The sequence below is a fragment of the Sander vitreus genome, chromosome 2, assembly GCF_031162955.1.
Source record: "Sander vitreus isolate 19-12246 chromosome 2, sanVit1, whole genome shotgun sequence".
NCBI classification, from domain to species: Eukaryota; Metazoa; Chordata; class Actinopteri; order Perciformes; family Percidae; genus Sander; species Sander vitreus.
The window spans coordinates 35774162-35918340 of record NC_135856.1 but is presented as its reverse complement, the minus strand read 5'-3'; the positions used below and the strand labels follow the sequence as shown (position 1 = coordinate 35918340).

At 40.4% G+C, this 144179-nt stretch overlaps 5 protein-coding genes across 10 annotated transcripts in view; 2 read left to right on the top strand and 3 right to left on the bottom strand.

Moving 5' to 3' along the window:
- The window catches only part of tenm3 (teneurin transmembrane protein 3), a 233324-nt gene extending 199298 nt beyond the window's left edge, over window positions 1-34026 (top strand). For both annotated transcript variants that reach the window (XM_078267356.1, XM_078267346.1), the window contains 19 exons: window positions 888-1026; window positions 1675-1780; window positions 2047-2189; window positions 2794-2972; window positions 7504-7608; window positions 9211-9341; window positions 12694-12863; window positions 14225-14351; window positions 22169-22366; window positions 22772-22831; window positions 23492-23836; window positions 26078-26322; window positions 26407-26588; window positions 27698-27900; window positions 28529-28639; window positions 28748-28890; window positions 29000-29124; window positions 30337-30467; window positions 31967-34026. In XM_078267356.1, coding sequence (XP_078123482.1) covers window positions 888-1026; window positions 1675-1780; window positions 2047-2189; window positions 2794-2972; window positions 7504-7608; window positions 9211-9341; window positions 12694-12863; window positions 14225-14351; window positions 22169-22366; window positions 22772-22831; window positions 23492-23836; window positions 26078-26322; window positions 26407-26588; window positions 27698-27900; window positions 28529-28639; window positions 28748-28890; window positions 29000-29124; window positions 30337-30467; window positions 31967-32722 — 3599 coding nt within the window. In that variant the 3' untranslated portion in view covers window positions 32723-34026. The remainder of the gene's footprint in view (window positions 1-887; window positions 1027-1674; window positions 1781-2046; window positions 2190-2793; window positions 2973-7503; window positions 7609-9210; window positions 9342-12693; window positions 12864-14224; window positions 14352-22168; window positions 22367-22771; window positions 22832-23491; window positions 23837-26077; window positions 26323-26406; window positions 26589-27697; window positions 27901-28528; window positions 28640-28747; window positions 28891-28999; window positions 29125-30336; window positions 30468-31966) is intronic.
- A 12427-nt stretch (window positions 34027-46453) lies between these two features.
- LOC144528621 (uncharacterized) lies at window positions 46454-52023 on the bottom strand. 2 transcript variants are annotated; one of them, XM_078267332.1, is made up of 5 exons: window positions 50596-52023; window positions 49224-49347; window positions 48300-48365; window positions 48048-48170; window positions 46454-47861 (listed from the first exon to the last, which is right to left on the bottom strand). In XM_078267332.1, the coding sequence occupies exons 2-5, from the start codon at window positions 49345-49347 to the stop codon at window positions 47758-47760; spliced, it is 417 nt and encodes a 138-aa protein (XP_078123458.1). In that variant the 5' UTR covers window positions 50596-52023; the 3' UTR covers window positions 46454-47757. The 2 variants fall into 2 exon arrangements, with proteins under 2 accessions (XP_078123458.1, XP_078123449.1); XM_078267323.1 differs by having other exon boundaries at window positions 49224-52023.
- Window positions 52024-57572: 5549 nt separating this feature from the next.
- dctd (dCMP deaminase) lies at window positions 57573-74607 on the bottom strand. 2 transcript variants are annotated; one of them, XM_078267311.1, is made up of 6 exons: window positions 74456-74607; window positions 72707-72803; window positions 71458-71593; window positions 70229-70345; window positions 68607-68703; window positions 57573-58303 (listed from the first exon to the last, which is right to left on the bottom strand). In XM_078267311.1, exons 1-6 carry the CDS (start codon window positions 74494-74496, stop codon window positions 58219-58221), a joined length of 573 nt encoding a protein of 190 aa, XP_078123437.1. In that variant the 5' UTR covers window positions 74497-74607; the 3' UTR covers window positions 57573-58218. The 2 variants fall into 2 exon arrangements, with proteins under 2 accessions (XP_078123437.1, XP_078123428.1); XM_078267302.1 differs by having other exon boundaries at window positions 72707-72806; window positions 74456-74606.
- Window positions 74608-91381: 16774 nt separating this feature from the next.
- Window positions 91382-104908, bottom strand: cep44 (centrosomal protein 44). Of its 2 annotated transcripts, XM_078267261.1 has the most exons (10): window positions 104707-104908; window positions 103491-103638; window positions 103139-103276; window positions 101871-101945; window positions 99229-99432; window positions 97038-97166; window positions 96795-96893; window positions 93151-93222; window positions 92479-92516; window positions 91382-91928 (listed from the first exon to the last, which is right to left on the bottom strand). In XM_078267261.1, exons 1-10 carry the CDS (start codon window positions 104796-104798, stop codon window positions 91868-91870), a joined length of 1056 nt encoding a protein of 351 aa, XP_078123387.1. In that variant the 5' UTR covers window positions 104799-104908; the 3' UTR covers window positions 91382-91867. The 2 variants fall into 2 exon arrangements, with proteins under 2 accessions (XP_078123387.1, XP_078123395.1); XM_078267269.1 differs by lacking the exon at window positions 93151-93222.
- Window positions 104909-105301: 393 nt separating this feature from the next.
- Window positions 105302-129402, top strand: fbxo8 (F-box protein 8). Of its 2 annotated transcripts, none has more exons than XM_078267291.1 (8): window positions 105302-105530; window positions 109821-109941; window positions 113262-113345; window positions 118250-118394; window positions 118706-118832; window positions 119085-119203; window positions 119496-119692; window positions 125791-129402. In XM_078267291.1, exons 2-8 carry the CDS (start codon window positions 109821-109823, stop codon window positions 125970-125972), a joined length of 975 nt encoding a protein of 324 aa, XP_078123417.1. In that variant the 5' UTR covers window positions 105302-105530; the 3' UTR covers window positions 125973-129402. The 2 variants fall into 2 exon arrangements, with proteins under 2 accessions (XP_078123417.1, XP_078123408.1); XM_078267282.1 differs by having other exon boundaries at window positions 105303-105530; window positions 125852-129402.
- Window positions 129403-144179: the final 14777 nt, after the last annotated feature.

Sequence of the window (144179 nt, the reverse complement as noted above, 5' to 3'; positions counted from 1 at the left end):
GCAACATAGTCAAAGCCCTGGAACCATATAGAAGACTTTCTTGTCTCGATCACCTAATTAATACTGTCCTTCACCACGGTCTGCATGCCGACGCACTGGCTGACAACGCGATGGATATAGGAGAGACCATATCTGCTGCTAAAGGACTCGTGAGATATCTGAAACAATCTGGCCTGGTTGCGCAATTATCGAAGACAGTGCTACAGATGGGATTTACCTCACACTCAAGTCAGGTCAGGATATATACCCAGAGCTACGGGAGAAGCTGGAGAGGCAGAGCTTTCTCCCCACCCAATTAGGCTAATAAAGTAATGATAAAAAAAACACAACTGCTTGATGGAGGACAGTGGCGGGCCGAGTTCAGGCAGAGAATCTAAACTCTAGGCTAGACAGCATGCACTGGCAAGGCGGACACATTAAAGAGGGTGAGGGGTTGACGATGTTAACGGGTACTACAGCAGTTTACTCCAGACCCTACTGAACTGTGCATGGTCTCACAGGCTAAATGACGAAATAAGCTTTAGGCTCTGACTGCTGCAGTGTACACAAATTGTCCCAAATATTTCACATTATAGACAGCAGTGGTGGAAGAAGTATTCCGATCCTTAAAAGTACTAATACCACTCTGTAAAAATACTCTCTACAAGTAAAAGTCCTGCATTGAACATGTTGCAAGTATCATCAGAGAAAATGTACTTAAAGTATTAAAAGTAAAAGTTCTCAATGCAGACAAATCCTCACAGTTTAGAAACTTGTAGTGTTTAATGGTCTAATAATTTTTAGCTGGACTTGTAGGTCTATATATTTGTGGGTATTTTAATTCATAATAAAACATATAATAATACAGAAATCACAGTGTATCCATCTGCTTGTCTGTGTGTCTCCAGGCTCCCTGGCTTCAGGTCCCAGCTCTTATGAAGTGGCCTCTCCAGCCTCTCAGGAGCTCTATGTGTTTGATGGGAACGGGACTCATCAGTTCACCATGTCTCTGGTCACTGGAGACTATAAATACAACTTCAGCTACAGGTTGGTTTGTGTGGAAATGAACACATATTTGGTTGGGGGGGGGAATAGAATTTAATTTTGCAATGAAGATGAGTGCAACACATCCCCTGCAAAGGTTGTGGTGGCCTAAAGGTTGGAGAAGGTTCAGTACGACAGGATTTTTTGTTTATTTAACCAGGTAGGCCGTTGAGAACAGGTTCTCATTTGCAACGGCGACCTGGCCAAGAAAAGCGTAGGCATGCAAGACAACAAATAGTTTCACATTCAATACAGTACAAGAACACAGAATACATAAAGTGCAGAATAAGTGGATAAGGTTAGGGTGGGGAAAGTGAAAGAACAGCGCTTGTCCCTCCCTCATAATTACCACTGGCCCTTAACACCTAAACGGCTCCAGTGGAGCTGCTCAGTGGCCAGAAAGATCAATGTCAATGTGTGTTACTGTGTGAAATGTGGTCAGGGCGTTCGTACAAAAGAGAGGCTTCCTCTCAGTGAACCTTCCCTGAATAAATAAAAGGTTTAGTTTATATCAGTAAGGGAACTCGTGTTTCTTGTCCGTATTTGTAACATCTTAAGAAATACTTACTCTCTTTGTTTCTTCTCCTTCTTTTGAAACTTAACCTATATTTTCACTTTGTCATTTTCCAACCTCCATTCCTTCACTCTCAGCAATGAGGAAGATGTAACCGCGGTGACAGACAGCAGCGGAAACACCCTCCGCATCCGTAGAGATACCAACAGGTTGCCCGTACGTGTGGTCGCCCCAGACAATCAGGTGAGATGAGCAAGTCTTTTGCCATGCTGCCAAACTTGAACTTATTATCAAAATACCCGTTGATTCAAAAAACTGCATTCAGCCAACCACTAATTGTTTTTTTTATCATTATTTTGAATACAGTGTTGCTTCTCACAATTTCTTTTTTTTGATAACAACACAATATTTATCGAAATAAACAGACTGATGTTAACGGTCTGAGGCGACGGCTCCCATGAAGTAGGAATCTGAACATGTGGCTGTTTGTGTTTTTTGTTTGTGTATAGGTCATCTGGCTGACCATCGGGACTAATGGAGGTCTGAAGAGTCTCACGGCTCAGGGTCAGGAACTGGTCTTGTTCAGTTACCACGGCAACAGTGGTTTGCTGGCTACCAAGAGCATCCAAATAGGCTGGACTACCTTCTATGAGTGAGCAGCACTACTGTGTTTATATTTGAGTGCATGCCTGCACTGCTGTGTGCTGATGGATGGAGGGACAGTTGGATTTATTTATTTTTTTATTTTCAAAAGCCATCTACAAGTATATTTCCCACGTTAATGAGATTTATATTAGCTCCTGATGGTTTTACAGCTTTGAAAAAAGCCTTCTGACAGAACAACATCAATCTCAAACCAGCTCAACATCTGACATACACTCCTCTCCTCCACTGTTTCTACACGTTTATGTCTAGAGACAGAAAATAATTGAAAAGCCTAGTTTCATAACATAGTAGAAATTCGCTGAATTTAAAATTGACTTCCTCTAATTAGATTAATAATATTTCCAGATCTACCAGTTTTAATTCCACCTTCTCTAAAATTGCTGTTTCCCTGAGCTGCTGTAGCACATTCAGCTGTAAGAAACTGTGGTGTGTGTGTGTGTGTGTGTGTGTGTGTGTGTGTGTGTGTGTGTGCGCGTGTGTGCGTGTAATGTAGATTCATATTTTTTTACAGGGTTCCATAAAGCACATTACATTAATGGAAACTAATGTCCCTTTATTCCTCCCTCCCTGCGTCCACACTGTCCTTGTAGCTATGACAGCGAGGGTCGTCTGACTAATGTGACCTTCCCCACCGGCGTGGTGACCAATCTCCACGGCGACATGTCGTCAGGGGCTGTTGCTGTGGACATTGAGACGTCAGGGAGAGATGAGGATGTTTCCATCACAACCAACCTTTCATCAATAGACTCATTCTACACTCTGGTGCAAGGTAAGGCGCTTACACAAGTGTGTGTGTGTGTGTGTGAATAGAATGCCTTTGTAATGTAAATCACACTGTATGATATCGTTCGCGTAGAAACTGTGTGTTCTCTATTCAACATTTTTCAACCTGTTTATTTTTTTTTTCAATGGAAAACCATTTCAATCACTGACGGCTGGCTGTGATTCAGATGAAAATGAATCACTGTGGAAGAAGCCCAGCTAGTGTTTAAGGATCAATCATTATCTCAACCACATTAAAGAAGATGCAAGGTGTCACACAATGTAGAGTCTACAAAGAAGACAATAGTGTTTCATGAAACATTTAGACAAACCTGCAACATCATTGCTGTGTGTTTAACGTGCTATAAGGATCAGGAGACAATGGCTTTAAAGTCAGCAGCCCCATGTAGCGATGGGAAAGTCATGGGGGTGTCAAACTCGACTTCACTAAGGGCCACACTGGAAAATGAGAATCGCATCCAGGGCCAGATGTAAAGTTCAAAGACATGCGTTTTATTTAAAACAACACTAGAGAACTTTTCCCGCTTCGGTCCCCCTATAGGTTGGAAGCGTCCATTACCGCTGTCGTATGTCTCATTGGAACAACAGATCCACTACCTGATCTGCCAAACTTGCATAGTGCGGTTATAGCCGATAGAGGGCCGTAAAGCGAATGCAGAAGTGCCGTTCACCCTTTTATGAGTTGATGAACCACCGAAACGATTTTGGAAACATTATTTTAAGTTACAAAAACTTCTCTAGTGTTGCTTTGAGAGAAAAGTCAAATGTCTTTGAACTTATTATTGTATGTCTTATAAAGTCTTCTCACTTACAGTTTGGTCGACATAAAGTCCTAAAAAAGTCAGAAAAAAGGTCCTTATTGATCATAGAAAAACAGAAAACGGTAGCAAAAGTGACAAAAACATTGGGGAAAAAACGCCAGAAAAAGCCCCCAAAAAAGTCAGAAAAGCACCGAAAAACCCTCCGAAAAAGTGTCAAAAACGTAGAAAAAAGCTAAAAACTTTAAAGGTGTTCTAAGCGATGTCTCTCGTTTTTTTAGGCTACAACATTTTTTGTCACATACAGCAAACATCTCCTCACTATCTGCTAGCTGCCTGTCCCCTGAACACACTGTAAAAAACAGCCCAGGCTCCACAAACAGCAACAAAAACAAACTGGCCAACCTGCACCACCAAACATAACAAACAGTGTTCCAGCCAATAACTGACAAGAAGGAGTTGGGGGTGGGGGTTGGGGGGTTAGTGCGCGGAAGGGAGGGGGAGGGGACGGGATGAGGAGGAGGGGCGAGCTAGCCTCATTTTGTTTGAAAATACTTTGAACGTCAACAAGAAGTGCCCAACATCACGTGGAGCACCTTTAAAAAAAGCGACAAAAACTCGGTCGGCCAAAATTTATTGTGGACCTACAGTAAATTGATATGCGGGCCGGATCAAAATATGCAAGGGGCCGAATTTGGCTCTCAAGCCTTGAGTTTGACACATGTGCGTTAACAGCATTATACATATTACTTCACCCAGGTAATTCTGACATTTCTCAGCACTTTCCCAGAGTAACACTCCAAATCATCAAATCTATATTTCTCTGTCCAATTGCCAAATTGTGAAATGTTTTATTCAGATTGTCACAATATGACCCTGTGGCTCAGGGGAAGTTTTCACCATCCTTATGATCCTTCACACCAGATATCCCGCATAAAAGGCAGCATTTGTTTGGTTCATGTGCCCCAAGTGTGAGGGAAAACAGAGTAGATACTCCCTCAAAGCAGACCAGTTATCGATCAGAATGTAATAAGTTATTCAAAGCCATTGACAAGTGTAGCATTCCTCTACATCAATACATGTACATTATTTATTTGTTTCGCCTCCTCGCTTTCATCTAAACTGCCCAGTTTGCATATCACATTGTGAAATCACATTGGGTGCAGCCCAGAAATGGCAAACAAGGTAATGTAACTGCTGTATTTTGTCATTTTTATGTTGTTGTTGATTGTTTTGTGAAAGCAGGAGAACATGTTGGTAATGCAGGGCTTGCCAATGATGCTGAACAAGGAAAAACAGAGCAAATGTTCATCCCAATGCACTATCGTGTTCTGTCTCTCCCCATTCATAACATATTGTACAAAGCCTATCTTTTGTGCTGGAAAATTGATGTGGGTGGGTGGGAGTGAAGGATCAAATCCACCCAGTGGATCCACCCCATAATATTAAACCACAACATGCAATCCCCGTCAAACGATGACACAGTGGTTGCTGTTTGCAGGAATCACATTTTGGACAGCTTTAAAAGGCTAACCCTCCTGTAATCCTTGGGGTCAGTTTGACCACTATCAATGTTGAAATCCTTTAAAAAAGGGCATGTCATCATTTGTTTTGCTTCATATTGAATGACTTTTCCTCATTTAAAGGGTAACTACCGTTTTTTTTTTTTTCAACCAGACCCTATTTTCCTATGTTTTTGTGTCTAAGTGACTGATTGTAACAACAATCTTTGACATTGGTCCAGTATTTAACAAGATCGCTGCAGTCGGCAGCGGCGAAACAAACTACAATGTAAGTTAATAGGGCATTTGTCGAGCTTGTATTTACCTTCACAGAAGTGCTCGTTTTGCCGCTGACAGGCTCAGATTAATATTGTAAGTGTCTGACAACATTATGGAAAGGATCCCTACAGAGATAGACCTTTAAAACCTCTTTGAGACCTTTCTGTTTAACCAGAAACAGCTCTGAAGTTGCTAGCGCTAAACCCACCAGACTCCATTTAAAAAAGCAATACTTGCTAAAGCGTGTATAGAGCCAGCATATTTTCACATGTAAACCGGTAAACTATGTGTTTATTTCAACCAAAACTACAGTTGTGATGGTTGGAACAGTGGAAAGATGACCCAAAACAGCTTTTGATAGTTTTATGTTTTCTATCGACTTTGAATGAAGTGTATTTTAAGATGCTAAAATTACTGTTTATTTACGTGGAGTCTGGTGGGTTTAGCGTACGCAATTTAGCAGGTTTTTATGTTTAAAAAAAGGATCTTACTCTTTAACAGAAAGGTCGACCTCTTTAAAAATCCTGTCCATAATGTTGTCAGACACAATATTAATCTGAGCCTGTCAGCAGCAAAACAAGCACTTTTGTGAAGGTAAAAACAAGCTGGACAATTGCCCTATTAACTTACATTGTAGCTTGTTTCGCCGCTGCCGACTGCAGCGATCTTGCTTAATACTGGACCAGTATTAGACACAAAAACATAGGACAATAGGGTCCAGGTTGGAAAAAAAAACAGTAGTTACCCTTTTAATGAGGACAACTAGGTTAACATAAAAGTAACATGATGAAATATTTTTAATGTCCTGTACACATTTTGTACGCATCAGTGTTCCTTGGGATCAATTTAACCCCAGGCTGTTTTAGCTGTATAAAACATATAGCAAATATGAACATTTTACACACTTTTGTTAGGTTTGTTTTGGCTGATGTTGAGGTCACTATCACATGTAATTTTGTACTCTTTAGGGCCCTAACCTGCCATAACCATACCTGTAGTAGTGCAAAAACCCCTGATATGTCCCACAGTGTGAGGGAGGGGACATATTGTTCCTGCCAGGACATTGATACTTCACACAAAACAGGGGAGGGACAAACATATAAAAGGTTGCACAGCAGCTTTCTTAACCGTTTCTCTTGGTGCTCTGTGTGCTCTCTCTTCATACTCTCTCCATTGAAAATAACCTCTAAGGGTTATGTTTTATCTACAGGGGTATTTAGGTAGTCAACAAAAAAAGTAAAATGTCTATAGCCTAGAGAGCCTCTATCTCTCTCTTACTCTCACACACATACACACACACACACACACACACACACACACGCACAAAGCGCCATTAGTCCTGCGAGAGGTCAAGGGGAACCTAATTAAAAGAGGCTGTGGAATGTGAATACCTGCTCTGAGCTCCATTAGCAGGTTCAGGGCCCACCGTAATTAATTCTACTGTTTTCTCTCTTTACATGCCTGTATCGCCCTCCCTCTGTCACTTGCACTGTCTTGCTCTCCTCTCTTTATCTTTTTTTTCTCTCCTTCCCCTCATTTCATTTTAAGTGACTTCTTTAACTGCAGACATTTTGGCCTGTCATGCACAGGTGTACTTGATGTCATTTGTTGCAAATGACTGCATTCCTGGGGCGGCCTCCAGCTCACCCAGTAAGAGCGTTCGCAGCGCGTGTTCGAATCCGACCTGCTGCCCTTTGCTGCGTGTCGTCCCCCATCTCTCTCCCCCTTTCATGTCTATCCACTGATCCCTCCTCGATGTTCGCTCCTCGGTCCTCAGGACAGAAAAAAAAAGCTTTGAGAGACGGCCTTCGCCGAGGAGAGACAGAACAACATCCGGTTCAGCCGATGACCGATGAGTCGAGGAGCTATCAAATAAGGGCCATGAGAAGCACCTAAAATGTCTGCTGTGAGAAGTCTATTGATACTATGTTTTTGAATAACTTCATGATAATTGTCTTTCTGTCTTTCTGTCATATAGACCAGCTTCGTAACAGCTACCAGGTGGGTAATGACCATTCACTGAGGGTTATCTATGCCAATGGGATGGACACACACTACCAGACAGAGCCCCATATACTGGCAGGTATGCAGTTTTGAGCACATTACCCGGAATATATAATGTGGACTAATCAGAAGTGTCATGTCAAAAGGATTATGTTACAGATTGGTTGACATTGGTTAAATTACTTTAGCTTGCTTTACACTATGCAGTATGTGTATAGGCTATCTTCATGAACAGCTTATGAGTTATAAATTGCTCAGTACGCTATGTATCAGATTTCCATGTAAATGTGTTAAGCTAAGAGTTTTTGTGTCGCATGCTCTATCAGAAGCCTTTTGCCAACAAAGCTCTCCGCAGGTAATCACCATGTGAAGGGCCTGTTTGTGAAAAGGATCATAGTAGGATATCAGTGTCAGTGTCATCTTCTCTGTTCTACTCCGACACTTGGTGCAGGCCACTGCATTTCCAGCTGTAGCGATACTTTGCTCAGCTCACAGTTTGATTTGACGCAACAGGATTTGATTTTACAGTACAGTGTAAAAAAACATGTTGCATGTACTGTAGGTCATCTGTCATAATAAATATGTCATTTTATCATTGCATGGTGATGAAGTGCAGACTTTTAGGATTTACAAGCCTGCATTAGCAGCTGACCTACCAAACTGCAGCAATATAACATTCACAACAATAAATACAGAAGTGATGCTTACAGTGATTAATGAGCAACTCAAGTGTCAAATCTCTGCAGGCTCATTTTCATATAATGGCTCAAAGCTAAAACACTACAGCATGCTTTTGAACATGGTTAGTAGCAGTTCAAATTGATTGATATGATATGTGATTTGCATTAAATGGACTACATTAAAATATATAAACCATATACAAAGCCCATCTGATCCTCAGAGTCTGAAGTGGACATTAAAGACATTAAACCTTCCAGAGAGGTTAATGGCTTCCGTAAATGATCAATATCCATGCTACATGCATGAGTACATGCCTGCATGAGTACATGCCTGCATGTAGGGCTGGGTATCGCTTAAAGAATTAGGATACCAATACCCTTAAAGTGATACCGATACCAATAGAGTACTTCATGTGATACCATTTTTTTTTATTCATTTGATACCCATCATGTGAATGGAAGCACACATGTGCATAACATGCTTCCATTACTAGCTGCTGCAGTATTGGGCCAATCATACGTCGCATTAAACGCTTGCGGTGATTGGCTGCGAGCAAAACCACACAAGTAATCATTTTTTGGTTTGACTAAAGAAGTACTTCTTGGTACTGGGTTATTTTGCCCAAAGTATTGAGTACTGATACCCAGCCCTAACTATGTTGCACTTGATAAAGAAAAGAGCTCAGTAATATATTATATTACTAGCATGATTAGGATGATCTGCCATGCACTGTAAAAAGGTGCAGCTTCACAGGTAGTGCACAATACCCAGGATATTGCAATGAAGTTAGAAACAATCTAAAAAAGAGCAATAGTTTGATTTCCTTTGCAGGGAGTGATTCATAATTATCAAACTGTAAAATAAACTAAGCATTCAGCAGGCTCCACTCTAACATTTACACACACAGCAGATGTCATGCGTTTAAACAAACGCAAAATCTTTCTGTTTTTTTTCAGTATGGTATTGTTGGTATTCATGTCTTTTTCATTTCCATTTCTAGGTGCTGCTAACCCAACTGTGGCCCGACGCAACATGACACTGCCGGGAGAGAATGGCCAAAACCTGGTGGAGTGGAGGTTCAGGAAGGAACAGACACGTGGAAAAGTCATTGTCTTTGGTAGAAAGCTCAGGGTGAGTGCTCTCCGTGAAAAGTGAACAATAGAAAGCCTTTTCATCGCTGACTGCTGATCTACAAACGCTGGCATTATTTCTTAAATGATAGAGAAAATAGGGTTAGACTGACATGCATGTTCTTTCATTGAAAATGGGATTTGGCTCAGTCCATGTTGTCCAATGGATAGGGACCAGTTTAATTAATCATGTATTTATTGTACAATAATATCACAGGGATAGCACATACTGTATAGACTAGCACATTCACACCTACAGACAATTTAAATACACCTGCATGTGTTTTGACTGTTTGAAACCCAAACACAGATGGTGAGAGAACATACTGTGCACTGAACATTGTGGCCCCAGCTGGACATTAGATGTAAATCCAACACATTATTGCTTTAAGGCAACACTGCTCACAAATCACTGAGTCCTATGACTCCTATCATTTTGTCCCCCTCTGTGAGCTACATTGGGGTTTCTTGTTGTTCTGTGACTGTTGTTCTCACAAGCTATTTGAAGAGAAGGCAGGGACAGTGATTTGTCTGCAGCGCTTGAATATTACATGAAGTGCTCTCTAACTAGCCCAGTCTAATAGGAGGAAACTCTACAGTCATGTGGCCTCTGGAGAGTTTGATCCACACAGCGGTGCCATTCTCAGCATGGTCCAATAAACCCTAATGAATGTATCAGCATGGGTGGTCAACTAGTGGTAATGGGGAGTGTTGTATTGTGAGCTACCAATAATGAGTTGCAGGCAGATGTGGTTTTGAAAATAGGTGTGCAAAGGTGAGCATAAATACAGTTTACTGTACGTGTCAGCTACATGTTTGTGTGTCGTGTGTATGATAATTTGTCTTCACTAACACAATGACAGTCCAGCTGTGCTGCAGCAGCAACAAGATGCCAATTCGAGGCATTAATGATGATGGGGTGATTGTGGGGCTGGATGTTCATCCAGCCCCACAATAACCCAGTGAACTTTAGTCCAGCCATTCTGCTAAATGCTAATATTCATACTGTACTATTGAGGAACGTGCATTGAGCACAAGATGTGAGTGAATGGGAAACTGCATGGTAGAGCAGCTTGTTGGATGAAATAATGAAAACGCCTACTGTCAGACACAGAGTGTCAACGGTGGCAAGTTTTATGAGATGAATTGAATGAATGTAGAACAGTGGTGATGGATTTTTAATCCTGAGATGTATTATAGTCTTTTTATTGTCAATAATGTAGGGGTGAAAGACATACAGTGGATTCAAACTATGATGCAAAATCAGTAGGGCTGTCTCGAATATTATTTTTTGTGCTTCGAAGCTTGGGTACTACTCAATCGCTAATATTCAGAGCTTCTGATCAGGACTCAGCCAGCGTGCAGTGGAATTATGCACGGCCGTACTATTTCTACCCTCATTACAGCCGGCTGCTGCAGTATATCCACACGGATGTCTACACATCAGACTGCTCTGTTATAACTCAACATTTCATCGTTCTCGGCTGAGATGGACAGAACTTGCCAGCGGCTAGCAGACATTTAGCTGCTCATTTCAGCCTGCATGCGCATTTTTTGAAAGTCCGTTTTATTTAACTGTTTCCATTTTTTGAGGATTCTGATGTTACAGTTTTGAAAGAAAAAGAAAACAAACAAACAAAAAAACAATATTCAAATCCCCAAATTGAAAATCGAATACCTACCCAACGAACCAATATGCGAATAGTCCAATACTGAGGGCCAGCCTTAAAAATCAGTCGATAGTTCATGGGCTTGGCGCTCTTGCTTACATACGAGGACCCAGAAAGGGACTACAGTGAGAAAAACCCAGGATGTGCTGAACTTGGCTTGAGATTGGGTTAATGACCAAACCTGTAGTTGTACAGTAAATACACCCCAGACATTCTTCCAGTAGTGCCTTTCCATTCCAGGTAGTTAGGTAAAGTGATCTATGCAAAGGGAAGTAGGACTATCAGTGAGTCCTATGTGGTACGTTGAAATAGAAGTCACGGTTTGCTCCGCTCCATTATGAACATGACAGGCCATGCCAATCTGCAAAATGATTTGTTTCCTCTGATATGGTGTGGCTCACACTCTGCATGGCTTTTGGCTGTTATCCAGTCTTGTTTCTCCTCCAGCTGGCAACAAGCCACCGTCCCAATAGTCTTCTTCTCTGGCCCCTTTATTCACGTCACTGCATTCAACTGGTGCTAATTTGCGAATGAATGAGAAGATAAATAAAAAGATGAGGAAAGTGACTCTTGAACATTTTCCAGCAAGACTCTCTCTTTAATGAAACAGGTCTGGAAAACAATCGATTGGCTAATTCTTAGTATGTCCCCTTGCTTCAAGGAGTCATAAGGTGAGTTTAGCTCTGAACCTAGGTTATCTGTCTTCGTAAATCGGCGTTTGAACAAACAGCACGTCATTTAGAAAGCGCTAAAGAGTGGCCAGCTGGCTCTGTGATGCTACAGTGTTTTATTGGTCTTGGATCAGAAGTTAGTTTTAATTCACTGCCTGAGGTGCATATGTTGAATTGAACAGCCAGTTATTAACAAGAATTTAATAATTTAACAGCTGGGCTTATTTACTGTTTGTCTGTTTAGCCAGCTGGCTAATCCTTTATCCTGAAGCATTCTCATTGTTACCCATAATTTAAAAGAAGAGAATAACACACTTCGTTGAGTCATTGTCAGTCCCCTGTCACTCTGTTGATTGGTCGGTCCGTCTGTGCAGATTGTCAGGAAATTAGCTGGTTGATTCCCTCAGGTTTTGGGAACCTTTTGCTCCATCACTGGAGCAAAGTTTCATGATCTGAGCATGGTCGTGCTACCCAAAAGATCAACTCTTTCCATTTTAGACACACCAAACATCTCATAACATGCACACTATATCCATGTTCCCACGAAGGTGAACGCTAGTTTATTTTTCATTTCTTTAAGTCACAATCGTCGTGGGTGGCGCTAAGCCCCGGATGCAGCAACGGTGCCCTTGTAAAATAGATTGTGGAGATAGTGGAAGGAAAAGGAGAATGCCTCTGACATCTGGCGCGTCTTAGGCTTTATCCCAGCACTGTACATCCGGTAGGCCAGACTAGGGCAAATTTTACTATTATAATCAATCTACTGATATGGCTCTCAGAATAAACCAGTGTTGTTTGATGGATCTAGCGCTTTTCTATTGTGGGATGAAATCAACATTGCAGCATGTAGGAGCCTTTAACGGCCGTTAAATTTTAGTCATGTTCACACTTTGAAGGGAGCAGGTAATATAATCAGTGTCAGATAGCATTCCATGTTTCAGCTGATCAAAGATGTATATGATCACAAGAGTTTCTTTATTCATTGGTTGTTTGTTTGTCTCAACCCCCTCAGGTGAATGGTAGGAACTTGCTGTCTGTAGATTACGATCGGTCGCTGCGAACAGAGAAGATTTATGACGACCACAGAAAGTTTCTGCTGAAGATCATCTATGACATGCAAGGCCATCCGACACTCTGGGTTCCCAGCAGCAAGCTACTGTCAGTGAACTTGACATACTCCAGGTAAGTGCTGCTATAATGGGGCAATTTGTGATTTTAGGGTGTCCTCCACCTACTTCACTCAATTACAGAAAGCTGTAACGTATAGGTTAAAAGACTAGATAGACTAGTGCCATTGGGCTCTGAAGGAAAGTCCAACAGGGTCTCAGTTAATAAAAGGGTCTCAGTATTTCTACTGTATGCATGGCTTTGGAAATCTAACGCACTTGTTGGTACACATTACATTACACTTGTTGACCACACCCTGACTTAGATGGATGGATGGATGGATAGATAGATAGATAGATAGATAGATAGATAGATAGATAGATAGATAGATAGATAGATAGATAGATAGATAGTTAGTTAGTTAGTTAGTTAGTTAGTTAGTTCAGGGTTTCCCGCAGAAAATGTGTTAGTTAAGGTGGTAGGGTTGCCATCTGACTGGGGGGGGGGGGTGGTCTGTCAGACTCTGTACTACACACTACACTAAATATTACATTTAAATATATAATTAATACATCTCTGTAGTGCAGACTCTGTACTACAAACTACACCAAATATTAAATTTAAATAATAATATATAATTAATAAATAACCAGCTCTTCAAAATAACAGTTGCAATGTGCTTTTAGCCTCTTAACATGTTGGAGATGTCATTACAAGTGCCTACCCATGTGAAGTGATTCCTTCCGAGTGAACACAGTGAATCTGACCTGAGTAGATGTGAAAGAAATGCATAAAAGTTGTGCTAATTCTTAGGGACCATCTACAAACTACAACACCGAAAAGAGCTACAACAAGATTAAATAAGGTAGTGTCTCCAAACTTACCTCAATTATAACTTGTCTCCTGCTAGTTGTACTACAGCACTTACTTTTAAAAAATAAGCAAATGCCTATTTTTGTATCTCTTTTGTAGTTTGTAGACGGTCCCGAAGCACTCGTCTTGCCGTCTCAACACCGGAACTAAACAGAGCTGAATTAGCACAACTTTCATGCATTTCTTTCACATCTACTGCAGTCAGATTCACTGTGTTCACTCGGAAGGATTCACATGGGTAGGCACTTGAATTCTCCTTTAATGGCAATGGCAGGAGTTACCTAGCATGCATGTCTGCACCCAGAGGAAACCAACGCAAACACGGAGCGAACAATTAAAGCCCACCCAGAGGATGGAACCTAGTACTCAGCAGTGCATACTTGCCTCTGTGCCACCAACTAGCTGTGGCACTAATACAATGACATAGGGTTGTTAATTTATCAATTGACAGTGACATGGCTTGAATGGCCACATATAAACCTTGTGTTTGTGTGTGTGTGTGTGTGTGTGTGTGTGTGTGTGTGTGTGTGTGTGTGTGTGTGTGTGTGTGTGTGTGTGTGTAGTACTGGTCAGGTGACAGGCCTCCAGAGGGGTCCAACCACAGAGAAGTGGGAGTACGACAGTCAGGGAAGAATCATCTCTCGAGTCTTTGCTGACGGAAAGACGTGGAGCTACACTTACTTGGATAAGGTACCGGAGGACACACTGAAAGCCATGTACACACATCACTAACTACAGTATACACAATACACAACGGAAACCATTTCGTTTGACAGACTTTCACTTCAAAGGCTTTAATTAGGAACAGATGTGTGCATGTATCATCGTTGTATCATCACTGTGTGAGTATCAATCTTTATGTATATTCTGTGTAGTTCATGATGAACGAGACAGAAAAAGTCTCCCTTTTTTTTAATGATGTAGTGCTGCAAATGCGTTACCTGTGTTATTAACAGCATACTCAGGAGAATCAAATACCACACACGCATGCTAACACTCACACACACACACACACACACACACACACACACACACACACACACACACACACTCACACTCTCTCGCTCAAGGAGGTACTGTGATAGAGATGCTGCTCAACTCTGCAGAGACATGATGAAAAGAAAAGATAAATGACATGCCAAAGTACAGACACACACGCACACACACACACACAGTTTGTTCTGTTTTTTTTTTTTCCACACACAAAGCAAGGTTACTGCGTTTGCTATAAATTCTGGTCAAAGTAAGCAACACTAATTGAGGCTTTTCCCTCGAGTAAAATGTACTGTCACAAAGTTAGTGAGGATAACAACCAGCCACAAAGACTGTACTTACAAACAGACAGCTCACTTCCTCTAGAGAGAGGAGTTTCATAGTTTATATAGCTTGGATTTTATAGCTAATTTAGCACTGGCTCTTTTCACTTTATTTCAATGTGAATGGAACTTACTGGTTGAGGATGCCAATTAAGTCAATAAGCTGTGTGTGCATTGAAATGGGCAGGCTTACAGTGACATTGGATGGTAATTCAATATTGTGTAATGACAAAGTAGCATCTGTTAATTTACACTTGGAAATTCCGAGTTTTTCCCAATGACCACAGTGCTCCCATGGGGTACAGAGAGACATTTCACTAGTGAAAATAGATGGCTTTAAAATTGATGACTTTCTTATGGAGAAAAGAGGAGTAAAGGTGTACAGGGCAATAAAAACTCTCTAAGCAATAGGTCAAAACCTAGTATATGGCTGGACCACGTAAATTGTTACAGTGGTGGTGTTTACAATGCATCTGTAGTAGTGCTGACTACATATGCGATATGAACATGCGCAATGAACACATCGCAAAAGACGCGATGAATAAGAAAAATGATTTTATTTAGGAATGGGTACCGAAACCTGGTATTAAACTGGCCCGGGGCTAAACTAGTATTTGTCATCATGCTGCAGCCTCTCCCTGCTCTGTGTCGGGGCATGTATGAAGTCTAAGGGCCCTATCTTGCACCCGGCGCAGCACGGCGCAAAGCCTGACGCAAGTGTCTTTGCTATTTTAAGACCGTCCAGGGCACACGTCGTTTAAATAGCAAATGCACCTGCGCCCATCTGTGTGCCCATGGGCGTGCTGGTCTTACAGGGAGGTGTGTTCAGGTGCATTCTTGGCGTATTGCTATCTTGAGGCAGCAGAAAGTGATCGTGCCATTGACCAACAAAAACCTGGTCTAAAGTCAATAAGCGCAACATTTCATTTTTATTTTAACAGCGCATTAGTAAAACGCACCTAGGCCCGTGCACAGCGCGCGCCCACTATGCTTGTTACACACACACAGGGACACTCAGCAGCATTCAAACATGCAAATGATTAAAAACAAAAATATTACAATGTGAAATAGTATTATGATATGATCTGCTCGCGCGCTTTCACTTCACGGACGAGCAGATCAGTTTCTTCTCCTGAAAATCTCTCCTTCCTGCTCAGCAAATCTGCCACCATAATAGCAATGCACCAAGGTACAAACGCGTCTGGCTTTAAAGATCCAATATGTGCGCCTGACCAGAGACGTAACAAACCCTGGGTAAATATTGGAGATGTATTTGAAAGATGGCGACAGCTTAGAGCCCAAAAGGACGCCGAGTTGGCTAATATCCTCCGGAAGAGGTAAGCATTAGCTTCAGGCTAATTTATCACGGCTACAATTTCAACATTCGTGCTCTCACATTGAATTATATAGCTAGAGTACCCGAGAAAAAAAATATATCATCTATTTGGTTTTCTAAACGGTATTCTATCATTATGACAATACAGGAATAGGTATTCAGGAAAAGTCAAGGCAGGAGTGAAACATAGCGATATATTTAATGGCGTGGGCTATGGTGATTCTAGTGTTAAGCTTTAATATCTCTTTAATGGAACAATGACCTAAACAACAACTCAAGGGTCCGTCAGCTTGTCTGGAGCTCTCAACCGCATCTGAAGATGATGCTACCTCTGCCTTTGTGTCTTTATCTGCATAACCAAAAAAGTTTTTGTGTCAGGAAAATGTAACTATAGGTCAATTTAAGTGTTGGAAAAATAACTAAGGCTGTTGTTCTTGTTTTTGGTTGAGGACAGTCTCACATTGTATACAGTGTACGTTCTTCTTGGAGCCAACATCATAAAGAAACTGTATCTTAGCATCTAAAGAATCGACTGCACCAAGTGTGGTGGTTCTACCAATAACTCATATTTCTTAGGCAACTGCAGACAGATATGGCTCATATAATAATTAAAGTAAATTACCAAATGCCCCTTTGTCTGTGAGTGATTTGATCAAAGTTCAATTAATATGTAGGAAAAGTAGATTAATATAACAAAGCATGTGATTAGTTATAATAGACATTTTGATGATCTAAATAAGTATATTTAAAAATGGACCTGGAGGCAAAAAAAAGAAGGGAAAACAGACCCAGAAAACGAAGCAATTCAAGAAAAAGAAAAATTGTCTTTTCTTCTTGGTCATTTTTGAGTGGCAGTTTAAAAACATGTTAGCAAGACACTAGTCAATACTGAATAAAACAGGAGAAACTGACAAGGGGAGAAAGACTGAAATAAAGACGAGTGAAAGAGAAAGAAGTAGACAAAAGATGAAAAACGGGAGTAAGGGAAGCCACAAAACAAGGGATCTGATGAGAAGAAAAGAGATCATTCCCCCCTGGTGAATAAATGAGCCATATTCTATTACTCCATGTGTCACTTTGTGCACAGTCTCGCCTTCTCCTGCATTAGTTTTTCATTCACTTCCTTCCTCCATCTGTCACTTTCTTTCCTTGCTGAAAATTCTTCCTGGAAGCCTCTTTGGGAAACAGAGTGTCAAAAAGCAGTATTCATCACTGAATATATATATATGTCACTGTGCATGAGCACAGTGACACACAAACAACATCATAACTGCATCTATATGGATACAACATACTGTAATTTATGGTGAACACCATGAGCGCAGTTGAGTGGGCGGTATACTCATGTATTTCCCTGATACTACAGCAAGCAGTGTAATCATTTCCAGCTGAATCCCAAGAAAGAACAGTCAAATAAATACAAAGGTCGAAACCAACAAAGACGACATATTTGGGCGATATAAGTTTCAGAAAAATCTAAATGAGTCAAAACTGCAAGAATTAGTCATCTTCCTGGCAACACAAACCCAATGGCATGGTGTATAAAAGACATAAAACACTAATGCACAATCATACATTAAGTTCATTCAGTGAAAGAGTTTAAAGCAAATGTGCACCAAAAAAAAATGCACACAAAAAAAAACACACTATCACTTCCTCATGAGCCAGTTTAACAGACTCACTCTCAGACCGGTTCAGTTGGAGGTCAAGGTGATCTTTTCAGCCTGCCGGAGGCAAGGAGCACACCCAGGAGAGCTTATGGCTTTTTTTTCACATTAAAACATCTCCCAGACAAAGAGAGTTGCTGCTGTCCCTTCTGATAGATTAGATCTGCATTCTCCTCACATTTCAGATTATCATCCACTACTACAGTGCAGGAGGGTCCCAGAGGATTTGTGAAAGTGATGGCTTTGTCTTTTGTTTTGGACAACTGGAGGAAATAGGTGTCCCATTATTCAACAAAGGAAATCCAGTTTCCCTTATCCTGTAGAAGAGCTATGCGTGCTAAACCTAAGGCCTCAACGCCGGGCATCCTAGTTGAGGAAAAATGATGTTATAGATCTATGTCCAGCAGGTCTTGTATCATGTTTTAGTGTGAAAGCTGTGTCTGCTTATTTTTAGAAATGTTGGGCTTTTTTTTCCTGAAGGTTGGTTGAAAATGTGCAGGCCGTAGCTGCCACTTGCTGCTTTTTCAAAATCGTTTCATAACTGTCCTTCTTTTCTTTGTGTGAGACTGTTCAAAAACATTCCCACCTGTGGTCCAGTTCACCAACCGCACAAAAGCACAATCACCAGGAACCGGTTGAGTCAAATACATAGTAACCCTGGGGCTGCTTTTTGTATTTGTTTTCAATGAGATTGAAGCGTTTTGCTCACAACTTTTGCGTTGCTGAGTGCGTGGCATTTTTTGACTGAACTGAACTCAAAAAATACCTGATGTCATTTAACTCCACAGCAAAATAATGTCTGTTGGTTGCCCAGGAAGAATAACAAAAACCAAACTTTATTCTTAATTGTCACATACACACAGTATAATGTAGTGAAATGTCATATGCTGTTTAACCCATCCTAAGTAGGAGCAGTGGACAGCTAATTGCTATTAGGGAGAAACTTGGGGTTCAAAGTGTCCCTGATTAAGAAATCAGGGACACTTTGAGCCTGGGATTTAAGCATGGTTATGGGGTGATCACTCTACCTCCGAGCCACAAGCCACCCAAAGACGCAACTGGTCTGATCAGGGCATCTTCAACACGGAAGGCAGTGCAGTGCCTATCGCGGCCTAATCTATTATGTAGTAAGCTGAACTACCAAGTCCAGTACACGTCACTTTTTCAAAAGCCAGTTGATGACCTCATAACAGCCAGTCAGACACACTTGCTTCAGGGAATTGACCATTTATAGAAATTGATTATACAACATCATTTGGTGAAAAATGCTCTGCTTTTTGAAGCAGCTACCCTCCTTAATAGATCAACTGTATTGCCAGAGAAGAATGTCAATATTGGATGATTTTGCAAAACCCCACAGTATGTCATATACAGTAAATGTATATAGTCTATAGTCATGGCTTCATAGGTCTTGATGAAGCCATGCTTACTGTAATTGGTTCCACTCTTACCTTACAGAGAGACCTCAAACTGATGTTGCTGATGGTACTCAGTCAAGCCATCTAACCATCAGAAATGGGTTGCCACAGGCGTCTGTCCTTGGTCCATTGCTGTTTGAACATACATTACATAATTCTTCCTAATCGATACTTTAATGTCCATTTTTTCAATTCTATATGCCACCCTAGCCCATGCTCTGACTCATCTTCAGTCTGCCTTTGATGCTTTTTCAATTATCACTCCTTAATCACAGACTAGTTTTAAATGCAAAAAAGACCAAGTACATTGTATTCTCAACCTCAACCAGTAACTCTGACTTTCCGGCCATTAAAACTCTAAATGGCGTCCATATAACTCTTGCTTAGTCATACAAATACTTAAGAATCTGGCTGGACAGCAGACTGTCATTCAAGATTCATATTGCTTACATCCTTAAAACCATTGTGCAGTCATCCTTCATTTCTATCTTTTACTATGGTAATATTCTGTTTTTTCATGCTGCCCAATAACACTTCAGTTGTGTATTATAGTGCATTACGCTTTATCACAAATGACAAATTTCATACACATCATTGTTCTCTATCATCACTTGAATAACAGTCAAGGAGTTACAGTCTACAAAAAATATCCATTTCATGTTATTCATTTATACTGTTGAATCTTCCAAACTACCTTAAATCTCTTCTTTTAAATCTAGTATGTATAGTACACACAATCCTTATATCCCTCACTTCTGCACCTTTTAAATGGAATAAACTGCAAACTTCCCTCAAACAAGAGTCCTTTATTCTCCTTGGGGATTTAAAAACTTTATTATCTGATGTTTTTTACGATTTTTTTAACAGTTTTTTTAATTCGTTCTTTTTGGGGTAATTGTGTTGTTTCTGTGTTGTTGATTATGTTGTGAATCTTTCTTGCTCGCGGGTCTCTCTTGGAAAACAGATCTTAATCTCAATGAGACTGCCTATATATATATATATATATATATATAAATAAAAGTCTGATGTGCTACACCGCCCTAAACTCCACATCCTTTCTTTCCACTTTGCTGCATGAACTTGCACTACGTCCTGCATTGGCATCAAACCTTAATAGAACATGACTCTAGGATACTGGGCTGAAGAAACACATACATGAACGTTCAATCTTACTCACATTTTTGTAAATATTTCATTATATCTTTAATGGGACAACACTGAGGAAATTACACTTTGCTACAATGTAAAGTATAAAGTGTACAGCTTGTATAACAGTGTAGACGTGCTGTCCCCTCAAAATAACTCAACACACAGCCAATAATGTCTAAACTGCTGGCAACAAAAGTAAGTACACCCCTATGTTAAATTCCCATAGAGGCAGGCAGATTTTTATTTATAAAGGCCAGTTATTTCATGGATCCAGGATACTATGCATCCTGATAAAGTTCCCTTGGCCTTTGTAATTAAAATAGACACATCATCACATACCCTACACCATACCTAGAGATTGGCATGTTTTTATGTCGGTTAGCCTGGTTTGATTTGCATTGAGAGATGATTTTATGGAAAGTCCCCAATGCCAATCTCTAGGTATGGTGAAGGGTATGTGATGATGTGGGGCTACTTTAATTCCAAAAGCAAAGGGAACTTTATCAGGATGCATAGTTGTTACGATGTAGGGAACCTGGAAAATGCAATCCCAAATGCAGGGAGAGGCAGGCAGGCAGGAGAAGGTTTGAGCTTGAGGATTTATTAATCAAAACACAAAAAAGAACCAAGGGAGTCCTGGGGGAAGCAAGCAAAAAACCAATTCCAAAAAGTAAGGTATCCAAAAAAAAAAAGGGACTACAAAAACCAGGGAAATACAGAACTGACACGGGGAAAGCACACGAACACACACAAACTAACTGGGCAACGACACAAACACAAAATTATCTGACACAACACAAAGGGAACACAGAGGCTAAATAGGTATATAAGTACATATATAAGAGGTAATGAGCAAATAAGGGACAGGTGATACATTCGGAGAGGCAGAGTAATCAAAAAAAGGTGGGAAAACACAGGAAGTAAAACTAGACAAGACAGAAAACTAGACTATCAAAATAAAACAGGAAACAGAACATAATACACAATCCAGAATACACAAAACAGGATAAATCTACACAATAGGTAACAGAAATATACAGAATATACAGGAAACAGACAGAATTATGAAAACAGGCAACATAAATATAAACAACCCCAACAGAAATGTCCATAACCACAACACATAGTATCCTGGATCCATGAAATAACTGGCCTTTAAAAATAAAAATCTGCCTGCCTCTATGGGAATTTAACATAGGGGTGTACTCACTTATGCCCCCTGTATTTTAAGGAAGAACATTTATTTATTCATGATACATTATTCATTCACAAGGAAATTGGTGTCCTTAAAGGTTGGATTTTTCCTCATTTTTTTAATTAAGGCATTAAGATCAATTTCCAAAAGATGATTTTTTTTTATTCCTCTTTTTAGTCAAATTTAGCATGGGTGTACTCATTTATGCTACATACTGTATTTGCCTAGCACTATAGTGCCCCCAATCATCATGTATATTATTTTTTTTTTACTATATATATATATATATATATATATGTATATATATATATATATATGGATATTTATATAGGATGTTCACCAACATTGTGTAAATGAAGTGTCTCATTGTGCTTCTACTCGTGTCTTTTACTGCTCTGATGGCATGTTCTGCCCTCTCTCTAACAGTCCATGGTCTTGCTGCTGCACAGCCAGCACCAGTACATCTTTGACTATGACTCTGGGGACCGTCTGTCAGCGGTCACCATGCCCAGCGTGGCTCGGCACACTATGCAGACCATCAGATCCATAGGCTACTACAGGAACATCTACACCCCCCCAGAGAGCAACGCCTCTGTTACTGTGGACTACTCTGAAGATGGACAGGTGTGTGAGTGTGTGCATGTGTGTGTGATAAAACTGCCATTCATATCACTTGATAGAACTGTCCCTTCTTTAAGTTATTTTCCTCTTGTTTTACAGCTTTCAACAGCTTTCACACCACACACTTGAGTTATAAGTGTTGAGTTATATTTGAGCAGAGATCGTAGTTCTACAGTAGCCTACAGTCTATTGTTTTGTGAAACAGGGCAGCCCAACATTTGCATCTCAAGTGCCACCATGGTCAATTCTCACAGTCATGATGAATCTTTAGTGTTATGAGTATTGTTCAAGTCTGATCAGTGACCCATTCATCTGATCATCATTGTAATGATATTAAAACTGAAGGGCTCATCTCTATTGTGTTTTTGCTCTCTCCATTTCTCTCTCTCTCTCTCTCTCTCTCTCTAGCTCCTCAGAGTTGCCCATCTAGGGACTGGCCGCTGTATACTGTACAAATATCGCAGACAGGTATGTGATTTTCTGTTTTTACGGAGTTAACATAATTAATAATATATATATTTATATTTGTTTATATTTAAGTACATTTGTAGTTCATTAGTAATAAATACAATGTTTTATATTTGTAACAGTTATCACAGTCGTGTCATCCTATCCCTTCTTTGCAATGAAAATTACTATTAAAATATGTTTTAAATTATGTAAGTACAAATTTAATATTTATAGAAAGAATTTCTACATTTCTGTTAAGTCAACCCACATATGAATAGTTGCATATTTTAATGCAACTTTTCCCTAAGATGCTGAACAGGATAATCAGATATAATATAGGGAATAAATGGAAAGAAGATGTATTTTTGCACCAAGACTCAAGTTTTTTCGTGTCTCATAAGTCCTGGCAGGGAGAGATAGATACAGCCCGATTCGTGAAGAAACACAGTCAGGTGGACTCTAGGAGAGTGGTGAGGCGTGATATGCATGAGCAGCAGCTGCAGCAGCTGCAGAAGAGACAAACAGGCACTTTGACAGCTTGAATAGACCACTCAAGTTAGTTGATGGCAGTCATTAAAGTTAACTGATGGTGACACTGATCCAGGATGAATGGGATAGAATGTTCTACAAAGTCCAATATTGTAAACACATACTGCTCTGTTTTAATTGTCTGATCAGAACAAGCTGGCAGAGATCCTCTATGACTCAACACGGGTCAGTTTCACGTATGATGAGACGGCTGGTGTGCTTAAGACGGTCAACCTGCAGAGCGAAGGCTTCATCTGCTCAATCCGGTATCGCCAGATCGGCCCGCTGGTTGACCGGCAGATATTCCGCTTCAGCGAGGACGGGATGGTGAATGCACGCTTTGACTACACCTACGACAACAGCTTCAGAGTCACCAGCATGCAGGCTGTCATCAACGAGACACCGCTGCCAATCGATCTTTATCAGTTTGATGATATATCTGGGAAGGTGGAGCAGTTTGGGAAATTTGGAGTCATCTATTATGATATCAATCAGGTAAGACAGGATTGGCTGCATTGATTGTCCTTAAATGATGGTTAAGTAAGAAAACGTACCTCCTAAATCTTGATAAGGTGCATCAGTCGTTGAAGTTAGAGGTGATACTTTGATTTAATCAGGCATTTTAAGGGACAGACAGTGACAAATCTGACACTCAGTCGGAACATTAAAGTGAATAAATGATCTATTGTTAGGTGTGTGTACTTTGGCATCACCCACAGCCCTCCACCTCCTGATTGGCCTGTAGCTAGTGACATCCCAATAAAAAATCTTAATTGTGTGACTTTACTGTTTCACCCTCCCCAGTCCTTCCAAACTGAGATTTTTCACAGCTGCACAGTGGGGTAGGAGAAATGGCTAGAACATCATATCAGAACAATTCTACATTACTGATGATATGACAGAATCATACCTATTGTTTTTATTCAGATTGTTCACGCTGCAAAAAAAACATGTTCAATTTGCACGGGACTAGGGATTTAGAAATTTGCGGCAGATTTTTTACTTGACATGGCAAATTCTCACGGGATTAAGATCACAGATGACCACCCTAATTATTAGAAATTACTAGAGGGCCCCAGGCTATACTAGTCCCGTGTGAATAGACCTCGATAAATCAAATGCACGTGTAAATGTTTGTATTGGAATGAGAACACTTGAAAGACGGGAAGAAGAAAAAAGTAATGGTGACTTCTTCCATGTTATCCATAACATACAAGCAAAAAAAGCTAAAAATGTAAATCTTTATTGTATTACACCAAGTTTGAAGTAGCAGCAGGTAATCTCCCTCCGCAGATAGTGGTTAATTAAGCAGCTTTACTGGCACAGCGTTAACAGGCTGTTGGTGGACCACGCAAACCAAACATTTCTTAAATGACAACTCCGTGGGTTTTAAAGTGCCCATATTATGAAAAAAATACTTTTTCTGGGATTTGGGGTGTTATTTTGTGTCTCTGGTGCTTTCACACACATACAAACTTTGAAAAAAAAACATCCATGCTGTTTTGAGTGAGAAAAGCTGCACAGCTTTCTACGTCACTAGCCGAAACAAGGGTGCTAGGGGGCTAACCATTAGCATGCTAGCTCGTTCTCAATGGCAAAACACTGCTCCAACACACACGAATTCACCCTAATCTACAAAATAAATTGTATAGAACTACTTACATGTACCTGTTCTGCAGGTATTCCACACAAAGTTGGAAGTGCGCCCTCATTTAGAAGAAGTCTCCCGGCTAATCCTGCCTCGTACAGGCCGAAGTTGGAGAAACTAGCTAGCTAGCTCATGTAATCCTTACCTAGCTACTGGGCATGTGCGACTGACAACAGAGATGTTACAGTTGAGAGGTCTCACTCTGTAGCTCAACACACAGGGTGAACAAAAATATGGTGTTTTTGAAAATTAAACCATGTAAACCTATTCTGGTACAACCTCAAAATACATTTATGAACCTGAAAATGAGCATAATATGGCCACTTTAAAAAGTCTAAAAAAGTCTAAATTTTCTAAATCAAAACTTTAGGCCTTAAAAAGTCTTACATTCGCTGAAGTATTGGGTTATGGTCTTAAATCATTTTAAACAGGTCTTAATTTTCCTACGTCAATGTAACGCTACCTCTAATGCTCACTGAAATGTTCCCGCAGCGCTTTAGATTTTTTTTTTTTTATTCTGTGGTGTTGTAGTTCTTTCTGACGCTAGTCCAAACATAACTTTGCTGTATTACGACTACAAATGAGAAGAACATACAACTTATTTTGTAGCCAATCGTCTTATAATGCCAATGAGGAAAATGGGTAATTGTGTCAGACAATGTTTCTAGACTCAGAGATCTGACTTTGTTGTTGATGTTGTGATATAGGTCTTACATTTTAGTCATCATGGTCTTAGAAAAGGTCTTAAAATGTCTTAAATGTCTTAAATTTGACTTGGTGAAACCTGTAGAAACCCTGAGAAATCTCAAATAACTGTTTTAGGTCCAAGTTTAACTTTCAATCTGTTTCTTAGAAGTGATTCTGAGAGTCTTGATAAACAGGCCCTGAGCTATATACTTGGATTCCTAAAATACAACTGGTCTCTTTAATGTGTTTGTGTCTACAAAGCAGGGCAAAAAAACCTCCCTGAATGGCACTTGTTTAATGTTAATGCCCATGTCCTGTCTGGTCGTTCATGCTGGTCTCCAGCTGTTTGTCAGTGGAGGAAGAAAACTGTTGGTTTCTGAACTTTTCTTCCCCTGTCTTAGATCATCTCCACAGCAGTGATGACCTACACCAAACACTTCGACCAGCACGGTCGCATCAAGGAGATCCAGTACGAGATCTTCAGGTCTCTGATGTACTGGATCACCATTCAGTACGACAACATGGGCCGAGTCACCAAGCGGGAGATAAAGATTGGACCATTCGCCAACACGACCAAATATGGTTACGAGTATGACGTTGATGGGCAGCTGCAGACGGTCTCCCTCAATGAGAAGATGATGTGGAGGTAGGATCGTAACATTAAACTGAAAAAAAAGACCCATCATTTGATGATGCCAAATATTAATAGTATAACTTTCTGGCTTGCCAGGTATAATTATGACCTGAATGGGAACCTGCATTTGCTGAACCCTGGCAACAGTGGTCGGTTAACCCCTCTACGCTACGATCTGAGGGACAGAATCACTCGTCTGGGAGATATTCAGTACAGGCTGGATGAAGACGGATTCCTGAGACAGAGAGGAGCCGAGATATTTGAATACAACTCCAAAGGTGGGAATTATTATTTTGGTGGCCCAACATAGTGAAGTGTACCAGTGTAGCCCAGTCACACCAGGAAGTGACACAGCGAAGATCATCCGTGTGTCCTAATTAATTGGACCGTGCTAGAAGCTTGGTGACATAGTGAACTACTAGCGGCTGGGAACATGCTAGCGCTAGTCAGTTACAATTATGGTAGTCTCGCATGGCCAGACCTATCACCACAGCGCTGTGGACGAAGGTCTGGCTACACCACAGCTACATTCTGGGAAAAAATTTTAAACAACCAGAAACGTCAAACTAAGCTCTGGACGCAGCGATGGTGGCTCTGCAGAATAGTCTCAAGAAGGATCTTGTTTTGGTGGAACATTTGCACCGCGCGAAAGAAAACGTCAGATACAATATTAAAAGAAACTAACTGTTCACACAATATTATGAGCTATTTAAATTAGCTGGATACATGGTAAAACATAATTCACTCTTACCAGCGTATCTCTGTGTGTACTTTGTCCACAGCAATCCCACAATCGGTCCTACAACATCCCAGTTAGAGAGTTAATTCCGTAAACACATTCTTTGTACATCTTGTACAATCATTCCCCAAAAGAACCAAGCATGCTTGCCTTGTCTTGTCCAAATTAAAGTGCATGGTGCCACAGCACCATGCACTTTAATTTAACCCTTTAATTTAACCCTCATCCATCCATCCAGCTGTGTGCAGCTAAGAAGCACAATAGCCTCCTCCATTTTGTGCTCTCCGTTTACTTTAAGGTCAGAACTGTCAAGACAGCTTGTTATTGGTCAATAGCACAACCTCGTGTCAAAGTTCACTTAAGTTTAACTTGACACAAAAGACTTGAGTGGATTTACTTGGCCTGTGATCGCAGTGATTCAATATCAATTCATTCACTTTTGCCGTTTTGAATGCTGGTATGACAAAGCCATAAACCGGGTTTTTATTCTAAACTGTCAACATTTTACCACTGAAGTGTATACTACTATTGGGGACAACCAAAGTCTGCAATTTTTAAATTCCGCACGTAGTAGCTTTCAACAGCAACATCTAACTGTCTTGCCATTCTCCACATCCCTGTTCTTCCTTTTTATCATCTGTAATCCAGGTCTTTTAGTTCGTGTCTACAGTAAAGCGGCCAGCTGGACCATCCAGTACCGTTACGATGGTTTGGGTCGGCGTGTGGCATCTAGAAACAGTCTGGGCCAACACCTGCAGTTCTTCTACGCTGACCTGAACTACCCCACCAGGATCACCCACGTTTACAATCACTCCAGCTCCGAGATCACGTCCTTTTACTACGATCTGCAGGTAGCTAAAAGGCTTTCTAAATATGGTGATATCATACATCAAATGGTCAATGTGGTCCAATTTGACAAGACAAGAATGTAAAATGTTATTTATTTTCCGCACTCAAATGTTCTCCAGTATCCTGCCAGAGACAGGCAAAACATTGCATGTGGAGGAGTCTAGCTTTCTCTGGACACAGTTCCCACTCATTATTTATGAGTCACTTTTGGTTTTTTCCTCTCAACCTTTGATTTATGATAGTCTGTGTGGAGCAGGTTTCTCTCCAGTGACCATAGGAAAAACATGGTGAATGCACAGCATCTCAATTAGAGAGGAGGTGATGGTTTTCTGTGCAGCAGCACCACTTTTTCACGTAAAAATAATACCGACACTTTTGCTGCTTTAAATGCTTCACAGGTTAGGGAACCTGTAACACAGTGAAAGCCAGAGATTAACTTGTTTTATTGCTGTGAATATGGTTAGTGAATCAGCAGCAGCAACACCCACAGTCATTAATAATAATAGTCACGTCGTCATTATTTATAGCCCTCCTTTTATTGTGTGGAGAACACAGCAAAAATAAAACTCATCATTATCACTATTATTATGTGTATAAATGTGTATAATTGTAATGTTTATTGTTGCACAGGGCCATGTGTTTGCTATGGAGATCAGCAGTGGAGAGGAGTTTTACATTGCATGTGATAACACTGGCGCCCCACTGGCTGTCTTCAGCAACAATGGACTATTGCTTAAACAGGTATGTATGTGTGAATGTGTTTTTTCCTTGCAAAGGAAGAAAGTGCTTGACTGTATTTTGTGTATCTGTTCAAATCCTCATGACTCTCTGTTTGTGTGTGTACTGTAGGTACAGTACACGGCATATGGGGAGGTTTACTTTGATTCCAACCCAGACTTTGTGCTGGTAATTGGTTTCCATGGAGGCCTGTATGATCCTCTGACACGACTGCTGCATTTTGGAGACAGAGACTACGACATCCCCGCTGGAAGGTATTCACTCATGTCCAGTCCATGCATTTGAGAGGTTATTTTCTACAACAAGATGCCATTCCAGCTTTTTATTGTCACGTCCGACTAGAGTGTGTTTTCTTTTACGAAGGTGGACCACTCCTGACATCAGCACATGGACACATGTTGGTAAAGACCCCCAGCCCTTCAACCTCTACATGTTCCGAGGCAACAACCCCATCAGCAAGATTCATCAGGTCAAAGAATATGTCACAGGTAACAAGAAAATATTTACAGTATAAAAGCACTAAAGAGGTAGATACTTTTTCGGTCTAGATGGTCCATCAGAAGAAACTGAAGCAAAAGTTTTCAATGGTTCTAAACCAAGTGCTGTATGTTCTGCAAAGTTCTATCCTGGGCCCACTTCTATTCACTGTGGTTAATACTTTTACGTTACATAAATACAGTAAATGTAAATTTGGGAACTAAAAACGTCTTTAAGCCGAATAACCATAGATATTTGTATTTTTCAAGCTGTTTTTTTAAAACACAAAGTGATTCTTTTATTTGTGGATTGTTCAATGTTTAAAGGCTAGGTAAATCATGACGGAATTCTAACAATATGCTAGTGTTCAATTCAATTTTATTTATAGTATCAAATCATGACAAGAGTTATTTCGAGACACTTTACAGATAGAGTAGGTCTAGACCACACTCTATAAAGATAGAAATGAAGGATGACTGCACAATGGTTTTAAGCAATATGAATCTTGAATGACAGTCTGCTGTCCAGCCAGATTCTTAAGTATTTGTATGACTAAGCAAGAGTTATATTTAGAGTTTTAATGGCCGGAAAGTCAGAGTTACTGGTTGAGGTTGAGAATACCATGTACTTGGTCTTTTTTGCATTTACAAAACCCCAACAATTCCAGTAATTCCCCCATGTATTCTGTCACATTACTTAATTACTGCAACATATAGTGAAACTATATTGTTATGTTTTATTTCATCAGCCTGAATAGTGGAGTGGGGGGGTTTCTTTCCAGAATTATTGGTAGTAATAAGTAATAGTTGGTAGTTATGCTTTTGCTGCATCACCCAACACTATCTGTAAGCTAAATTTAGTGAAAATGAAAAGTAAGGTGAAAATATTTTTCCATCTGCTAGGTGGAAAGTAAGTACACTTGATGAAATGATCCAGCATTATTGTTTGGTTCAGATGGATTTTGGGCTGTAGTAATTGGAAGCTGCAACATTACTTTTTTATAGTAATGAGCTGCGGCAATGTGAGACATTTAATGTTTGTAAAGGGAACAACATTGGTTTGTCTAGAATTATAAGAAGAAATAATAAATATGCAAAGCCATTATATTTATTATTATTTTTATATCTGTTCTGCTGGTGCCTCTATTGAGTGCAAATCAACGTGCCTTGAAACAACTTCTTATATTTTTCTCTTTTCCACATCCACTGCTCTCTTTCTCTTAGATATCAACATCTGGTTGGTCACATTTGGCTTCCATCTCCACAACGCAATCCCAGGATTCCCCATTCCCAAGTTTGACCTGACGCAGCCGTCACTGGAGATGAAAAAGAGCCAGCTGTGGGATGACCTGCCTGTATGTATCCTAAATACCATTAGATGGAACTGTTAAACAGGGGCGATTCCATGGGCGTAAATCTGATCTAACAGTAGGGGGGACAATAAACATAAAATTTCTGAAGAGCAATTTTTGCAGGGGATACAAATAATACAGCCACAATTATACTCGTAGAAGACGTGTACACAGAGGAAAGCCTTAATACTATCATTAGTGTAGCATGGAGACTGTACCATTATCCTTCTTTTCAGCGTTTCTCTTGATTCAATGAAATAGTTGACTAAATTGACCAAAATATTCTTCTATAAAACCATGTATTTATTTTTAAGTTGTTTACAATCAAGCCACAAAAATACCTTAAAACATAATGACTTATTTTCAAAAAATGTCCCCATATAAAAGAAATACAATGCTTTTGTACACTTGTTAAATTAGCTGATCATAATGTAAATTAGTGAGCCACTGGTAAAGCTCATCTGCTCACCCTGACAGACACACACCTCCAAAAATATGAACTGAGCTCAACACACTTACCTGAGACTCTACACCTGACTGTCCCTGGTCTCCCTGAGACTCTACACCTGACTGTTCCTGGTCTCCCTGTTCCTCAGTTCTTTCTGTCTCCTTTCCCTGTGACATAGTGACGTTAGTATTTCCATAAGCACCTATTCTTATAAAGATGTTACCAAATTGTCTTGATATGAGGATTATTGTACTTGCTTGGCGTTTTGGTGTACTGAAAAAGGATCTATAAGCACTATTATCTGAAAATGGCTCAGAATTTTTTCTGAATGATCTAGGCATCTAGATTCTGGGTTTAGTTTCACGGTGTTGTGATATTCCGAGAGCAGAACACCCACAAAAGATTAACACAGACTTTTCTTTTAGCAATTATTTTTTAGGGGTGCTGGGATCAAGTTTAAAAAAGGGCTAAAATCGCCCCTGTGGTTGAAAAAATCAGATGACTTAAAGCGTAACTCTCGCCAAAATGCAAGCTAGTGTCTTTTTGTGAATGTACCTGAGTCAAACTTTCGTTTAAAAGCATATTTAGGATGGAAGCGTCACTTTTAAGATTTACCGTATTCTCGTTTTTCGGTCAAATGGCCTTTTGAATGGGAGTGCTAGGGACACTTTTATGCTAGCCTCAAAATAGCTATTTTTAAAACACTAAGAAGGCTCGACACAACATGAAACTTGCTCCAAGTATCACCAGGGGCTCTACACATGAACTCAAGCATTGACAACATTGTTTGTGCTTTACAAGGATGTTGATCGGCCAAGCTCACACATGTACACACACACACCGCTGGTCTGAACAGGCTGCAAATTCAGTCCTAATGCCAAATGATCTGTGTGAGATATGAGCTTGAGGACAGATGAAGTAACCAACCCATACATTGTTCCTTATTTTCTGTATGCAGTGTTCTTTAAAAGCAGTGTTTGCATAATGTACTTATTATATGTTAACAATGTCTTAAACAGGCACAGGCATGACTTCCTCTTCCTCTTGTCCACAGTCTATCTCAGGTGTCCAGCAGGAGGTGACTCGTCAGTCTCGGGCCTTCCTGTCCTTTGAGCGTATGCCAGAAATCCAGCTCAGCCGGCGACATTCAGACCACAGCAAGCCCTGGCTGTGGTTCGCCACCGCCAAGTCTCTGATTGGCAAGGGAGTGATGCTCGCCGTAATCCAAGGCCGCGTGGTGACCAACGCTCTCAACATAGCCAATGAGGACTGCATCAAAGTGGCTGCAGTCTTAAACAACGCCTTTTACCTAGAAGACCTACATTATACAGTGGAGGGACGAGACACGCACTACTTCATCAAGACCAGCCTGCCTGAGAACGACCTGAGCGCGCTGCGGCTCACTTCAGGCAGAAAATCACTGGAAAACGGTGTGAATGTCACCGTGTCCCAGTCTACCACGGTGATGAACGGGAGAACGCGGCGCTTTGCTGACGTGGAGCTGCAGTACGGCACTCTGGCACTTCACGTGCGTTACGGGACGACGCTGGACGAGGAGAAAGCGCGAATCCTGGAGCACGCAAGGCAAAGGGCGCTGGCGAGCGCCTGGGCCCGCGAACAGCAGCGGGTGAGAGACGGGGAGGAAGGAGTTCGGCTGTGGACGGAGGGAGAGAAAAGGCAGCTGCTGAGCAGCGGGAAGGTTTTGGGTTTCGATGGCTACTACGTCTTGTCCATAGAGCAGTACCCCGAGCTAGCCGACAGCGCTAACAACATGCAGTTCCTACGGCAGAGTGAGATAGGGAGGAGGTAACACGGCATCAACGACATGTAATTTCTACCCCCTGTGACTGTCAAAGACTAACAAAAAGTTCAGTTTTAACACAAAATGGATGTCACAGACTGTCTTGAGACTCAAAAGTAGCCACTGAAGAGACCCCATGTTTGCAAATTTAGTTTTATTCTGAGGATGGTGAAGTAGGATTTGTAGTGAACAGTCACTTAAACGCAAATGACCCGAAACATTATGAAACTACAGTTGTGATGGTTTAAAACAGTCTTCATGAGCCTGCAAGAAGGTTCAGTAGTTTGACCAATGCCTTCTCTCTCTATTTCTTTTTCTATCTATATTTTCTTTCTTTATTTCTTTCGCCCTGTCGTCTGCCTTTAAACAGCCTGCACGCATGCCCCTCCCTCTCTCTCTGGTAGGCGGGGGCTAACCTGAGTGCTATAATTGTGTGCTATCTAGCTGTGAAACAGTGGGATGTAAAGACTTGTTGAAGTAGCCAACTGAGCATTTCAGCAGCCATCACAACTAAATGACCCCCCAAGCATTTAGACAGTTGTAAACTGTCAGAGCAGTCAACATAACAAATGTCTGTGGATCCCTCACAGATGATGCCGGTATCATGTCTGTGTGGGTCCGGGTGTGACCCATCGCTCCGGGTTATAGGCCTTGATGAGCCATGTCTGTAGGATCTATTGTTTCCATGGCTGAAGGAACTGGAACTGTTGTGGACGCTCTCTAAGAGAGACAGGCACAAAAAAAAGGACTACAATTTGTACGAAGGAGGGGAAAAAAAAAAAAGACTAATTTTCTGTTTGGATTTTTTGTTTTGTTTTTATATATAAACTTGCATTTGCTTCAGACAAAAAGGGGATATAAAAAAAATGAACAAAAAAAACCGTTTACATACTATTACCTATACCACTATTACTACTATTACTACGCCACCACCACCGGAATGGACCATGATCTGAACTAAAAACTTTGAGTTGTGTTTTTTGTTTCCTTCTTATCTATTATCTGTTTGGTCAGTTCTGAAACCACTCCTTCTCATCCCCTGTCCTTTTACAAGGTCTATAAAAATTGTACAGTTTCAGACTACAATCAACAGCGGTCTGTGAGGAAACAGGGCAACCATGGTGCCACGGCTGTTTCTGATTCTTTATTGACCGAGTGGGCTCACCGGTCCTGTAAAACACTGGTCAGGAGTCCTGAAATGTGACTCAGCCTCATAATGCATAGACCTTGCGCTTTTATCGGTCAAAGGTAGTAGTATTGCTTGCAATAGAAACATGTTGTCATGGCTTTGGGGGGGGGGGGGGGGGGGCAGGGTTGCTGTGAGTAGTAACTAATCGTTGCTTCTCGCCTTGTTTTTTGCTCGTCTCTCCTTAAAGGGACAGTGCATCGCCATCAGTGACTTTAATGGGTAACAGTAATAGATCAAAAATCGATGTGGATGTTTTTCTCATTGATTGTGGGTCTCTGTACTCTTATACAGGAGTTTTCTTTGTGTGTATGTGTGTGTTTACAAGGTTGGGAAGGCATCTTTAATCATTTAAAGGAAAGAACAGGAACTTTACACAGAGTGTTAACATCATATGCTACCAATCTTTTTTCAGAGAGTTGACAATGTTTTATGGGTTGATCTTTTTTTATTTTGAAGGTTGAGAAATTCCACTTATCCGTACATCAATATTAGTCTCAGAGAAAGTAATTTATGTACAGTGTTTCTACGGTAAAAAAATAAAAAAAATCCTTGAAAATATTGTTTTCTCACTGTGCTGTACATCTGTGTTTATTTTTCTATCCACTCTCAAAGGTTGCTAGCAGTAATGAACATGGTGTCATAGCATAGTCATCCATGCAGCTTTGTGATATTGGGCCCTGTCTTGCACCCTGTCTTATTGACGCATATATGTTGGGGAAACGTATGATGAGTTGCATGTCCCCTGCCCTGTGCAACGCAACGCTTGCACTATGTCTATGTGCGCGCACTCACATATCAAAAAATGCATTGACGATGGCGACACCAAGTCCTCCCGTAGTTGTGCCTTTTGTCTTTAGTTTTGCTTTCAATAACTTGGTAAACAGTGGTAATAAGCCAACAGCTTGTGCAAGGTGTGTGGCACCAAGATAAATGATGCCGGATCAACAACATCGAACTTCATCAGGCATCTCAAAACACACCCAGATAAGTCAGTCACTCTCGCTAATGTGAAAGAGACGTAACATTTAGCATATATCGTCACAGGTAACAAGCTAACATCGCAAAGTGTTGTGCTAATGCTGGGAACAGGCACATTGTATCTTTATAGTTGTATCCATATGATGTGACAGACTTAGGTTAATATTTCACCAGGTCCGAGGGCTAGAGGGATGTGTTAAGTAGCAGAAGATTAGACTATACGATGTCCTAAATTGGAGACCCAATGTAAGTTCTGGATGTAACAATATTAAACTAGCTCCATTAAAGCATACGTGATAACTTGCAATACAGATGTTTCCCTCAAACTTTGAGCACTGAAAAATGTAATGAATGATGAGGTTGGGCTTTACAGCCTGTTAGTAACACAGACAAACTTGGGCATCGCGACACAACAGGTCCCACTCACAACACAGACACTCCTGTTCGGTGGCCATAGCTTCACAATGACCTCAACCTCTTCTTTTTTCCTACAAACTCATTTTATACGGTTATTTTTAGTTTCCCGAAGTACGAGGCTGTGTTGCGGCATTGACTACCGGTAGCTCTCTCTCTCTCTCGTAGCCCTTTCACGGAGCTCCCGCAGCACTTCGTTCAATAAACTGTCTGTACACTTACAAAGTTCTCAATGCTTCGGTTAACACGTTGGGACCCTCATTATGCTACCGTTGAAGTTTGGTGATATTTTGAGACTTTTTAGTGGTATAAATAGCGATTTGTTTTTACGTTCCCTGTGCCCCGAATACTAGCGTTGTAAGCTAATCAGCGGTCCGCGCTAGCGTCTTTCAAGCTCCAAACTCATTCGATTAGCATGAAAACATGTCCCAGAGAGCGACAGAGTGGGTACACATCTGTTAATAACCCCTAGGTTCGTTTAGTGTCGGAATTGTCCTTTAAGGCTTGACTTGGACTCGAGCTCAAAGACTTGAGACTCGACTTGGATTTCCAAAAAATTACTTGTGAACATCTCTGCTAGTTAGGTCTGCTGATTGAAAGTCTGCTGATTTTCAACCAGCTCTGTGGACTGCCATACATGCTGACTAACAGCACCAGTGCCAGAAGGTCGGTGTTTACCTGCCTGTAAAACTCTGCTGGATGACTTGCGTCAGTGTATAGTTTAGCGTTTAGCTTAGCGTTTAGCTTAGCGTTTAGCTTGAAACCATACACAACACTGGCTTTTTTTTATATATTATTTTTTGGAAGTTTTGGCTTTTAATGAAACCCTACAGTTGGAGACAGGAAAGTGGGGAATGAGAGGGGGAAGCCATGCAGCAAAGGGCCACAGGTCGGGCTCGAACACCAAGCTACTTGTACTAATGACTGAGCCTTGGTACACACGCTCTACCAGGTGAGCTACCAGGGTGCCCCTTCCTCCCCACATTTGTCCAAATATGGCCACTTGTATCCATATGATGTGACAGACTTAGGTTAATATTGGTTGCAAAATACTAAGATGGTGACGGACAAAATGCGAACTCACTGCTTCCAAACTGCATTCCGCAAACCAATGGGTGACGTCACTGATGCTATGTTATTTTGCTACATTATTTTTACAGTCTATGCTCCACACACATCACTGGTGAGAAGTGACTTAGTACATTTACTCAAGTACAATTTTGAGGTACATGTACTTTGCTTTAATATTTCCATTTCATGCTACTATATTCCACTACATTTCAGACAGAAAATATTGTAGTTTTTACTCCATTACTTTTACAGCTAATGTTACAAGTAACTTTTTAGATTTAGATTTTACATTAAAAAGAGAAAAGGTAGTCTTGTTGGGCCCTCTTGTTATGTTTCAGATGTCTACGAGTGGTTAGAAGGTCCACCTAAGACGTTTCCCCTCAAAAAAATTCTGCCCAACACAGTAAGGCTATCAATATATCAACTTTTTCTTTTCTACCACATTAATCATCACACCCCTCACATTTATCTTTGAACCCATTAGACGGGGCTCCGTAACAATAACATACTACTTGATGCATCAGTAACGAAGATGTGATATAATAACACTCACTCCTGCTAAATATGTAGTTTAGTTTTGATAGTTTAAGTCCATGTTGTTGTTAATATAGTTGTGCACTTTTACTTAAGATTGTGAATGCTGGACGTTTACTTGCAATGGAGTAATTTTACATTGTGGTATTGATACATTTACTCAAGTAAAGAATCTGAATACTTCTTCCACTAGCTTACTGATGTGAAAATTAGCTTATTGTCAGGTTTTCAACTCAATCAGCTGACAAAGTGTTCCACCTATATTTACTTAAACCAATCAAATATCGTGAAATGGTGACATTATTTAATCTATGTCTACAGGGACACGTTTTTTGTGTTTTATCGTGTTGGTGAGCACGAATTTTAAACTAATGTATTTGAATGGGAAGCATATTACGTGATAACAGCACGATTATGGTAGCGATTAGTCACGTAAGGAGGTAGGTTGGTGTGGTGGATGGGTCAAAACACACAGGACTTTCACCCCGGAGCAGCGTCCCGCGTGTAGTAGTTCCTTTCCGCGTTCTTCTTCTCCTAACCACAACCTTTCCCTGTCTTTCTTTTCCTAACCACAACCGTCCCGCTATTGTAGCGCGTCTCCCGTTGTTGTCGCCGTTGTTGTCGCCGTTGTTGTCGCCGTTGTTGTCGCCGTTGTCGTTGTCGCCGTTGTCGTTGTCGGCGTGCAGCGTTTAATTTCCCCGTTGTTGCGTCCCCCAGAGACCACGGATCGTGTCCCGGTGGTCACCGTCTACCGCGTGTGGCGTCCCTGTTGTTGCATCTCCCAGAGCAGCCCCATGTCAAGGCAGTTGTCGCCGGCATGCAGCATTTAATTTCCCCGTTGTTGTGTTCGCCAGAGACCGCGGATCGTGTTGTCAACATCTCCCCCAGCCCAGCTAGAGCCCAGCGTCATGGCAGTTCGTGAAATAGTAACGTTCCAATTTTGTGGTGACCAGCACGAAATAAAGTAGAAAATCGTTTCCCTGTACACGAATCAATAGATCAAAATAAACAAAGTCTGTTATTGGAGGGAGATTTCTTGTTCCAAAATATCTCAGTTGTCCAGCAGAATAACTAGTAACTAGCTGTTATGTAAATGTAGTGGAGCTGAAGTATAAAGTAGCACGAATGAGATGCTCAAGTTAAGTATAAGTACCTCACAACTGCACTTAGTACGTTTATGTTCAAAAGCTGTAGCTACAACCTGAAAATGTGAATTGTGCATGTCCGCAAATTCAGTTCAGTTCAGTTCAGTCACTTTATTGTCCCAAATGGGAAACGTAATATACAGTCAGGAGTGCAAGATAAAAAACATATTCAAACGTACAAAATAAGACGACAATACAAAGACATGAATCTATTACAGCTTCATACAAATGTCCAGTTCTCCAGACCTGAATGTCTTTGGACTATGGGAGGAAACTGGATCACCCAAAGGACAGAGAAACAAGAAGAACCCAGTCGGCGTGGAGTCAATTATAACAACTCAGTGCCTCTTCTACCCCAAATATTTAGCATGTTTCATAATAGATACACCTCTAACTGTTTCAACTCTAACTGGTCCCTCCCCCTCATGGTGCCTGTAAAATGACAGCAGACATATGACGACAAGACTTCATTTCAGCACAGCGATGCATCAAATTCAATTCAAAAGTCAATTTGACAATTCACACTAAACTTGTGATGATGCTATAAATGCACAGTGAACTCCCGATAAGAGGAAAATAAACTAGCTGACATGCATTAGTGAAGAGACTCTCCATTTACGGTCTCTGATTGAGCTTGTTTAGGTGTATTTGAATAATGAAGCTCGGTAGAGATGGGGTCAGAAATTAAATGAGATCAGCTGATCATCATCTGAAGCAGTTAACCATCAGTGTGCGTCTATCAGAGATGTTCACAAGTCATTATTTGGAAGTCCAAGTCAAGTCTCAAGTCTTTGAGCTCGAGTCCAAGTCAAGTCTCAAGTCTTTTGCCACAAGTCCAAGTTAAGTCTCAAGTCTCAAGCCATCTGATCTGTCCCTAACACTGTATTGTTACATCTCATGAATTTAAAGCATGTCCTGTAGCTACAGGACATGCTTTGAATTCATACAGTACAGTATCAAAATCAGTTGTAGGATAACTTGATGGGGTCTACTTCAATTTCATAACTGTATTTTTCAACATTTTGGTATCTGTACCAAAGAATACATTATTGTCTGTGTTACTCATTTCATTTTGTCCGTCACGCTGTAAAGCCCAACCTCATCATGCATTACATTTTTTTGTGTTCTAAGTTCGAGGGAAACATCTGTATTGAAAGTTATCACGTCTGATTTAATGGAGCTAGCTTAATTTTGTTACATCCAGAACTTTCATTGAGTCTCCAATTTAGGACATTGTATAGTCTAATCTTCTGTTACTTAACACATCCCTCTAGCCCTCGGACCTGGTGAAATATTGAAGGTGCCCTGCCACACAAAACCGTTTTTACTTGCATTTTTTGAAATATGTTAGGTCCATATGTGTTTGTGATATGTCGTGAATGTGAAAATGAACTGCTACCTCCTATGTCAGCTCTAGCCACTGAAAAGAAAAGCTGGTCAGTCTGACGTGGTGTTGCCTGAGCTCATTACTATTCATGAGCTCGCCCAGTTGCGCTGGGTAAATGATGCTGATAGCCAGGCTCTCATTGGCTAGCTGTTAGCCAATCAGAGTCAAGCAGCTTAGCTCGTTGAATATTAATGAGAACTGGCACATATCGAGCTGAGTCTTCCTGCAGGCTTTCTATACCACGCTAGAATGGCTTGAAACAAGGTAACCAAGGCATTTTTTCCACAAATGTTTTTACAGAGTCCATGGTAGAACTTCAGACATTACCACAAAGTACTGAAATACGTGTCTGTCATACATCTGGATACAACTATAAAGATACAATGTGCCTGTTCCCAGCATTAGCACAACACTTTGCGATGGTTAGCTTGTTACCTGTGACGATATATGCTAAATGTTACGTCTTATGTCTCTTTCACATTAGCAAGTGACTGACCTATCTAGGTGCGTTTTGAGATGCCTGATGAAGTTCGACGTTGTTTATCCGACATCATTTATCTTGGTGCCACACACCTTGCATGTAGCTGTTGGCTTACTGCCACTGTTTACCAAGTTATTGAAAGCAAAATTAAAGACAAAAGGCACAACTACAGGAGGACTTGGTGTCGCCATCGTCAATGCATTTTTTTATATGTGAGTGTGCGCACATAGACATAGCGCATTCGTTACGTTGCACATTATGGCAAAGGGCAGGGAACATGCAACTCGTCATACGTTCCCCCAACGTATATGCGCCAATAAAAGAAAATAGAAATACATGAATAAATTAAGATTTAAAAAGCAATAATTGCATGAAAACGTAAAGGTTGTTAACGAGTCTCGAAGCTCGAGTCAAGTCTGAAGCCTTTTGGGTCGAGTCGCAAGTCAAATCTGAAGTCACTGTTTGTGCGACTTAAGTGCGTCCCCATTTCTGGCGTCTATGATGAAGCAGGCATGGTTAAATGCTTAAAGTTATAGTTCAGTCACAGGAAAGACAGACACACTGAGGAAAGCTGCTCTGGAGCTACACTCACTACATTTGCATTTTGAATGTTTCTGACTCAACTTTTATAATATCTGGTAGAAGCAGAAGTAATTTAAGAAACTGAGTTGAGCTCTCATGCAGCACAAATGGTGAGAAAGTAAGAACTTTTCAACTCTGCTCTCTCTTTTCTTTTCTATCTCTCGAAACTCTCCTCTCCTCTCGTTCTTGCCTGAAGAGCGGGGTAAGACTTTTGTGCTCTCTCTCTCTCTCTCTCACAGCAGTAGCCTTATTTTAGCTACAGTACATCACACTGACTAGCCATTTAGGTTATGTCAACAAGGATTTTCTTTCACTCAGGCTCTGATTCACATTAGATCATGTATGCAGAACTTTGCTCCCTCTCCTCTCTCCCTCTCTTTCATAGTTTCTCTGACTACATTGAGGACAGCAGTAGCCTGGGGGGAGAGCAGGGGTCTTGTAACAGAATGGTTGCTGGTTTGACTCCCTGAATGAGTAAAACAAAAGTACCGACCACCATGCACAAAAATGTGGTACAGACTATCGCCAGCAAAACATACATAATGTAAGCAGAATATAAAGTGTACCATTCTACTGTATTCTCCCAATGTATCACAAAACTGGTAAGATTTGCCCACTTAACTGAATGTCAAAAAAATTAACTACAGCCTGAAGAGAATTAAAACACATATAATGACTATGTACAAAATGTGTATAGTATCTATCCATATAAAAACAACACTAGTGCAATGGATCAGAGTGCAAAGGGTGCTGGAATAAATATGGGATGATCAATGGAACAGGTTGCTTTATATACACAGTGGAATGTGGATATGACAGTACAGTATATAGACTATAGTGTTTATAATACATGCTTAGAAAAAAACCTTGTCTGTGAAAAGCGCTGTATAAATAAAATGTACTTACTTACATGTGATGTGAAGAAACTATTTTGGTCTCTGTTCTTTAGCACCTACCAGAGGGCAGACATTGGAACAGGATGTGTCAAAGGTGTGATTAGTATGGCTTACCAGATGTACAGTTCAGGTGCTGAATGTCCCCTTCCGCTATCTCTGCTATTTATTTTGCAAGGGCACATCTCGCTGCATTTGGGGCTTAGCACCGCTAAAGACGATTGTTATATACAGTATACCAGACGGTCTGGTCTATACCAGAATGTTAACTTGACCATACTCCAGCGCTGACACAGTGCTGTGGAGATAGTTCTGGCAATGCAAGACTAGGGTGTGATGGGTCTGTAGTGATGCTTCCTGCCTGTTTCCTGACTCTGGGGATGTATAAGTCTTTAGTCTGGATTAATGGAAGTACAGTACATTTCCAGGATAATTGCCTGACATCTGGCGCAATGTCCCTCACCTTCCCCTCTCTGTGTGTTGCCATTCTCAAACTCTGTTTGCTTCTGGAAACAACAACAAACTTCGAGCTAGCAAGCGACACGCTGCAAGTTCTGAAGACAATTTGGATTGTGCAACAAGGCAGGCCTGCTTGGTTCTTTTGGGGAATGATTGTGAAGATTCACAAAGAATATGAAAAGTTGATGCCATTTACTATCTAACTGGGACGTTTTGGGACCAATTGGTGTGGATTAACCATGTATCCAGCTAATTTAAATACCTCATTTTAATGTATTGTATGGACAGTTAACTTCATTTAATATTGTATGTGGTGTGGTTTTTTTGCAGTGTGCAAATGTTCAATTTGGCCCCTTTTCTTCTCACGCTCTCTGCCTATAATCTCAGAACATGTAACATAGTATTTGAACTTAACTATTTTACTGGCACAATTCCTTAAGTATGGAAGTTGGCTCATGCTTTACCTTTGGCAGGAGAAATAATTACCTAAATAACTACTGCCCTATTTCAAAACATTTTTATTGTCTAAAAACCCTTAAAACATTTGTAAACAATCAAATGGTGGAGAGAAGAGGTTTGCGTCAGAGCAGCGGAGGTTACGGGGAGGATTGTGGCGGTGGAGCAGGTCTGTGAGGTAGGAAAGGAGCCTGATTATGGAGGGCTTTGTGGGTGAGGAGGAGTACTTTAAACTGGATGCGTTGGGAAAAAGGGAGCCAGTGGAGGTTCTGAAGGACGGGAATGATGTGATCACGTGAACGGGCACGTGTGTGAGGAGACGGGCAGCAGAGTTTTGGATGTGAAAATGCAATAAATCTGAGAGAAAGGTGGGGTTTGGCTTGGGGGGGGGCCGTAGATAACGGAAGTGACAGGAGGACTGGGACCAGAGAGTTTGAAGGTGAGATGTTCAAAAGACAGGGCGGCTGGGATGGAGATGGTGGTTATTTTAATGTCCTTTCTGTGAATAGTGGCAGTGCCAGCCTACAAAGGGTTGGTAGATGAATCCGACAACTATGAGGAGAAGCAGCGAAAGGGAGGGGGCGCCGTGACTGTGGCTACACCCTCCCCTGCCGGTCTAGGCGAACACTGCCACTCATCACTCCCTAACTATAAGCTTTGTCAAAGAGGAGAGTTTTAAGCTAACGCTTAAATGTGGGGACGGTGTCTGCCTCCCGAACCCAGACTGGGAGCTGGTTCCACAGGAGAGGAGCCTGATCTGTACTCACAATGGTTTTAGGGGAGGGCAATCCAATCAGAACAGTTACAGAAATCCAACCCCACCTTTTATCCGACCCCACCCCATTCCACGTTCCACGGCGAGGACCTTTTCAGCAGCAGCGTTGGTCTAACCTAACGGCAGGCGGGGAGTCGGGGCAGCCAGGGATCAGCAAACTTTCTGTTGCTGCCATTACACAGGTTAGACCCAGCACAGACTTACTACAGCTGTTAACTGAAGGTTTGGTTTCTGCCACATTGGATTTAATCCAATAAACAAACAATCAAACGTACATAGACCAGAGTTCTGTGAATCTGCACTTGATTGCTCTTCCTTAACAACCGGATGTGTGTCTTAGTTTACTGAATTTAAATTGCAAGAACTCAATGTGGAAGTATAGAGTTGAATTTTCAGTAAGAATCAAATACAGTTTTAAACAATACCAAATGAAATAAATAAATTATAAATTATTTGAATTATGTTTGTAGTGACACTTATTTCTGCCCATGGCAAGGCCGTGACTTGGTGCAATAATATATTTAGCCAATGCACACTCCCTTTCACCCTCTTTTTCTTCCTCGATCGTCCATCTTTTCCTCTTTCCTCTTAGAGTGCTTTGTCACTGCTGCTCTGTTCTTCCCCCAGCAGTGCCTTGGCTAATATAGCATGTGACTTGATTGCATCCACTCCCTGTGTTTGTGTAGTATCTGCCTCTTGCTCTTTGTTTAGTGGCCAAAATCAAAATGCAGCCCAGTCCAGTGATGCAGAAAGTGCTTAATGTGTTACTTCAGACTGTGATTTTCAACAGGAGGTTGGAATCTCAAGCTGGTGGCGGCTTAGTTCATTAGTAATGTTTTACTGCCTCATTGCACAGAATAAACATATTATATCAGTGGGGGTTCACAAGAGTCAATGCCAAATTTAAGGCTTTCTGCACACTCTGCACTCTGAGGCATTTCAATTCATGCCCAAACTCTCAACTACCCCCACTGTGTTCAGTGATCTGTGCAAGCATGAAGGAAAAAACAGCCACCAAACCAGGTGTTGGACCAAATTTTTCTATTTCTGGAAAAAATGAGTCCCTGGAATGTTCTTGCAAGGGAACAAATATCAAAAAATGTAACAAGTTGTGTTGTTTTCCTATCCCTTGACATTCAAATAGTTAAAAACCACTATAAAAAGAAGCAAAAACACCTGGTCCTTTATTTACCTGCTGTCAAGCAGATCATACATTGTTGGTGATGTTGTTATCTTAAACCACCAGCTTCCATACTCTTACAACTAATTAAAGGTCTGTTTATGTAAGAGTTAATGCCTGCCGAGGTGTCCATTGTCAGGTATTAATGGACGACGGTGCGCGTTGGATGGTTGCCTCCGCCAAGGTCCATTAATACCTGACAATGGACACCTCGAAGGGCATTAACCTGCTTATACCATGGTCACTTGCCAAATAACATTTTTAAAACATTAGTTTATATTTTACTTAGTTTTACAATTGAAATCTAAAGTTTTTACAAACAATAACTCTGTTTCCCTGGTTACGCATGACGGTTTGACTAATACCTGGAACAATCATTCCCATCCTATAAGGTTCTTATGCAATACAAACGTTGTTCACTCCTCCAGGAAATAGGAAGGACCTTAGATACGACTTGCCTCCCTTAGCAATGGGAGATATTTATAGTCCACTCAGCTACAAGCCAGAAAGCTAACGCTATGCTAGCAAGATCTGAAGTCAATCACATTGTGTACAGTTGGCAATCAGTAACAATAACCTAACAGTATGCTGACAATAAGACAAGCTAGCTATCCAGCCATGTCATTATCCCCAAAACAATACAACGACTTTTACAAACAATTTTATCCGCGATGTGTAACATTACTGTCGGTCGCAGCCTGAAGTGGCGACCTGAACAGCGAACGGGATGTGAGATAACGTTATTCGCTGTGAAACAAAGTCAGTTAAGAGGGGCAGTATAACTTACTTCTTACACAGGGCTGGACTGGGACAAAAAATCAGCCCTGGCATTTTTGGCCCAGGCGGCCAACAACCACCGTGATTGGTCAGACACATTCCCTGCAGACAGTCCTCTTAAAATATGCGTGCATTCTATGATATGAGTTGCCTAGTGTTCTGCGTTCATGTGATAGTTTTGGATCCTTCAAGAGGGGTCTCAAGACTTATTTGTTGATCTTACACTTAAAAAATTAATTAATTCTTAGTTATGATTTGTATATTTATGGTATTTGTTTATTTTTTATTATTGATATTTGATATTGTATTGCCATTATTGTTATTATTACTATTTTGCTTAATATTGGCTTAGCAACTTTTAAAAACAGTTTACTGTTAATTGTAACTATTGTAAGATTCATTTTTTGTCGCAGGGACAAAAGTGTCTGCTAAATACAATAACCATAACCCTTCCCAAAAGCTACAATAAAGCGAGATAGGAGAGTAGTATATGCCCTGGAAAAGAGCACCAATACAAGAGAAGCTAATTAAGCAATTCAAGGAACACTGATGCTTGTCTCAACACTGATTTTATAGATCACACAGACTTTTCAGCTACCCAACAGGCCGACCGCTAGCATTTTCAATGTAAGCTTAAGCAGTTAGGTTACCTGACAGCCACTAACTTTAATGTAACAGCCCAACTGCTTGTTGTCGTTATGATGTGAGGCGCCCATAATGCGCGCTTGCACACACACACACACACACACACACACACACACACACACACACACACACACAGAGCCTCCCTCCCTTCCTGAGAGTCCCTGTTAATTTGCCCACTCCTTACCACGTCGTCAACTACTCCCCACTACTTTCCATCTTTCCTCACTCGCTCCCATGGCCCTGTCGTGGTCACTCTCCTCCTCCTCGGCTTCTTCCCTGTCATAATGTTGTTTCTGCTTCTCTGTATAGCCAGCCACCTCTCCTCCTTCCTCTACTTCAGGTAATGCTGATATTGAAGCAGCTACTACAGCTCCAAACATGTTAGAAAGATTCGTAATCTTTTTCTCCCGTAATTTCTCTGCACCTCCCTTGCACTTTGGTGGTCGTTTGTCCATTTTAACGTGGATGCTAAACTTCCAGCATAAGCATAACTATTCAACACGTTCTCACACTCATCTCGTAAAATATGGACGCTTGGTCAGGTGCCTTTGTCGTTCTTATTGACGCTAAAAGTCTCCTTTAAGTAAACGCGCTTGGTCGGGACTATTGCCGTCCCTTAGCGCCGTCCCTTTAGCGCCGTCCCTTTAGCGCCGTCCCATTTACGAGTTCGGAATGAGAACGGGTTGACCTATTACAGCTCGTGTCTCAGGGCCGGGAGTGGGGAAGGGGATTCCTGGATTTGATTAATAAAGACAATTAACCAATGGGCCGCTGTAAGTTCTTTATTGGCCAACCATAAAAAAGAAAAAAGAAAAGGCTTATAAATTATATCGGCGATTCGGCCCAATAATGCATTGCCCCACCGGGAAAATGCCTGGTATGCCAGCTGGCCGGTCCAGCCCTGGGCATTGGTGAGTAGGAGGCTTGGCTGGCAGTGGAGGTATGTCTGGTAGTGTCTTTAGCCCAACCAGCATCCTCACTTCTGCTTTTGCCGCCTTCATCGCCTCCCGCTGCCGACAACAATCCATGGAGAGCCCGTGGTCTGGCTATGTCCTCCAGAGGACAGGTCATGCCTTCGCGACGAAAAATTGTAGTGTATTTCCCCCTCAAAAATAGGTAATTGAGCACTGTAGTGGTTATGACCATATCAGTGACTATGTAACTACATGGGAATGGTCCAAATGATCCCTGTGGCTTGCATAGTAATAGCGTTAGAGAAGCGGGCTGCAGCGAGATGTACTTGGACATAATCCGTCAGTAAAACCGCCATGGCATCTTTGCATGCACAAGAAAAGGCATGTGGAAGCTTGCTTAAAGTTTGCTGCACAACATCTGGACAAGCCAATGACATACTGGGAGAATATAATCTGGTCAGATGAGACCAAAATCTAACTCTTTGGCTGTCATAGCATACACCATGTTTGGAGGAGAAATGGCACTACACATCACCCTAAAAATACCATACCAACAGTGAAGTTTGGAGGTGGGAGCATCATGGTGTGGGGCTGTTTTTCAGCATCTGGCACTGGCAGACTTCATATAATTGAAGGAAGGATGAATGGAGAAATGTACCGTGACATTCTTGATAAGGATCTGCTGCCATCCACCAGGATGCTGAAGATGGAACGAGGGTGGACATTTCAGCAATTATCCACACAGCCAAGGAAACTCTCAATTGGTTTCAGAGAAAGAAAATCAAGCTGTTAGAATGGCCCAGTCAATCACCCGACTTGAATCCAATTGAAAACCTCTAGAAAGAACTGAAGATCAGAGTTCATAGAAGATGCCCCCGGAACCTTCAAGATTTGAAGACAGTTTGTGTGGAAGAATGGGCAAAACTCACAGCTGAGCAATGTGTGCGATTAGTTTCTTCATACAGGAGGCGTCTTGAAGCTTTTCTACTAAGCATTAAATAAATTTCAGCAAGTGTGTTCAAACAATACAGGACTTTCACCCCGTAGAGGCAATGTGCAAATAAGAGACATGATTTCAAATAAGAGACATAACCTAGCTGTAAAACACAAAGTACTTTTTAGTTAAAACTTCAAAGACCACTTAAAAGTCTTCTTTTATGACCATCAACAATCACAGTACCACTTGTTCTTGATCACGGTGCACGATCTCTTGACCTCTATTGAGCCTACACTTGTGAGATCCGCACAGTGAGATCCACACAGCATGCCTGTCGTTGAAGTGATATCGAAAAACAAAATGGGAGAACACTAATGAAGGACAAAAGCAATACTTCTGTGAAATGTTATACAGTTGGACAGCTATTAATGTATCGACACACAACATGGTACAACATCAATGATTCATACATGAAACAAGTATGTACTGCTTCAACCACAATAACATATAGACATACCTGCTCCAAGGGTGTCCGCAAGTGTGGATGAGTCTGTAGATTGTGGACCCACATCGGTCAACTCTTCAACTGGTCTTGGGCCTTGCTCTGCTGAAACATTACTGTTGTCTGGAGGTTGTGCACCTAAGATAAGTTTGCAAAGACATTAACACAATGTTATCAGCTGTCAACACACAACATGGTACAACACCAATGATTCATACATAAAAGTATGAAGTACGTACTGCTTCAACCAGAATAACACAGACGTACCTGCTCCAAGGGTGTCGTCATCGGTCAAACTTTGCCGAAGTGTGGAGGAGTCTGTAGATTGTGGACCTTAAGATAAAAAAATATCTTTTATATTACAAAAAAATTGAAAATCACCAAAACCAGCATCTCATTCAGCTTTCTGCTTTGATGCTCAAGGATATTGCGCATTAGACTTTTTGGTGAATGCCACATATTGTTCACATGTTACAGCATTCTTGTTGTTGTTATAATGCTGCAAAATGTTTCTCATTAAGAAAACGTGAAGATGAGGTCATCATGTTCAGGAAATGGTTATTCTGCCTCATCCCGGAGAAAAGCTGTCCGGCAGACTGGCTGTTGACCAAGCCACAGATCTCTGGAACCAGTTCTACTTTTCGCAGGACATCTCTCATGTCCTTTGTTTTATCTTCATGAAAACGATCATAAAGAGCGTAGCGATCCAATGACCCAGTGAGAGGGTGTCCATCACTGTTTGGCACCTTCTTTTTGTTATGTAGCCATGTTAAGGTAACTTTGAGTTCACCTGAGGTAGCCCGTGAAATATTGCTCTCTGTAGGTTCAAGCAACCTGCCACCACGCGGCCGGAAAGTTTCTGGCACTCTATGGATGGCGTGGGTTGCCAAACCATTGGCGAAATTGTAGAGTGTGACATTTGGAAAGCAGAATGTCTGTATAATATCGTGGACTTTCAGCTCTGATATTAAACTTTACAGCGTAGACCACGGCACATGGACAGGTTACCACTGCCCATCCACCTATAAGAACAAGCCAAAAAGAAAGAGGGAGAGAGAGCGAGAGAGAGAGCGAGAACATAACCTTGGTAGATGCCCTGATGGATTTGCCTTCACTGCTGTCCACAGACCAGTTCTAGAACTTGTTGAAGTACAACTTCAAAACATTTGGTTGCAAGACAGGTCTGGTTACCTAAAGCTCCCCAGATCTGAGAGAAGACCTCGTCATAGATATCTCCATTTTTCATTTCTTGCTGAAGTCTGCTGACAATGTCTGCCCACACCACACTGCCCACACAGCCACGCAGATCGTCCATCTGTAAAACACAATGTAAACATGCACGCACACACACACACACACACACACACACACACACACACACACACACACACACACACACACATACACACAACTACTCATTCATCTAGCGTTCAAGGCAGGGACGTCGTTAGGCCTATTTTAGGGGGGCTGAAGCTACCCCAAAATGTTCCTAAGCCCCCCCAAATCATATTAAGAAAAATAATAATTAGATTTTTATTTTTTTTTAAAGTGCACTCTGTATCACTCACTACGTGGAATCAATCTTCCTTCACCATTCATCTGTTGGTGTCGTCGTGCACTGCAGTCTGTTTTATTTTTATTTCACGAACTGTCAACTGGTCGAAATGGCAGTGTTTTAGAGAGAGGCTTACGAGCGGCTGCTTGCACGGTAACGGTATGTGGACGAGCGAGGTAGAGAGTTACTGAAGAGAGAGAGCGCCAGGCAGCATTAAAACAAAGCAGTAAATCAGAGAAATAAAATGTTTCGCCGATTTATGACTCAAAATGCAACTGTAGCAAGTATCTCACTATCATTAATGTTATCCAAATTCTATATTAGAAACAACAAATAATATATCCAGCTACAAAAAAGCCAGAAAGTCAAAAGTTAGACAGAAGTACAAAGAGTCAATGGCTGTGAAGTTGATACACCGTTTTGTCTCTTCTCATTGGTTTAAACTGGCAGCTTTCAGAATGCTGCTGACCGCTGCGTTGCAAATAGCTGCAGGATTTATCTTGTCTCGTCGCAAATCTTTGGTCTGGACTTGCTACCGCACACTCAGTGAGTGATACAGAGTGAAATTGTAAGTTGTTGTTAGTGACTTTTACTTGCTTCACTTAGCTACATTTACTTGAGGTAAAGATAAAGGAATATTTGAGTTGGCTATAGAAAACAATAGTCTAGCTAGTGTAAACGAGTGAAATACAAGAAATAGCTCGCCTAGTAAGGTATCTGAAGCTCTCTATTCTTTACCATTAATATAGTCTTCTTTCTCTAGTATTTAGTATTAAAAACAATATCAGTTCCTAAATATCATAGTGTCACTGTTAATGCTATTGTACCAATATATCCTATCTGCTGGTGGTTTCTCAATACTGCTCACTTTCAAGAAAATTACCGTCATACCATACACTGTGCAAGTTGAATATGTGGTGCTTCAAACACACACACACACACACACACACACACACACACACACACACACACACACACACACACACACACACACACACACACACTTACCAGACATACTAAATACTCCTTTCTTGTGCAGGTCCATAACCACAGTCACAGGATGATAGCCGCATGAAGCCGCAAATGTGTAGCTGTGGTCACAAAGAGCTTCAAAGGTCAGGTAAGCCTGTAGAATTCTTTGCGCTGATGGGTAACGTTTACCTGATGTTTTTTCAAGCGCCTCGATAACAGTACCAACAGCCTGGGGAGTCTGCAAAATCAACATTGACATTATATGTTTGAAATTCAACTGATCTGTCAGTGAAGTGAGTGAGTGAATCAAAGACTTATTGAATAAATGATTTTCCTACCAGTGTTTCGCAGGAAGACACAAAGGTGAGACAAGAGACAATAGTGTGAGATCATCAAAGTTGTGGATACCATCAGACCACTCCTGGTATCTGTACACCAGGCCATACCTACTGCACCACTTGCTGTACACTGAAATTCCTGTTCAGGGTTAATTTAATTGAAGAGATGGATGAAACATGAACCTATGCGGCTTTAAGAGTAAAACTAAGGGGAAGAATAAGAGCCACAATAACATGTTTGCACTGATGTTATACCAAGGGGTGATTGTCATGATTTGATTTGAGTGTCATTCAATCTCCTTATCACAATATCTATTGGCTCTTCTAAAACCAGCATAATAATACACACACCCTCAAACAGCAGGTGCACAATAAAAGAAGGACCTTCCCTTTATGACATATGTCATGGAAACAATCTTTGCCTTGGACGTGATGAGTGCTAGTTCACTCAGCATTGTCCGGACATTCTGTGCAAAATGTTTCAGGTGGGATTAAGGCAGACGGGAATGAGCTGGTGTGGACTGTCACGGGGAAGAACTGCTGGGAGTTTCTTATTGTGGTAGATGTGGTAGACAAGTGTTTTGTCTGTAGGTGGATAATGCGCTCCTTCCTCCTCCTCCGCTGCACCTTCTATGTCTTCACTGAACAGCATGGTTCCTTCATCTGCTTCAAGACATCTAGTTTTCCTAAAAAGTCCTGATCGGTCTGAAATAAATGCCAGTTGGCAACATACTTATGGATGCAGGACTGACGGGGCTTCGCAAATGTCAAGTTATTTTCTTAGTATCAAAGCTGACCGTGACCCGACCAAGCCAGCTGTAGTATGCCACCGTTGGCTCAAAAACAGACAGATATTTCTTAGGAGGAGGGCTGGAGATGCTAACTAGACAGGAGAGTGGAGCCCCAACCTCCTCCATATTTATCTTGCAGATGTCCATCTCACACTGGGTTTTCTGGATTTGCCCCCAAGTCCTCTTAATGACATGGAATGGTGTGCTGGGGGTGGCAAATGATTTTACAACTGCAAATACACCGTTATCAAAGTCGATTCATTGGCAGTTCAGGTGATGTTAGGCGGTGATGTCCGTTTCTTTTTGGTGTGTGGCGTCTCTGGAGATGTATTTGCAAGTTTAAAATTTGACCACAGTGTGGACACACCACTGATTCTCTATTTTTGCGAATGAGTGGTGGAGGCACTACAGAGGCATCAGCAGAGACTGTACACTGTGTGATGGTGGCAGGTGCAGAGGCCGGACACTGTGTGATGGTGGCTGGTGCAGAGGCCGGACACTGTGATGGTGGCTGGGGCAGAGGACGGACACTGTGTGATGGTGGCTGGTGCAGAGGCCGGACACTGTGTGATGGTGGCTGGTGCAGAAGCCGGACACTGTGTGATGGTGGCTGGTGCAGAGGCCGGACACTGTGATGGTGGCAGGTGCAGAGGCTGGTGATTGGTGACTGCTGATATGTAGTTGAAACTGGTCCTTTCGTATGATGTTAATATTGCACTGAATGCAGTGAAAATGTTCAGACGTCCTGCAAGCCCGGCTACATTTACAGATGAAAAACCCTTTAAACATTAAAATCTTTACTAAATCTGATAATCGTAGAATGTCATGGATTTACCACCTAGGCCTATATGTAAGGGATAACGGCCAAAGCCAAAGTGTGCATAATTAAACGAAATAAATCAAAGCTGTGTCGTTCATTATCCTTTACATATCCATCTGGGACTGGTGCTCAACATCAAGCATACACATATTGTCCATCCCAACAAACCCTACCTTTGTGCTGCACTGCAAGCTGCATGTATCAAGGTGAAGTCTCATCGTGTACAAAATATTGGTGGCGTAATAACAACATGGACATTTATAGGATCCACCCTCGAGGTATTTTCCTGGATCCGGGAGGCCCTCAAAATGTGTAGGGTGTACTGGGGAAATAAAGATGAGTTTACGGTTTGTTGCATTTCGGTGATCAGTAGTGAGTGATTAGCCTTACTAACTGTCTTGACTGCAAGTTGTATTGGTTGAGTGAAAAATGTAATGTAAAGTACTTCACAATGTCAAAATGTGACAATATCCGGAGACAATGCACATTCCATTTTAGCAGACTGTCTATGTGGATGCCGAGGTACTTGTAAGAGGACACTTACTCAACTGCACCGTCTCCTATAACTATAGTGTACCACTTCTTTTACTTATCAAAGATCATCTCCTTAGTTTTAGAGATGATTGCTCTCACGCCATTCCAGGAAGGACAGTTCACTGCTTTTAGTAAGCTCAGAATGATTGTATCATCAGACTATTTGGGAGCCAAGCAGCGAAGCTGCGAGGCACCATTAGTGATTCTACCTTTTCTTATTATTACGTATCTTTCCTCTGCCATGGGAGTCTATGGCAGCCTATTGAACCGTACAGTAAAAAGTTATAAAATTTGGCATATTGATTAGTGACAGTCCCATAATTCATTTCACCAAGTTTTAGGTCTGCACCACAGGTAGTCTAGCGCCACCAATGAGTCAAAGTTGGTGTTGCATCCATGCGATTAACTTTTGAACCGTATGCCCAATTTTGAACATCGAGATATAATTGGAATCCTTGGATGACGCCAAACTCAACGCACCCCATGATGTCAATATCTGCCATATTGGATTTCATCAAAAACACAAAAATGTTTTCACAGGTCACAAAATGTCTCTGATTTTCACGAAACTTGGCACAGATGATCTTCAGACCAAGCCGCACAAAATGTATTCCATTGCGTATTGATAATCGAAAGCGTTTGTCCTTCACAGCCAATCAAAATCGACGGCGAGGCCGCTAAACAGGAAGTGAACTCATATCTTGGGGAGGCTTTCACGTATCAAAACCAATCTCAATACTTGAGTATTGAGATTGGTACAATACATGACCCAATTAGGAGGAGACTCAAGACATTTGGTGACTTTTGACCACTATGAGGGTGCTATAATCACAGGAAATGAGCTCACATCTCAGCAATGCTTTCACGTATCGAAACCAAACTTGGTACACGGACTTGGGACCGCATCCTGAGGAGGCACAATCAATTTGGAGTCTTTTGACCACAAGGTGGGTGCTATAATCACAGGAAGTAGGCTCATATCTCACCAACGCTTTGATGTATCGAAACCGAACTTTGTACAAGTGTTTGGCGTTTGAGAAATTGGGGTATTGCCTTAACCCGAATATAATATAATTTTTTTAAACTGCATGTAAACACTGTTTTTAAAGGTGCTATATAAATAAAGTTATTATTATTATTATAACTGTTCTGCTCACAATGAAAAAGGAATGGACAGCTGATGCAGCTATGCTGTACATTATATTTAATTAACATCGCTTTAAAGTGATGGCTCCAAGGCAAGGATGTCTTATTTTGTTAAATGCCTGTTGTTAAATGCCTGTTGCCTCAACTCCTGTGTGAGGCATGTCATCAAAAATTGTCAAATAGCAAAAGGAATACTATATGTGTGACATTGTGTGTTTGTGTGCATTGCATGTGACTCAGTCAGATGAATAGTGTGTGTGTGTGTGTGTGAGAGAGAAAGAGAGCGAGAGAGCGACAGACAGACAGAGTTCTTCGTCTATCTATTAAGTCAATTGGAAAAACAATACAATATCTGTGACCATACGCCCATTATGTTCCTATGAATATCTTGCTAACAGGATTTCAAACAATACCTTGCAACCATAAACCTGGCATTTGTTTAATTAAAATATATAGCATAAAGAACAAAAAAATGCATTTCCTGCAGGAAATGCGTGTGAATGCTTAAAAACTGACACTAAACTGCATGCATAAAATGTATAATGTAAAATGTATGTATTGAAAGTTAAATAATACCAAAATTAAATGAGTGATGTCAAATGTAGTTGTAAGGTTGGCCGAGGGCAGAGGAAGGCCCAGGTTGCAGTCCAGATGTATTTATTCACAGGATGGTAACATCAATCTTGTGCAACCATAGTTTTAAGTGCAAAGCCCAGCCCTAAAAACATTCCATTAACTGAAGAAAAATATTATTTACCAATAGAAAAAAATGGAAATTCTATATGCAAAACTGTTTAAAAAAAAAAACCTACACAGACTACGCCCCTTTAACTATGGTCCCCTGGAGTTCTCCACACTTGCTTCACGTTTCCATGCTTGTCCAACAACCAACCACCACGAAATCCAGTCTCTTCCTTTATCAGCTAGGGTCCTACCAAGAGATGCTTATTAGTATTTGATAATCAATTACCTTTAGGAGAACAACACCTGGTCTGCAAATTAATCCCCACACTTAATCAGTAATTTACAAAACATTCTAAGAAACATTTACAGCAAGTACTTATTAAACAAGCAAACACCCCTTCAACTCTACCATACTTGGCATTTCTGTGGCCCACTGCAGTAAAAAGAGGGGGAAGACTCTCCTTTTGTACTCCTGCAACCCATCACATCCAGTTAGAGAATCATTATTTCCCTCCACTGGCTGGGAACCCGTGGCCTCCTTCACCCCCCCTAATTTTGGTCTCTTGATTTAAGTTTTGAAGCCCATATCAGCGACCAGGAAAGTAAGGCTGTTTTAGACAAAGCAGGATGCAGAGACATTATTTCATGTTTTCATTACTAGCAGGTCTAGACTATTGCAATGCCCTATTCACTGGCCTACAAAAAAAGTTGATAGGAAAACTTCCGCTAGTTCAGAACGCTGCCGCAAGACTCAAAGACACAAACGTCCACTCACACACAAAGCTCTTAATGATATAGCACATTCTTACATTTCAGAGCTTTTGAGTCCTTATAAACCTACAGGGGCCCTTACATTACATGGAGTTACAAACACACACTTCATTCAAAGTCGACAGAAACTAAATAAAACTATTAAAAGCTGTTTTGGGTCGTCTTTTCACTTTTCCAAACATCACAACTGTAGTTTTGGTTGAAATAAACACATAGTTTACCGATTTACATGTGAAAATATGTTGGCTCTATACACGCTAAAAGTATTGCTTTTTTAAATGGAGTCTGGTGGGTTTAGCGCTAGCGACTACAGAGCTGTTTCTGTTTAAACAGAAAGGTCTCAAAGAGGTTTTAGAGGTCTATCTCTGAAGGGATCCTTTCCATAATGTTGTCAGCACTTAGAATATTCAAGCTGGACAATTGCCCTATCAACACAACTACATTGTAGCTTGTTTCGCCAATGCAGACTGCAGCGATCTCACTTAATACTGGACCAATTTCAAAGATTGTTTTTCCCATCAGTCACACACAAATAGGGTCCAGGTTGAAAAAAACGGTACTTACCCTTTAACTAGTTGTGCAAATAGCATGCAGTAATCAGTAAGTAGTATTTATCATGTATACGGGATATGAATAACCTAATTTCTCTGTGTTCCATGTAAACATCATACCGTGAATATGATCAAAACCAGGATAAGCCTTATAACCAGGTATGCATTCATGTCCCATTAATGCATGTTACTAACTTAGCTTCTTCCCCGGAGTCCTTGTGCTTTCTCGCCTCTCAGATTTCCTCGGATTGTGGTGGCACATGGATCGTGGTTGCAGCTGCTGCCGTGGTCCTGCTCGACGCCCACTGCTACTACTATTATCATTATTAGTCATATTCCTATTATTTTTTACTGTTACTATAATTGCCAATGTTCCTCATATTATTCCATTATAACCACTGCTATAATTATTGAGTCATATTTCTGTATTTATTGTAGCATTTCAATCTCCCTCTCCTCGCCCCCAACCGGTTGAGGAAGATGGCCGCCCACCAAGAGTCAGGTTCTGTCCGAGGTTTCTGCCTGATAAAAGGCCATTTTTCCTCGCCCCTTTTGCACCAAATGCTTACTCTTGAGGCGGGGAATGGTTGGGTTTCTGTTATAGTGTGGTCTAGACCTACTCTAGCTGTAACGTGTCCTGAGATGACGCCAGTCAAAAATATAAATGAAGTTAAATTGTATATTCATGTCCATGTAAACACGCTCAGTGTTTCGCTGGTAATGGGCCGCCACAGCAAAAACAATTGAAAAAAGAACTCTGCTATCAATCATATGATCCACTTCCTCAATACATAAGCTGTTGTTGTCGTTGCTTGCATTTGTAACTACCCACCAAGCCTGATTTACCCTCCCCCGCACATGCATTACAAAATCCAGTCAGATTATGTTCCAATGTGCATAATATCTAGGAAGATACAATTACATAGCCTAAATTAATGTAATTGCATAGATGCAGTTGGGCTGTGCTAACATAACTTGTTAAAAATGTAGCCATTACTTTCACTGAAAAGTAACTATATTAATTCACACATGGATGGAAAAGTACAAGAGACCTCACTGAGGGATTGCATTTTGTGTTTGCAAAATGTCTTTTTAAACGGCGTACAGTATAATACAAATTTTCATACACCGTCTTATTTGTGTTCAGAAGAGGCCTAACAGTCAGAACATAGAGGCAATGTTAATATCCACATCAAAAACAGCTCTTATTCTATAGCCCATGGCCTAACTTTCCACATATAAAATGTTTAGCAGTTTCTAAAAGCTACCTAACAAACCAAGGGGCATTTTGTCCTATAACACTGTCTAGCATAAATGACACACTGCATGCATTTGAATTGTATTCAACAATAATGAACACACAGTGGACACTAGCTCATGCGGTCCAAAAGTTTTATTGAATGCAAAATTGTACTTTTAAACATTTAAATTTTCAAAGAGTGTCAAAAGATAAAATACAATAAAAATAGAGCATAGGCTAAGTTATTACAGTGGCTACTTTCTGCAAATGGGTTCAAAAAGAATGATTTACTGGACAGCTTCCATGTGAATGTTAAAAGATCAAGTGAACTGAATGTCAAGGTGTCTTTGATTAATCCTCAAACCTTGTTTTAAGGAGGAAAAAAAAAAAACATTTCTGTGTTCCCCTGTGCAGACAACCATGAGAAGATCTGATTCACAACACAGAAGATTTTCATATCAAACACTCAAGACTGTGCTCAGAGTCCTTGTGTATGCCTAAACCCAAAAGGGAGAAAAAAAGTGTGAAAGCAGCATTGAAAGACCTTCTGCCACAGCCATCCACAAAGGGCGAAGCGTGAAATTAAACTACCTTGAATATCCAGTTAAATCAAAATATCAAAAGACGCCAAAGTCGAGGTATCCTTGAGTTTTTCTTTGGACAAAGCAGGGGGCAGGAAGACATACAGAAAAGAGGCATCAAAGTCTCTTTCAATCTTATCAGTATCCCTCTACTTCCGTGCCTCATTCTGCAGCCCCCCCCCCAAGGTGAGCCGTTTGCATTTTCACTTGGTCGCGCTGTTCAGCATTCCAGGGTGGTTAATGGAATTAAAATCAATGACAATCTCAGTCCTCTTGGGCTTGTACTGCCTGCCAAAACACACAGAGGAGAAAAACAACATACGCATAAGTCAGGGACGCACAGGTATGAGGATGACACCACATAAAACAAGGATGAGGATAAAAGTCACTTCTTCATCATCTTATCAAGTCATACCTTCATCTGGCCAAAACCCTGATGCATTTTCACAAGGTCTGGGCAAATTGTAAACAAAATGTGTGAGAGACAAAGGGAGTAAGACCAAGAAGGGAAAAAGACAAAAAAAAAGCATTGGTTTTACAGCCTGCTAAAGTGAGTTTAATAAAAACCATAACGATGAAATCTTCTCTCTCTGTGACCTGGGGCCTCATTTCTAAAACTGTGGGGCGAATTTGCGTCAGAAGTGACTTACGGACGAAACATAGGATGTGAGTATGCACAGAAATATTCGGATTTATAAAACTGTGCGCACGCACGTCCTTATGCCGGATTCCCTTTATAAATCACAATCGACTCTAAAATGTGGCGCAGCTTTGGCGACTTCATGTCACGCCCATAATTGCCCTTAAATAGTCAGTGAAATGCCCCAAATTAATATTCATCCATACCGACATCATGCGCACAGAGGAAAACAAAACAAAGGACTTTCACTCAATGTGAAGTTGTAGTTCTTGTTAGAGAGGTGGAAAAGAGGAAAATATGTTTGGAGGGCACAGTGTGGGCATTACTAATGCCAAAAAAAAAAACTGTAGAGTGACAACACGTTGCAGACGCAGTTAATGCCAAAGCCTCAGAAGGTCGAACCGTGGGCCAAAATTAAAAAGAAATATTCCGATATTAAAGTTGATGCAAAAAAATGCTACACAAAGAAAGTGTTTGTGCCACGGGACACCGGAGCTGACCCCTCTTGAAGTGGGCCTGGCACGGCGGGGTTTCTCCGAGTGCTCCTCTCTGTAACGCTGGGCCCAAAACAGCACAGACACCCAACAGGACAGCTCTAGGAAGTCAGAACCGGCTCTGAGACCAAGTCTTCTTACTGTCAGTCTCCATTTGCCACATCTTCCAACAGTGCAAAGCCAGCCATTGTGCGTCATTACGCATGATGTGCCTTTACACATTCATTGGATTGTACCTAAAAAGCTCAAGGTGTCGGGATTAATCTAATTGTAAATGACAAATAGTTCTGCGCAAGGAGCGTGTAATTAGTAAAACGTTGTATTGCACCTTTCACAATAGACCTTTTTCACAGCAGAAATGTTGACATGTCATAGTACGAACAGCACAGGTGTATTCAAAACCATTCATGATGGCTGCATTCCACTTAGGAGAGGCCCTGGTATTGTGCATGGTGACTCACTGAACTAGCTTACTGGGACACTTGATGGAACTGAGCCAGCATTAAGGTTATCAATCTCAGCTCTGCTTTTCCTACTATGACAAGTCAAAATGTCTGCCGTGAAAAAGGTCTATAGTTAAAACATGCTTTAGACCTACAATAAAAACCAACATTTAAAACAAAATGATCTAAAGCCATAAAAATAAACTGTATAAAACACTATGATACTATATATGATGACTATATTAAAACGACGTGCTCCGCAAGACGGAGGCATCGAAAACAGCATCATTGTCTATTTGTCCCGTTTATCGTATTATTCATGAGAATAAATTCCATAACATGCCAATATAATTACAGAACATTTGAGTTTTCTTTGCAAATATATCTTTGTTTGAATGTACGATAGTATTTTGTTTTTCACCGCAGATCGATCAAACAGGTGTTTGAGTAGGATATTAATTTGTAACAATGGCTTTGTGAATTCTTCATATCATTAATAAAGGGAATATTTTGATTTGTTTTACACAATGGTCTCATATTCATCCATCTGCTGTCGGTGTTGCCGTTTCTCATTTCACCTATTTCTGTGCGTATGCCTGGGTCAGAGTGTCTGTGGAGGACCGCACATTTTCCCCGTTAGGTTTGCTTTTTATAAATCCCAATTGTTGCGTAGAGAGCGGCGTACATCTTCTTTTGTGCATATGCCATGTTCATAAATGAGGCCCCTGGGCCCTGCACTGCGAAGCAAGTTTAACATACCCAGGATCTTTTGGGGTTATTTGGCTTCACTAACTGTACGTACACACCGCCGCCGACTTGAGCTGCAAGGAAGCTCTGGCCGCCCGGTCAAGGACGCTTGTCAAAAAGTACGAGGAAGCTTTTTGACGTTTTAGCCGCTCTGACATGGCAGCATTCTTCGATCATGTTCAACACACGATTGAAGAAAAAGCACAAGCAGCCACTGCACGGCCAATACATTGACACTAGAAACCTTTTATAAATTATTTATATTTATATATATATATATATATATATATATATATATATATATATATATATATTTATATATATATATATATATATATATATATATATATATATATATATATATATATATATATATATATAATGACAGAATTTGTATCGTTTGTTGGTCGCAGCGGTGTCTGTTAGCAGTTAGCTCGCTCTTTAGCCGCTGAACCACAGCAGTTGATCCGTGCAAGGACTTCACTGCGAGCTGACTGTTTAGAGACCATGTGACCGGCAGGTAACGTTACCTGGTCCCTATACGCAAACAACGTCATATCATGAATGATAGGGAACCCAGCAACGGCAATTATGAAATTTTCCTCCAAACTCGGAACTAATGTTTTAGTGGGAACGAAAGTTTACATCGTACGTTTCTCCGGAATCAGCCAGCGCGAAGGACGTCTATATTCCGATTGGTTGCTGGCGTTTGCCACTGCTTTCCGTTGAACCGCGTCCTAGCTCGTTAGCATAAAGTTGACCTACTTTCAACTTTCTGATTGACAGATTTGTCACTCCTTGCGGCTGAGAGAAGCCAGCTTCCATTGAAAATGAATGACTTCCGGTAACTTTAGAAGCTCAAGTCGGCGGCGGTGTGTACGTACAGTAAGCCTAACTAACCGGCCCTACTAACCGGTCACACGACGGTGGCTATCAACTCGACAAGTCAACCCAAGGTTTCCCAATCTAGCAATGAGCACATTCACATAAAAAGGGCTGGGGTTCGCAGCATATGACCAAATCGTCCAAAGGTCTACTAGCAGCAGAGCGAAGAGCAAACTAAAATACTTGACAAATACAAAGACGATAAACACATAATCCAAGCTTGAAAGCAGCTGCCAAAGGCAGGAAGCTGTGTGAATGTGTAAATTAATAGACTCATTGATCACTGTATAATGGAAAGTAGCAGCACACACCGCTCCAAATCAAACAGTTTATCTGATGCACAGCTGGGATATTATGAAATAAACAAAACTCCGGCACTTACAGATTACAGACACGTGGGCAAAAACAGTTACAAAAACTACAATACATAATAAAACTGTGAGTGCTGGAGTGTTTTTTTTTATTTTTATATATATATATATATATATATATATATATATATATATATATATATATATATATATATATATATATCACTGCCACATCTAGGCGGGCGGCCATCTGCCGCAACCGGTTGGGGAGACTCTAGGTACCACAACTAACTGCATTCTGGGAGCGCAGTGTTCTACATTGGCAATAGGGTACTATGAGCTCTTTAAGATATGATGGTGTCTGGCCATTAAGAGCTTTGTAGGTCAGTTGACGGATTTTAAATCTAATTCTGGATTTTACAGTGCATAGAAGCTAATATAGGACAAATCTTTATATTATTATATTAATATTTATTTATATATAAAACACGTGCTGTAGCATTCTGGATCAATTGGAGAGTCTTAAGGGACTTACAGTTGTGTTCAAAATAATAGCAGTCCAACATCACTAACCTCATAAATGAATTTTTTTTGGTAGAAGTGATATTTCTACATGGCAAATAATTTACTAGAAAGTGTTGTAGAGCCATAGAAAACCAACAGACCCAACAGTCATGACATGCATGCTGCTCATTCTGAATCTGTAATTGAAAGGGGCATGTTCAAAATAACAGCAGTGAGGGGATTGATTCTGTGAAGAAACAGGTGTCAATTATGGCCCATATTTAAGGAAGGAAGGAAGCAAATGTGCATGCTGGTTATAGTGCATTTCACACAAATACTCAGCAAAATGGGTCGTTCCAGACATTGCTCTGAGGAACAGCGGACTTTGATTAAAAAGTTGATTGAAAGGAAAACAAAGAAATGCAGAAAATGATAGGCTGCTCAGCCAAAATGATTTCAAATGCCTTAAAATGGCATCCAAAGCCTGACCGACGTGGGAAAAAACGGTCAACTACCATTCAAATGAATCGAAGAATAGCCAAAATGGCAAAGGCTCAACCAATAATCAGCTCCAGGAAAATCAAAGAAGACTTAAAGTTACCTGTGAGTACTGTTACTATCAGAAGAAGGCTATGTGGAGCTAAGCTATCAGCTAGAAGCCCCCGAAAAGTCCCATTACTGAAAAAAACGACATGTACTGAATAGGTTGAAATTTGCCAAAGGACACATTGACTGGCCAAAGGAGAAATGGCGCAACATTCTGTGGACTGATGAGAGCAAAATTGTTCTTTTTGGGTCTAGGGGCCGCAGTTTGTCCGATGACCCCCATGCACTGAATTCAAGCCACAGTACACTGTGAAGACAGTAAAGCATGGTGGTGCAAAAATCATGTTATGGGGGTGTTTCTCATACTGTGGTGTTGGGCCTATTTATCGCATACCAGGGATCATGGATCAGTTTCAATACATTAAAATACTTGAAGAGGTCATGTTGCCTTATGCTAAAGAGGAAATGCCTTTGAAATGGGTCTTTCAACAAGACAATGACCCAAAACACGAGCAACGATTGATGTTATGGAGTGGCCAGCCCAATCCCCAGACCTCAATCCCATAGAACACTTCATCAAAAATGCTGTTCTGAGGCAAAACCCAGTAATGCAGAGGAATTGTGGAATGTAGTTCAATCGTCCTGGGCTGGAATACCTGTTCACAGGTGCCAGAAGTTGGTCGACTCCATGCAACACATGTGAAGCAGTTCTCAGAAATAATGGTTATGCAACTAAATATTAGTGCAGTGATTCAAAGTAAAGCAAAACCTTGAGACATTTTTCAATTTATACAGTAAATGTTTGAGTTTGTAAAGAAAAATGTAAATACTGCTATTTTTTTGAACAGCCTAATATTCCTTTTTCTTCACTTTCTGTAAAGGTATAACACAAACTTAATCAGATGATGATGATGATCAATTGTCATGTTTTGATTTGGAATTGAATGTGCAGTGTTCCCAATGCATTGATATTATGGAATTAAAAGCTATTCAGAGGATTTTGAGCATTATTCACTTTTTTAAACATACTGCTATTATTCTGAACACAACTTTATTTGAGCAACCGGATACTAAAGGAATTACAAGCATCGAAATAACAAACGCATGTTTGTCATTTTGTTATTGACTAGTTTTTCTTCATCGTTCTTAGACATGATAATGTGCCCAATTTTGGCATTGTTACGCAGGTGAAGAAAATTCTGTTCTTGAAGTTTGTTATATGTGGGCGTTAAAGGATATATCCTGATTAAAGAACATTTGGAGATTCTTCCGGTGGTGCTGGGAGCCAGGGCCACGCCCTCAAGAGTAGCTAAATCTGTAGATAATGAGCTTCAGAGGTGTTTGGGGCCAATTACAGTAACTTCAGTTTTGTCTGAGTTTAACACGAGGAAATTGTAAGTCATCCAGGTCCTTAATGCATGCTTGAAGTTTACAGATGGGTTTCTTCTGGCTTGATTGATATAATTGGGTATCATCTGCATAACAGTAAAGGTTTATGGAGGGTTTCCTAATAATATTGCCTAGATGAAGCATATAAGGTGAATAGTATTGGTCCAAGCACAGAGCCTTGTGGAACACCATGACTAACTTGACCGTGCATGGAAGATTCATCGTTAACATAAACAAACTGAGATCGATCTAATAAATAGGACTAAAACAAGCTTAGTGTGGTTCCTTTGCTGCCTATTGAATGTTCCAGTCTCTGTAATAGGAGGTGATGGTCAACAGTATCGAATGCAGCACTTCTGCAGGTTCTAATAAGAGGAGTACATAGACAAGTCCTTTGTCTGAAGCAATAAGTGCTACGATGCACTTTATATTATTCCTCAAATAAACTATTGCCATGTAGAAAGTCACACAATTGATTAGCGACTACCTTCTCAAGGATCTTGGACAGAAAGGGGAGATTAAATATAGGCCTATAGTTGGCTAAGAACCCTGGATCAAGTGTGGGCTTTTTAAGAATAGGTTTTATTACAGCTACTTTAAATGACTGTGGTACATTACCGGTTAAGACTTAGTGATCATATCTAGTAAAGAAGTGTAAAGCTTCTTTAAGTAGTCTACTTGGGGTGGGGTCTAAGAGACAGGTAGGTGGCTTAGCTGAAAACATATTAAAAGTTAGTTTAAATCAGTCTAAATACTGTATATGTCAGGTCTTACAGCGGTCTCCAGGGTTCCTGCATTTGAAGATAAAACGTAAGAACAGTTTAAGGGCAGGAGGTGATGAAATATCTTTCATATCTTATAAGTACAACAAGTACAAGGCTTTAGTTCTTCAATCAAACAACAAATTATGCTTTGTAGTACAGGGCAAATTATTAGTGGTCATATTTACACTTTTCAACAACTCCTGAAACACACATCCACCACCATGTCCCAGACACAAACCCAAGCCCCATCCACACCCACACATACACCAAAAGGCAACACTCGGTTCACAACAAGGTCCTGGGACTTCCAGGACACACACTAGGCATGTCACCAATATGAGATTTTGATATCATGATTATTGTCACAGGAATATCCCAATGTTACACTTTTCATGATTAATAATCAGGGAATTAAGAAGTGGACTAAAAAATTAAGATAATTAGCTTTATCCATGTCAAAAATATAGGCCTATAGCAGACTTTACAAGTAAGAAATAAATAAATATTTAATAAGAAATATTTCTAATATGGCTAATGAACCAAAATATGTCGTCAACTATATCCAGTTAGTATTTATATTTTAACATTTGGCTACTTAAAAATCTTTTATGATGGTTAGGCTATACAGAACATAGGCTAAAAAGACAGAGGGAGAGAGAGAGAGAACGACAGCCCGTCCCACAGTCCTACTCAGTGTTGGCTCGATCTGAAAGGAGCAGATCGAGCCGGGGAATGGTTCAAACAGGAGCATGAAGTGATACGAAGCGCCGCAATTATCCACCCGTAGCACAATTCTCGGCGCTGGTCAACAAGCAATTCTGGTCTCATGTAGAGCTCTGTCGGGCAGCGCTTCTGTCTCCTCTCTAAACCCAACGCTACACACATACACACAGAGACCAGCGAGACCAATGAAGAGGTTTAGTTGCACTCTACAGATGGTCGCACTCTGGAGCCCTGTATTAAGTCTTAAATGTAAGTCGTTGGTCTCATTCCAGCACAGCAGAGATGTTTGACAATTTGCAATGTGATGCTAATTGGTTGGGATGAAAGATGGGGGGGATGTTAGTGGTGGATGGTGGATGTTAGTCCTCATATCACTAACATCCACCATCGTGGACATGCTTTTACATCCCAGCAGATTCTTTGTGTGCCATTATTATTTTTTTGCTAACGGTAGTTTTCTTTACAACATTGGTGATGCAGAGCATATTGGTAAAGCCACTGTATGCAGAGCCGTCAGAAAAGTGTGCCTCGCTCTGTAACGTTTTTTTAAATGTTTTTGTAGTGTTCCCTAGACACAAACCAGTGAGAGCCATTAAAAAGAATTAAATGATTATACATTATATAATGATATGTTAATGATCATGGTGCTGCAGGCTCAGAATGGGATTAGTAGCTATCTTACTTTTTCACCCGCAGGATTGCACCTAAATGAAATAGGTGTAATACCATTCCAGTTTTCACCAGTAATATTATAGGTAACCTGTGATTAAATATTAAATTAATACACTCAAGCAGCAATTTTCTCCCACACCAATTATCTCTCTTTTACAGCAACATGTTCAAACTAGCTGTATTTGCGCATGAGTATTTCCGCCAACCAGTTTGTTTGTGGTTGTTACCATGGTGAATCGTAGTATCATGCTCCATTCATGCTGCCTTTTTATTGTGGTGGTGCATGCGCTTAGCTCTGAGTGAACCTACTCCGAGTTGATTGAACCAACTCAAATCAGCTGTTCTGGAACCAAAAACTCAGAGTTTCTCATCTCAGGGTAAATCAACTCAGAGGAGCAGTTAACCATAGTCCTCACAAAATCCACCAGAGTTTAAAATTCCAACACAAAAGGAAGCAGAAGGTAACATCCGGCGGAATGAAGGACATCCGGCGGAATTTCCGGAGGCAATGGACCAATCCCGGAAGTGGAACGTCGCGGATATAGACTACACAAAAAGGTAACAGGGTGAAATGTTTCTTTCCGAGTGACCGAGAGGGGGGAGGCAGGTGTGGTGGTTGAAGGAGCAGGGGAGGTGGTCAAGTTGTTGTGTCATAGGCGCCAATTTATGTTTTCCTCTGGGGGTGCTCACAGGCGCACACCCTTTAAAAAAAAAAAAAGAAAGAAAAAAAGTAGTCAAAAATTCTTTGCATTTCAGCCAAAACTCGTCTTCCGTTGATTATAGCGCCCCCTAATGTCTGTGGTACGTTGCCATTGCAAACGTAGCAACAGTTCACCTCCATGCATATACAGACTACCTTTAACAACGATATACGGATAGGATTGGAGATGAAAAGTTCAACTGACACGTTACCGCGATCAGCTTCGTGGGAAATTAAGAATCAATGCCACCGACATAACCAATCACACTATGACAGACTCTCCACTTAGCACCAACCATCAATGTTTAATTGTAAATGAATGTAGCCTACTGGCAGTCTGGCACACGTGGGTGCTCAGTATTTTCATCGGCGCCTATGAGTGGTGTTGATTTTGGATTGATAAAGTGAGAGAAAAGAGTTGCATTTGTCCACTGTGAAGGTTGTAGAAACTTTGTCAAGTGGGTTAAGAAGTTTGTTTATTGTAAAAAACCAGGGGAGCACACAAAAGCAAAAACCAAAACGTAACGGTAGGAGGGAAACATCAGTAAATATTGAGAAGTGTGAGCTGCAAGGTCTGTGGTACATTTCCATTGCAAATATGCCATTAACATAGATTGAGTAAAAGGGCCAAAACTCGTCTACATTGATTATAGCGCCCCCTAATGGCCGATCTTCGCCAAATTTGGTACAGAGCCTCAGAGCGGCATGCCGAACGAGCACCAGTTTTGTGTCGATTGCAGTTATTGTGGCAGAGATATTGCAATTGCAAATTTCCCATTTAAATGCATTGACTTATTGGCCAAAACAAATAAACGTTGCTTATAGCGCCCCCTAAAGGCCGATCTTTGCTAAATTTGGTACAGAGCAGGCCTATATCATGTGATTCAGCTTGATTCAAGGAACACGTGGATGTATGGTTTTCTAACATGCGATGTGTAATGTGGGAGTTAAGGCAAAAAACCATTATAGCGCCACCTAGTGGAATTTTTGTAAAAATCGGGTAAGCCGTTCATGAGATATAAACTTTTTGTACTTGTAGCGCCCCCTAGTGACCAATTTTTGTAAAACGCGTGTGGGACCTCCAGAGGGTCATGTCAAACAAGAATTTTTGGTGTTGATGGTGTTTGGTGTTGATAGCATTTATTTTGGCCGAGTTGGCAAAGTTGGCGTTTTCACAGTTAGCTACACACATTTGTTCATGCGTAATATGCGCAATTTTTATCCTATAAAAATTCTTTTTATTAACTTTTTGTCAGGTCGGTCTGGAGATGCTAAGTTCCAAGTTTCGTGCAGATCGGTCGCACGGTCTAGGAGGAGATCGAAAAAGTAGGTTTGTGATTAATCGCTGTTTTCCACTCAGTCTACGCGGAAATGGGCGTGGCCTATATCACGTGATTCAGTTGGATCCAGGAAACGCGTGGATACATGGTTTTTAAATGTCCGGTGTACGGTGTGGGAGTTATAGGGCCAAACGCGGTTTTTCTGCTATAGCGCCACCTAGTGGTGGAAGTGGGTCAGTTGTTGCCTGAGGTCCTTGCGGAGTTTTGGACCAGTCCTGAAAATGGCAACCCCCCACCATGCACGGTTTAGGCTGTAGTCTGAGTTTTAGGCGGAGAAGAATAATGAATAATCCTTACAAAAACAATAGGGTTCCACAGCCCTGCTGTGCGAACGGCGTAGCTCTTACTAGCGCCGGTTCTTGCAGACTCGGGCTGTGGACCCCTAAAAACACTTGCATTTGTTCTTGTGTGCCAGAGCAAACATTTAACTCACCTGTTTTGTATGCCTGCCATACTGAGCAGCCTTCTGGAAGCAACCATTTCCGGCGTGTCATGGTACTTATCAGAAAGATAGACCACTTCCTTAATACCTGGACAGAGGGAGGGAGGGAGCCATTATGAAGAGACGTAGAAGGCAGGAGTGCAAAATAAAGACCATTATTAGTCTTAGCAGAGATGTGCATGACAGTTGAAAGCAGTAAGAGAGAGAACAAAATGAAAAAGGAAGAGTTGATTTCAGTGCTGTTTTCGACTACCTAGTACCGTAGCTCACCAGAGTATGAGTCCTAATAATACCCTTGACTACTCTCGGGCCAATCTTTACACTTTTTGCTCCAAAAAGGCTCCAAGGATAGGAAAATCAAGCATACGTTTTTTTCCTCCCAAAATTAAAATACAGTATGTCTGAAGATATAGAGCACATTAACATGATTCCAACATATTATTAGCAAAAATAAATCAGTCTATTCGTAAAAAAAACTGCATCTGGATTCACTGTGCCTTCCACATGACATTAAAACATGATGATATATGAATATGTAAATAGTAGCTTAGTATCGTGGGGAACGGTGTATATATGTATATATATATATATATATATATCTCTCTCTCTCTCTATCTCACAATTACAATGTTTTTCACTCTGTTATTATACCCATTACACACAGGCCTGAATTACACACACATGCTCAGTACCTATACATGCATTAATGGAGAGATGTCAGAGTGAGGGAGCTGCCCATGGAAAGGCGCCCCGAGCAGTTGGGGGTTCGGTGCCTTGCTCAAGAGCACCATGGCAGTGCCCAGGAGGTGAGAACTGGCACCTCTCCAGCAACCAGTCCACCACCACACTTTGGTCCGTATGGGGACTTGAACCAGCAACCCTCCAGTTCCCAACCTAACTCCCTGAGCTACTGCCACGAAATACATCCTAAAAATCAAATTGCAATGCTGGTTAGAAAATAATGTTTTCCATGAACATACCAGTCAGAGTTTTGTTGAGAGCTGGAGGCAGCACCAAATTGATGGATGCAGCCGACTCCTATTTCTCTATGCAGGAAAAAACCCTGTGTATAAATTCACACTGTTTCCGTATGATTCAAAGTCGCCAAAGGCCTCAGAATAGGTATGGGCAATGTCTACCGACTTGGCATTTGATGATGGCCACAGTGAAACATCACCATGGGGTAATTCATATTCAGGCATCTTGCTCCCAGTGCTCCTCTCTGCTGCATGAGTGCTGAGCACGGGGACTGCGGAGGCTGGCTGCGCGAGTCATCCAAACTAAAAGTAAAATTATACAAAACCCGCTATAAGTCTGTCTCTCATGAATCATGACATTCTTTTGCCAGAAATTAGTGCGTTCCATAGACTCTAAAAATAAGTGTGTTCGTAAATATCTCTCTCTCTCTCTCTCTCTCTTTACAATTATCCAAACTCATGATTTTGGAAAATAAGTGACAGCCTGAATGTCCACATGCCCTCACAAATGACAAGAAAAGTTCCTCTTTTTAGACACGGAACGTTACAAAATTAGCAGTATGGTTGGGTACCGTGAGTGTGAGAGAGTGTGTGTGTGTGTGTGTGTGTGTGTGTGTGTGTGTGTCAAACACCCACCGGACTGGATGATGAGCTTGGCACAGTCGTTGCAGGGAAACAAAGCTACATACATGGTGCAGCCTTTCACATCAGCACTGTTCTTGTTCATAATGGCATTCATCTCTGCATGGCACACTGTGGGACAGAGCAATTGAGATGGTCCCCAGTCAATACAAGACACTGTCAAGTGTCCTTGTTTTAAGTTTAATTAGGTTGTAGCGCAAACGAGCCAGGGCAAGACAGGCATAATATACAACGACCATGCTCCTAGGATGGTGCGTGTCTGTGAAACTGGAGAAAGACCCAAAAACCACACGTCCTTCCCTTCTAAAAGCACCAGAATAGAACCAGTTATGAATCACTATATTTTACATTTGGTTGAAAATAGTCCCTATGAAAACTGTCCACAGTGAGGTCTGTGGATTATCCAGAGTAACCGTGACACCACATCTGGCAAAAGATGTTGCGGTTTTTGAATTTTACCTGCCGCCACAGTGGGGTGGAGGTAGAAGTCTGACTACTACTTGGTCAATTTAATCTGCCAGTCCATCCCTCCTATACTTGCTTTTAGTTTTAAAAGCCAACAGGACACATTTTCATGGATTTTGGATGAATCCTCTGGATAAATCCTAACATATCATGTTAACCTTTCCTCTAGCACCATCAGGCTGTGGAACTGTCAGTTCATTGAAAGACAATAAAAGTTGAACCTTCTAAATAAGGAAAAGGGTCCTCATTATGAGTGTAGAAAAAAGTAAATTCCTTATTCCCTGCCCACCATGACACCCTAAATTGAGCACCAAGAGAGATGGGAAGAGAGAAAGAAAAAAAGAGAACCAGAGAGAAAGATTAAGTAGAATGCAAGAGCATCTGATCAATGGAGAAAGAGTGCGATTGCTTCATTATTTATCCTCTAGCACCCTCTACAGGCCAAAGTTTAGCACTTGAGACATGAAGAGAACTCCGCAGCATAGTACAGTATGGACAGCTAATGATTAACAGGCTTTGTTGTACACAAATGCCTTAACAATTGGATTATGTTAATTCCAGAAATCCTCCCACACAATTTGAGATGAATACTATGTGAGTTCCCGACTGGGGTGGATGAAACCAGAAGCACTTTGTTGTATGTGCACATTTTCTTCAACCAAACTGTTTGATACCAGAAAACAAAACAAACACAAAATGATCATCTAAAAATTAAAGCAAGGAAAAAGCAAGAAGTGCATGTGTGTATGCTTTCTCACCATAAGGGTATTTAGTGTCAAGCCGGTCGTCAGCAGACCGGGACCACGGTAGCAGGTCGTCATCACAGCCATTTGGCATACCGTTGTAACCAATGCCAACGATCTTATTCTCCTGGTTCACTATACACGCCCCCACCTGCAGAGAGGGACAGAGGTTCCACAGTTTAGTTATGCAAATGTTACTCTACAGTTTGCTTTGACAGCATCTTCCCATTTTGTTTACTTGCAATAATGGGCTTATGGGCCTCGCTGGGCTTTTCCCCTATGCTGCACAACTAAGCTATTGGATGTAATAAAAACCTTCCAGGTATGCCATTATGGAAGGTGGAATTTGAATGTGAATCCAGATTAGAATACTATAAAGGTGAACCCTAGTCTATACTGACAACGTTTAATTTCCGGGATTGTACAGGTGCTGCCAGAAATTCTGGCGGATGTCCCTCATTTTGGCCGGTTGTCTGTTACCTTCCCCTTTCTTTGTGTTGGGGTTCTAACCTCTGGTGGATTTCTGAGGACTATGGTTAACTGCTCCTCAGATCTCTGCAGGGTAAATCCAGACAGCTAGCTAGACTATCTGTCCAATCTGAGTTTTCTGTTGCACGGCTAAAACTACTTTTGAACGTACATGTTCCACCAAAACAAGTTCTTTCCCGAGGCTTTTTTGCAGCGGCACTGTTGTTCGCCCAAGACGATTGTGATTGGTTTATAGAAATGCTAATAAACCAGAGCACGTTTCTCTCCCATCCCGGAATGCTGTGTGGACTAGCCAGACCCTCCTCCGCAGCGCTGAGGAGGAAGGACTGGCAATGCGAGACTAGGCAAACCCCAGCACAACATCTACACTCTACACAGAAAGAACCCAGCCACCCTGCGGATGTAAACCAACAACCTTTGATGTGAGGGGACAGTGCTCACCACTACAGTGCCTACCCCCATTATCTATAGTTCTACCTGTCTGGATCTCCTTATTGACATTTCTCATTGCAATCTGTACAGACACTGTTCTTTTTTTGTTTTTACCAAAAAGGTAAAACTAGAATATTACAGTCTTATAAATGTGAATTACACCTGGGATCTGTACATTACATCACTTTGGATATGCCTACATAATGTGCAGAATATAGTTAATGTGGAAGACTATATTTATTCCTGTACTGTTGATCTCTCTCTTTCTCACACACACACACACACACACACACACACACACACACACACACACACACACACACACACACACACACACACCTACCTGTGAGCTTGGGTCTTTGCTCCTTTGGGCTGACAGAAAGGCAACAGCCATAAAGTACTCTGGCCACTCCAGGTAGTCTTCCCGTTTAGTAGTTGTGCTGCTAAAGAGAAACACCACACGAAAAGACAGAGAGAAGATGAAAAGTTTTTCCTCTTATGGCGCTTTTCCATTACATGGTACCTGCTCGACTCGCCTTTTTTGGTTTTCCATTACGAAAAAAAAGTACCTGGTACCTGCTAACAGGTACTTTTTTTAGTACCACCTCAGTCGAGGTTCCAAGCGAGCTGAGGCGAGCCGAAAAGGTGACGTGAAAGCGACAGACGGGGGTGTCCTGAACAAACCCGCTATTTTTAAATAGTTTAGCCAGCTGTGTTTGTTTTTTTTGCTGCCTCCAGCTTCATTTGAAACTAAATGTGTCTTCTGGCTGTGGCAACGACAACAACACACCTTCCACGTTCTGTGTCGCGTTAGTTCACGGCAGTTTACTGCGGCGCCGCTTGTTTTACAGTTCTGCGGAGGCTCCAGGCAGAGCTTTCGCCACACACACACACACACACACACACACACACACACACACACACACAAGTATAAACATCAGGCCACTTACATAGTATACGGCGAAAGCTCTGCGTGGAGCCTCCACAGAACTGTAAAACAAGCTCAAGTGGCCTGATGTTTATACTTGTGCGCTGGTGTTTGCGTCGAGCCGGCATATAACGACCAGCCACCCTGAGGCGGTACTAAAATCTGCAATGGAAAACGGACGCAGAGTGAGGCGAGTAGAGTCGAGGCGAGTCGAGCAGCTACCATGTAATGGAAAAACGCCATTAGATCACAAAACCTTTAAGCCTTTGGCAACATGCCCAGTGGCTCTTTGACTTTTGGCTTGATCTGAAAGTGTAACATATACATAAAACATGTTCACTTTTTTCATGCCACTTTATACCTCAACTCCACAATATTTCAGAGGGAAATATTGCATTTAATATATATTATTAAATGTAAGCTAACAAACTAAACCTTTGATCATCAAATAAGTATGTTTTATGATAGATTAAACTACCAGTTTCTTTTTTCTGATGGATTTTTCTGAAAAACCAATAAACTGTTAATCATAAAAAAAATTTTTTTTTGAAAAATGATAGATTAAACTACCAAATAGTACGCCTATATGTAGCTATTTGATTCATTAAAATACAGATCACCTATTAATGCATACGATTAATCATTGAATAATACAGTATAAAGCAAAACACCAAAGGGGAGCATTTTCCTGCACAATGAGTACTTTTACTTCTAATACTTAAGTAGCTTAGTCATAGTAACGTCTCTTCCGTAGTTTTACTTAAGAAAGATTTTAAATGTAGGACTTGTAATTGTAATAGATTACGTTTACACAGCGGTATTGCTACCACGCTAAACTGCTGGTGTTGAGGGAACAACAATATATTCCTGGTAACGTTGACGTTAAATGTAACAAACAGGATGACAGACTGATTAATGGTAAATATTCTCTCAGGCTGGTGTTTTAAATATGAGAAACGTAAATAACTGACTGAACGGAAAACAAACCAAACAACTTAGCACTGTGGGAAAAAACAGCAGCATGTGGACAGATATAATATTCCAGCAGCCTGGGCCTACCAGTATTCTGTCTCATAGCCTTTAATGCTACCGGTACCTCTACTTTTTCTCGGTGGGTGTTTGCGCCTCATGTCGAACCTAGACAAACAAGTTACAACTAGTTACCCGTTTAAATGACCAAGCATCGGCGGCTGAATTTCTTCCATAGTCTTCCAAATACTCGAGGTTTCTCTGCTTCTCTCTGGACTGTATGCGGATGTGTATGAACGTAAAAATCAGCCGTGGCCAAAAACAACACACCACGTGACTTCAACACAAAACAGAAAGACATCTCCCGCGCTAGTGATATTTCTTCTTCTTCTTGTGTTTTTGAATGGCGGTTGGCAACCAGCTTTTTAGAGCATTACCGCCACCATCTGGACTGGAGTGCACTAGTGATATTTTTTTGTTACATCTTTATTTAAAAGAAAACGGATAAAAATGTAACTAAAGGATCTTTGCTAATGTTGAACAATTCAGATACGAGTTCTTTCTAAAATAAAATCTCCACCTCCTAACCAGAATATTTTCAATGTAACTATACATAAATATAATAGATAACGTTAATGATGACAAGTTGGTGAATGATGAACAGTAGCCCAAATAAAAATGAAATGACAAGATGAAGTATCAAAATAGTAGGCCTACAATAAAGTACATGAAAAGATATTAAAGCTAACTAGAAAATGCATTTCCTGCAGAAAATGCGTGGGAATGCTGAATAGCTGTATTGCTAAAGCTAAACTGGATGAATAGCTTAAATCAGTAAAAAGAAGTTGAAGTAGTGAAAATAGTTGAAAAAGTATGAATTGTTTCAACTAACATGAATTTCATTAAAAAGTTGAATAACACCACTAATATATAAAATAATTTATTTTCTAACTGAAATTATGATTAAGTCTGGAAGACGTACAAATGCTGTGAGAAACAGAGATGAAAATACGGAATACTGGAAAATGGATGAAATCACAAATCACAAATGACACTAGAGGGAGGGAGGGAGGGAGAGAGAGAGAGAGAGAGAGAGAGAGAGAGAGAGAGAGAGAAGAGGGAGGGAGAGAGAGAGAGAGAGACAGAAGGAGGGAGGGAGGGAGGGAGGGAGGGAGAGAGAGAGAGAGAGAGACAGAAGGAGGGAGGGATAGACAAACAAGAGGGAGGGAGACAGAGACAGAGAAGGAGGTAGAGAGACAGAGACAGGGAGAAACAGAAACAGACAGACAGACAGACAGAGACAGACAGACAGTGACAGAGACAGAAAAGGAGGTAGAGAGACAGAGATAGGGAGAAACAGAAACAGACAGACAGACAGACAGACAGACAGACAGACCATGACAGAGAGAAACAGACAGATAGAGACAGGGAGAAACAGAAACAGACAGACAGACAGACAAACAGACAGAGACAGGCAGACAAACACAGACAGACAGAGACAGAAACAAACAGAGACAGACAGACAGACAGGAAGAAACAGAAACGGAGAGACTGACAGACAGAGACAAGGAGAAACAGAAACAGACAGACAGACAGAAAGACCGAGACAGAGAGAAACAAACAGAGAGACAGAGACAGACAGAGAGAGACAGAGACAGGGAGAAACAGACAGAGACAGACAGACAGACAGAGACAGAGCGAAACAAACAGACAGACAGAGAGACAGAGACAGAGAGAAACAAACAGACAGACAGACAGAGAGACAGAGACAGACAGAGAGAGACATAGACAGGGAGAAACAGAAACAGACAGAGACAGACAGACAGAAGTGGAATGCAAAAGATATAGACTAATGTTCATATTACTGCCTGTAGTATTCAATTCAACTGTCTGTGAAAGTGTTGTCATGGTAACGTATGACCAGTGAAAACACCCTTTGATCTCTGTGATGAGATCTCTTTGATGTTTAATCAGCTAATGACTGTGTCACCTGCTGAAACTGTCACCTGTTGTGCCACACTGCAGCTATTCAGGGACACAAAGCAAGCTCTCAAATAAAGGCTCAGACTGCTAAAACGATAAGGGGTATCAGTCAAATGATGTAATCGTGACCACCACAAGGCCTTTTTGAACGTATCCATATAAAATGTATGTTGATAAACTTAAAAATGTGGGCATATAAGCGATTTAAGAAAGTGGTTCGCTCTGCGTTTCGCTCAGAAATGTGGAGAATGTTAAACAGGGCAGCAAATCGAGGAAGATGTGGAACTCTTGTCATTTGGAAGCTCACCGAGCCAAAAGTATGTCATATCGCATAACTGAGCACATTGTCTGAAACTAGACAAAAATACATACGTTTTAATGTATAATTTGTGCATGACAAGTAAAAATTGTGAGTGTGAGAGCAATTTATAGAGAAGGGACAAAGATAATTTGTTTAAGGCTCTGTGCTCTGGCGATGACATCATCCACTCTAGCTCACGCAATACACACTCTGTTTAATAAATAAAATTTCCTGAAACGAACACTAAACTTTAACAGCTTTTTCACAAAAACTGTAAAATATATCAAAACATTGAGCACACCCCGAATACCTGAATATTTTGTGAACAGTTTAAAGTTTGAATCACGTCTGTAGGTGAAAGAATGTAGGAGGAGATACATTTTGAAGCAGAAGAGGATTTGAAGGATTTGAAGCTTGCTCTCATTGACTTTAATGTTAAAATGAAATGTTTAAAAGCTTAATATTTAAAAAAGTAGAAATAGTAGAAAAAAATTGAAGAAGTCTCATCATCTGCTGAAAGAGTTGAACATTTTAAAAGTTGAATGGTTTTAATAGCTGAAAGTATGCCGAAGTTATGGAGAGCCAAAAAATGTATGGAAGAGGGAACTAGAAAATGAATTTCCTGCAGAAAATGCTAAGAAATTGCTAAAGCTAAACTGGATGAACGTTTGCACATCGCTGATCAATATTTTTGCACTGTTACAGTACTTTGCATTATTGTTTGCTCACTTTGACTGATCTGTCATGTTCGCTTGCATAAAGGCCAGCAAGAGCCTATCCCCGCCCGCCCCTGACCAGGTACTGTACTGTCGGTCATGGTCGCTCTGCGAAAATGTCCAAAGAATCGACGTTAGCCGAGAACATCGGCAGAGCCGTCCTGGCGGCTATACAAAATTTAGCATTGGATTCTTGTCAAGGCTAACTTAACTAAACTAGCTAATGGTAGCCAGTAGAGATTTGCTACTAGCACCATGCACTTTATGTGTAGCACATTTGTTTCTATAAACCGTAAAACTCACACCGGTTAAGTGACGCAGTGGGATGAACTCATGAGTAAATGTGAGTTCAAGATTATGTGAAGATGTTCTGAGCAGCAAAGCATAAATTATATAATTTAGCGTTACAGCTAACAGAGGCTACTTGTCACCCCTCAGTCCCACAAATGACACTGTAAATTGTTGGTCAAATGGAAATCTGCCTCTGTCCTCAGTCAGACATCTCACCTTGGCTTACCTGCTGGCCTTTTACTCATAAGATAAAACCGTTCTCTGCTTGGCTAGAGAGAGAGTAATGCTGATGGAGGACAGAGGCAGTCACAATGATAAAGACAATTAATTTAATGTGAATAAGGTACCAGAGTCAGAGTGCATACTGTAAAAAAGCATAACATGTATATCTCTTTGTTTCCTTTGCCAATCTCAACCCTGGTTTTTGACTGCTGGGCATATAAACATTAAAATCACATGAAATATAATGTTGCTAATATTTTGCTAATGTCTCTTCAGGCTCCCACCACCTACAATAACACACCGGGGCCAGCCACACCCATTACCTCCACTGGGACATCATACCGCTCGGTATACTTTCATACTCATGTAACCTAGCTGGCTGTTTGTTGGTTTTTTAATTTGTGTGGTGTAATGTTTCGGCATTAGTTCCAATCATTGTGGCATACACAACACCAGTGTTTTGATTTAATAAATTGCTTATTGACAAAAAAAGGTTAATGAACCACCTGGTAATCAATCAATCGTATAGAGACCCCATGATGGGATGATGATACTATCAGTTAGTTGGTTTGCATCTACAGTTTGCATTCACAATGAACTAAAAACGTATTACTCTCTTGTAATGCACAGGTGTCTGTGTTTTCATTGATTTCAGGTTCCCTTTCCATCAGTTCTTCAAAGACCTGCTACACACTCACGTTTTGTCAGAAAAAACAAAGCCTGCAAACACTATACAAGAGATGTTGTGTGCTTGCCTTTTTCGTCAGCATCAACATTCCGCATTCCAAGGGGAGACTCAAGAGCAAATTTGGCACAAGATGGCCTTATTGGGAAGATCTCCTTTACATCTGACTGGTCTGAAGCACAACTTAAAGAAGAAATGACTGCCATTTTCAGAAGAACGTTTGCATTGTCTATGGGCCAGTCATTGCCATTTGAGTATTTGAGTACAGTCAAGGGATGCAACAGACTAATGAAACCAAACGTCTCGAGCAGTTTTCTGTGGGGTGGAAAAGAAGTTGCCTCGATTGCCACTTGTCTCTATATAATGGCATTAATACGCAAACCTGTACAGGTATACAGTTTATATGACAGTACAGAGTTTCAGTTATGGGCAAAATTCAATGTATTAGAAGTAAAAATATGTATGTTGCTTATTCTGCTTCTTTACATAAATAACATATCCTTTTTTAAGGTTAACTTAGTGTTAAATGCATTGCCACTGGCTTGATCTATACTATATCACACATAACATACTTTTTCTCCAGGAGGAACCTGAGGAACTCTCCGATAGTGACTTTGAAAGTCCTGTGGGCTGGAGAAGGAGAGGTGGGTGTGAGAATTTGAAATGTTGTTTCGTAACAGGTTGTAGGCACAGTCAACAGTTATTTTCTCACAGCAATGGGTTTATCATTTATTTATAACATTTTTTATCTGTTCTAATTCTGCTCATCCCAAAATTCAGATATGGGTAATAAATTAAAAATGTTAAGTACTTTGTTTCCAATTACTGATATATATATTTTCCCTTCTTTTGTCCATAACATGTCACTTAGTTCATACAGTGTCACCTTCCACAAGTGAAAGTGTGCTCATCAGTCAAGGGAGTGAAAATGACAGACTGCAAGAAAGTCCATCGCGTCAAAGAAGAAGTAGGTTAAAGCACTTGTTTATATTATGTTTTCTATGGGCTGTATGGTAACTCGGTTCAAACCCCGGTCCAGCCCTGGTTTGCATGTTCTCCCGTGTTTGTGTGGGTTTCCTGCACCATCAAAAAAGGGCACATTTAGGTTAATTATCCAGTCAGTGCCCTTGACCAAGGCACTGGCTCAGAATCTGGAGTTGGTTCACGGGCGCTGTGCTATGGTTGCCCTTGCTGCTGGGATGGGTTAAATGCAGAGGACAAGTTTGACTGTACTAAATTGTATGTGTGATTAATAAAGTATACCCTTGTCCTTGACAACTCAGTAATTACTGCTTTATTTACTGCAAAAGTTGAGTTCACACTTTAGGATTGTAGCCCTGATTTTCCACTTGCCGAGAGCAATCAACAAACTTTAACCAAATGTAATGTAATGTGTGATTCCCCCCCCTAACCCCAAGACAGGCATGTAGTGTGACCAGTACAGTGATCTTAAGACTTTGAAAGTCCTGTAGTGTGACCAAAGCTTAACAAAAGCCAACCTGACAGAATTTAAGCACCAGTTCTTTTATTTAAATTTTTTTTTGTCAGCCTCAAATGGATCACTGTAAGCAACCTGTAAACTGTATTTGGATTGGATGTCATTTGTACTGAAAGGGAGAGGCGACTCTCAAACCTAGCTCATCTCATTCAGTTTTGCTTCACCCTAAAGGCTGCCTTTAAAAACAATTTTAAAGGAAAAACACTTAAAGATGGAATTAGGGTTAAGTTGCACTTAGATAAAATGAGATTAACATCATTACAAAAATATTTCCCTTTGACCTCCTTTTTTTTATGCAGTGCGGAGTACAGTGCCTTCATCACAGAGGGAAAGTGAGGCCAGATGTCAGGAGACAGAGAGCAGCACTCAAAGAGTGAAAGTCAGGGCCAGGCAGGGGACCCAAGACAAGTGTTTCCTTATAATGTGGCAGAATTTGTGTAAGATATTGTTTGGGCTTCATAGAAATACAGCAGTGTAGATGTTGGTCTGTTTACATTATGAACCTCTGATGAAAGTCTCTCTCTCTCTCTCTCTCTCTCTCTCTCTGATTTCTGCTGAATTTTCTGCTGTCCCTGTTTATCTCCGTTTGCTCAGCCCTGTTTATCTGGAGGAAGATGAGGCTCTTGAAGAGGCAATTCAGCATAGTCTACTAGAAGAGTGTGATGGACCTGCTGTTAATACTTTAAAGTAAGAGTTACAAGTCATTTTTTATTACGGTAAATATCTTGTTTACACCAGTGTAAACATCGCAAACAACATCGAACAGTTATATCATCGCGCACTGAAGTTAATAGTGGAGTAAATGCACAGATAGCCAAAGGTCTGTTTATCTTTGTCATTGTCTTTTTTAATATAGGTCATCTGAAATGCTGAGCAAAGAAGAAATTGCAGGCCTTCTACAAGCTCACAGTGAGAGAGTTATTACATTGGGAACAAGACAGATCTATATCAGTTGAGCCAGTGTTTGGACCACAGCCTTACGTGTGTTTAAGAGACCCAGTTTTGCAGAAAGCTGTGACACGCTCTATGTCACATTTGCAAGCGATGAACATGATGCTGTGGAAGATGCTGCTGACCTTGGGGGCCCCAGACGAGAGTTTTTCCGCTTACTGGTGAAGGCTATCTTCCAGGAGAGTGGAGCTTTTGAAGGTTTTTTATAAATATATATATATATATATATATATAATATATTTTGTGGCTACCTGACCACAAATATTGGTTTGTAAATGCCAGAGAAAATAATACAGAATGTGCTGCTTAATTTATTTAATCTTTCAGGCACACCAAATGGATGTCCTACTAGCTCCGGCTGCGGTTAATAAGTCCCTGTATAATAACAATCCCATCACACATAGCATGATCTGTACCTGGAAACAAATCAAGACCACCTTTAATCTTAAACCAATCTCTCCTCTGTTACACATCGCTAGAAACCCCACATTTGCCCCCTCCAGTCTGGGTGGAGCCTTTTCTATATGGAGTGAGAGGGGTGTCCAATGTATTGGTGACTTATACGTGGGAGGCGTCTTTGCTTCATTCACACAACTACAGAGGAAGTATGAGCTGGAGAATAACTTCTTTCATTACCTACAAGTTAGGGACTACGTTCGGAAATACTTAAGAGAATTTGAGACTGAATCACAATCTAAATTAGATGACTGTCTGAAACTGTCTCCTAACGAAAGTAAATTGATATCCCGCGTCTATAACAATCTCTTATTAATAAGCTCCCCATCGACTGAAAATTATAAACGTAAGTGGGAGGAGGAACTTGGTGAATCTATTCCAGATGATTTATGGAAAGAAAGTCTTGAAAGAATACATAATTGTTCAGATAACGCAAGACATTGTCTTGTCCAATTTAAAATTATACATAGGCTTCATTAATTAAAGGAGAAACTACATAACATATACCCAGAGGTGTCACCTTTGTGTGATAAGTGCTATTCTTCCGTAGCAACACTTCTCCATAGTTTTGCTCTATGCCCAAGGGTCCAATTGTCCTGGATTGATATATGTAACATTATGTCTGAGGTCATAAATACTTCAATCAAACCTGAGCCCCTGTTCATCATTCTTGGAATATCGGAGACCTTCAGGAAACTGAGTGTGGCACAGCAGCGTTTTCTCTCTTATTGTTTCATAATAGCAAAGAGATTAATCCTCATCTTATGGAAGAGCACAGCTGTACCTACCTCTAAGATGTGGTTAGAGGATTTAACTAACACACTTCATTTAGAAAGGATAAGACATACGCTGAAAGACAGGCTCAACTTATTCAATAAAACATGGAAACCCCTCATATCATACCTCAAAACTACAAATCCAGTACAACAGTCCACATCCTAGCACGATATATGTCGATTGTAATGGTTTTAGAGTGAAGGTCTCTGTGAGGGAGGGTGGATGGGGTGGAGATACATGGGGAGGGCTTAAACGGGCGGATAGGGGGTTGGGATAGTGTGGGGGATCGTGGTCAGCCTGTTGGTGTTCTTGCCATCGTTTTTGTACTGTTGTTACTTGTCTTGTTTTGCTTTGCTTTGATTTAATGTTGTACCACTTTAAGTTTACAGTTTATTAGATTTTTTGAATTAGTCATAAAAAAGATTCTCAGAATGTACAAGTGAATTGTATGTTAAATTGTATGCTTTAATAAAGAGACGTTTGAGTAAAAAAAAAAACCATATTCAGTAGCTGTACTTGAAGAGTGTGCAACCGTAGCCCCTTTGAGTTCATTATAGGCTAAGGACTTAAGGTTTGGCTGTACGTATTAGTATAAAAGGATTGATAGAGCTATCGGCTCTGGTTTCCATGTGGTTTCTGTGATTTTTGATTGTTAAAAACTCTATTCCTGTTTGTGGATGTTAATTACAAAAAGTGTTTACCTCTGTGAGGACTGTATCTGACCCTTCTTTATACTGTAAGATGTTGTACTGTATGATTGGAAGGATATGGAATCAGTCATTGGAGTAATAAATCACTAATGTAGTTACTTTAACCTTGTCATGTGTTTTTTAACAATGATTGTTGATGAATCTAACTACCTGAGTTTTTTTATACTGAAACAGTAGTGAAGGAATAAACTATGTACATTTACTCAAGTAAGGTACTTCCGTAGAAATTTGAAGTACTTTTCCGATTACAATTTTTAATTCCCCTCCTCACCCTTGAAAGCCATGTATATTTAGATTTATTGATGTTGAATGTTTTGTGATAAACTGAAGAATGTATTTGTTCATGTGTTGAAGAAATTCCTTCTCCTTGTCCTACTCCTCAAGCACTTTACAAAACCTTTTGGATTAGCTGCAAAATGCATCGTCACAAAGCTGAAAACAGTTTTTTTCTTACCTTATGAACAGCAGTCTTCCCAGAGAAACATAATAAAGATACAATAGTTATGTATGTAATGTATAAGATATAAAACACTGACAGGTATCGTTTTACTTCACTGAGTAGTTTTACTTTGCATATTTAGGTACTTTAAAAATCAGGAACAATGTACTGCAATGTAGTGGAAGACAGTTATGTATCAATACATCTGTAGAGCCCTGAAAAGTATTTCACTGTTCTTTCACATAACAGGAGTCATCTTGTATTCATCCACAGTACCATTGCTTTTGACTTGACAGAAAACTAACAGATGCAAAAGTGCGTCTGTAGCCTTTTTAACGCTGACATCAAGTATGTGCCATCATGTAATTTTCAAACATCTACATGCTGGCAAGAGGCTTTAAATCTTGCAGTTCAAGAAGCACAACAAAACATCAATATTTGTTTCACAGTGTACTTTTGAAAGTACAATAAGGCTAATGTTACCCAGTTGTCCATGTTATGCTGAGATCACACATTTACAAGTTTATCAAAAATAAACTGTTGTGTTCTCTGAAACAATGTTTTGCCAGTGTTGTTGTCATTTTGAAGAGGGTTAATGGCATCATTCAGTTCTTGCAAATCCCTGTGATTCAATGGGGAAAATCCTCTTTGAGAGTTTGGTGAGGAACAAAAAACTACCCCTGCTGTTGAGAGTTCTGGGTTGTGAAGATGAGGCAAATCATTGTCCAGAGTAAAAAGCTGAACTGGTGTTCTATTTCCTTCAGATGACACAGAGTGATTGTTAAATCCAGCTTTGAATTCCTCTAAAGTGCAGTTGATTCTGGGTAGAAAGACATAATGGAGACAAAATAGGTCTGTTGCATTGTCTATGTCTAGGATACCCAGGGATTCCAGTTCATAAAAAATGGGTGCATAAATATGGATGCAGTTTTTGTTCAAGTCTCGGTTAAAACGCTCGATCCTCTGGTTGTGTACAGAACTTCCTGTTAAGACAGAGCCTTCACCCCTGCTCGCATGCATGTCCTCCCAAATCTGAACGCTCTCTCCTCTGTGATCAGTCCTGATGTGCAGTGGTCTGCCAAACTGTCCAACAGCTGCAGTAAAGAGGTTTCTTACAGTTTCAGCATGATTATTGTTGGAGCAGTGAAGAAACATCAACATCCTACTGTAGCCGTCTATGGCACCATGAACAACCAATTTCCACCTAATCAACTTATGATTTCCGTCTACATGCCATATGAAATTTGGATGTGGGACAGAGTATACTCGCCGAGCTATTGCTGTTCTTCTCCTGGCTAGGACACCAATTGGGTCCATCCTTCTCAGTGAATCTCTTACACGTCTTTGAACCACAATGTTTTTGGAGTGGAGATGCCCCATAAGCATCACTTCTCCAACATTTGGGTGTTCAGTTTTAATTTGTGACACTTCAAGATCCAACTGTTGATCACTGATGCTCTTAAATTTTGACGTTGGGATATTATAGTCTTGCAGTAACTTGTAGAAAGTTGGCCTTGAGATTGAAAGAATAGATGCCGCTTCTGTAAAGGTGGTTTTCAGTGAAAGAACATGTTCAAGCTCCTCTTTGGAAATCTGATGTCTTCCTTGGTAGTCATTCTAGAACACAGCAAAGAATGAGACATTTGGCATGTTTCTATAACAAACAATGTTTATTCAAGAGAGAATTATAGACATTATAACAGATGAGCATTCACATCCACTCATTATCTTTCTGACTGAAGAGAATTATAGATTGTACTGTACATTTATTTAAGGAATGTTTAAATAAAATGGACAATTAAAAGATGAGAGGTTACTGAGAGGTAAATGAGAAATAAATCAAACAAATATGAACATGAATATTAATGAGTACTTACTGACAGACAGTTCACTGGAGCGAAGTCTGGTGCTGGTAAAGGTATGGTAGCGCTGGTGCTGGAGCCCTGAGGAGTTTTAAAATATAAACAAAATACCAAAGACGTTGTTATCTTGTCACATGTTAGTGTTGTGTAAAATATGCCACCATGATTGGAACTAATGCCGAAACATTACACCACAGAAATTAAAAAACCAACAAACCAGCTAGGTTACATGAGTATGAAAGTATACCGAGCGGTATGATGTCCCAGTGGAGGTAGTGGGTGTGGCTGGCCCTGGTGTGTTATTGTAGGTGGTGGGAGCCTGAAGAGACATTAGCAAAAATATTAGCAAAATTATATTTCATGTGATTTTAATGTTTATAATATTATAATTATAGCATGGTGCTAGTAGCAAATCTCTACTGGCTACCGTTAGCTAGTTTAGTTAAGTTAGCCTTGACAAGAATCCAATGCTACGTGATTTGGAAAACATACTTACCGAGGTGGCCTGTGGTGGCCCTGAGGCGGTTGGTGTTGCTGTTGAAAAATTTTGTATAGCCGCCAGGACGGCTCTGCCAATGTTCTCGGCTAATGCCGATTCTTTGGACATTTTCGACCGACAGTACTGTATCTGGTCAGGGATAGGCTCTTGCTGGCCTTTATGCAAGCGAACATGACAGATCAGTCAAAGTGAGCCCCCTCGTGGCTGGCTATAGTGGCTATAGGTCCCGCACCCTTCATAAAAGTGACACTAAAAACTCAAAGTACTCTTCAAATACAGTTTCTCCAAACGTGTTTATTATTTTAGGTAGTTATTATCACGATAATCCATGTCCAAGAGTCCATTTCCCCGGATGAGATTGTTTTTATTCGTTATTTGACACTATAAACACACACTGACCTCCTCAAGCTTTAATTTTGGCACTTCCGGTTACCGGCATTTTGAATTTGCATATTAGTTAAATATTTAGTTTCACCCGAAACATTTAGATTCAACATTTAGATTTAGATTTAACATTTAGATTTAGATTTGATATTTAGATTTAACATTTAGATTTAGATTTAATATTTAGATTTAACATTTAGATTTAGATTTAATATTTAGATTTAACATTTAGATTTAGATTTAACAATTAGATTTAGCATTTAGATTTAGATTTAACATTTAGAATTAGATTTAATATTTAGATTTAACATTTATATTTAGATTTAAATTCAACATTTAGATTTATCATTTAGATTTAACATTTAGGTGTAACATTTAATATTTAGATTTATTTAAAATATCTCTAAGTTGACAAATATTGTTGTAAATGTGCTAAAAAGTGACCGTCAAAAATTCATACCAGTTTTTTAAACATTGTTTGAAGCTAAATGTGACAAAATGTTGCTGTTATTTTCAGCGTGAGCCGCTTTACAAACGGCATGGTCATCTCACATCTCCACCGGTTAAGAAAGCTAAAAAATGGCTCTATTTCTATTAACGTTACAAACTGGCATGCGATGTGCACGGCCCAGGACAGCAGGGCTCTACAGCGGGGTGATTAAAACTGCCCAGAACATCATTGGTATTTACCGAGCATCAGTGATATCGGTGAGGTGCCTGCGCAGAGCCCAAAGGATACTGGGCGTACGCACACTTGGCCCAGTTGCCTTGAACCGTGCCGTGAGTATGATTGTCCCCCCTCCCAACTCCCTGCTGGCCTGCACTCAGACTGCAATAAAACATTCTGGGCCAGAGCATGCTTATGTCAATACTTTGCGGGACTCGCCGACTACCCCGTTCATCTGTAAGATAAGAACCAGACACGGGCACGTTTAGCGATCACATTGATGTGTACCGTGCCCAAGTCCAACCTAAGTGTGCCCTGGCTCGCCTCTTTCAAGCATGCCTGCACGGTTTAGCAGACGCGATCACACTAGTCAAACAAACCAGACTTTGGATTCTTTAAAACGTGCTCAAGCATGGCTTAACTGGGCCAAGTGTGAGTACGCCCTAAAAGACCACACCCACCCAGCAACAGCCTGTTCAACCTGCTGCCGTAGGGCAAGTGACACAAAATATCTGCTGTCATACCACCAGACTTAAAAGCAGCTTCTTTCCTTAGGCTGCGATACTCCACAACTTAGTTCAATTCAATTCAATTCTTTATAGTATCAAATCATAACAAGAGTTATCTCGAGACACTTTACAGGTCTAGACCACACTGTATAATTTACAAAAACTCCGAAATTCCAGTAATTCCTACAAGAGCATTTAGTGTGACACTGGCGAGGAAAAACTACCTTTTAGGGAGAAACCTTGAGTGGTGAGTAAAACTTCCTTTTAGGGAGAAACCTGGGACAGACTCAGGCTCTTGGTGGGCGGTTGTCTGCTGGTGTCGGTTGGGGGTATGATGAACAGTGGCAATTATAGTCACAATAAAGAAAATGGAACTATGTTTGGAACTAGTAGTTGTATTAGTTTATGGCATAACAGGGCACTGCAGGACGTAGCAGGGTGTAGCAGGACACAGCATGACGTAGCAGGGCGTAGCAGGGCACTCCGTGGCGTAGCAGGGCATAGCAGGGTGTAGCAGGGCACTGCAAGGGCATAGCAGGGTGTAGCAGGGTGCCTAGCAGGACCACGGCGAGAGCTGCAACCATGATTTAGTTGCCACCCTAATCCAGGGAAAACTGCAGGGCAAGAAAACATACGGGCTCTGGGGAACAAGCTCCCCAGAGCTAGGTTAGTAACAAGCATTTGCCCACAGATGAAAAGAGAGAGGACAGAGGAGCTCTGTGTGTCAAAAGAAAGTCCCCCAGGAGGTCTAAAACTATAACAGCATAGCCAAGAGTTGCAGAGAAGCAGAAATAGGGAGGCGGCGTGACTGTGGCTACACACCCTCCCCCGCCAGTCTAGGTGGACGCAACAACTCCTCACTCCCTAACTATAAGCTTTATCACAGAGGAGAGTTTTAAGTTTACTCTTAAATGTGGTGACGGTGTCTGCCCCCCGAACCCAGACTGGGAGCTGGTTCCACAGGAGAGGAGCCTGATAGCTGAAGGCTCTGGCTCCCATTCTACTTTTAGAGACTCTAGGAACCACAAGTAACTGCATTCTGGGAGCACAGTGCTCTAGTGGGACAATAAGGTACTATGAGCTCTTCAAGATATGATGGTGCTTGACCATCATATCTCTACAGAAGCCCTGAAAGACAAGGTGGGAAAACAATCTTTTCGGTTTAAGTCAAACTATGAATTCACTCCCTTGTAGTTCGATGACTTCAATCACATGCCTAAGCAAGCTGCTGAGTTTACAAGAATTTGCTTGCTGAGATACTACATATGAGACAACTTTCTTTTTAGCATTTTTGTAGCAATTTGCTAGTCATGCTGTGTTACGGCAGCAGATGAAGGTAGACTGAAATATGGGTTCTCTATGTTTATGCCTGTTTAGTCTACATGCACTTTCATGTACAGGATTGCTCCAGTGCCACTGGATGTCCCTCATTTTCAGCTGGATGTCCCTTACCTTCCGCTTTCTTTGTGTTGGCATTCTAAACTCCGGTTGATTTTAATTATCTCTGCAACAGGATTACTCTTCTGAAAATGATGTGACCTATGAAAGGCAGCAATGTGCCGCAAGGCATCTAGTCTGCCAGGATAGGGTACCGTTACATAGCACAAATAGTGAATTGCTACAAACATGCTAAAACAAAAGTTGGCTGATGTGCAGTCTAACTGTTTATTTTAGTAAGCAAATTATTGAAAAACTCAGCAGGTTGCTTTCTTTCTTCCAGCAGAACACAATAATATTCACGTGAATTACATCATCGGACTACACGCCAGTGAATATGAGATAGCCATGTGCTCTATAGCCTAAAAGGGAAAACCTTTTGTTCATGCTACATTTGGCTGAACATTTAATTCCCTTTGTATCATGTACTAAGAGCTTCAGCACGGCTTTCTCCTAAGTAGGAAATACTATTCATGGCCAAAACCTAACTTTAAGTTGTACGTAGGAGATCTATCTATCTAGTACGTACGACTCAAACTTAGGTTTTGGTCAAGAATGCCTGAAAAACCTGTTTTTTTTTCACCTTGCCTTTCAGGGCTTGCGTACAACTCATCCTTCCTACTCCATCATAAAAAATAGTTTTGTCCTGTTTTTCTTTTGTAGTGTAGTGATGGAAACAGGTAAGTGTCCAGAACAGACCAGGACGAGAAGCCAATTACAAAATATATATAGTTTATTCACAAAATCTGCATGAGATAAAAACATTAAAAGGAGGAGGCCAATAGCGCCAGAGTGTAGCAACTTAAGGGAGTGCAATGAGCTAGGCACTAAAACATCAGCAAAAATGCACAGGAATAATTTAAAGGCTATTAATATACTTTAGGACCCAATACACACAGTAAGAGATAAATGAGCTCCAATAGGACAAAATACCACTGCACACTTTAAAACCCACATGAAATGTACACTACATGCAGGGTATAATAGGAGACTTAACTCCGCAATCAACTCTTAAGCCAGAGATCTTCAACAGGGGGTCCAGGACCCCTAGGGGGTCCTTAGAGTTGCTGCAGGGGGCCCACCAAATTATTGTTTGATAGATAGATAGATTTTTAATTTTCACAACATTGATGATAGGCTTACTGGGCCATAAGTAAGGTAGCCATCCACAGATACAGTTACTGTTCCACATTTTAACATTAAAACATGATGTATAAATATATGAATATGTCAACAATCATTATTTTAACACCTTAGTATTGTATGCCCCATAAAAAGGTATATCTAAATGCTCTTGGCCGCCCTACACGTTATTGTAGGCCCAGTTTATATACGCAACTCAATTCTATATAGTAAGGGGTCCCTGCTCTCTTTTTTAACTTAGCGGTCCTTGGCCTAAAAAAACATTGAAGACCCCTGTCTTAAGCTATATGTAGCCTATAACCAAGTCAAGAATTACATTACACCTGATAATAATAATCTATAAATAAAAGAACGAAAACTAATTTTACAAAGAAATGCCTGTGACTTGAACCAAACTCTTAATGTGGGAAAAATAGAGACAGTCAATGTTGCACTTGAAGACAGTCCTTTAATTAATTTAGATTTAACCCAGACCAGTGTCACATTTAATGTTTTGATCCCCGTTAAATAATAATCCCCGCTCAAAGTCTGCACTTTTCGGCTAAGCAGCTGACTGAAGACTTCTTACAGCGTGCCTATACGACCCTTCTCCCGTCACTGCAGTATTCTGTACTCGCAAGACAAAATGTTTGGCTTCCACGCATGTACACCCCGCTGCACGTACTTATTCTGTGGACCGGTAGTAGAGAGTGTCCCTAAATGTACTGGATCTCCCAACAAGCATTTTGATGGTGCAACTGCCAGCCCCAAACTGCTCTACCCAAGCCCTGCAAGGGATATAGCCTGACAGTTAGTTGCAGTCCCCAATTCACATCTGTTACACCCGTGTCTCTCTTTTCTGCATCTTCTCACTTGTGGTCGATGAGGTTGCTTTGTTACCAGGTGACTACAAAGGTGCTCTTTGTAGTTTAGTTGGCTTTAGTTCATAATAGGGGTGTAAGAAAAAAATCAACACTTGAGTGTCGCAATATTTTATTTTGCAATACTGTATCGATTTTCAAAAAGGCAATTTTTATTTTTTTTATTAAAAAAATAATATTCATGTAAGACAGTGGTTCACATTTATGTTGTGTTTAAACCACCTACCGCTAGATGGCTATGCTGAGACACACCACTAGTGTCCTCGCCTAACAGCGCCTGACTTTTTGCTAGAAGCTAACAATGTAGCTATGGCTGAACTTTGGCCTACTTAAGCATATAAAATTTAGCTCACTAAGAACCTGTGAACCACAATCCCAAACTGGCAGTTTGCTTTTCTGTGTCCTGAAAAGCACCGACTTTTATGAACATCATGTCATTTTTTAAATATTAGTTTTTCTAAATTATACTTTAAAAAAATCCCAATATATCGCCTTACGTACAGTATCGAAATATATTCCAATATATTGAATCGTGACCCATGTATCGTGATACGTATCGCCAGATTCTTACCAATACACAGCCCTAGTTCATAAGTTTGGAAAGATCCACAGTTTAGAGCACATTGGCTTCTGATGTGCTGACTGTGTGAAAGGTAAAAAAAAAAAAAAAAAGGGAACTCAGTGTTGAGAAATGAGTGTTACCAATTAAAAAATAAAAAATATAACGTTAAATGAAAAACAATTCAAACAAGCACCTGCAGTTTTACGAATAGAGCATTTATTTGTAAGGAGCTAACAGTGGAAATCATCTACTCAACTCTCATCAGGAGGTCTTCAAACTGGACATTCATTTTCATTGTGACAGTATTTGTTTAAAAGTTAAAAGCACATACAGGAGTTTCTCATTTAAATAGCTTGTGATTAGGTACATAATGGCGTTAATTTAATCTGGCTCAACGGATGTACAGTGCTGGGATAAAGCCTGACGTGACGGATGTCCATCCCCCGCCGCTATCTCTGCTATCTGTTTTGCGAGGCCACCGTCGCTGCATCCGGAGCTCAGCGCCGCCCAGGAGGGTCGGGATTGGTTTAGAGAAATACAAACGAGATAGGTCCGGCAATGCGAGACTGGGTTTAAAAATGTACATTAACAATGCCAAGATAGAAAAGTGCACCAAAATTGTGGTGTAATATTACATACTGTAATTTAACATTATTTATTTGCAGTGTGCTGCGGAGGATTCAGTGTTCTTCAGCAGACTGGAGGTGCTCTTCAGCCTACACAATTCAGACATACACAAACACAAAAATCATGAAATGAATTTTGTCCCAATGGTGTTCTATCTGACAAGAGCAAAACAATACTGTATTAGAAATATAATATGATTTTAAATATGGCAGCTACACCAACACCTTCTCTATAAAATCAAAAGAAATTCAGAGGATTAACGTTTGGAAGGCCAAGTGTCTGCTGCTATTATCAAGCTGGGCTGGATGTAGTAATTATCCCTATGTGAAAGGAATCAGAGCTTAAGCAGAGCTAACTTTTGTAGTTTTGTTGGAGGGTCGAAACAGTCTGACACTGAAACAGATAACAAAGGTAAGCCAGATTTGGCGCTAGAAGTGTGTGCACTTTTAACCTGTCGAAACAGAAATTGGGAAAACTGAAACACAACAAAGTTAAGCACACAAAGTCATAAAAAAATCTGGGAGCAGAACGATCTCACAACCATGATGTGGTAAATTCTGAACTTCTTTTCAGTGGCCGTTTCTGAGGTCTGTAGAAAAGAGTATATTTGATATTGAAAAACTATAATTAAGAGCTTACATGTTGGTGATCCTCTCTAGCCTGTCCTTGAGGTCCTCCTGGATAAAGAAACAGGACAGACAAGAAAATATAGATCTTGCTCTTGCTGAAGAAAGAATTACTGTAGCCTGAAAGCAGACATGCATGTACATAGATGGCTAGCTAGTTTGTTTGTTCAGTCAAATTATGTATGAGCAAATAGTACACATTGTCATCCAGTCAGGACATTTGAGACACGCTTGCTTTGGAAATCTGTTTGCTAATGCCACCAGCTAACATTATTAGAATTCATTCAGTTTTCTTCTGGCACACATAGAAAACTAGAAGCGCATTTGTAAAAGAAAATTAATTAATTTAATACTAAGTCATTATCTTGCGGTCATGAGAAGACAATATAACGCTGAAAATAACACTTTACAGTATAATGCAACTCAGTACAACACCAAAATCTACAACCTCGACTACTTAGCTTCTACTGGATGGTGCCCACGCCTTGTAAGACGGTCCTATTTAAATGCATGGTCAGGGGAAACAATGCCCCGAGATGTTCCCAACACAGCACAATAAGAACATGAAAGAAATAATACAACCAAAAGGTGATGTCACTTGCAAAATGATCCTAATCATTGAAAAGCTGGAAAAGGTTAGATGTGTTTATCCATAGTGGCAGCAAGGCGAGTTTGTCTGTCTCACCTTGGAAGCATCATATTTGGAGCTGGAGGAACAGGAGGAGGCAGATAACGGACATGGAGGCGGGACACTTAACTAAGATAGAAAGGTGACAAAGCAAAGGGGAACGGTCATTTTAAAAATGGGCTTAGTCAAGGATTAATCTTAAAACTGGCTAAGTGCTAGTTTCAAGCTAATCCCTTTTTAACGCTCAATGGTGTTTTAAGCCCCCAACGTCTCCTTCCAGGCAGTGCTGTGACCGTTGACTTCAAGGCACCTAACCCTAACCATAACCATTATGTTTTTGCTATCAGTCTGACTGTGGCAGGGGAAAAAAACAGTCTATTCACATGCTCACCTTACTGTCACTGCAACCTAGACTAAGGGCGTTTTCACACCCGAAAGTCCGAACCAAGGTCCGGACCAAGGTTCATGTTTTTTGTATACATTTGATCCGGTAAGTTTTGGTTTCACACTGCAGTTATGCAAGCGCGCTAAAGATCTATAAGTGACAAAACTACGTCCTGCCGTCATCACATACATGACCCGCGTCTCCAGATACTTCCACTCCAGGGCTTCCCTGTCCAATCATATCCTCTCTCTGTGTCGGAGTTTTTTCAGCCGACTGCTGCTCTTCCCTACTGCCGCGGCTCTTTTTGTTTTGTTGTGATGTTGAGAAGCAAAGACACGGGAACTTTCTTTCTGGAGCATTTATTCAGAGACAAACGGAAACCTACACTGTACGTTTACTACCACTTAACAAATAAACTGCTGATGTATTCTCAGCCAGTCCCTCCAGAAAAACGTGATTATGCGATTGCATAATTCAATGCATAATCAGCCAAAGTCTGCATATTTATGCGGGGGCCGCATTTTTTCAAATACGCCGCACTTTCGCCACATAATTTGCCGATTTCTGCGCAAAATATGCGGGGCTTGCATGATTTCATAATCCCCGCATTTTCGTTGCAAAAAAGTCACATATATCTTAGCAGAAAGTTGAAAAATGTTGCGTTTACTTCACACAAGAGCAGCCATTTTCCCCTGTTGCCATGGGAACGTTATGAAGTGAGGTAAGTTTTTGCAATTTCATCGCATAAAATTGCATAAATATCCCGCATATTCCATCGCACTTTTTAAGAAAACGTGCCGCATAATCACGGATTTCTGCCCGCAACAATCACAAAAAAAGCTCTGAGCGCATTCACCGTCACACATGCTCTCATGTAGCCTACACACTAAGGGCCGAGCTATTCCTTAAAGGAGCTATCCCCGGTCTTGTAACACAAGGAGAGCCTGCCAGAGCTTCTTTTATTTGGTCCGAAAGTCCGAACCATCCAAAAAATGCTTTTACACTATAAACAAACCGGACCATGAGACCACCTCTTTTTATCGGATCAAAATTTGGTCTTTTGATCCGGACCATGGTCCGGGGGAGGTTTCACACCTGTAATTTTGGTTTGGATTGAACTGAAAAGTCTGAAAGTCCGGACCAAATGAGGTAGGTGTGAAAACGCCCTTAATTAAGTGTTTTAAGGTTGTACCCGGTTTTATTCCTGATTTGGCTGTTTTCAATTCGACTATTCGTTCCTTTTTTTTGTTTTCATATAGACTATCAGGCACTCAGGAAATCCACTGGCATGAGTTTCACTGATGATTTCGACCACATTAACATGGTCAAACGTGGTCCACCAGTTTCGTGATGAACTGAAAATATTTGTGCACCTCCTCCACCAATGGGTGGCAGTCTACGCAGGTCAGGGACGGCTGCTCGGTGTGAGAGGATCCCCACGTCTCTCTCTGCATTTCCTCTGTGATGGTGCGCCGTGATCTCTTATATTGAGGAATTTCCACTCCTGCTCCATTGAGAGTGTCAAACAGCACTGAACAGAGCCCTACAGAGAGTGGTTTCTTTCAGCTGAACGTAAAATAGGCTATTTACACCAGGCGCTGGGAGAAAAAGGATCCAAACCAGCTGGTCCCTGTTGAGGTCGGGCAGAAGGTACCAGATACGCTAGGCCAGCACTGAGAGGCTCAGGAGGAGCTTCTAACCTCAGGCCACTGGGATCCTAAATGAGGACCCTACCTGCCCTCAATCATACACATACATGTATTAGTCTTCTGGCCAGACCTTCCTCCACAGCGCTGCGGAGGAAGGTCTGGCTAGTCCACACAGCATTCTGGGATGGGAGAATAGACGTGCTCTGGTTTATTGGCATTTCTGTAAACCAATCACAGCCACGGTGCCTCTGCAAAATAGCCTCGGGAAGGAACTTGTTTTGGTGGAATATGTGAAATCGTCACATGCAATTTACAGCACAATGTAGTGAAATTCAATTACTGCATTTTAACTCATCCTAAGTATTAGGAGCATTTGACAGCTATATATAGAGCATCTGGGGAGCAACTTGGGGTTCAGTGTCTTGCTCAGGGACACTTTGACATGTCGCCGGAGGAGCCTGGGATCCAACCCTGCCCATGTGAGCAACACATTGTGAGATCTTAGGGCACGGAGCTAGGGTAGAGACCGGGTAGTAGAGAGGGAGTGACAGGCTGAGGCAGGGAATCAAAGGAAGGATGGGAAATACGGTTTTAACATGAAATAAAAAATAAAAGGCTTATACTATCATTAATGATATACAGGAGCTCAGCTGGGAGCTTAAAGCTAAATTAATGGTCCCGCAGCGGTGGTTTCCAGCGCAAAGGATCCACAAGCTGTCGCGGTGTGTGGCACCTCTGAATTTTTGTAACTAGGTGCGCGCTGCGCTTTCAATTCAAGGCGGTCGGCTGGGAAGAGCAGGTTCGTCTGTACAAACATCTGTATGATTCTGCACGTACAGACCACAGGGAGTCAAACAGCCTTAAATATATGTGGTCAGAGAGAGACACCACACTGGGTAAAGAAGAAACATTTTGCTGGAGTGTAGAAAAACATGAGAGATCATTTAGTCAAAGCTAAAAACCGGCCTCGTGGAATCGTGTTCTTAAAGCGTAACTCTCGCCAAAATGCAACCTAGTGTCTTTTTGTGAATGTACCTGAGTCAAACTTTCGTTTAAAAGCATAATTAGGACGGAAATGCCACTTTTAAGATTTACCGTATTCTCGTTTTGGGTCAAATGGCCCTCTGAGTGGGAGTGCTAGGGGCACTACTATGATCGCATCAAAATCACTATTTTTAAAACACTAAGAAGACTCGACACAACATGAAACTTTGCTCCGAGTATCACCAGGGGCTCTACACATGAACTCAAGCACACTATCAGCCATCTTGTCAGTCAAAAAGTGTCGATCTCCGAATGCGAATGAACGGACTCCATAGGAGGAAATGTCATTCCTATATGAGGCTCCTTTTTCAAATACAAGGTCAATATTGTGTTTCACTAACGACAAAACAACAAATTATCCGTGCATTTATATGGAACTAATCTTTAGGATCTTTCCATCTTTACTCCCCCCCCCCAAAAAAAAAAAAATCGTTCAGCCCTATTATAGTATACAGTGCTCTTGCTTTGATTAGCAATTTGTTACAACCCCGCAATTGTCATGTGAAGATGCCTGTAATTGGATCAACACAATAACAGGCAGAAACTGACTAAAAAAATAAGACATTCAGTGAATCCATTCTACATGATGAAATTTAAATGAACTTTTACAGCCAGAACACTACCTGTATATTGCTCAGATCTTGTTTAGTTTCCAGTAACAGGACTCTGCTCATCAGATTTTCCCAGCTCTCTCTGGATATAGTGATGACTTGTCCTTCATTCTGGAATAGAACATGATAAATAGAATAGGTATCTGCAATTGAAATGTTTTATTACATTATCTTTGCTGTCTGTCCAACAAAAGAACAATATAAAATACATGAAATAAGATATTAAAGAAGTAGTGTAAAGAATGACTTATCCACCTTGTCTGTGTTTCTCGGTTTGTCGAGTTCCTCCAGGCGTTTCTCCAGGATACTAAGCCTGTCTAGCCCAGACAGAAGACCCCCGAGTTGAGCTTCCAGTGCCGAGAGCCTTCCCTCCACCTCTGATGACTGAAAGAGAGACAGTAACATTACATTTTAAATTGGCATGTGTTCAAACTCGGCTGGAAAGATCTGGGGTGGATCCAGTGGTCCTCAGAACTTCAGGCCTTTAAGCCCAGTTCAGACCAAAGATTCTCGACGAGGCGATACCGTTTTAGAACGTAGCAGAGAAAAGTCGCAGCGGTCTGAACTGGCCCGTCTCGTCTCAAACCAGCTGATGTTGTTGCTGCGACTCAGCTGGTCGAGTCTCCAGAGGCTGGTTTTAGAACGTAAGAGACGTCAGCTGTTTCAACAGCCAATAGATAAGTCAGCTACATTAAAATGATACATAATCCATTTTATTTCTGTTACAAACTGGTAACGGCGGCTCAACGTGCGCCTGCAAGCACGTACGGTAGAGCGAGCTGGAGAGTGACTGAAGAGAGGGAGCGCCTCGGACAAAGCCGTGAATCGGAGAAATAAAACGTGTTTTCACCAATTCATCACTAGAAATGGAACTGTAGGAGGCCTCTCACTATCACTAATGTTATCCACATTCATATTTAGATGCAACAAATAACAAAAAAGCTGCTAGTCATAAGTTAGGACCATAGACATTATATAAACTGGACCAACAGATCCCGTTGCTCTGGACGGAGACCAGTGAAGGATATTAGAAGCACTTTTCCGGTGAGTGCTGAGCGTTACTGAGCAGCCTCCAACTGAGAGAGACGACATAGATGTGGTGTGAGCAACCTGTCTGACCCCCAATTTCCACCGGCTGCGGAACGGCGGTGGAGTCACTAGGTTTCCATTAAAGTCAGTGTGTGTATTCCCACTGACTGCAGAACGGCTGCGTTCCGACTGCGTCTCAGCTCCGGCGTTCTGCAGCCTTCCGGAGCAGATACGCAGAGCTTCTATTTTAGCTGGACGCCGGAGAGCTCCGCAGCAATTCAGCACATAGCAGATAGTGCGGGACATGATGTCAAGCACAGAAACAAAATAAACATCCGGTTAAATTTCAAAATAAAATACACCGTGCTCACAGCGGATCATATTTCCCTGCACTACACCTTGAAAACACAGCACAGAGTTGTTTCCCCTCTACTCCTCTGGATGGAAACAAACTGTGGTTGGTTTTGTGGTTCAATTCTACGTGAATTCGCGAGATCTTGTGGGTCCTTGTGACTACAGCTGTCAGTCATGGCTGCAGCCGTGCCGCAACAAATCCGGACCTGGTGGGTATTGACGGACGGCGGAGCATGCAGCCGTTCCGCAGCGGAGCCGGTCCGCAGACATTCTGTATTCCGTGGAAATCCGGAGTTAAAGTTGGAAGTCTTCTGGTAGCTGTGCCAAGAGAAATCTCAATCATTCCCAATCTTGCAGAGACGGAGAGTGTAGGTATATGTAAGGAGATAACATAGGCACAAGCTAATTATTGCTAACTAAAATGCTAGTTAACATTAGTAATTAAACTTAAACAGCTAATGTAAGTTAAAACTGCCTGCGCGCTTCTCCTGTACTATACGGTAATTCCTCTACTATGCGACAGTAGGTTGCTTGGTTATGACACAATCGTTAGCCTATTTTTTATAAAAACGTCTGCTACGGAGCCTTAACGTGAGATACAAGTTAATGGAGCCTTTTATACATTGTCGTGTTTCTTTAGAAATAAACAATGGACAAATAAAGTCTTTAAACGCTTCAGATGTAAAGTTATTCGCTGTCAAAGTGACGTCAAAATGGATGGCAGTCAATGGAATGCTAACAGGAGGTGAGTGCTTGTTAGCATCAAAATGGCGCCACAGGATCTACGGGTTGTTGACAGACGCTTACCCCCTTGGTTAGGACGGAAGTACAAAGAGTCGTTGCCATGGAGATGATACACCGTTTCCTCGCTTTGGTGTGAATGGGCAGGTTTTAGAATGCTGCAGACGGACACGTTGCAAGAAGCTGCAAGTTTCAACTCGTCTCCTTGCAAATCTTTTGTCTGAATTGGCCTTTAAAAGTTTCAGTACGGAACTCAAACCCCTTTCCTAAAGTCTATCACAAGCTTTCGCTTAATCGTTATACTGGTTTGGTAAATGCTTACGTAAAGAATGTTATCATTGTCCTCCTCCCGTCCTGCCAGCTCTTTGATTCCATTTGCAGGAGAACTGGAGGAGTGCACTTCATTATGAGAGGTATAGGTTTCATAGTGGGAGGAGAATGCTTCCGCGTGGGGGAAGTTTGTGGAGTTTGTGTGAGAAGTGGAGCAACTTTCTGTGTGATTCACAACAAATGGCCTCTCGGACACCTGAAACACATAAAAACACAATGGCATTCAACTACACATTTCCAATCATTCACCTGTCTGACTCATCCCACCTTTTTGTAAATAGCACCCCCCTACCTGCCAGTCATTTACCGCTTGACATCCTTGTTAACACTCCTGTGTATTTCAGTGACATTAAGGTAGGTTTAATGTGCCTGTGACCATGTGCCATCTGTTCAATGCAAGTAACTGCCTTTAAAGGACAATTCCGGCGCAAAACGAACCTAGGGGTTAATAACAGATGTGTAGCCACTCGATAGCTCTCTGGGACATGTTTTCATGCTAATCGAATGTGTTTGTAGCTTGAAACAAGCTAGCGCCGACCGCTGATTAGCTTACAACGCTAGTGTTCAGGGCACAGGGAAAGCAAAAACAAATCGCTTTTTATACCACTAAAAAGGCTCAAAATATCACCACACTTCAACGGTAGCATGATGAGGGTCCCTAAATGTTAACCGAAGCATTGAGAACTTTGTTAGTGTACAGACAGTTTATTAAAAAGATAGATTATGAAGACAGTTGCGTTCTCGTATACAGGTGGCCGCCGTCTTGGGAGCTACTGTCAGTGTGTGATTTTACATTGCTACATGATGTGTTACACAACAGCGTTGGTGTCTAGTGTGTGAGCAGATCCGTACCGTCAATCAACATCGCAAACCCAACCGAACCCACACACCGCCAAGTTTATATAGTATATTTTATAGTAGCACAACTGTCAGTAGAGAGAAAGACAGAGACGGACCGCTGCGGTCCATGGACAATATGGCTTCAATGTTTCTGTAAGTTATTATTAACTTTGGCTACTCTGAACGCTGCTTTGTCACATTCCAACCGTCCTGTGGGTCAACTCGTGCATTATACTGCATGTAGTTCCACCTGGCCGGCTGTCCCTTCTAGAGATGTTCTGATACCGATACCAGTATCGGCTCCGATACTGCCTAAAACGCTGGTATCGGTAAGTACTGGAGTTTATGCACCAATCCAATACCACGTAATAAAGCCCTAAAGAAAATCTACGTTAAAGTAGTTTATTTATGTTCTTTTTCCATTATAACTAACTGTCAAACTGCAGAATAAAAGAAAGTTCTGTGGCATTCATGTTTCACAAAGAGTTTAATCTGAGCCAGACTGACAACAAAGATAAATAATATCACATCCATACAGGGATAGTAGTATACAGTTGTTAAAACATAATAAAATATATGACACGCTGGTATCGGATCGGTACTCGGTATCGGCCGATACGCAAGTTCAGGTATCAGAATTGGTATCGGGAAGCAAAAAATGGTATCGGACCATCTCTAGTCCCTTCCACACAGACGTTGGCTCGGCTCTGTTACGGCTCTGTGACTACATCCGCTGCCGGCTTAAAGGTGACACAACTCTGCCCCTCCCATTCTGTCTTTGGAACTTTCACACGGCGACGGGGGGGTATTAAAGGTGCAACACTCCCTCCTTGAACTGGCTGTGTGAAAGGGGCTATAGACAACTGAATTGTTTTGTGTTAAGGTAATATTGGCTTTTGAGCTAGGTATCTGTATTCTAAAGAAAGCCAACCTACTTTTTTTATTTTTTAAATTGTGTAGTACAGAATATGCACAATGTTCCATTTATATATGGGTGTACTCCTGCTGTGTTCCTTTAAAGTTGCTATTTGTAACTTTCAGTTTGTGTTGATTCTAGCGACTGCTTTGGACGAACGCGGTAGTGTTTTTACCACACCTGCTGTCATAAAGGTCTTTTCTTCACGGTGCTGTATTGCCCACTGTAGATTACCGAGTTACAGCGCATTTCATGAAACCCAAGGACGCGTTACATAAGTACAGAGGGACAAGGGAAAAGAAAATGGCAGGCCAACACAAACACGGAGTAAAAGAAAAACGTCCGCGCTAAATGGAAGGGGGGACGTAATTTAATGTTGTCAACACGTTGCACATTGTAAAGTTATTTTATGAATGAAATAGACATATTACATACTATAGGGCCAATTCGGGGACGTTTTTTAAATAATTTACAATCCCGTAATTATCTCCATCTGTTGAAAGCCCGACAGAGATTGACTCGCGATTTCGCCCGTCGTCTTTCACTTTCAGCTTTTAGTTGTTCTTTGTTTCATTTCCTTCTTTCCTGTGATTTCCTGCCCCAGTATCAGCCATAACTACAGCATATAACTTCTAAAATAAAAGTAAAATACAATTAGGCCTATATAAAGAAATATCCTGCTACCCTTTACCTGGCTGGATACTCACTAACACAGGCTTTTCCGGTGATACACCGAAATCTGTGACCCGTCAGAATGTGTTACCGTAGCGCCGTCTACCTGCCGCAAATCATTCTGTGATGGGGTTGCAGGCATCGCTGCATTTTAGATGCCACAGCTGTACTTTTAGTGGTGGTATGGTACTTTACACTATACTTACAGTGTCGGCATCAGTCATTGTTGGATGAGCTTCCCCTCTGTCATCCTTGTGTGAGGCAGGACATCGGACTTTCGGCTACAACACATGTAAACACACAATTCTATTGGATGCATTACAGAATTGCTGTTTCTTGAATGATGTTTGTGTACTGTTGTGTTATTTCCTATAATCTTCATTACTTTTGTGGCACAGATAGTGGTGACACACAATTTGTTTTAGGTCTAAAGTATTTATTTACCGCTACGCTAGTACGCTTCATGGCTGTCCCTTAGTATGGTAACTGGAACATGCAGGCCATCTGCCACTGTTGCACAAAAACCTTTTGAAAGGAATCTTTCATTATGAGCATCATTAATATTTTGATCAAGAGCTGCCAGTCCAACTATCTTGTCATCCAACTTTGGACAATTGCTCTATTTACGCCCCAATTTGTTACAGTAGTAGTGGCAGTGACGCTCTTCCATTTTGGTGGCAGTACGCCTTGATGGCCGGCAGGAAACACCTTGCCAGGTCTGTATTTATAATAGGTGTCTAATGTTATGGGATTGTTACTTTTACTTAAAGGGTAACTACCGTTTTTTTCCTGTTTTTCTGTCTAAGTAACTGATGGGAACAACAATCTTTGACATTGGTTCAGTATTAAGCGAGATCGCTGCAGTTGGCAGCGGACAAACAAGCTACAATGTAAGTTAATAGGACATTTGTCCAGCTTCACAAAAGTGCTCGTTTTGCCACTGACAGGCTCAGATTAATATTCTAAGTGTCTGACAATATTATGGAAAGGATCCCTACAGAGATAGACCTTTAAAACCTCTTTAAGACCTTTCTGTTTAACCAGAAACAGCTCTGAAGTTGCTAGTGCTAAACCCATCAGACTCCATTTAAAAAAGCAATACTTTTAGCGTGTATAGAGCAAACATATTTTCGCATGTAAATCGGTAAACTATGTGTTTATTTCAACTAAAACTAGAGTTGTGATGGTTGGAAAAGTGGAAAGACGACCCAAAACAGCTTTTCATAGTTTTATTTTGTTTCTGTCAACTTTGAATAAGTGTATTTTTACGATGCTAAAATTGCTGTTTATTTACATGGAGTCTGGTTGGGTTAGCGAACGCAATGTTTGGGGAAAAAAACAGTAGTTAACCTTTAAGTAAAAGGCAGAATGCTTGGCTGCCTTTAATGTGACAGATTACAGTTATACACAATATGCATCTACATTAAATACATACATAGACATGTACCGTATGTAAACATTAAAAGTTCTGTACCTTCTTCAGTTGGTTGTGTTTCTGCAGGACCAAGTTAATGATGTCACAGACGACAGAGATTTTCCTTAGAGAGAAACCCCACTGGAGGAACTGCTGCTTGGTCAGAATGGGTTTATAATGGAAGATATCTCGCAGCACCTACACACACAAAACACACACTCACAGTTGAACAGAGCAGTGCATGTTAGTAGAATAATCGTGAGCGTAAAACTAAGAGTCCACTGTACACTAGTGGGTTAGTAGTCACTGTGCTTCACAGAGGGAGGGGACGAACGTGAATTAAGAAATTTGACAGCATGTCGTAATGCTGCATCTGTAAAAACAAAGCTCTCAGAATGTGTGTATGTGTTACCTTATAAAGTGTGTCAGTGAATCGGAGGTCAGTTTTGCCAGTCAGCTCCAGCCCAGCCTCCAATAGTTGCTTTGCAAAAGGTGGAGAGAATGAGGTGAAGGTAAAGCTCACAATTGGTAGAAAAGCAGAGGGATCTCCTTTGGAAAGGCTGGTGGAGACACAAAGAACAACATGGGAGATTGTCAGAAAAAAATGTAAATGAGAAAAAAGAGACTCTGATGTGTAATGTGAATGCTGCCCACTGCTGGAAATAGCTGTCACAGTTCATAGTTGCGTTGAAATTAAGTTCACACACGGGTGTGTTTACGCAAGGAGTGACAATCATATTTTGCAGCTACCAAATCTGAGCATGAGTACCAGCCGCGACAGCAATGCTGGTATTGTTGACTCTTTTTACCCGTTTTTTTTTTTTTTTATGGCTCTGTGACTACCTCCGCTGCCGGCTTAAAGGTGACACAACTCTGCCCCTCCCTTGAACTGGCTGTGTGAAAGGGGCTATAGACAACTGATTTGGACCGGAAGTAGGGGGGTAGGAAGTAGGGAAGGTATCCCCTCACTTTAAGCCCCTGGCCCGACATCTGTGGAAGATACAGTCACGAAACTTTACAGGTGTGTAGTTGACATAAAAATGAAGACCGAGTTCGAAATTAGGTGTGGTCCAAGCAAGGGCGTTTGAAGTAGAGGGGTAGGGAAGGGCCCCCACCACTTTATGCTCCTGCCCGCCCGATTTGGTGTGATCTAACTGCAAGATGTCTCTAGTTTAACAAGGTACATTTGCAAATTAGTCGTACCTGAGACAGAGAGCACAAAATGCTGGTGTTTATATGAACCAAACGGCAGATAGTGTTACAGGTAAGCACAGTGAGAAAACACAAAATGAAATGACAACACGGTGGAAAGCAGTAACGATAGCGTTTGAACTATCGAAGGTTACAGTTTGTGCTTTTTGCTGTAATGTAACTACTAAGCTACTGTCCTACCGACTGATGTCAAAAGTCACGTTCGGTCTCTGAATACAAAATACCCGTTAAATGGTTAATTGCAGGTTTTCTCACTGTAAGTCCAAAACTGCCTCTTTTAATGGTATTCTAGTTTTTTTTTTTTTTTAAATGAACGTGTGGTGTTATAGGGGGTTCTAGCACTGTAACGTAAATCGTTATTGGTAACAAAACAACACACATCTGCATAACGGAAGTTTTGGTTGTTGTTTTGTTACCCATTGTAGTCGACATATCCTGGGTACTTTATCACCCGCAGGAGAGTTTCCAGTTTGCGAAGATAACCATGGACATCTCCTGAAGACAGCATCTTTATCTGTAAGAAAGAGAGAGAAGCGCCAACCTGAACAGCTAGCTAACGTTAACCGAACCGAAGTTAACGTTGGTCAGTCTGTGTTATGGCAACGCAAATATGGTAACGTTAGAAGACACTACAACCCTAACGTTAGCTCCTTTGCATAAACATTCGATGTTGTGTTTCGATATACAAATGAAAGTGCAGTAGTTTCGATGTCTCGTCGTTAGCTAGGATTTTTCGGTAATAGTTTTGTTTCTACCGGGTGATCAACAGCAAGAAACAGGATTGGCTATTGCACGCAAGTCTTCTCACGTAGTGTAACGAGTTGACGTCATTGACGTAACCTGTACGCACACTGCTCTCTGCCTTTTTCGTTGAGTTTATCTAGCTAGTTTATTAATTTGTCATAGGCAACGCGAATTTACATAGAAAATGAATGCGTTTGACTCATCGTTGTAAAATTCTAAAGTCCTTCAGTTCATGTTTCTGTGATGACTAGGGAGAGAACAGGGGAGGGGCAGAGGTGAAAGGAGGAGGAGGAGTGTGTACAAATACATCCATGGTGTCAAACAGATGATAGACCGCGGTATGAAGGGTTCCCCCTGAACCTAAGGAGCAACTGCTCTATTTATAGTTGTGCTTGGCTAAATGAAATGACAACTGGATACGTTTGATAGCAAGGACACCGCATTTCCAGCTGTACTTGTGTACAGGTCGGGTTGTCAGAGGAATCACTAAACTCAGGTAACGTTATGTAGTCCATGGTTACGCCGCTGTGTCGTAATTATTAGGAAATACTGCACCATGCTTGTAAAATAAATAAGACCAATGTCCTTTAATAGTGCAGCAAAATCTATCTGTTTGGGTCGACACTGTCTTCGTTAACTTAAACTAGCTAGCTCGGTAAGCTAACTCGGGGATTTGTTAAAAGAGATTGTGACTAATAGCCAATTCAACCAATGACGTTCCATTTTGAATGCTGTTTGTGATATGTCTGACCAATGATATAGAAGGTAGGGCGGGACTAAAGGTCAAACTACCTTGCTTGCTCGAACTTCCAACGTTGATGTTTACAACAGTGTAATAGAATTAGTTTATGCAACACAGCTGACGTTAGGCTGAAAGGGAAAGGAAGACGGGGCAGTTTAATAAAAAATACCGGGCAGTATTGCTGCTTTGTTTATTGGTACACACTTATAAGTCGACAAACATATTAAGCTAATATTGAAGTTCGTCAGCAAAGAATTCTAACAATGGTTTGAGTAGATAGAGGTGCCTTTATTGCTGTGATGCTAACGTTCATTTGTCAGCAGGGGCATATGTCAGTGGTTGGTATATAATGTCACATGCAGTTATCTGATTTTTCAGTTACACTTCAGTGCTGTCTGCCATATTGTAAGCACTGTGCAATACCTAATAACATAATTAACCTATATAACTACCACAGGTCACTTTAAAAAAAAAAAAGAAGCTTGTATTATTACTGTTTAATTACAGTAACAAAATGTGAACCGTTGTTGTGTACAGTTCTAGAGATTTCTATGCATATTATTTGAGACTTAAAAAGGAGCCAGATTTTTTGCCTGACCCGTTTTAAGTGGTTTCCCTGCAGCACATAAGCTTCAACATGATACTAGCAGTGCTTTACAATCTAACAATCGGACCAGAAGAAATGTTGATAACAAGAGATATACTGTTTTCCCATCTCAAGCAGCAGAACTTACAATGGTTGGGCAGATTTAGTATAATAGTAATAATAGTAAATTGAATTGTTTAACTTACTATTGGATAGTCTAATGAAATAAATCACATGCATTTCTATGGATAGTCTGAATAAAATGATACAAAAGTATTGTTACATTCTGAGAATCATTCTGCCCAGTGGTTAGTACATGTTGTTTGAATTTGAATCCGCTTTAATGGCCAAGTAAGTGTGAACACATTCAGGGAACTTGACTCTGGCCTATGTTGCTCTCAAAGAATATAGGGCTAAACAATAAGGACAACAAAGCTGAACAAGGTAAACAAACATTTGACGACTATGTACAGATATAGGTTTGTATATAACAAAGTGAATATATACATACACATGCATGCATACACATACATGTAAACAAACAGGTATATGCAGTAAGACAATAATAGGGCAATGCAAAAGTGCAAATAAAGAATTATTAATAAACAGATTGCTTATATCTAGGCCTGTCACGATAACAAATGTTGCTGGACGATAAATTGTCCCAGAAATTATTGCGATAAACGATAATATTGTCGTTCTGAGACCATTTTCATCTAACATAATGATAATGGCATAATAATGCAGGTACACCTTTTCAAAGATCAATACACTTTTATTTCTAAAGAATATTTAACACTGGAACTGGAAGACATTTTAAATAGCCACAATATGTCTTTGATCTCCTTTAGTATGTCGTCTTTCACGCTGTTGTACAGTTGTGGAATTTCCGTTTGTGACATGTATGTTCTCCCAGGCAATTTGTACTGGTTGTCAAATGTTTGCAGCATTCCTCGAGTGTTTGTGCGATAGACTACAGACTCTGTACTACATTTAACAATTATTTATTAAACGCTAAATATTCAATTTAAATAATATATAATTAATAAATGATATCTATGTGGCTATCTGCCACATGGCGAGTAAATGTTTGTATCAAAATAGTTACATTTTTCAGTCTTCATTTTGCCGAAGGTGCAGCTACTTTCTTCTGCTCCTCTGCTGTCTGCAGGTCGGAGCTTCGCGGGGGCGGGCCGACACCCACACACACCCACCCCTCACACCCACACACAAAAACACACAAACTGGCGCACACACCAGACGCCAACCACCACGTCACTTCTGTTTACTGATAGCTATTGTTTACCTCAGGCTAATTAATTAGCTAGTAAGTGGCGATTTTTGGCAGCCAGCCTTCCAAAACAAAGCACATTGAAATGAAATAACCGATCATTAACCGTTGACCGACAAGCAGGTAACGGAGTCTCAGTTCACCGTCTGGGAGCCTCCAGACACTTTCCGCACTCCATGTCAGCGGACAGCTGTAGGCTTGTACCGGTTAATGTTCCAGGCTCGCGGGAACCTGTTTTTGACCAGGGGTGCTGAATAACAAAATAATGGATGTCTGCCGATTTCTCCCCCCAGGTAATGTTTCGGATTTTGACAGCTAAATACGTCCTTTTAGTGAATGGTGAGAGTGAGAAGTTTTAGAAAAGTTCTGGGCATAACCAAAGTTTCAGGAGACACTGAACCAGCATGTAAAACGTAGTTCTTTTCCACACATGAACAGGAAGTAGGCTGAACATATTCCCGTATTTCAGGATAATTACCGATTGTGCCCAGTAGATGGCACTCTAACACAACAAATGACACAAGACAAGAAACGGCTTATCATTCATTCTCATCTCAGCTGAAAAGACTTCTGGTTGAAAGGTTTCTGTCCCGAACCTCCTTCCAGGATAACTGAAGTTGGCTGACAGGGCTTTTCGAATCCTTCTGTAAAGTTATCGTTAGATGCTATGATGGTGCTGCTAACGTTAGCCGAGTTGCTTGCTAACGTTATTTCAGACTCAGGCTCTTCAGCTGCCTAACATAGTTTGGTGGACGAGTAAACATCAACTGTAACATCTGCAGATGAAATCTTGCTAATTTTAGCTGCATTACTATGCCGGAAGAAAAAATCTTGTATCCTTTTCTGTGACATATTCTTCTCTACAACTAACGTTCCAGTCAACTAGCCTCAGCCTGCTTGCTTCTCAGCGAGTCACGTCACTTGACTCACTTTCACTTTGACCTCTATAGCAGCTATAACAGTAAATTTTTAGTAGGCTATATTCGAACTTATCCATAACCCTTTTTTGCTATTTGCCTCATTATTTGATATACAAAAATACAAATAATGTCAGACAGTGAATTAGTAATTATTTAAAAAAAAAAATAATCCAGCTCCTGCCAGCAGGGGGTGCTGCAGCACCCTCAGCACCCCCCTTCCCGCGCCCTTGTAATGTTCTGTGCATTGTCGGACACATGCAGCCACTTTCCTGAAACCGCTTGTGAGACTGACAAGTCCACAGCGGCGTGTATGTCCGAGCCTGTCTCCACCGCCTCTACCTGCAGGTTGTCAACTGTAGTTTGGAATGAAAGGGAGAAAACAGGACGCCGAGTAACATGGCGGCTATCGCTCGTGTACTTTTTTTCTTTATTTATTTATTTTTTTACAGGAGTCCTGCCTCCCTTGGACTGACAAGAGGGTTCACTCCTCGTTACACAGAGAGAGAGAGAGAGAGAGAGAGAGAGAGAATATGCAAATAGAATTATCGCGGCCGGAAAAATTATCAAGCTCATTTTTTTTATCGTGCGATTTAATTGATTTATTGACTATCGTGACAGGCCTACTTATATCTGAGGTAGGTGGTTATGGTACAGTGTATATTTGGCAGATATTTACTTGTTTAAATCATGTGTTCAACACTATTAAATATATAATTTACTTGAAATGTGGATGCTTGGTATTACAGGGTTATTGATTGATCCTGACACTATGGAACGGTGTTAAGTCTTCATTATAGCGACAGCCTACAAGTACAGTACAGTGGACATAGAGTATGATTAATGTACAGTGTCTTCAGTATGAGTTGTAACCTTTTTGTGATCATATTCAGTCGCAGTGTTTCTGACAGACACATGGATTAGATTTAACTAGAACTAGTTTTAGTTCAATGTATGTAATCAAAATATGTCTTCATGCACAATACATGAATGGGATTGTGAAAAACAAATCATCATAAGTATGATCACATTACTGCATGTAAACATACTGATATACAAGCAGTTGTGAAATGCTGACCGTTCCAGAGCAGTAGTTTTCCTGTGAGGTATAAATGAGAAAATGCACAATGAGTGTGTAGGCACCGTCTGCCACTTATTACCATGCATATGGGTGAACTGTAATATAGCATATTATAAAATATTATCATCAAAGTGACTTGTTTGTACTGTGTTACTGTGCTGCCATATAGATGGGTCAAGCACTGTGGAGGCTGCCTCCCAGACAACAGCAGCAGCTTCAGGAAGAGCTTGCAGACCGACTGGCTGACCGAGGAGGAGGAGGAGGAGGAGGAGGAGGAAGACAAGAGCAAGGTAATCTGAACATTTTTAACATGAATGTTACTTTTGGCTGAAGATATGTAATTTGCATGAGACTGCTGAGGTAGGGCTGGGCGATGTGGAGAAAATCAAATATCACGATATTTTTGACCAAATACCGCGATATTGATACCGCAACGATATTGTAAGGTTGACTATTGGTGCTTTCAAAAAATATTTACACAATGAGATTTTTGATAAATAATCATCAGTAATGTGGATATAATGACTAAGTGGGTAAAGGCAAATAATAGAACAGTTACAACAGTCTGGTAAGTTCAGAAAATGACATCACTTTACTGTAATGCAGCCTTTAAAACCAGGAAAAGACAACACTTATGCCATATTACGATATTACGATATCCAAAATCTAACACGATGTCTAGTCTCATATAACGATATCGATATAATATCGATATATTGCCCAGCTCTATGCTGAGGTAGCATTATGCACCTCTAATGTGAATGAAATGAAGACTATGGATTTATTTAATAGTTTGACTAGACTTTTTAATTCCACAGATTGAATCTGAATTTTTTCTTTTTTAAGCGTTTATTGCCACAGTAAGTTACACTTACGTGGAATTTGCCTTGGTTTTTGGTGTATACATAAACAAACCTATACAGAGACAGATGGCGTTATTCGTCCCCGAAGGGCAGTTCAGTTCCTACAGACCACCGAAACATATACACACATTCCTACTGCCAGTCATCAATGACCGAGGGAGCACAATAAAAAGGCATATGGGAAAGTGTGAGATCCAAAAGTATACAGCAAGAAAAATATTTGAAATAAGAACTGAATAAAGACGATAAAGTATCCAAAGTATATTGAACATTAATAAGAATATTGAACATTAAGAAGAATAAACAATAAATACCGAAACAGAAACAAATATATACAAAATAGCTGTTTAGGGTTGAGTTAAGAATGTAAAAAATATATAGTATTGTATAGTGTAAATAGTATTTAGTATAGTGTGCAATGGGCAGATGTATAGTCCAGGATGAAGATTAGTGCAAAGTGTAGTGACTAGGGTTGGGGGTGGGGGGTTGAGAGTCAATGACAGTGGGGGACCGATATTTCTCGCATATATTATCACTGTCAGTATGTTCCTTGAGTGACTTCCCCAGACACAATAGCATATGTCATTGTGTACATTTATGAAAGATCAATGAAAAGGGCCGACACTCTTTAAAACTGATGTTTTTGGACAGACAATGAAATCAATTTAACCCAAACGGTGCAGTTTCCACCACAATGCAGAAACTAGTGTCGCCAGTTAGTCAGGTAGTGTGAAAACAAGACAACAAGATAGCTAGTTGTGTAGTGTGAACAGTACAGCCATCTGATGACTGTAAAGGTCCTGTAGTGGAAACTCAGCCAGTGGTGGAAAAAGTATTCAGATCCTTTCCTTCAGTAAAAGTTCTAATACCACACTGTAAAAATAGTCTGTTACAAGTTAAAGCCCTGCATTGGAAATGTAACTTAAGTAAAAGGATGTAAGTATCACCAGGAAAATGTACTTAAAGGATTAAAAGTAAAAGTACTCAATGCAGACAAATCCTCACAGTTTAGAAACTGGAAACGATCAAAATAGGTCGGTCAATCAACTAAGTGTTTAATCTGCTAATCAGGCCGTTATATTGTTGGGTAGTTTAATTTATAATAAAACATCATATTTTATAAACTAGTTAGTTAGTTAGTTAGTTAGTTAGTTAGTTAGTTTTTTATTGATCCCAAAAGAAAATGGGAAATTATGGTGTTGCAGCAGCAAAATATCAGACACACAGCACACATACAGAATATACATTAAATAATAGGATACAATATACATTAAATAATAGTATACAAAAACAAATATTAAAAATATATACAAGTTGGGAATAAAAATTGTTTCACTAGTATTGATAAAGATGTAGATAAACCTATTGTGCAAGGTGCATTTAGTGCAGTTGTGATGTATAAAATGCACCTTGCACAATAGGTTTATCTAGATCTTTACCTACATGTGTTTTGTGTTCAAAAATCTTAATTTGTAAAGTAACTAGTAACTAAAGCTGTAACAGATGAATGTAGTGGAGTAAAAAGTACAATATTTCTCTCTGAACTGTAGCGGAGTAGAAGTAGAAAGTGGCATGAAAAGATAAGACTCAAGTAAAGTACAAGTACCTCAAATTTGTACGCAAGTACAGTACTTAGTTTGTCTGATAGACATTTGACCCCACCTGACTATCATTCTTGCTCCTGTGTTTCAGTTTGTCTTGTTGTTGTTGTTTAGCTCCAGCAATGTGTCTCTTCGTTGTTGCTCTGCTCCTAGAATGTTGACATCCAAGCTTTTCTCATAAGTCTTTAAATGTAATCCCGAGTAAGCCACATAATCCATGTTGGCAAAAATGCAAATGTTTTACACAAAGGAGCCAAGGCCAATAGAGCAAAATAAAGGTTTGAACTTCATCACTAACTCCATTCAGCTGAAACTTCATGAGCACCTTATTTCATACATGTACAGTATGACGAGTTTTCAGGTTTTCACAATTTACCACAAATTCTAGAAATAAATACTGTACATGGAGAATGAAGACATCAGTAAAACCCAGCCTCTGGCTCACCCAGTAAGAGTGTTCGCCCCATGTTGGCTGAGTCCTGCAGCGGCGCAGGGTTCTAGTCCGACCTGCTGCCCTTTGATGCGTGTCATCCCCTCTCTCTCTCTCTCTCTCTCTCCCCCTTTCATGTCTGTCCACTTTCAAATAAAGGGAAAAAGCCCCAAAAAATTATCTTAAAAAACAAACAAACAATACAATACATAAGTCTTTGCGATTTATTTATTAAAGGGTTACTTTGCCGATAGTCTAGATCCTCGACGTTCCACTTCAGGGATTGTTCAGGTGCTGTTGGCAATTCCGCTGGATGTCTTTAATTTCGGCCAGATGTCCGTTACCTTCCACTTTCTTTGTGTTGGCATTTTTTACTCCGGTGGATTTCTGAGGACTATGGTTAACTGCTCCTCAGATCTCTGCAGGGTAAATCCAGACAGCTAGCTGGACTATCTGTCCAATCTGAGTTTTCTGTTGCACGACTAAAACTACTGTTGAACGTACACAGTACACGTAAACGTTACACTAGTCTACTGCAGACAGCCCAGCTTTATGAGAGTCCATCCATCCTTCGGTAAAATACGTTTTTAAGTTAAATGATGACAACAATGCAATACAATACAATAATAATGCATGCTGGGATAGTCTCCCACTTTCCTGTCATGCTAAATAGTAGGACGCAAGCAATGAATGAATGTTTGTTTGTTTGTTCATAGGGAGAGATGGAGGTCCCCAGAGAAGAGTTCCTCAGCAGTGTCATGGCCCTGACATCTACCATCTGCTGAGAACACGCATGGGAGGTATGAATGAACACACACACACACACACACACACACACACACACACACACACACACACACACACACACACACACACACACACAGCTACTACTAACTCTCTTCATGAGCATGTTTTCTTTTTTTTTTTTTTGTTATTTGGTTGCCCCTCTACTTTCCATTATTTCTGATGGCTTGTGCATACAGTCAGCAGTTAGAAAAAACAGGGATTGGTTTGCTACGTACAGATGAAGCCATCACTTCAATTGATTTCTTTTTTTATTTGGACAATGCACATTAATCAACATTTCTGTAAATGTGCCAGTGTTTACCAGCTGTTGTCCTTTTTAGTTACCTAAAAGCCTTCATTTGAGTTTCATTGTGGTGAGGTAAGTGCTTCCACACCAGTTAGTACATTAGAATTAGGCTTGACAAACTGTTAGTGGGCATTCGCACAGCCTGCGTCGGCCGTCAGATGGTGCGGCAAAAGTGTAGGTCTTTTCAGATCAGTCAGGAGGGGGGTCACATTTAAAAGGACCACCTTGATTTGAGAATGGCTGTGATTGGTGTGTGTCTGATAGGAATGATAATTCAATCAGCGAGTGGATGACCTCCGTGTCCTGCATCAACTAACGCTAAGCTTCATTTGTGAAAAAAAGTCTACTTGTGCTACATTGGGGGGTTAAAAAACACAACAGGACATCACACAAATGGGCTATTTCATTGACACTCCCCCCGCTGCACCACCATTCATAAAATCGACGGATCACTGTTTCGCTGTCTGAATGCAGCCTAAAAGGGACCTGAGCCTTGTAGAATGCATGATTAGTGCAAGCAATATTTCAACGCTTGCAATGGCTGATATAATAGATTAAATCTAAACCAAACTCAACCCCTCCACCATGGCACAGGAGTCTCCATTCTTAATTGGTCAGTATGATACATCAAGTCAACATTGATGAATGGCTAACCATCACTTGCACTTTTTGCAAAGTGTCCGTCCACACATCGAACAGGAATTTTGAGGCTAGTGACAGAGAGCTGTCTGATCTTTACGGTTTGTTCAACAGAAGACATGGTGCAGTCTGTCTTTTGGTACTCTTGTTCTTCCTTGCCAAGTCTTCAAGATACAAGTATCTATCAAATACATTTCTTCTCTCAAGCAAATGGAACATAATTTGCTCTCTGTGTCTTATTTACAGTGTCGTAGATGTATTCTTGGCACCTCAGCACATTTTGCACAAAGACATCTCTTGCCTTCCAGAAGAAACCTTTTTTTTGTAATAACAAAGTAAAACAGGCAAACATAAAGGAAAAGAAACTTTTATTTGTGAAAAGCTCTGCACTTCTCTCGAACTCATCTTCGGGCTGGGCGGATGGAACCTCACTGTCATCTACCGGAAAGTGGCTACAAGTCAGGGAGGGCGTGGAGAAGACTGCAACCAAAAGGCTTCAAAACTACCATATTTTAGTACCAGTACATTAGAAATCCTGTGTCACACGGAATTTAAATATTTGTTTTAAGCAATATTACGAGAGAGGGTGTGATTTAACCAAATATTATTGGCACAACAGTGATGGTTACGGATGCATCATTGTTGTGCCACTGCAGGGGTTTTCAAAGTGGGGTCCGGGACCCCCAGGGGTCCTTGAGGGGTGTCCACGGGGTTCCCCAGCAAAAAGGAGAATAATTTTTTTCACTATAATACCATTCATAAATAACACAATGACAGAATATGACTGTTTTGGTCATGGGTTTCATACACTTTATGTGATAAAACATCTAGAGGCAAAAATCCTATCAGATGGGCACTCTGGGACAAAATCTTATCAAATGGGGGTCCGTGGTCTAACCCAGGGCTCTTCAACGTTTTTTTAAGCCAAGGACCCCTTAACTGAGTGAGATGGAGCAGGGACCCCCTACGACATATTGTATAATATGAAGTTGCATATTAAACTGGGCCTGCAATAACGTGTAAGGCGTCCTAAAGCCTTTATACAAACCTTTTTAGTACATAGAATACTACATATACACATAGCTAATGAAATCATTGTTGGCATGATTTTATATATCATGTTTTAATGTTAAACACACATGTGGCACAGTGAATCTTTAGGATGAACTGTATCTGTGGAAGGCTACCTTAGGATTTTTTTAATTGTTGAAAAAACTTTGGAAAAATTTTGGAGGCCCCCCTGCATTGACTCTGAGGACCCCCTGTTGAAGATCTCTGGTCTAACCTGTGTCAGTTTAGGGGTCCACTGCTTTAGTGTATTATTGCGATTATACAACAGCGATTACAAACAAATTAAAAGTTCTAATCAAACTGTATTCATATTGTGAGGCAATTTGCTCTCAAAATAAATAAAAAAAGCAACAAAGGTGATTTCTAGTCCCTCCCGCTCATATAAACACCAAACTGCTTTGCTAGCTCAATCGTGTTGTAACTAAGATATCTGCTGAAACAAATAGTTTTTCCATTGACACATACACATATTTTTAACAAATCACCATGGTAACGGCACAGCTGATGTTATCCAAACAGTTAACTCCAAAGCGTTGTAACTAGGGCTGTCGATGTCGACGATCCATTTTTTTTAATCGCAATTAATCACCAAATTTCTATAGTTAATCACGATTAATCATATGTTTTATCACAAAATTCTATTATTTTGCATTTCAGAACTGTCTTTAAGTACATATTAACAATGGAAAGCCATTCTTACCAGTGTAGCTTAATTGGGAATCAAATGAACGCAAAGAAAGTTACTTTATGAACTTGACTTTAAGATTTGTAATTGTTTATAATTTATTTACTGTAAACAAAAGAAAAATGTGTGAATCTGTCATTATTGCACAATTCCTCCAAGTACCTAATCTAACTGAGATGTGACACTAACACTTTGCTTATACAGTACAAACAAAATGGTCCAAAAACCAGATGCCACAGCAGGACATTTGTAACTTTTACGTTTTTCTAATAAGGAATGTAACAATTCTCCTGGACAGAAAAGGGGGTGGACAATGTCCCAAATGGCAAAAACAGTCCAAAAAAAACGATACAAACAACACAGTCCTAAAACCGTATGCTGATATACAGAGTCAATATAGTGTGCAGTAACTCCTAAATAATTTTGATTACTCACTGACGTCCAGTGATCACCGGTTAATGAGACAGCGTTTGCACTTTGCAGCAGTTCCAGTTGGGCTGCTTTCTCCGTGTCATACACAAGGGGGTAAGCTTCTTCTCGGATCGCGAACCTCCTATGGCGCCATTTTGATGCTAATAAGCCATCAGCTCCCGTTAGCATTCCATTGACTGCCATTCATTTTGGCGCCACTTTGACAGCGACTAACTTTACATCTGAAGCGTTTAAAGACTCTATTGTCCGTTGTTTATTTCTAAAGAAACACGACAATGTATAAAAGGCTCCATTACCTTGTATCTCACGTTATGGCTCCGTAGCAGACGTTTTTGTAAAAATAGGCTAACGATTGTGTCATAACCACGCGACTTACTGTCGCATAGTAGAGGAACTACCGTACAGTACAGGAGAAGCTCGCAGGCAGTTTCGTCTCACATTAGCTGTTTAAGTGTAATTACTAATGTTAACTAGCATTTTAGTAAGCAAAAATTAGCCTGTGCCTATGTTATCTCCTTACATATACCTACGCTCTCCGTCTCTGCAAGATTCGGAATGACTGAGATTTCTCTTGGCACAGCTACCAGAAGACTTACAACTTTCAGACAGGTTGCTCACGTCACATTGACGTCGTCTCTCTCAGTTGGAGGCTGCGCAGTAACGCTCAGCCATCACCGGAAAAGTGCTTCTAATGGCCTTCACTGGTCTCCGTCCAGAGCAACGGGATCTGTTGGTCCATTCTTGTATACTGTCTATGGTCATACAGGCTGTGTATGCGTGAAACTACTGTCCCCCTCTCGCGCTCGCCATCCAACGTTAGCCTACTACTCTTTGTCCGGCTCGCAAGCCCAAACAAGTGTGTGCAGCATGCCTGTTTTGTTTCCGGTCTAGCTCCGGTGTGGTGTTGTAGTTTTTCTAACGTTACTAGTTGTTGCAACAGCATGTGAAAAAAACTCCAAAGTTTGCTAGGCCAAAAAGAACGTTAATCTCGCGATAAAAAAATTGACACCGTTAAAATGGGTTTGCATTAACGCCGTTAATAACGCGTTTAACTGACACACATGCACTAGTTGTAACAATTGAGTCGTTTAATCTGATAAATCCCTTTTATATGAATATGTTGTAGAGTTTCTGTGTCTTCCCCTGTGGTTTCGGATTGATGTTAATGAATAAAAATTAGGGGTGTTGAAATTAATCATGGCATCGATGCATCGCGATGTGGACCTGGACGATTCTGCATCAGCGCAGTGACAGACCATAATCGATTATTGCCTAATGACATTACTTGTTGGATTTTCCGGTCGGTCTGATTTTCCGTTGTCTGTTGTCTGCTGCGAACGGATCCCCCTACATTCAGGAAGTGTCTTTTTTTAAGAGCAGATGCAATGAGAGGGGAGTTCAAAATCTGAATTAGTCGATGAAAACCACGTGTAGCAATATATAATAATATTGAGGATGTGAAACATCGTGATGCATCGTGATATTGAATCGATTCAAATCGTTGACAGGATAATTGTAATCGAATCGTGACACCAGTGAAGATTCACACCCCTAATAAAAAAATAAATAATTAAATCTGCTTTTAATTTAACTCAGGAATGTTGACGTGGAAATAGTGGAGCGATATTTTAAGTGATGAGAATGGGGTGCTTAAACAGCTCTGGGTTGTGCTGTCATGCTGATTTGAGCACATTCTAAATGTCTAGTTGACCAGTCAGACTGCCTGCTCGGATCTACTTGTTGTATAACTCTGCCTCCCTCCTTCTTTTTCTTGGTGACTGTAGGTAGGGAACAGCACGGTTTTATAGATTTGGAGATGTTGCCACCCGAATTAGGCATCACCATACTGTCGTACCTGAATGCTACGGATCTGTGCCTGGCGGGCTGTGTGTGGCAGGACCTGGGAAATGACGAATATCTATGGCAAGGGTAAGGACAAGGTTCAACTCTACTTTCTGTCATCTTTCTGTGGTGATTAAACTAATGAGTTGGGGATTTGATGCAGGTTCATAAATGGTTCTGAACAGTTGTATTGTTTGATCTGCTGTACTGTATACAAAATAAATGATGGCAGGTAGACTTACAGGAGACAGAATGTTCAAGGTATTGTTGTTTCTGTCAACATGCTGTCTTCGTCAATAGTTGTCTGTCAACTTGCCAGACGAGCCTGTTTTTCTCCACATGTATGCAGTATTGTGTACTTTTTATTTACTTCTACAACCCCTGTGTGTATCCATCAGGCTGTGTAAGTCCACATGGGGACACTGCTCCATCTACAACAGAAGACTACCTGCTGGTTTCTCATACAGAAGACTATACCTCCAACTAGATGAAGGCAGCCTGACTTTCAATTCCAACTCACAGGAGGTAAACGTGGCCAAACACACACTACCTCACTGTCTGTGTGTGCCCGCGCGTGTGCACACATGTTGGTGTCTGGAACGATGTCATGACAAAATTATGTATTTGATGATGTCATTATTCTTAACCTCTGATGTTTTACACATTACAGTGTGTGTGTGTGTGTATGTCAGGATGGATTAAGAAACTACAGACCTACATGTACACTCAGAAGATATGATTCTGTGTGTGTGTGTGTGTGTGTGTGTGTGTGTGTAGGGTATCGGGTATTTCATGTCTAAAGGTATACTAGTGGATCATCCGACAGAGCTGGCTAAATTCATCTTCTACACTAGACGGCTCAACTGGAAGATGCTGAGGGTTTACCTGGATGAAAGGTTAACACAGAAATACAAAATACACATTTTTACATTCGATACTTCTGTGACAACAGCTCATTAAGCAGGTCTACAACCATGCCCTGAAATGATTAGACCTTTTTGTATTATTATTTCACTAGAGTGGTGTTTATTTATTGTGTGTACGATATTAAATATACTTTTATTGATGCCCTGTAATTAGAATTCCAAATTTCGTAATTCAGTAACTTTCATTACACTGTGCACAAATAAAAAAATAATGGTCGCTTCTGTCATGCCATTTAGTCTGTATTTATGTATCTGTGTGCAGGCGGGATGTCCTGGACGAGTTGGTGACCCTCCATAACTTCAGTAACCAGTTTCTACCCAACGCTCTGCGGGATTTCTTCAGACACATCCACGCACCAGAGGAGAGAGGAGAGTATCTGGAAACCCTCATCACCAAGTTCAGCCACAGGTTTTGTACCTGTAACCCTGGCCTTGTGAGAGACCTGGGCCTCAGTCCTGGTTAGTACTTACACACACACACACACACACACACACACACACACACACACACACACACACAGAACACATACTATATGTTCATTAAAGGTTTTTGTAGTTCTGGTTCTAGGCTTATTGGTATTAATTACATACTTACACAGTAGTTGTAGGCAGACTTGTGAAAAATGGTGCTTGGCAGCAAACAACAAAAGTTTAAAACAACAACAAAGAGATATACTAAAAGAATAAGAGGGACTACCATTATGAAAATAATAACATTATAGATAGATTAAGATGTAAAATAAAATACAGTTATGTAAAACAATTTCAACATATATATGAAATATGATCCGGGCCCCTAACCTGAGCCACACAGCCTCCTCTCCATCATGGAGACCTGGGATGAGGACCGACTGCACAAACACACTAAAGGAAAACTCAAGAGTATCATTCACACAGAAGGGAGGAGAGGGAGAGGAGACGGGAAAACCATTCGCACAGAGGGAGAGGGGGAGAGAGACATGGACATGGACATCCTTCACACAAGGGACAGAGAGACAGGAGATGAGGCTAAATCTCCTGGAGGAAGTAGCTTCAGATTCCAAACATCTGGAATAAGGCACCGACAGCCAGGACAGAGAAAAGAGAGGACAAGGAGGAAAACCTAGGGAGAGAGAGAGAGAAAAGGGAGAGAGAGAAAGAGAGAGTGATAGGCCCACAGGGCGGTGGTTTTCAGATTATTCACATGGGCAGGACATGCATGGGCTTTAAAGTGGCCATATTATGCTCATTTTCAGGTTCATAATTGTAATTTGAGATCGTATCAGAATAGGTTTACATGGTTTAATTTTCAAAAAACACCATATTTTTGTTGTACTGCACATTGCTGCAGCTCCTCTTTTCACCCTGTGTCAGGTCTCTGTTTTAGCTACAGAGTGAGACCTCTCACTGCTGGAACATCTTTCAGTCAGTCACACATGCCCAGTAGCTAGGTAAGGATTACATGAGCTAGCTAGCTGTTTCTGCAACTTCGGCCTGTACAAGGCAGGATTAGCCGGGAGACTTCTTCTAAATGAGGGCACACTTCCAACTTTGTGTGGAATACCTGCAGAACAGGTACATGTAAGTAGTTCTATACAATTTATTTTGTAGATTAGGGTGAATTTGTGTGTGTTGTAGCAGTGTTTTGCCATTGAGTATGAGCTAACGGTTAGCCCCCTAGGCCCCTCATTTCAGCCAGTTACGTAGAAAACCGTGCAGATTTTGACCAGCTCACCCTGAGACTGAAGGCAGGACACATTCAGAAACCGTAACTCATTCAAAACAGCATGGATGTTTTTTTTTTTTTTCAAAGTTTGTATGCGTGTGGAAGCACCAGAGACACAAAATAACACCCCAAATCCCAGAAAAAGTGATTTTTTTCATAATATGGGCACTTTAAGTCAGGGCTGTAGTACTTGAGTCCGGACTCAAGGAGCTTTTCTGTTGTCTCGGACTCGTCTTGGACTCAGACTTGTCTCGGGCTCGGCCATTGGACTCGTCCAATATTCTAGTTGGTCTCGACCGAGTCCAGCACTGTATGCTTTTTTTCTAAAGTAACTTCCTCCTTCAAAACAAAACCTTTGATGAAGCGTGCTCGTTCAGAAAACAGGAATTAGTTTAATTCAAAATCCATCTAAAACAGGCGTTGAGATAGGTCGCCTTGTATACACCTGGCTGCATCATATACCTCAATCATCAGGTATCAATCCTTTTCATTTAGGCCACAGACACATTGTCAGCGAGCACTTTGTACTATGGATTCTTCAGGACAAGTAAAGGCTCTGACACATCAACCCGACAGCCGACCTTCGGCAGAAAAAGGCAGTCAAACTAACTGCCTCCCTGAGTTGGTCAAAAAAGTGCCTCGGAACACACCGAAGCGACGCCGACTTGAGCGTACGTTCTGCGCCCAAAAAATGAAAACCAGCAGCTGATTGGACGAACGCGTCACATGGGTCTGGCTTCTCCCGGATTTTACAACCGAGCATAATCAGAATACGATATTTTACGAAGATAGTTTAAACATTTGAAGCGAGAAATAGGCCATGCAGTTGCTGAATCTGTCTTCATTTCAGATCGACAAAGGTCAGTTTAAAAGATTTTCGTCAAATTTTGAGAGGCGTTAGTCAGGCTTATTTCCGGGTTAGCGCTCCACCAATCAGATTGGCCATTGAGTCCGACTGGACGGAACACACAGAACAGACTTGAGTCACTGACCTCGCCAGACTAGCCGATAATCGGGTTGGTGTGTCAGGGCCTTAATAAGTTCAACAATGGGAACATTTACATTTTAAGTAAATAATATGGCCTAATGTGATCGTATAGTGTGTTACTCTGCACTTGCTTTTTGATTATTACAAAAAATAAAGCAAAATGATCATCTTAAAGTAGAAGATATATCTCACGTAAGTGAGTCTTGAAGAGGATTCTTTTTTTTCTGTCTCGGTATTGACTGTCTCTCATTTGGAGTCGGTCTTGCCTCAGTCTCGACTAGTCCTGGTCTTGGACGTGTCTTGGACTCGACAAAGGTGGACTTGTCTACAGCCCTGCTTTAAGTACTAGGTCTAATAAATTCAGTGAGACTAAGAAGAGCCACCAGAAGGACATTCATAACAGGTATACATACCTGATGTAATCAAACGTTAAGCAACTATTATAATGTATATGTTATATGAAGTTAAAGAGAAAAGAAGAGTTAGAAGTTAGAATGTAATTTTTGAAAGTTTTTTTCAAAAATGAAAATGTCTTAACATGAATCCAACATATTATTTGCAAATATAAATCCCCACTGATGATGGGCTTACAGGCCTATAGGTAAGGTAGTCATCTAAAACAACAATTATTATTTTAATAGCTTAGTATTCTATGCACTAAAAAGGTATGTATAAAGGCTTTAGGCTGCCCTGCACGTTATTGTAGGCCCAGGTTAATATGCAACCTCATTTTATACAATATACTGTATGTAGCAGGGGGTCCCTGCTCCGTCTCTCTTTCAGTTAAGGGGTCCTTGGCTTAAAAAAATGTTGAAGGTATATAATATAGAACTTTAGGTGCAAGAATAGCAGAAGATTAAAGTCTTGATAAGGTGACCAAAGAGTAGCACCAGAGGAAATGTCCTGTAATAACCAAAATGGTTTGTGATATAGGAAGCATGCTTAGTACGTTTCATTGTAATCTTTCCATCAGATTCTGAAAGATGTTGTGTACTTTCACAGTCAAGATAATTCATCTTCTTGGGGCCTAAATGTACACAGTACATGTCATGCCAGTACAATTGTTTAATGTTTTACAATAAGCCCAACTGCTACCAATATTTAAGATATAGCAATATATTGGGCAACATTTATTTCTATCAACAAAAAAAAAAAGAAAAGAATATGATCATGAATTAAAAAATATATGTATTTGAAAAAAACATTGTTGATAAGGTACAGGATTTGTGACCAAGATATTTGCTGAGGGAGACATTTTACATTTTAGGGTTGAAAATGAAAATAAATATGTAATCCCTTACTGGTGACACTATTCCTATGTTACATTGAACATATTTTGGGCTTTTCAATCCTGCAATTTCTTGTTACATATACAAAATATACACAAACGCAATACATCTGTGGTAACTAAAATGATCCATTTGCACACCGATTGTGCTCACGGTTGTGTACAGTGACAATATGACCTTAAGGTGGTGCTAGAGGAAAGCTCATGGACTGTCCCAAATGAAAGAGGTGTTATCCTCTGTAGAACATAAATACATTCAGTACATTTCAAGGCAGAGTCATTAAACTTGAACCAGACATCAGCACTGCAGCTAGGACGCCAAAAAACTCTAGTAACAGAAGAAATGATGTTGAAGCTGCTACACTTCTGACCCATTGGCCCAACCACAAAATGAGGGGGAAACCGTCAAGGTTTTATTTTCAAGTAATCCCTGGCTTCAGTATTTTCAATAGGCCGTGCATTAAGCAACTCAGGGCTTTGTTAATGTCAGCAGACCATACAGAAACCAATCCCTGACTCTGTTACTGTTAACTCCTTGGAGCTTCTCATATGATTAGAAGGATTAGTGTAATGGTTTTGAGCCCAAGGCTAGAGATGGATGGGTGGCTGCCTTTCTGAAATCAGCCCTTTTATTTCACTTCTATTCTGCCCCTTACATCCCCTTTGGAAAGTATTGGGCACAGCAGTGGAGAACAGCTTAGCGTTTATTAGTAGCACAGTATACATTTATATGTCTCATTCATTCTGTTTAGATATAATTGAAAATAATAATAAAAATAATAAGTCTTATTAAGACTTATATAAGACCTTTTCTCTGCCTTTATGGTGGTTCCTCTCACATTCATATTTTGGTTTAACCCTCTCTTGGTCTACGGGCATTTTTAGATATCTTCTACTTTTAAGGGTGTTTGCATATAACTGATCCCCATGTGTTTCATATCAAAATGTCCAGAAAAAAACTGTATACAGCTTTCTGTATAGTGAGGCCCAAAATTATTCCAGAGCAATGCATAAAGAGATAATTTGGTCCTAAAGCGGAAATATTTCTCAAATCTCTTGTGAAAACATACCTACACTCAATTGTTTTGGTGCTTGAAATGAGTTTACAAAAGTCTTGCGTTCATAAAAGTAGGGTAATATATGAAGAAAATAGTAAATAAATGTCTAAAATGAAATTTTGTAATATCGCTTTTTGAGTAGGAGTGTTGTCAAACATCGCTTGGACTCGCTGGTGCGTCTTTTGTCCTCAGAGGGTTAAAGATGCAATATGTAATACTGACCGCTAGTATTTAAAATAGTTACTGCAGTACAAATTCAAAATACGGGAGAGAGTCGTCTCCACCGCCCCCTCCTACACCCGACTCGAAGTTCACGGAGGTTGCCAGGCTGAGACCGCAGCATCCACAACAATGTTGCTAGATGCTTGTCTCACATAGCCAGACATTACTTCACAGCACAGCGGGGTAGCTAACGTTAGATGCTGGCTATATTGACAGTCATTATAGCCCGTGTTCATGTGGAGCTCTGTACACAACTGACAGACACACTTTTTCGGCTTAGAATTACGGTAGGAACCGCTAAAAATACCACTACCTTGATCCTACATTGAACTCACGATCCTCCTGATTTACAGCCCCCCTCTCTTGGCTTAAAATAACTCACCGTTGTCGGCTACGGCCGCTGAACAGGCTACACGTTGTAAACAGCCGTGGCCCACTTGCCTGGTCCCCCGGTAACGTTTACAGTTAGCAGGGTTAGCATGGCGCCATTATCTTTACTTTACTGGCTGTGTCTCAATTGTTTTTGTGAGTAACCAGCTCGGGTACTCTAGCTATATAATTCAATGTGAGAACACGAATGTTGAAATGACATAAAACGCCCGTCCCTGTCGTGATAAATTAGCATGAAGCCTGTTCAGGTAAGCGTTAGCCAACTCGGCGTCCTTTTGGGCTCGAAGCTGTCTCCATCTTTCAAATACATCTCCAATATTTACCCGGGGTTTGTTACGTCTCTGGTCACGCAACTGTTAGAAACATGCTGCTTTTTTTAGGTTTTTAGGTTTTGTTTATTTGCTGCTTTCATGGCTGAACTAACGTTACATCCGTAGCGCGCTGGGTTTATGTTTTTACAGTTATATCTGGCAACCCGGCCTGGCTGTCAAACTGGGCAGTTGATAACAACACACAGGCCAAAACACAAACAGAAATTCCGTCACGGAACGGACATTTAAAAAGGAGAAAATACTGGCATTAGCATTGTTGTCAGAAAAGATTGTACTTCAGCTTAGCATGTTTCCTTAATATCTGATGATGCATTGGGGTCATTTTTAGATTTATTACTGTAAATATATTACCTATTGGACCTTTTAAGGGGTTGAATTTGATGTACCATGCATTGTTCTGTAATGTGAAGCTGAGGTCAAATTTAAGCAAGCCCTGACTGTATGAAACATACAGTCAGGGCTTGATATCAATGACAGGGTTGTCTTTCTCTGGCCAGAGCAACTTCAGCCTATACGGGACTCTAGTGGGGCTTTGACTTCTCAGTTTGAACACTAATAACCTTTTTCTCTTTAGTGCCGCACACAGCTGAGCTCTGTGTGAAAGCTGATCACAGCCTACTATCGTCTCTCTGCAGATGCGGTGTATGTGCTGTGCTACAGCCTGATCCTGCTGTCCATCGACCTGACCAGCCCCCACGTCAAAAACAAAATGTCCAAGAGGGAGTTTATCAGGAACACTCGCCAAGCAGCACATAATGTCTCCGACGACTTTGTAGGCCACCTCTATGACAACATATACCTGATTGGCCATGTGGCTGCGTAGCTCCACCTACCAGCTGACCATTCGAAAATCCTCATACTGCACTGAAGAATAGGAACAGGTGATTGGGTTCCTATACATGCCTGGAAAGTATAAAACATTGTGGAGATTGATTTTTTTACAATTTTCATGACAACCAATAAATCTTACTAGAAAGGTTCAACAAACAAATACAATTCACTGCACTGTGAGAGAGACTGTGCTACCGAATATTAGTAATGTTCATAGATTTTAATCAAAGGTGTGAGACATCTGAAATGTATTTCAAACCAAAGTCAGTGCAGAGAAGGAGGTTTTAAAGTGGAACCATGACTGCTTCTCATATTGCTTAAATTGCCTCCTCGACTCCTCCACTTGCCTCCCTTCCTCGCGTCGAGGGAATCATGGGAGGAGAGAGGAACCAAGGAAATGTGTTTCAGAGGGAGGAGACGTCCTTTCCTCTGATGTGTCACATTAATTAGTCAGCTGTTTGGGCAGAGTTAGCAACTTCTTCAGCTGCACGGCTTCCGGGAAGGCTGCTCTCTGTATCCTCACCTATAGCTCCATGGTGATCCCTCGTCGATGCTCGCTCCTCTGGGTGGACACAAGGGCTTTGAGACGGCCTTCACGAAGGAGGAACAGAACAACTTCCGGTTCAGCCGAGGAGCGAGGAGCTATCAAATAAGCGACATGAGAAGCAGCCTATGTAAGACGAGCTATGATAACTGCACTGACGGATGGTGACTACTGATTGGTGGAGGGGGGAAGCGAAGCACTGCCCTCAGCCTGTCACAGATGCCGGGACAGTCCTGCTGATTTCCTATTGGACAGCTACTTCACGTTCACCAGTGGGACAAACACTGGCCCAATTCTTGTAGGAAGTGACACAGGGGGGCGTTATTATGAGGCGAACACAAGACCACTCACAAATATCAATAGTAACATTTACCAGCAACTAATGACAAAGGTACATGGGAGCTATTCGGCAAATCAGTTGACTTGATACATTGTCCAGAATGTCCAAGTGTCAAGATTCAACTAGATCTGGTTGTCTGTGGCTCATACTAGATGTGTTTTTTTTGTTCTCCATTTTATGAGTAACAAGACAACAACACATTGGGCCTCATGCAAGTATATATATATACAGTATATATATATTAATATCCTTAATCCATCTTACTTTTTTTTTTTTTTTTTGCTTGTATGTGTTCCAAGTCCGAGTCACCATCTGCACAAACTTGACGTAAATGGCTCGTTTCAGTCTGAAGAATGTCACCTGTCCATGAGGAGGTGTGTGCTTGTGAGATTTAATAATTAGCATAATCAACACGGCTAAAACTGCCTTATAGGGCTACCTGTTCCACTTTGCACAAAATTTTAGCAAAGGGTAAAAAGAAGAATGGCATAGCGCAGAGCTTCAAGTTCTGTGGTCCGAAATATGCCGATTAAAAAAAACTACCTCTCAGTAAATTGGCAAGGAATGACGATGATCACATAATGGACAGAACGTTACAGTAATGTAGCATTAAGTTTGGTTTAGTTTTGCATTTTTATTTTAGTTGATTTCGCTCTCATATTTCAACTCCAAATTCATTCAGATTAGGCATTAATATAATTCTTACATCAAACAAGTGTTTTTCCCCAGTTGAAAAAGTACATGGCTGGTGTGACGGGTTTTGGACCACTTGTGAATTTGTTCCGTACCAAAGAGAAAATTCCAAGTATAAGAACATTGACGATGACATGTAAATCCTAGAAACTGCATACATTTAAATGGATTGTTTTAGAATGAATCTGAAAGGCAACAAGTAGTTTTTTCAGTGTTGGAAGCAGCTACTTTATGTTTTCTGCAAGCTTTTGTCCAGATTATGATTGAAACTGAATGTATTAAAACTGTTTCTGACATACATGACGTTAGGGAAATGTATAACCTCAGTGCTTTGGAGGTGACATGCTTTTTGTGCAGCAGATAGAGCACAGCAGCTTCTATGTTACGCTACTTTATGAGGATGGCAAATAGTATTTGGGAGGTCAGTGTTTTGTGATAGACCTGGCTCTAAATGTTGGCATCATTATCAAGGAAATGGCTAAAGTCAAGTGTAGAGAAAGAGAATGGTAAGTGAAAAAAATGAAGGATTTCCATCAAGTCATTCTACAATTTTTGGCTTTTGAACTGTCAAGGAAGGACAATACCACTGGCTAAAGTCTGTGGACAACTGCAGTAAATTGTATAGGTTCATGAAGTTCTTGTGTAAAAATAATAATAATACTGCTATAATTCATTTTTGCACAATGCACACGTAATTAATACAGCTTCAGCTTTAGTTCCTGAAGTCATAGGCTTCCATTGTTTTTTAAAAATCTCTGAAAAACAGCCCACGACATAGCTATTGCTGCCATGATATAATAGCATTATCCATCAATTTAAATTAGACGTGTAGTTTTATAATGACTGTAAAACACCACAGCCGCTGCAGTGTCATTCTTCCAGAGATGAATGAGAAAAGATCATTATGCATCTGAAAATTCGACATCCAAGTGTCATTTAGCCTTTCATTCATGCTCAACAGTGCAGGCATGGAAAAAAGAGATATTATTATTTGACACTATAATTAGCAGTGTGGTGAAGTAATAGGCCACATATATGTGTAATTTTAGATGATGGATTACATTTGTCAGTGCAGGATTTTTGAAATAGTGGGAGCCTGTTACATCTGGAGGTGAACACTACAATCGAGTCTGGAGAAATGAAAGTGTACTGTACAAATCAGGACATATTGATGACTTCAGTGTATTTTCAGCTGTTGCATTTTTCCAAATGAATCGGTTTAACAATGATTCCCATCAGACCTGAATGCAGCATGATTGTCACTCTGTGCTAGTAGCTTTGAGTCCCAGCAGCTAGCATGTAGCCGCAGCTAACAGTGAGGTGTCACAGTGGTCTGAATGTAACCATAGGAACAGACAGGATGACGCAGTGAAGCCGTTTTAAAAAAAACAAGCCAGCCTTTTTATAACTAAGGGTTTATATCATATCCTAGATATCTAGTTGCAATACCAACCAACATGTATTTATTTATTTGATTTGTTTTCTATCCAAGTAAATTCTGTTCTAAGAGTCTGTAATGAGGAGTCATTAGATTGTAAATCTGACCATGGCTGAACTCAGAACATTAATAGCATTTAATGATTGATTATTGCTGATGATGCACACTGATTTAGTTCTATAACTTATAATTGTTTTCTTTAAATTATGAAGGGAATCCACTTCCTGTTGTGTGTTTTCTTCTTCTTTGTGGTTACTAGAACACTTTATAACTGACAAAATGTACTGACAAATTGTTCCAAATATCTGACTCATTAAATCTGGGCTTGATTTTGCTGACATGTTTCGATCTCCTGCAGTTTGACAGCTTGAGGTATAAAAAGGTAGTAATACAGAGTCATTTCTTAGATGGTAATCTCATTTCATATGATCTGCTACATCCAGTGATGAACGGTTCAGTGATAGATCTGCTTCTTCTGCACTAGATGAAGGTGATGCAGAGATGTGTTTCCTTTCTCTCCAGCAAGTCACATACAGTGCTGCTCATGAGTATAGGAACCCATGCTAAAGTTGACTAAAAAGAGGAATAAAAAAAATCATCTTCTGGAAATTGATCTTAACTCTTGTGTTGTCTTCCCATCAGCTAATGTCAAAATTGACCCAGTCTGTTTTGCATGTTTTATAAAGTATAAATTATCACCCAATTCTGTGTTATATCTTCTTAGTCAACTTCATTCCAACATATCACCTCTAGTTTTACACTTATTTTTGGAATTCATGGTCAATGAATTCCATTAATAATTAATTATTATTACCTAGAGATTGCCATGGGGTACTTTCCATAAAATCATCTCTCAATGCAAATCAAACCAGGCTAACCGACATAAAAACATGCCAATCTCTGTATGGTGAAGGGTATGTGATGATGTGGGGCTATTTTAATTCCAAAGGCCAAGGGAACTTTATCATGATGCATACTATCCTGGATCCATGAAATAACTGGCCTTTAAAAATAAAAATCTGCCTGCCTCTATGGGAATTTAACATATGGGTGTCTATACTTATGCCCCCTGTATTTTAAGGAAGAACATTTATTTATTTATGATACATTATTCATTCACAAAGAAAATTGGTGTCCTTAAAGGTTGGATTTTTCCTATTTTTTTTCAATTAAGGCATTAAGATCAATTTCCAAAAGATGATTTTTTTTATTCCTCTTTTTAGTCCACTTTAGCATGGGTTCCTATACTCATGAGCAGCACTGTGTTGATGATGGTAAGATTACTGTAGCTAATGGCTAATGCTAAATACTGTAACATCACTGGGTTAATCACTGGGCAGCAGAATTAGAAAGATATTTAAAGTGACTATATGTAACTTTAAAATGTTTTTGAAACTGTGTAATGTTCCATCTGATGATCATAAATGACCTGTAACAGCAAACGAGATTAACAGTGAAAAGAACGCTATTTTTATATAGTGTTTATTAATGACTCTGCCCGGGTCTGATTTTTCCCGAGAAGTCACAGAATGATTTACGGCAGGTAGACGGCGCTACGGTAACACATTCTGACGGGTCACAGATTTCTTCGTAACACCTGAATAACCTGTGTTAGTGTATCCAGCCAGGTAAAAGGTAGCAGGAGATATCGTTCTAATGTTATTTTGAGTTATCTGCTGTAGTTATGGCTGATACTGCGGCAGGGCCATCACAGAAAAGAAGGAACTTAAACGAACAACTAAAAGCTAAAAGGAAAGCGAGAGATGACAGGCAAAATCACGAGTCAATCTCTGTCGGGCTTTCAACAGATGGAGACAATTACGGGATTGTACATGATTCAAAAACGTCTCCGAATTGTCCCTCAGGTATGTAATATGTCTATTTCATTCTTAAATAACTTTACAATGCGCTATGTGGTTATACGTCAGTAGCAAAAGTAGTAAATTACGTCCCCCTTCCGTTTAGCGTTATATTCCTTTTACTCCTTGTTTGTGTTGGCCTACTATTTTCTACAATAAACTCTTAATGCTTTGGCTCATGACACAGTGACAGTGATAACGTTACCCGGTTTAGCTCATGATACATCCAAAGTAGGCTAAGTTATTGTATGCAACACTTGAAATGCAACGATGCATCTGTACCGTATTCTCTTATTGTAAATGAATGATTTTCTGTCTGAGCAAGACATTCATAGACCTCCCCGTAACGCTAACTCAGTAATCTACAGTAGATAATACAGCAGCGTAAAGAAAAGACCTTTATGACAGCAGGTGTGGTAAAAAAAACTTACACTTTTGTCTAAAGTGGTCACTAGAATCAACACAAACTGAAAGTTACATATAGCCACTTTAAAGGAACACGCCGACTTATTGGGACTTTAGCTTATTCACAGTAACCCCCAGAGTTAGATAAGTCCATACATACCCTTCTCATCTCCGTGCGTGTTGTAACTCTGTCCGACGGCTCCACCGGTAGCTTAGCCTATCACAGATGCTGAAGGTAATCGGTTCCAACTAGCATACTGCTCCGAATAATTGACAAAATAACGCCAACATGTTCCTATTTACATGTTGTGATTTGTATAGTCACAGCGTGTACAACAAGGTCACATGAGACACAGCCATCTTCTAACCGTATATAAACTGGGAACTATATTCTCAGAAAGGCGAAGCACTGCTACTTCTGCTTCTTGGGCGGAGTGATATGCTTGCAGCACCTGAAAAACCCCGAGCAGAGTAGCAATGCTTCACCTTTCTGAGAATATAGTTCCCAGTTTAGACATTTAGATAATGATCTAACTTTGGTGAATTTAGGATAAATTTGCAGGTGCAAATAGACAAAGAGTAGTATAATAAACACCTAAATGTGTATTTCGGATGTTTCTCCCCCCCCCCCCATAGTCTGAAAGAAGACATGCTATGGAAGCTAAATAGCCCAAAAACTCTAAATTGAAAAATGATGGTTTTACCTGGGGTGTCTCCCCTTAAATGTTAATAAACTGAAAATCTGAGAGTAAATGGTGATCTATCTACAGCAACTACATCATCAGACACAACCACATCTCTTTTTAATAAAAGACAGAATAACAGATAGGAATCCAGGTCATTCAACAGCTGTGTGTGTGTGTGTGTGTGTGTGTGTGTGTGTGTGTGTGTGTGTGTGTGTGTGTGTGTGCGTGTGCGCGTGTGTGCGCGTGTGTGCGTGTGCGTGCCGGCATGCATGATTGCGTTTGTGTGCATGTTTGAGATCAAACAGCCAAAAGAGTAAATCCTCTTCAGACACAATATGACCTTTGACACTTGACCTGTGTGTGTGTGTGTGTGTGTGTGTGTGTGTGTGTGTGTGTGTGTGTGTGTGTGTGTGTGTGTGTGTGTGTGTGTGTGTGTGTGTGTGTGTGTGTGTGTGAGTGAGAGTGAGTAAGTGAGTGAGTGACCTATTCCTGGGTGGTGGTGTTTTATATATACTGCAAATGAAAAGGGAGCAGAGCTACACGACCTATCCATACACACATGTACACAAACACACACACAGTCACATTCTCCGACGGAGGTAAAAGATCCACACTTTCTTTTAATCTTGTGTGTATTTGACTATATATCTGCAATGAAAACAGACCTGACTTGCTAAAAGAAAGAAAGAATGAAATAGTAGCAGCAGTGTTAGTATATATCTAAAGTATACAGAAGTACAAAATAATAATAATGAATATATATATATATATATATATATATATATATACACACATATATATATAATATAAAGTCCACATTAACTTTATATATTGCTGTTCATGTCATGTAGTTTTTTTTTTAACTGGACTTTTAAGTAATCTGCCTTAATCAGATAAACTAATAATGTCTTTTGTCCAACAGTACGAAAATCCTGACGTGACAATATAAATACTTAACTTCCTTAAATAATTGAGCAATTTCCAAAAATGATATAAATACACTTTCTGTCAATTGATCAGTTTAGCACCATTGAGAAAAGTAACTCAACTCACTGCTCTAACTACAAAGATTATGCTATATATACAAGGTGTACACTGGGATTATGTGTGTGAAAAAATGACAGCCACTGTGAGCTTCTCTTTCAGGGATGTGCCAGAAAATTATTTCATGGAGCTAGTGAATCAAGACCAGCTGTAAAAATCGCCATCTTGATTTGTATTCTACAAATGTATGTATTTTTCAGTGATTAGATCTGAGCTGAACCCAGTGACTGTAATTTAAACTGTTAAAGCACATCTGTGATAGAAAAGGCGTTGAATTAACATTTTCATGATATTTCATGCATATTAATTCACTATTAATTATGTGTTAATCAACCACATCTTATCAGTTATAACATCTATTGGAACCTTAAGCAGAATTGATATTTTTTTTTTTTTTTTTATCGTTTACTCTCCAAATGTATGTTTGTGTTGAATAAGGTACTGAAGTGGCCTGTAGTTAAAAATCCAATTTTCTATCGTATGTTAGCATGGATGTGAGGAACTTCAACGCTTTGAATGTTCCCAGGATGTAGAATTATTGTCAACCTCATGTACAGTTGCCAGAGCTTATGATGTGGTAGAGTGAATATGGGATTTTCAAAATGAATGTATTAATATGTAATGTTATGTGCTATTGAAAAAAGAAAGGAAAATAATGAACATACAACACCATGTAACCCACCAGCTCAGTCTCTGCTGCTGCTGCTGCTGCTGACCCAAGTTGGCTCTCAGGAGGGTGATGATAATGATGATGATGATGATGATGAAGGGGCTGGTGTTTATTTAGTCCAGCTCAGACCTGTGGCCTGGGTCGTCGTCTGGTGGCGTCCCAGTCCAGAGAGCCTCACTTAAGCTTGATGGAGATGATGGATGGCCTCCTGAGCCCCAGAGCCTCTGCACTTCATCAGCATGATCAGCCACTGCTGCTGACACTGCAACACACACACACACACACACACACACACACACACACACACACACACACACACACACACACTGCAGGCCGGTTCACACAGTGCGCCTGCTAACACACCCCGCTGACACTACAGGTACTACTCCTACTGTTGCTACGGTTACTACCAACACTCATCCATACTGACTATTACCTTTGCTGCTAGTAATAATAATACATACACATAGCGTTATTATTATGACACATTACATTATTATTGCTTTTGTACAAAGACTTTTATTTTTATGTAATAATAGTAAGAAAAAGGATAGCCTAAACTATTAAAGTCATATTTTTCTACTCTATATTTTCTTTCAGTTATGTGAATTCACATATTAAATACCATTTTACAAATTTTACAAAATAAATGAAAATGATTTAAATTAAAAAGGAGGCTGAGAATGAAATGCATAAATAAAAAATAAATATTAATTGCATAGGACATACGTCAAACACATATCTCCACACCAAATCAAATCAGTGCCCAATTTACACCCAGATTTATATTTATACATTTTAACAAATCATTCTTTAATTTCATTTTCAATTTCATTCAGATGATTTCAATTCATATTTAATATTGAATACTTTGAACCCATTCTGTTAACTGGTGCGTCAGTCAATAGAAACGTGTGCTGTGCAGTCAAACATGGTTTTAACCCCACAGAACTTTATCTTGAATTCTAGAGGAGATCCCAAAGTTTCCAAAAAATACCAAATATGTCAAACTGTATTTGGGGATTTCTGCTTCTCAAGGACTCACAATACTGTAGAAGGCTCTCTTCGCTCGCTTCACTTATGTACCTGATGAAAAGCAAATTTGAGCTTGAAACGTAATTTTTCTAATGCAATAAATGAAATGAAGTTTAAAGGGCACTCCCTTTCTAGTGTGACGAGTCCTTGGGAGGCAGAAATCACAGTGACAGTTTTTGGACTCAGCACCTGGACGTGTTTGTACAATTCAAGACGATGGAGTGGTGTAACCATAAAAATCTTGGGTTTGAATATTTCACTTCAAATGACTCCCTGGAACAAACTTAAAAAGAAATACAATTACATGTTAATGGTTTAAAAACATCAATACATTGATTTTTTTGATTTTTGATTTTAAGAATTTTAGTATTCTCCATACTTTGGATTTGGACTACATTTGGCCCCAGAATCAAAGTTTAACTAAATTGTACTTCATTTAAGTAAAGATGTTTGGGTCAACAAGACCTCCAAAACCATACTACGATAGGTTAGATCGATAGTTTATTCCTACCCTCTAATATAGTGGTTCTCAACCCCAAGGGGGGTCACAAGATAATTTCTGGGGGTCGCCAGATGGTTGGGGGGAAAAAAATAATGAAATAACATATTCTAGACTGGAGAATGGTTTTTACATTACTGTGTTTGGTACATTCCATGTGTTATATTCAGAGCTTCATTTGTAAATAAGGACGTCCTGGAACACAGAAAGGGCTTTGAAGGCGCGATCAGGGGGAGAGAAATTGTCACAAATGCATAAAAAATCCACAGAGCCTGGAGCACGTTGGAAAAGGCTAGGTGCTATAGCTGCTAAAGGTAAACTGTCATTAAAGCAAAGCATTATTTGTTAACATGTCTCAATCAGAGCATTTGCAAAAATCACTCAAAATCAGCAGGGGGAGGCGTGTAAAAACAGCTGTTTACACCGGTTTGCAGCTCAGTTTTTTGACATTATTCTAGGGCATCACGACTCGAAAAGGTTGAAAACCACTGCTCTAATACAACCCGTAGGAGCGTTTCATAAATTAGCGCCCCTAGCGGTGGCAGGAATTACGACCCACAGGAGCGTTTTCCATCCTCATATCTAAACCAGAGAACGGAACGGTTACAGTTTTAAACATGTTAACGTTGTGAATCGGTTGCAGTTTGGTTACATTTAGGCACCAGAACTACTTAGTTAATTATAAAAGAAGAAAAAAAGATTGGTTTGGGTTCAAATCAGTACATTTGCTAAAGGGTAACTACCGTTTTTTTATAACGGTACATTAATTAATATTTTCACATGTAAATCGGTAAACTATGTGTTTATTTTGAGTTGTGCTGGTTGGAAAAGTGGCAAGACGACCCAAAACTGCTTTTGATAGTTTTATTTTGTTTCTGTCGACTTTGAATGAAGTGTGTTTTACGATGCTAAAATGACACAATTTTACGGATGTTTTTATGTTTAAAAAAAACTAACTCTTAAACAGAAAGGTCTACCTCCTTAGAAATCCTTTCCATAATGTTGTCAGACACTTAGAATATTAATTTGAGCCTGTCAGTGGCAAAACGAGCACTTTTGTGAAGGTAAAAACAAGCTGGACAATTGCCCTATTAACTTACATTTTAGCTTGTTTCTCCGCTGCCGACTGCAGCGATCTTGCTTAATACTGGACCAATGTCAAAGATTGTTGTTCCCATCAGTCACTTAGACACAAAAACATAGTCCAGGTTGAAAAAAGCAGTAGTTAACCTTTAAGTTACTTCACTGCCGAATGATGCAGAACATGGCTCCATTTGTTTTGTTTGTTCCATAAAGTTAAAAAGAAATTTGCCGTTTACTTTTATTTTAAAACGGACCATAACCCCAGTCTCTTGTGTCAAAGTCCTGTGTTTGTTTGACCCATCTACCACCTCAATCTGCCTCCTTACGTGGAGTTGTGGAGTTAGGCGCTCTTATTCTCACATTACTTTTTGCTTTGCTCCCTTCATAATTACTACAGCCACCAGAGGGCGCCGCCACTATAAACATGTATATTTGTCGTAATTGCTGCTTGAAAACATCGAGTTATGTGGGCGTTTTTCGGGACAGGAAAGTCTCAGAACACAGGACATGGTGGACTTGTCCTTGGTGAGAGCTCATGTATTGGTAAATGGATGTTGTAATTGGGTTAGTCCACAAGCCTTTTAGCATCAAGCAACCACTGAAGGCAGTCTAGTAAAATGCAACTAACTACGAGCTAAATGAAAAGCACAGCCACATGAAGCAGAGATGAAGAATCAATAAAAACTCAAATGAAAAAAGAGAGGATTAAGACAAAGAGAGACAGAAAGGATATTAACCCGTATCCATTGACATCAGACAGAGAAGGAGAGATGCTGACACAATTAAAGACACAAGAGAAAAAAGGATTTACAGAGGGAAGAAAAAAAAACTGGAAAAAAAGCAGAATTAATTGATATCACATTGCCGCTTGCTGTGAGCCAGGAATGACTGGTGGCCATTTTATATGAATACTAACAGAAGGTTTCAGAGATTTCGATGTGTGTGTGTGTGTGTGTGTGTGTGTGTGTGTGTGTGTGTGTGTGTGTGTGTGTGTGTGCGTGCGTGCCTGCGTGCGTGTGTGTGTGTGTGTGTGTGTGTGATTAGAATAAATGCAGCATGGTGGATTTAAAAATCAGAGATCAGCAACAACTCTTGATCACATAACTAAACTGAGCATATTTTTCATAAATAAGGGGGAAAGCTTACACATTGATGACAGAGGAATACCGAATACATGTGACAAAACTTTTCAAGTGATAATCTGTTTTTATATTTTATACACTGGAATAATGTGAATGTGAGTCTGTATTAAATAAATCATTAAATAGAGGGTAATTAAAAAAGAGAGTCAAAAATAGCCAAAACTGGGCTTATGAAGCACACTGTAATGCCCTTTTCTTGAACTGAAGATTTCTCAAGCTGTGTGGGGCCACAGGCTTGGTTTGAGCAAATAAAATTTAAAAAAAACTCTGTTTATAGATAGATAGATAGATAGATAGATAGATAGATAGATAGATAGATAGATAGATAGATAGATAGATAGATAGATAGATTGATTTTTATTGTCATCAACTGTACATACAGAGTGCACATATGAATGAAATTCCGTTCCACTGGCTCATGACTACTGCTTTCACTAAAAACAAAAGTTAAAAAAAGAAATTACTAATGCTACAGTGTTATTTTAACATTAAAATATAACACTAAAATAAGGAGTTTGACAGCAGCATAAATATTAATATTGCACACATTGAATGACAGCATATAAAAAACTGTACATTTAAGAAAAATAGATACTGTTATTGCACGTTATGAATAAATACTGTTAATGCAGTGTCATAGTTCACTTTGATTTCATTCATTTATTTAACAGGGGCCTTGCACATTAATAAAATTGCTGTGAATGCGCTTAAGTTAGCCAAAAACATGGCAGTGCGTTAGGACAGACTGGGGAGGGCGAGATAAGGTGACAGCTGACAGCAAGGCAGGTTCACAGCACAGATATCAAACTGAGGCAAAGGCAAGGGCTTAATGTAGCTAAAACATTACTGTAGATAAAACATAAAATGATGTAAATGTAAAAGCATCTATCAGCATGAAAAGAACATTAACTACATAATACCACGTAATGCCATTTAGTAAGACGAACATGCGGTGATGATTATGGCAAATTAAAAGAAAAACAGGAGCTGTTTCAAAATACGTAGAATCAACTTCCTCCATTAAAAATCAATGGGAGCGAATGAACCCAATATGGCTTTACATGAATACCACAATAATTCATTTAATTATGTTTAATGTTTCAGTTCTGTACTTTACGTTTCCAGTTTAAGTTTTTTGTCCATAGCTTAAAGTGGGACTATTGAAGGAAATGATTCTTCCTAATAAATGAAAAGCTAAATTCATAAGCAATAAAATGCACCCTTATCATCCAATACAATACCTTTATCATTTGTTAATGCCAATTAGTTGTGGCCACAGTTGGTGCTGTTTACCAAGAGTCACACAGTGTCACTTTAAAGAGCACAGTCAGCATGAAGAGTGACAGTAAGCATGGCTATGCAGACAAAGAGAAGAAACCCAACAAGCTGTGTCAACAGTCTAAATAACGATGTCACAGTATCTCTCATGTAGTCTGACTGGCAGATGGTTTCTGGGAAATGCAGTACAGAAACACTGCAGCAAAAGCTATTTGCCCTATAGTTGGAACAAAATATCTCACAGATTACCACTTTAGAATTGTAAAACTGACCCGTTGTGTATTTTCAAGTCAAACTCAGAGTGAAATAATATTATATATTGTCGTATAAAATTCCAGGTTAGGTTAAAAGGCATTTCTCACAGGCTTTAAATACACCTTTGGCCTCACAACTGCTACTTCTGTCACTGCGAGCTAAATCAAAGCTAAAGCCCTTGAAACAGAGCCATCAAAACCCACAGAAACCACCACCTCCAAACACAGGAGGATTTACACCATTTCTGCTTTCTGTCTCCCTGCCTGTTGCTCTTGTTTCTCTCTGTCATTTCACAGCGCTGCTGTCAGCCTGCTGCAGGCCCAGCTTTTACTGCTAAACTTTTACTTTCATTACGAGATCATTTTCTCATGTGATATCGGTCTCATGATTAGTAACAGTGTTAGTATGATGATTCTGACCACTGTATTTGTAGTTAGGGTAACTTCTGACGGAAAAGCTTTAAAACTGTATGAAACAATATACAAAGACCCTTGAAGATGTTTGATTTTTATTGTTATGTTAAAAATAGATAACAAAGCATATACACTTCACTTCTTACAGGGCACAGGTCCAATGTACAATATACTTGTAAATAGTAGGGGTGGGAATCACCAGAGGCCTCACAAAACGATATCATCACGATACGATATTATTGGGATTTTAAACATATATATTGCAATTTATTACCTTTTTTCCAACTTCAACTGTGAAGTCCCCCAAAAGGAAACTTTGCCAACATCTGTTTTATCTAAAAAGATACATTTCTCTGTTTGCTCATCTCACTTCAATTGTATTGCTGCAAAATGGGATTGTCAAGCAGACAATCTGACCAACACATATATAATAAAAGATCAATACTTGGCATGTGTGTATCGATATAGTATTGGCGCAAAAAATATCGTGATACTATGCTGCATCGATTTTTTTTACCCCCACCACTAGGAAATAGTGATATCAAATAAAGCATATACAGGATCCCATACTGTTATACTCTTATTTTTCTACATATTACATCCAGTCCAGTTTACAACCAGTCAAAATACCTGCAAGAAAATACTAGTGATAAGATAAAGGAAGGCTGTTTATGTCAGTAGTATTGCCAACTTCCCTTTATTAATTGTCCCGTAAATATCACAGGTTACTGTATATGTGTTCATCCTCTTGAGGTTAAAACTCATTCGTTGCAAAGCTGGAACCACATTTGGAGCGTGTGTTGGAAACCCTGGCAGACTAAATGATGGCAAACACGTTTAGTTTTTCAATATTATTTCAAAGATAGAAAGTTATAGACATGAGCTCATTTCAAATTCACCTATATTCAACAACGATCCCACTTTCTCCCAAAATAATTCAATAGCTTCAAGATGTATACATTCATGCATATATATATATATACTCTAGCTGTGCCTTGCGCGTCTTTCTTTGTGAGATGTCCTTAAAACTGTCCATTTTACAGGTGAAATCTGATATCTATGGAAGACTTATTAGACTATGGAGTTCTTTTCCTTTATGCGATAATTTTCCTTTTTTATTGCATGTAGCAGATAAACAACAACATGCTTGAGTGTTTTCCCCAGATGGCTTTCAATGGGAGAACACACCGGTCTCGTGATCAGATAAGAAACACCTTTTTGTGCTGCACGGGAAGTGGCCTGATTTTGGTGATATAAATGACAAAACTGTTCTAAGACTATTCCAAAATAGTCTATATCCATGACGTTCCACTTCCGGGATTGCTCCGGTGCCGCAGAAAAACCGACAGATGCATGTATTTTCGCCGATTTCCGTTTCCTTCAGTTTTCTTTGTGTTGGTGTTCTAAACTCCGGTGGATTTGTGAGGACTATGGTTAACTGGTCCTCAGATCTCTGCAGGGTAAATCCAGACAGCTAGCTAGACTATCTGTCCAATCTGAGTTTCCTCTCGCACGACTATTTTGCAGCCGCTCCGCCCGGCGCTTAGTACAGTGGCCGACGCACTGCAACTAAATGAAACACATGCAAATAGGCAAAACACGAGCAAATTAAGAAAACATCTTCATTAATTTGACAACACATGCGCAGCATTTAGCAAACGCGCTGCAAATACACACAACACAACCAAATACACAAACGTGCTGCAAATACAGAAATTATGCAAAAAGAAAAGCACACAAACTCCAAAAACAGTGCGTTTGCCCCTGTCAGCATTCGTAGATTAGCACCTCTCAAGACGATTGTGATTGGTTTATAGAAATGCCAATAAACCAGAGCACGTTTTTCTCCCATCCCGGAATACTGTGTGGACTAGGGTCTGGCAAAGCGAGACTAATTCCAAAATAACATATTAAACGTTGTGCAATATATCTTCCAGTTTTTGCCAATTGCTCGTACACTGAAATCAAAAGTATTACACAATTATAAAAACCTTAAAGTGGCCATATTATGCTCATTTTCAGGTTCATAATTGTAATTTGATATTGTATCAGAATAGGTTTACATGGTTTAATTTAAAAAAAAAAAAACACCATATTTTTGTTCTACTGCATATTGCTGCAGCTTCTCTTTTCACCCTGTGTTCAGGTCTCTGTTTTAGCTACAGAGTGAGACCTCACAACTTCTGTAACATCTTTGTTGTCAGTCACATACGCAGTAGCTAGGTAAGGACTACATGAGCTAGCTAGCTCATGTAGTCCTTCTGTGTCCTTTCTGTGTAAAGACCTACTGGGTTAATGACCACACCTATGAGCCAATCTGTGGAACACAGCCATCAGGTGCGCAAACACATGATTGCTTAATTGTAGACACACCAATCAGGTTTAAGCACTATAAAATGCAGCAGATAAGTCTTTTCAGACCTTTTTTTTTACTGTAATCGTAACCTGGAGACAGTATTTTATGTGGGTCTGTTGTTTGCTAAGCTAACAGTGTTATGCACACTACTTTAGTAGCTGTATGAAAACTGGGACATGTTGTTGTAATTCTCCGTGTTGACATGTTGACTGATTTGCGTATGGAGAGAAATAAATTATATTTTCCTCAGTCTGCATTGGTCTTGTGTAGTGTTTGGTGAACTTATTGTATATTTGCACTTCCTCTGTGTACTTCATTTACAGTACCCTAATCACTGAGAAGTAGAATTGCTAAAAGTGTTTTAGGTTAGCAACAGCAGTGTGTAGCTAGAATTAAGTCATATGAAACGTGTGCTTTACATTGTAACAAAATTGTTGTTTTTTTTTTTGTTTTTTTTATAAATTAGTGTTTTTACAAAGGGTCTGCAGATTGGGTGTGTGGATGTGCTAATTGTGTGTAGTGTTCTGAAAAACCGGTACCTGTTTTCAAAATAGTGCTTAAGCAATTGAAAAAAACTGTAATTACATATAATGTAGAGTGAAATTGTAGATAGGTATTCAGGCAGATTCACTAGTTATGAATTAGTAGCCTACCTGTATCTCTGATGAATAATATTTCAGTATTAATGGATCTTAAACTGCAAAGACACATTTTCCATCTGACAGAGAACGTATAAATGATGATGATGATGATGATGATGATGATGATGATGATGATGATAAAGGAGTAAGGTGGAGCTGATTTCTAATTGTTACCACCATATGCAGGCCTTTCCAAAGGATTCCTGTGCCTGTATTCTTTTTCTGTTGTTATTGCTGTTTTGTCAAGTAACTGCAATCCTAACTATGGCGAGGGGCCTCAAATTTCTATGTGGCAAAACAGAACAAAGGTGACTCCTTATTTGCATTTAATTAAATTGCTTTTCATTAGCTCTGTCCTTGTACTCTGCTTAATGACAATACAATTGAATCTGAATCTGATCGGATTTACTGAAAAGCTATGGTATCAGTAACTAAATTAGTAACAAACTGTCCTGTCATGGTAAAAAATTCTAGATGGTTCTGCTCACTTATAATAAGGCTTAACAAACTAATTAATCTGCACACATTTCAAAAAATGGAGTTCTCAAATTACCCAGAGAACTACATACTGTTAGTGGTATGTATTATTTGGTATAGGTACATATTCGTCCATTGTGGACATTTTAACTTCTAGGAACCATTGTGTCTGCCATTGATTTTTAGCTGTACTTTTGTCAGGCCATGCTTCAGTGCTAATTTAATGAACATACTTGCCAGTAGTTTCTGCAGGCTGAAGTATTTAGATGAAGCTGAAATTCTTGTAAAACACTACATGAAATGACAAAAAACTATGGAAGTACTTTGCCACTGTCAGCCATCAATTGGGCTCGACACATATGGGTCGGTGTGTTTCTGTGTAAAGACCTACTGGGTTAATGTTCCCAAGTTTTCCAATCATGGAAAAAAGAAATAATGTGCTTGACAATGCTTTATCTTCCTACAGAATCATTTGCATATTTCATGTAGGTATTTCATGCACACAGGCCTATATCTTCTGTAGACAGGGAAATGACAATGTAAGTCTCGTCGGACAAAAACATCTGCCAAATAACTGTAATGTGGTGACCAAACTGTATTCGCATAGCCTACCTTGATATGACTTTTTTTTATGTTTAGCCTGCTTTTTCTGTGTAGTTTTCAGCGTTTTCAATTTTTCAACTAATTTCACATTTTTCACATATTTTACTCTCAGTGGGGAGTCCCACTGAGAGTCCTAATCTTGTCAAATCCTACAAAGTTCAATTACATTAAGAAGGGGAGACAGGGAGGAATGAGAGACAGAAGGAGTGCAAGCAGAGAAGGGAGGAGTGAGTGAAAGAGAGACAGAGAACAGCAAAGAGAAGAGAGACAAAAGGTATAAACTATAAAGCATATCATGGGAAAAACTTTGACAGCTTCGAACACAGTCTGACCTGAGGGAAGACTCGTTAAGTCCTTTTGCAAGACTTTCCATACATTGGTTTTTGTCAGCTTGGGGTACAACAAACTAATTACAGTAATGAAAAAAACATTAACATCTCAATGGAATAGTGGAGTAATAACATAGGCATAATTTACAGGGGCCAGTGCAACCCACCCCAAAAACCTATTATAATTTCCTTTCCATAAATAAAGACATTAGCTTGCACCAGACACTGATGCAGAAGAGGCACAAATTGTTGCAGAACAATTCACCAGAATGCAGAAAATTAAAGGTGCCCTGCCATACAAAACCATTTTACTTATATTTTTTTGAAATATGTTAGGTTATG

What these genes read in the sequence shown, in the direction of transcription:
- fbxo8 (XM_078267282.1), top strand. Translation starts at nt 109,821, where the DNA reads ATGGGTCAAGCACTGTGGAGGCTGCCTCCCAGACAACAGCAGCAGCTT. An exon ending in AGGAGGAAGACAAGAGCAAG is followed by an intron (nt 109,942 to 113,261) that starts GTAATCTGAACA and finishes GTTTGTTCATAG; the next exon opens with GGAGAGATGGAGGTCCCCAG. An exon ending in GCTGAGAACACGCATGGGAG is followed by an intron (nt 113,346 to 118,249) that starts GTATGAATGAAC and finishes TGGTGACTGTAG; the next exon opens with GTAGGGAACAGCACGGTTTT.
- dctd (XM_078267302.1), bottom strand. Translation starts at nt 74,496, where the DNA reads ATGGAAGAAATTCAGCCGCCGATGCTTGGTCATTTAAACGG. An exon ending in GCAAAGACCCAAGCTCACAG is followed by an intron (nt 71,594 to 72,706) that starts GTAGGTGTGTGT and finishes CCCTCTCTGCAG; the next exon opens with GTGGGGGCGTGTATAGTGAA. An exon ending in TGACACTAAATACCCTTATG is followed by an intron (nt 70,346 to 71,457) that starts GTGAGAAAGCAT and finishes TCTGTCCCACAG; the next exon opens with TGTGCCATGCAGAGATGAAT.
- LOC144528621 (XM_078267323.1), bottom strand. Translation starts at nt 49,347, where the DNA reads ATGGACGATCTGCGTGGCTGTGTGGGCAGTGTGGTGTGGGCAGACATT. An exon ending in TCAGATCTGGGGAGCTTTAG is followed by an intron (nt 48,366 to 49,223) that starts GTAACCAGACCT and finishes TTTTATCTTAAG; the next exon opens with GTCCACAATCTACAGACTCC. An exon ending in TGCGGACACCCTTGGAGCAG is followed by an intron (nt 47,862 to 48,047) that starts GTATGTCTATAT and finishes CTTCAACGACAG; the next exon opens with GCATGCTGTGTGGATCTCAC.
- cep44 (XM_078267261.1), bottom strand. Translation starts at nt 104,798, where the DNA reads ATGCTGTCTTCAGGAGATGTCCATGGTTATCTTCGCAAACTGGAAACT. An exon ending in AACCGAGAAACACAGACAAG is followed by an intron (nt 96,894 to 97,037) that starts GTGGATAAGTCA and finishes GTTCTATTCCAG; the next exon opens with AATGAAGGACAAGTCATCAC. An exon ending in AAGATCTGAGCAATATACAG is followed by an intron (nt 93,223 to 96,794) that starts GTAGTGTTCTGG and finishes TTTCTATCTTAG; the next exon opens with TTAAGTGTCCCGCCTCCATG.